Source organism: Scardinius erythrophthalmus (genome assembly GCF_964197995.2).
Source record: "Scardinius erythrophthalmus genome assembly, chromosome: 8".
Lineage (NCBI taxonomy): Eukaryota > Metazoa > Chordata > Actinopteri > Cypriniformes > Leuciscidae > Scardinius > Scardinius erythrophthalmus.
In genome coordinates this window covers 14,313,688-14,435,583 of record NC_138228.1, presented here as the reverse complement: position 1 = coordinate 14,435,583, position 121,896 = coordinate 14,313,688, and the positions used below count along the sequence as shown (strand labels likewise).

At 37.3% G+C, this 121,896-nt stretch overlaps 2 protein-coding genes across 5 annotated transcripts in view; both read right to left on the bottom strand.

Annotated features, from left to right (window-relative positions):
- Window positions 1-3,851: 3,851 nt before the first annotated feature.
- Window positions 3,852-63,708, bottom strand: LOC308695178 (UPF0606 protein KIAA1549). Of its 2 annotated transcripts, none has more exons than XM_081373193.1 (21): window positions 63,569-63,708; window positions 62,084-62,253; window positions 31,532-33,688; window positions 31,208-31,296; window positions 30,158-30,326; window positions 29,905-30,035; window positions 28,989-29,178; window positions 28,115-28,174; window positions 27,397-27,542; window positions 25,583-25,760; window positions 22,862-23,046; window positions 17,069-17,274; window positions 15,388-15,524; window positions 11,891-12,096; window positions 11,507-11,736; window positions 11,176-11,320; window positions 9,032-9,361; window positions 7,137-7,189; window positions 6,336-6,487; window positions 6,067-6,194; window positions 3,852-4,964 (listed from the first exon to the last, which is right to left on the bottom strand). In XM_081373193.1, exons 2-21 carry the CDS (start codon window positions 62,169-62,171, stop codon window positions 4,725-4,727), a joined length of 5,220 nt encoding a protein of 1,739 aa, XP_081229319.1. In that variant the 5' UTR covers window positions 62,172-62,253; window positions 63,569-63,708; the 3' UTR covers window positions 3,852-4,724. The 2 variants fall into 2 exon arrangements, with proteins under 2 accessions (XP_081229319.1, XP_081229320.1); XM_081373194.1 differs by having other exon boundaries at window positions 3,852-4,922.
- Window positions 63,709-65,353: 1,645 nt separating this feature from the next.
- Window positions 65,354-121,896, bottom strand: part of hipk2 (homeodomain interacting protein kinase 2) — a 102,366-nt gene continuing 45,823 nt past the window's right edge. For 2 of the 3 annotated variants that reach the window (XM_081373195.1, XM_081373196.1), the window contains exons 3-15: window positions 94,847-94,970; window positions 90,763-90,882; window positions 89,225-89,311; window positions 86,147-86,331; window positions 85,864-86,026; window positions 82,325-82,547; window positions 80,684-80,796; window positions 76,844-76,974; window positions 74,330-74,509; window positions 73,850-74,170; window positions 72,846-73,093; window positions 71,811-71,962; window positions 65,354-71,729 (exon numbers count right to left, since the gene is read on the bottom strand). In XM_081373195.1, coding sequence (XP_081229321.1) covers window positions 71,271-71,729; window positions 71,811-71,962; window positions 72,846-73,093; window positions 73,850-74,170; window positions 74,330-74,509; window positions 76,844-76,974; window positions 80,684-80,796; window positions 82,325-82,547; window positions 85,864-86,026; window positions 86,147-86,331; window positions 89,225-89,311; window positions 90,763-90,882; window positions 94,847-94,970 — 2,506 coding nt within the window. In that variant the 3' untranslated portion in view covers window positions 65,354-71,270. The remainder of the gene's footprint in view (window positions 71,730-71,810; window positions 71,963-72,845; window positions 73,094-73,849; window positions 74,171-74,329; window positions 74,510-76,843; window positions 76,975-80,683; window positions 80,797-82,324; window positions 82,548-85,863; window positions 86,027-86,146; window positions 86,332-89,224; window positions 89,312-90,762; window positions 90,883-94,846; window positions 94,971-121,896) is intronic. The other variant, XM_081373197.1, reaches the window with a different exon arrangement.

The following is a 121,896-nucleotide window of genomic DNA, read 5'->3' as shown; positions in this document are numbered from 1 at the left end:
TGCCTCTCTAACTATTAATAAGCAGTAATTAGGAGTTTAGGTATTGGGTAGGATTAAGGGATGCAGAATATTGTCATGCAAAATAAGGCATTATGTACTTCATAAATACTAATAAACAGCCAATATCCTAGTATGCATGCTAATAAGCAATTATTTAATAGTGAGAATTGGATCCTAAACTAAAGTGATACCAACATTTCATACAGGTTTGGGAATTACATGTTTTTTTAAAAGATGACAGTTGTCATTTTCAGGTGAACTATCCTTATAAGATTCGCCATCTATTGGATTTGGGCTGTAAATGCAAAATAAAGTTGGTGACTTCAGAGGCATCTTTACTGGACTGGATTTAAAATAAATGGTATAATGTCAGAAAAAAATAAGGCATAGATTTTTTTTTTCTCTTTTAGATAAGTCAGTTTCAGATATTTCAGTTGTTGCCGACTGGCAAAGTTCCTTTAATGCAGCAACTACAATTTAAATCGAATCTAAAGGAAACAAATATTTAATATATGCATATGAAAAATATATGAATAACACTTTTTGCAATTTTACAGGAAATGCATTTTCAGTAAGAATGCTTCAGATATTGTACTACCAGTTTATCCACTAGGATGTGCTGTAAAAAATTATGTGATCATACGACAACTTATTTTTTAAATTGCTTTAACTCATCAAAATAAATTAAGGAATTTTCAACTTTTTTAAAAAGTTATTCAAGATTCAACTAATTTAAGTTGAAATGACTTAAACATGCAAGTTGACTGTACTTAAAAATTTAATGCAGCAACTTAAATGAGCTAAAAGCAACTCTGCAGAAAAAAATAAGCTCTGTCTCTGTGTAAGTGAGTCTAACAAGATCTCAATGGTATTTCATGAAGTGAATATCAACTACATGTTTTTCAATTCTGATGAATGCTGAAAGTCATTTGATTCAAACATGAAAACATACCAATCAGGTTTCAGCGCTCAGTCTCTGTAACAGCTTGATATCGCAAACAACAGTGAATCATATGGTAGTAATTTTTAATTGTCACTTAAATAATCAGCAGATTTGTAACTACAGGTTACAACCAGACAAACTTAAAGGGACACTTCACCCATTTGCATTAAGCTTTGCATTTTTAGAAACCCAGTCATTCTATTGAATGGTCGTGCAACACTCTCTCATTTTCCCCTGAGATGGGAGAAATCTGTTATTTACCTCTTACACTTCCTCCTACAATGACGCAAAAATCGTCATTTTGCGTCATTGTAGGAGGAAGTGTAAGAGGGGGGGATTTCTGTTGAGACTACAAGCACTAGTTCCTCATCTTTCCCAGGGGGCGGGACCCGCTCACGCTACAGACCTATTACAGATCAGTGGGTGGGACTTTACGCTCTGAAACTGAAAGCAATATCCTCCATCTTGTTTGAAGCTAAGCTAACAGGCGCTGTGGAGACAGATGTAAAGTTATGACAATAGCGGAGGAGAGTGCTCAATATGATATAGACTAGAGGAAGAGGATTTCGGAAGTCTGATGCTTGAATCAGGTGTTTGTGGCTACCTTTACAAGCCGCATTATAGCGAAGAGCAGCCGAGGCAGAAGACCTGCCTGCCGCGGACGAGGAGCCCGGACTGGCTCGAGTTAGGGCGGACTGGTGGCGCCGGTGATCTCACTATGCAGCTACGAACCGCTATGAACACAGAGATAGAGTCCGTCTGCGGCAAAGAATTTCAACGATGACAATTTATCCTGGACGAAATCTCTGAATCAGACGAGGACACGGACGTTTGTGTTGTGAAAAAGTTTCCTAGTTTCGCACCGCATATGTTCTGACTGAACATCCAGGTACCATGCAATAATTCACCTTTTCGAAAGAAATACAAACGAGGAGTAATACACTAATGAGTTCGCCAACTAACTAGACATTTTGTGTGAATGTGAAATTAATTTCAAGCTCTGGTGGTAGCTAGACTTGTAGACGGAAGAGTGATTTCTCTTATAGGCAGATATGCGCTTTCTGGATTAGTGGGAGTGGCTTGCGGAGCTGTGCAATATGGTGCATTGTGGGAGTTGTTGTCTTTCATACAAATGAGTCCTAAAGTTATTTTTTGTCTTTTCTCGGTCACAAAGGCACCAAATTCAAAATTTCTTTTACATTTCGACTACATATATGACCCACTTTAAATAAAAAGCAATGTTCAAATGGGTGAAATGCCCCTTTAACAAAATTGAAGAAAAAAAAATAAAAATAAAAATCATTCCAACAAATAAACAAGGGCAAACAAAGTAACAGAATTCTCCTTTTCTTAGACCAAATGATGCTCCTGTTTGCAACATTAACACAAAAATAGTTTCAGCACAAAGGCAAGAACACAATTTCAGCATGAAATGAAGTACAAATAGCTAAAGGATCAGTGTTTTAGTGAGTCTAATACTACAGTTTTCTGCTTTCCTAACACATCAAAAGCGTGAAGTTACAGAGGAATATACTGTACCCATTTGATCAACAGCAGTTTAATGAGCAATAGTGCATCCTGGAACAATAATTATAATAATAAACAATTTCCGCTATGAAATGATGAGCACTTCATGGCCACAGCAAACAGTTGGGGAGAGAAGCCAGAAATATCTTTAGACGTAACCCTGACCTTAAAGGAGAACTCCGGTCAATTTTAACATTGAGCTCATTTTTTTGTCAATTTGGAGTGCTGTCAATACAGAGAACAACGACAAAAATCGGTGTTGCCTACACCATGTTATCCTCTTTTTAAAATTTGCACCCTGTTGACTTCAATGGGGCAAGTTTTAAACCTGCTTTTAGCCTCTTAACATCCTTGATGTGTCATTACAAGTGCCCAGCCATGTGAGTGATTCCTTCAGAGTGAACACGGGTGAATCTGACTGCAGTAAATGTGAAAGATATGAATAAAAATGACGTTATTTCAGCCAGCGCACATACCTGTATTTTCTAGGATAACATGGTGTAGGCAACACCGATTTTTGTCGTTGTTCTCTGTATTGACAGCACTCCAAATTTACCAAAAAAGGAGCTCAATGTTAAAATTGACCGGAGTTCTCCTTTAATCGATGCTTTGAGTATTGCAATACAATTTACACAGTGGTAATACTGAAAGTACTCAGGCCAATACACTGTGTGTGATTCGCCACCTACTGATGCATTCAGCACCGAATTTCACAAAAAAAAAAAATAATTTTGAGAAGCAGATGGACAGTTTAAGGAATGTTCCGGGATCAAAATGAGCAGATTTTCTCCAGCATCTATTATCTGCTGTTGATAACCACAGTTTGTAAAACATAAAAGACACGTGTTCACAGCAATGCACTTACAATGGGGCAGGGCTTTATAGAGGTGAATAAATATAGTTGTGAATAGAGTATATTGAAATGCACTACCATTCCAAAGTTTGGGGTCAGTAAGTTTTCTTGACCCTCTTTTGAACTTTTTGTTCATTAAAGAATCCGGATTAAAAAAATTATCACGGTTTCACAAAAAATTTATGATATTAAGAAATGTTTCTTGAGCAGCAAATCAGCATTTTAGAATGATTTCTGAAGGATCATGTGACACTGAAGACTGGAGTAATGATGCTGAAAATTCAGCTTTGCATCACAGGAATAAATTACATTTAAAAAGAGTTATTTTTAATCGTAATATTTGCAATATTGCTGTTTTTACTGTGTTTTTGATCAAATAATGCAGCTTTGGTGAGCATAAGAAACATTTTTTCAAAAAAAATCTCTAAATGGAAGTGATACTGTTACTTGATCAAAATGAGTTAATCTGTGTGAACACAATCAGTTAATCTATTGATAGCTGATTAATTCAAGTTGGGGATTAAAATTATTTAACTATTCTATTTTTATTATTGAGTCAATTATAAATATTTTTATTATTTAATTAATATTATTTAATTATTTTTTTAAATCAGCAAAATCACCTCGCAGACTACAGTTCGATAACATCTACTGTATTGTAAATACCTTGCTAAAAATGCTATTTTTATTTATTTACAATCTGTCAAGTTAAACCTGGAACATTGCTTTAAATTTAACACTGTTTAAAACATAAAAGCTGTATGTCCAGCTCTTTTGTAGATGCCAAACATAATCAAGGCATATGGAGATAACTGGACCCTTAAGTATAATTAAGACAATATGTGTAGGGTTCAATACTGTATTATGAATGCAATGTCCATTAAACAGATATAAAAAAAAAATCAGCACCCCAAGAGGTCAGGCAGAAGATGCACTGAGAAATCAATCATAAAACAAACCGCAAAAACTTACAGAGATTCATTTAAGGTATCAAAAGCAGTTAAATTTTCAAGGGCCAGTGCAAGGTATAAAATTCAAATGTGAAGGCAGTGTACACAGCAAAGAAACAACAAAAAGTGAAAACAAACACACACACACGCACAACTCTAATAATAATTTGCTACCAAATTACATATGTGACTGTAAAGAAGGTAAAAGACATTGTTCTTCAGTCTCAGGACACTGCTTGTGTTTTGAACAACTAAATTGTTGGGAGAACTTGAGAGGAACATGGGAATAAAGGAGAAATGTCTACTCTTCCTGTCCTAATGCTCTCTGCCACCAGGCGGCAGCAGAGGCTACATGACGTACAGTCATCGTCTTCTCAAAAAAGCCACTTCCATGGGAAGTACAGTGCAGTGTAGTGCAGTTTTTGCCTGTTGGAGCTGGAGGGGGCAGGTCTCAGCTGTGGTAGCTGGGTACCGCTGCCTGTTTCTGGGAGAGGCGCATCAGTTCTTCTCGGATGGCTTTGATGAGGGAGGCGGACGAGTGGTTGGGAGGGGAAGGCTCCTCCAGGGGAGCGGAGGGAGCGTAGCCCAGGCCGAGAGAGTCCAGGTGGGCAGAAGTGGAGGATGGCTCTTTCAGGCCATTCCTGGAGGTCTGGAATACAGAGATGGAGCTGTAGTCAAGAGAGCCAAGAACCTAAACAAAAGAAATGAAGAAAGGAAGGAAGGAAGGAAGGAAGGCAGAAATGAGTGAAAGAAGATTAAAACAAAGATTAAAGAGTTTAAGTGAGAAAAAGACTCATACGGAGGCAGAAAGGAGTGAGAATAGTAAGAGTTTGAAGAGGACATATTCTGTACTTCTTGAAGCCCGCTTATAATGTATACTTTTTAATATAATTTCTTTTTAATATACTCTTTTATATAGATATAATGTGTATAAGAAGCATGGAAGGGTGTTTTTGCTCCTATTATTATTTACTGCTGTAATGTCAGTGTACTGCTGGCATCAATCCTCACAATTTTAGTCTAATAACAGACAAAAGCCATGATTTATTATAATAAATCAATAATAATAAAATTGTAATATTGTCAGAGTTTTCATGGATGTGGAGTTTGTGGATGTAGTAAATGTACAACTTTATAGATAGTAGTATAGTATATATAGTAGGTTTTCACAATTAGAATTAAAAGAAAAGAAAAAAAGATTAAATATTTTATCTGTTTACCTGCATGTTAACGTGACCATTAACTGACATTAGAGAACAGTGAGCATGCAAATATGTTGTTAAATTATTAAAATATGAACTTAAAATCTCAGGGGGTACATCAATCTTATAGGTCAAAGGGTTTCAGCTCAGTGTTGCTATTTTTTTACAAACTATTTAAAAAAAATGGGTGTTAACTGAAATAAAACTGAAATATTAGATGAAAAGCCTAAACTTAAATTAGAAATGTTGCCTGAAACTGAAATAACATAAGTTTACTACGTTGACTTACTAAAATAAAAAAAATAAAAAAATCTGAACTAAAATAAAAAAATCTGAAATAAAATAAAAATAAAATCAAAAACTGAGAAAAATGAAAAAAGAAAACAAAATAACTACAGCCTAACTTACATTTTTAGTTTTCATTTACATATTAGTTTAATTCAAAACATTAATAAATGCCTACTATAATATTATCTATCTATCCATCTATCTATCTATGGTAATGTCCATACAAATTGACTTTAAAGACTTCTATATGCAAATATGTAATTTGTCCCTTTTTTAGTTAAGTAAGAAAGTATTTAAACTTACAGGCTCTCTGTTGTTAGCGAATTTGCTGTCGTCCTCATGATACGGGCTCCAGTTTAATCCACCAGGCTGCCGGCAGTCCCCTACACGACCCGTCAGACCAGCGTGGGTTAAATGATGCATCTGGGCTCCTGTGAACAGAACAGACATGCCCATAACATATATTGTCATTTGTCTTTATCCATGCATCCATCGCTCTTTTCTTTCTATGTTTCAATTAAACATTTCATATCAGCACTTTTTTCCCCCTAGTTAAACCTTTAAACTCATACCTGTAGTGCCACCTACAGGTCGTGGCCTGGCGGAGGAGGGCAGATCATCTGTGAGTGTGAGTCCACCTCGACCAGTGTAAAGCGACTCCGGCTGTAGCTGTTCAACAGGAAGGGCTTCTCCTGAAGGGATGTAGCCGGGCCCCAATCCCTGTCTGTAGAGATAGGAAGACTTCAGACCCCAGCTATTAACAAACCACACCGCACTAACAAAAAGTGACTTGATATTTCCCATTAAGCGACAGTTGAAATGTAATTTGCTCACAGTTCCAGAACAATCACACAAACCTTCATGATCTTCATGACCTCAATAAAACTCTAGTGGTTGAGCGATATATCGGCATGGCTGACATATTGGCTGATATTTGCCATTTTTTTTAAATTATTGGATTAAGTTAAGCATCGGAAGGGGACTTTAATTTTGACAGTGCTGTGCTGAGAACGATGTAAAAGTAGTGCTACCCAGTATTTATTTGAGAAAATATGATTGCCAGTGCACACAGACATGCCAGATTATTGAGTGCACTGTTGGTTACTGTGTATATGTGTATACCCCCCCCCCCACACACACACACACACCCCACCATTTATATATACATTTATTTTACAGATTTTTTGCATAATGATACATTTTGCAATCATTTCTAATTTAGTAAATATGTAAAATAAATATAATTTTAATTTCTACAATTGTCGTGCATGTGCTATTTACTATCTTTAAATTAAATAGTGTGGTATCATATACAGCCTATCATCTTAATATCGGCAATCGGCCACCTTCCCTAATATCCCAAATATACTCACCTATGTAGTAAACCTTGCACACTGGAAGGAGGCAGACCTAATTCAGCATATCTCTGAAAGAAATACACACAAACACGCAGTCGTTGAGCTTGTAACAAGTTGATGATTCTTGGCACAACCATTGCACTTTGGCTTAATTTAATTTAATACATTGCTAAGTCTGAAACACATTAGTAGCTGTATGTTCCACCACAAGTGGAGTTTCTATCTATCAGCCTAAATAAACCCTGTGACCCAGAAAACAGAAAAGCTTTTAAATAGTTGAGCTGGGAATGCCATTTTAAGGACAGCGCACCATTCCCTGTTCCATCTTGACTCTTAAAATAACATTTGAGTTATTAATCAGTTCATATTTTGCCTCAGTTGGCCTTTGCAATCCCCTCTTTCCCTTCCAGGCAAAGGTCTCAATCTAACAGAAATACTTCATTCAAGACCGTCTTGAAAGATGAGGCTTCCATTCTGGGATATTTATTCCCAATCTGTGGAAAAGCCCAAGTCTGTGTTCCTCTGATGTGATTCCAGAGCATCAAATTTGCTTTAAATTGCTCTAGTACGGTTTATCACACATCAAAACACATTTATAATGAAATCAACAAATTGAGTGATTGAAACAAACCACTGTAACCAGAAATCCTTTAGTCAGTGCACCACTGGTCTTATGAAGCAGACACAGTAGTTTTAAATGTGTCACAATAAAGAAAAATACATGGATTTATACATGCTTAAATGTAAATGTGGGCGGTCAAATGTTGATGTTCTTATGGTTGTTTTGCAGTTATAAAATGTTCTTATTTACATGCTCATTTCCTGTATTTTTATATATTTTTTAGATAACCTTTGCCATCATCCTATGCTCACTTCAAGCTAATCTTTAAAAATACTAGCAATTTAATATGACGGTTAAAAGTAATATTAAGCAAAGGCACCGTTCATAAATCTACATTATAATGCACAATTAAACAATTTATTTATTTTAATTATTTCATAGTACTAATTATTTTATTTAGTGTTTTATTTGTAATCTAGAAACAAGTACAAAGTCATAGTTCAATAAAATGAAGACAAAACTGTCTCTGTTCTGGATGGAAGTCAATGGAACATAAAGTGTAGCGTGACCGCAGCTTTAGACAAGGGGAAATCATATAAGTATTGGATTGTACAAAGGAAACAGTAATACATCAGCTTTCATCATCACATGAATGTGGATCATCTAGGGGTTTCTCAGACAGGATGTGTTCAAAAAAGACTGGAAAATCCCACGTCCAAGCGCTAAGAAAAGTAATAGCACCTCTCCTCAACAAACCGCACAATTTTGAGGTATCATTCATGATTTCATACCAGGACGATTTATGAGCCGAACTCTTAGCGTTAACAGTTTGTTCAAATATCCAAACCTAAGTATGAACAAACATAATAAAGCACACGCTATCTCAGATTCTGAGACTTGTAAGTGGTGCAGAAGAGTAAGGCTGTAATGAGTTTTTCCTCTATCAGTCGGTTACAGTTTTACTACAATTAAGAGCTGATCTGTGATCTGCTGGTTTCAGGTTCGTGTAGGGCTGAAAACAGAGAGGCTGTTCCAAGGTCAGTTATATATATGCATGTATGTATATGTATATATGTATGTGTGTATATACATACACATTGTTTTTTGAAAAAAGTTATTTATCTTAAAAAAAAAGAATTAATAGATAATTTTTCCTTAATTTTCCAGGCCAGAAAATAATCGTTTTTAACATTTTGGTGAAGTATTCCATTACAGTAGGAACCATGTTCACCATTAAACCAAATATTTTTAGGACATAGCACGTTGTTAAAAAAAATAATAATAATAATAATAAAAAACTCAGGCTACAAATGCTATTCATTGCTAATTCACTATGGATTGTTCTTACCCCCGTGTAGGGATTCAAAGGCAGGTATCCTGGGCCCCAGGGCCGAGGACCACGGGATGGCGGGCTCAAGGGAGGCGGGGGCCCGGGGTTGAGACCGACCCCAGGCAGAGTGATGCCAGCTGTGCTGCCCTGAGACGAAGGAGACACGAGGGCGAAGGCATCGTCCAGTAGAGAGTGCATTTGCTGCCGGGCCTCCTCTATAGACGGCTGAGGGAGCAGATAGGGGGGTGGAGGAGGAGGAGGGTGACCAGGAGGAGGAGAAATGGGACCGTGGAACACGTCATCCGTCGGGGAGGGGCTATGATGCTCGGGCCCCTGGTCTGGGTCCGACTGCAAAAAAAAAGCAAATGAAAGTTGATTAACATTCAACACTGCAACTAAATATAAATATTGCATTTATTTGATGAAAAATGCAGTAAAGTAATATAGCTAAATATCATTAAAATGTAAAACAACTATTTTCTATTTTGATATATTTAAAATGTAATTTATTACTGTGATGCAAAGCTAAAATTTCAGCATCATTATTCCAGTCTTCAGTTTCACATGATCCTTCAAAAATTATTCTAATGCTGATTGGTGCTCAACAAACATTTATTCCTATTATTATCAATGTTGAAAACAGTTGTGCTGCTTAATTTCAGTGGAAACCTTGATAATTTTTTTAGGATTCTTTGATGAACAAAAAGTTCAAAAGCAACAGCATTTCTATGAAATAGAAATATAGGCATTGTAAATGTCTTTACAGTCACTCTGTCATTAATGTTAATCAAACAACAAAAGACAAAGAAATCACTTTAACAAAGAATTATATTTCATTTGTACAGATAAGACAATGCAATGTAATTTTCCAATGTTTCCAATGTTATTTTTTGTTATGACAGTTTCTATACCTGAACACTGTTAGATTTACTTGAAAAACAAAGTTTATTTAATTTCTATCTTTGCTCTATCTGTATTTATCTATGTTTGTAATTTGTTTTATTATTTTCTATGTGGATGCACTCAAACCACCCCATCATTCTACAGGGTGGGCCATTTATATGGATACACCGTAATAACATGGGAATGGTTGGTGATATTAAAGTCCTGTTTGTGGCACATTAGTATATGTGTGTTGGATTGTCAATGCAACCCTGTTCTCCCACTCTTCACACACTGAATGGCCCCCAAGGTCTCCCGATCTGACCCCCTTAGACTTTTATCTTTGGGGTCATCTGAAGGCAATTGTCTATGGTGTGAAGATACGAGATGTGCAGCACCTGAAACTACGGATACTGGATGCCTGTGCTGGCATTTCTCCTGCGGTGTTGCTATCAGTGTGTGAAGAGTGGGAGAACAGGGTTGCATTGACAATCCAACACAATGGGCAGCACATTGAACACATTTTATAAGTGGTCAGAAACTTGTAAATAACTCATGAACGAATAAAGTTACGTTGAAACCAAGCACACCATTGTTTTTCTTGAGACATTACCAATAAGTTTGATGTGTCACATGGCCCTCTTCCTATTGAAAAAACAAAAGTTGTATCCAAGACGGCCGACTTCTAAATGGCCACCATGGTCACCACCCATCTTGAGGAGTTTGCCCCCTCACATATACTAATGTGCCACAAACAGGACTTTAATATCACCAACCATTCCCATGTTATTACGGTGTATCCATATAAATGGCCCACCCTGTAGAATGATTAATTCTTTCCACATAGAGCTATTCAAGTCATCTGTTGAAACAGAAAAATGCAGAAAAATAAATATCACAAAGTCAGTGTTTCCAATATTGTGCAGCTCTACTGTCACTTTTATACTGGGTTATATGAAGGTCTATATATAAACAAAGTATATTTAAATATTTTCAATAGTACCATGTACTTTTTAAGGAAACTTAAGTAAACCTCAAGTAAGATTATATTACTCCAAAAACGACACTATTATTATATTAATCCTAAAACAATTTTTTTTCAGAAGCAGAAGGAAATTAGCACCTGCTAATTCACAACATGGAGCTGATTAGAGACGTTTTGAATAACAAATATATGGGGAAAACAGGAAAGAAACCGTATGGAGTTGATTACACAGTTACATGCAGAAGTACAGAGTAGAAAGCGAGAGAAAAAGTACAGATCTCGTCATGAGACTGACCACATATGCTATGTTATTGACTCCAGGGTATTTCCTGTATGTCCCGTCGCTGTCAGTCGTTATGAGTCTATCTCGGTCAGCATCTGTCAGATCACCGTTCATCTGCTGTTTCCTTCTCTGTTTAGGAGAACGCTTCCCTCGGTTGCTGCAAGACATACACAAACACACGCATACTCAGAGTGAGCATTTAAATATTCAAGTTATGTGGAAAGTGATTTTCTTGTTCTAGAACTGTTGCAATGGAAAAAGGGCAGAAAATTCAGATTTAGTGAGATCAGGTCTTAATTTTGTGTTCAGGATTAGTCTCATTGTCAGTTGCAGATTGTTTTACCCTTTCTTGGGCTCGGTGTACAGAGAAGGCATGGGAATATCTGGATCGAGTATCTTGTCAATCTGCATCTGGGCCTTCAGGTAAATTCGGTCCTGCTCTTTGGGGTCGCCAAGACCATCAATGAGATCATCCATAGCAGGGAAGTCGTAATGGCCTTTCCTTTTGGCCCTCAGGCGGATCTTATTGCGATGGTGCTCGATCTCAGACTTGTGCCGTAAAGCTACCTGGATCTGGAGAAGAAGGAACAGTCAATGACCTTGGAGTCAATGAGAAGCACATATTGATCAAATTCATAACAGTAGAGACCTTGAAGTTTGAAATGGGCCCCTAAGGAAAAGCCTTGTGAAATAAATGTGAATTAGACGTATGGCAGGTGAAGGATACCTCTTTATTCAGCTTGGTGTTCTCTGCAGCTCTGTCATTGGCGGTTGGGCTGGGCAGGGGCAGCGCTGGCATCGGCTGCATGGCGATGAGCTGGATTTTATTATGGAGGCGTTTAGGGCCGTCAATTGGGCGGGACAATCGGTCCACATGCTCAAAAATGGAAGCTGAAGATAATGGCTCATCCATGCCATTCGTTGGGGGTGGACCTATAAGGACAAATATAAGATGGTGTCAAAACTTCACAGGTGCAATATAGAATGAATATAATATAACTGTTTTCAACACTGATAATAATAAGAAATGTTTCTTGTAAATGAGTACCAAATCAGCATATCAGAATGATTTCTGAAGGATCATGTGACACTGAAGCCTGTAGTAATGATGCTGAAAATACAGCTTTACCACCACAGAAATAAATGACATTTTAAAACATATTTAACGGTTATTTTAAATAGTAATGTACTGTTTTACTGCATTTTTAACCAGATAAACGCATGTTTGATGAGAATAAGAGACTTATTTCAAAAACACTAAAGAAATCTTCTCAACCCCAAACCTCAAATAGTAAGTATCAGTTATTAAAAATATGTAAACTGGGTGCCAAGTCACCAGTGATATATGATTCTATTTCTATGGTTTTTAGATGTAATTTGTTAAGATGCTGTGTATAATGGCCCTAACCTAATTGTAAATCATGAAAAAGAATTAATTTAATGACACAGAAAAAGAATATGGCCGAAAATTTGGCATCTACAATACATGCTGCTGAAAATATTTGGCTTAAAAAGTGTTTATGCTACTTTTCCTTTAAATAAATGCCATTTATTCATTATCAATCAATCAATCATCACTGATTAGATTTTTTAATATAATGTAATGAAATTCATACACGGCACTGTCACTTGATATACTTTTTTGAGGCCACTGTATATTATACACACACATATATTTAACAAATCATAAATATATCTAATGCGTTCCACACTATCAAAACAAAGCTAGCCTCATATGGGCCGACAACTAACAAAGAAAGCAAGTGGTTCGTCTGAATCTCCTCTCTCGAGTATTGTTTCACACCAGATGGGGGCAGTGTCTTCTGACTCTAATACTCTTTTCAATGAAATGTGAAAGACCTCAAAGCAGGCGGATGATCCATCTTTTTTTGGGGGGGGGGGGGAATTCACATAAACTATGAACATTAGAAGATCTAACACTACTGTACAAAACAGCACCACTCTTACCAATTCTATTCTTCCCTGTGAGCCAGTAACAGATGAATGAATGGGTGGAGGGAGCGTAAAAGAACAAGAGAAAAGTTAAATGATGGCATGAAGATTGTTTAATTGAGATGAAATATAGCATGAGTTGTATGTAAAAACATGTTTGAGTGGAATGCTTGATAAGACAGTATTTTATCTTGGAAAATATCACTGAAACACAATTATGAGAAGAGGAGGATGAAAGGGATTTTCAAAAGGGAAGGGCGTTAAAAGGGAATGGCAATCAGACAAGAGAAAGAGAGAATGTGAGGTGCATGTCATTTCTTGGCTAGTCAGACTGTAGCCTATTTAGTCTGGTAAAGCAGAAATGAGTGCTGAGAGAGGGTTATCGCCACAGGCACTGTTTGACAAGAGAGGAACGCACACAGAGAGAGAGAGAAAGAGAGCAAGCAGCAAAGAGTAAAGATGAGGGTTAGTCATTCTTCACAAAGGAGGCAGGATGAATGAGTCTGGGCTGACTAGAGAGGAAATCAAGAGGAAGAGCCACAAATCTTCGGCTGAAAGACCCAGCAGGTTTTATTACTTTCCCCTCTCTGTAAATCTTACGTCACATGTTCTTCTTCCACTGGCCATTATGGAGGCCTAGGACTGCCATTTACTAAAACAAAGGAATCTTTTGCCTTTGCTGGCAGCCAACATGAAAAGGGGCGTGTTTAATATTGAGGAAACACATTTCATTGGTTGCCCATGTTTAAACTGTCCAATTACATGTGAAATTAATAAATCGATTAAGAAGTTTTTTTCTATTAAATTTAAAAGTAACATTTAAAAAGGATTTACTGAACTGCCGTGTTATTTAAGCATTAAGTATATACTATTATTGTATTTATTCATATTTTGAATTAGCTTTTATTTAGTATATTCAGTTTTCACAATTTTTTTAATAGTTTAAGTTGACAATAACAACACTGCTTTATGATTACGTTTAACTATATTTTTTAAATATGAATTTCATTTATTCTCAAAAATCTTAAGGAGATATTTAAGAAGAGTTTTAAATCTTAAGTCTATCAGTTTGAAGATATTATATATTTTTATTTTTCAACTAATTCAATGAACAATTAAAGGGGGGGTGAAATGCTATTTCATGCATATTGAGTTTTTTACACTGTTAAAGAGTTGGATTCCCATGCTAAACATGGACAAAGTTTCAAAAATTAAATTGTACGTTTGAAGGAGTATTTCTGTTCCAAAAATGCTCCTTCCGGTTTGTCACAAGTTTCGGAAAGTTTTTTTCGAGTATGGGCATGTGTGACGTCAGATGTAGCGGAATTTCCTTATACGGGTCCTAAGGGCACTCCTCCGGAAGGACGCGGGCGCGCGCGCAACCGTAGACCAGAGCGAGAGAGCGAAAGCAGTACGCCCATCAAAGCGCTATGCTCGGCTTTAGGGAAGTCAATGTCACCAAAGAAGTGGGTTTTTGGTTGCCAGGGCAAGACAACCCTGCACAGATTCCCAAAGAACCCGGCGTTAAGGGACCAGTGGATGGAGTTTGTTTTTTCAGAGCATCAACGGAGGTTGTGCAAGACTGTTTGTTCCCTGCATTTCGACGATGCTTGTTTTATAAACAAAGCCCAGATCAACGGATTTGCAGATTGTCTAATGCTTAAGGATCGAGCAGTCACAATGATAAAGGTTCGCGGTCGTGCGTTGGAACCCGGCGGTGAGTAAAACTGCTTCAAATGTCTCTGTGTGTTGTTAGCTCGGCGCGTTAGCACAGCTTTAGCTCCGCCCACACGGCCCGCCTTCAGCCGCTCGTTTTTTTCCGGAAAGACTCGGTACAGCCTATCTTTCTTTTATAAATATAATAAAACTAAAGACTTTTTGGAGATATGAAGGATGCAATACTACTCTATAGGTACTCAAGATTAACAGGAGATTGAGTGAAAATGAGCATTTCACCCCCCCTTTAACCTAGCACACCTGCAAGTACTTGATAAGTGCGTAGAACAAAGGCAACAATCAAAAGGACAACAAACTATTACAATACAAACCATTAAACGCATCATGTAAATTATTTTATTATTTTACTTATTAAAAGTTAATTTATTCTTTTTTTTACTTAATAACTTCATGATATCAGGCATATTACGATACATGTCAGGATTTAAATACTTTTGTCATATCACAACTGGATCACAATTTGAATGAGAAAAAGAACTGCAATACATGCATGATATATGATTGTATTGCCAGTTAAAATATACACAAACGTACCGTTTAATCCATTAACAGCTGCTTTACGTGGTTGCTTTGGATCGGTGGGCAGACCAGCAGGTCTCGTGCCGTCCTCAGGTGATCCTCTCTCGCTGGGTGGATCACTGTCTATAGAGTCACCCTCTGATGGAGAAATCCTAAGCAAAAGATACAAGGAAAACCTTTTAATTCTAAACCATGGTGTGAATACATGCCATACAATTTATGCCACAAAAGTGTGTTTTGAAGACATCTTAAAAACAACGTGATCCATTCATCCATGTATCCCACTTTTAAATGTACACATGAGCCTTGGATCTAATTCAACACAACATCTCCTCAGAACCAAGACATCCTCATCTTGACAGACAACAATATTTATCCCTCATCCAGTTTTGATGAGGCATGTGTCTCCAGGGAAAAACCAAGAGGATGATGACCTAATCCTGTCATGCTTTCAAAGAGCACTTTTAGATCTAATGTGACCAACCAAAAGTTCATGACTTTTGAATCTATTACCTATTCCCTACCCTTTCAGTCAAGAACTATTTGACCTACTGACTTACTGACTACTGTCTTATTTATTAGGAATGTATTTGTCTCTGACTAGTCATTTTGGACCGTTTAGTATATGTGCGTTTATTAATTTTATTGATCTATATTTAAGTATAGTCCAAAAATATGGGTTATTCCATTTCAGCCAACATAGTAAAGAATATATCAGAATTACATTACTTCGGTTTACTTGCAACATGGTTTCAGACGCTTTTAATGTTTGCAAGACAAGAGATCTGTGGTAATTTCACCCCTTAGACCCTTCTATTGATTAGAGTGTGAGATGTAATCCTTTTAAAAAGCTTTGTATTGATCAGCAGTCGACTCACTCTTAGCTAGATTACTGCCTTTAAATAAATTAACAAGTTATTTTAACATGAGGATCATGCAGCAAAATGCAGCCACTGGACTATATTTATATTCACAGATTTAGCCTGTGTGACGTGTTTGTGTATGATTTGACAATAAGGAACAACCTATTAACTGGTCAAAATCGGGCCGACTCCCAGAATTTTTTACACCTTTAAAAATTGACGGGAGGTCGGGAAGTGCTCCTAACCTACTCGGCTCGGCTTGTAATTCCTCTCACACAATGCGAGCCGCGACCATACGAGCATCAACGATTTCCAATGCGACTTCTCCAGAGAGAGAGAGAGAAAGAAGAAAAATAAAAAAATAATCACCTACGAGCTTGTACGCCTCGCTTTAGTTAATAAAAATGTTATTGTTCATGTTAGTTCACAGTCCATTAACAAATGTTAACAGATGCAAATGATGAGATTAACCAACATTAACTCAAATCAACAATGCTGTAGAAGTATTGTTCATTGTTTGTTCATGTTAACTGATGTTACAGTAATTGATGTTACCGAATTTATTTAAGTTAAATTTTTTTTTTTTTAGGTTGGTTCATAGTGGATAGACTAATGTTAACTTATAAACTTTTTTTTTTTTTAAATGCATTAGTAAATTAATCTAAATTAGCATTAAGATCAATAAATGTTGTATATGTATTGTTCATTTTAACTAATGTAGTTAACTAATGTTAATAAATGGAACCTTATTGCAAAGTGTTAGCAAAAACTGAATTATGTGTAACATGTTTGATCCTGAATATCAAATAAACATTTACTATAAGTAGACTTACTGGCCCCTGCGCCGTTGGCCATTACGGGAAGCTTTGGTGGAGGCTTTGGACTTTGGTGTCGGCACCTCTGCATTCTCAGCTGGGCTTTGCTCCTTAGTGGGTACAGGAAGTGGCAACGGCTCCTGGATGACCATGAGATCATCCTTACTGTGCTGGCCCATGTGCAGCTTGGCAAAGTCAAAACCCTTCACGCTGGGTGCCTGCAGCTAAAGACCACCACCCCAGAGAGAGGAAAATGTTAATTTGGAGAATCAGAATTATTTGTAGAGTAAAGAAAATGAAGGTATTGCAAAGGGGAGTGAGGGACGACACGCTGCTCACAAACAAAAGACAGATTCAGGCCAGGCTTTTCGGTCTAGGAGTCTTAAGAGATGTCAACGTGGGCATGTACACAGGGCATATAGAGAGAATGTGAATTTCCATAATCCTCAGATTGTCAGTATCATAGGAATAAATTGAGCAAGAGGACAGTAATTGACTCTGTAAGAGACAATGAGAAGCGTGAGCTTTCAAAATGGATGAACTTGATTAGAGGTCAGCAGACCGACTGCGAGCCGGACCAGCTAGACGAGCTGTAACGGCCTGTCTGTCTGCTGCGCTGTGAAAGATTAAGTGAACTGAACAAACACAACAGCAGAGAAAGCAAATTCATGCTGGCTCTTTCAAGACCAGCAGCCACAAGTAAAGCAGTGAATTTTTAAAGAGTGAGACATTCAAAAGAAAGATTTAGTTTTTTAAAGAGAAACGTCACCCAAAATGAAAAATTCTGTCATTGTTTACCCACTTTTAAAGTGATAGTACACCCAAAAATAAAAATCACGTCATCATTTACTCACCCTCAAATTGTTCTAAATCTGAGTTTCTTTCATCCGTTTAACACAAAAGAAGATATTTTGAAGAATGTTGGTAGCCAAACAGTTGACGGTAGCCATTGACTGCCATAGTATGTCAACCGTCAACTGTTTGGTTATCAACATTGTTCATATTATCTTCTTTTGCATTCAACACAAGAAAGAAACTCATACAGGTTTCGAACAACCTGAGTGAGTAAATGACAGAATTTTCATTTTTGGGTGAACTAAGATGTTTTAAACCTTTACAACTTTCTATTTTGTAGAAAACAAAAGGTGAATTTTTGTTCTATACAATAAAAGTGAACAAGGAGAGGGTCTGCCAAGCTGAAAACTACTAATAATAAAAACCTGTAAAAGCGGTTTCTTTCAAAATACATTCTGATGTTCATTCATGTTTCTTTATTGCTATAACTAGTAGTAAACAGAAAGATGGTCGGTTCATATGGGCTCCATGCTGCCGCTTGAACTGAGTACAGCCGGACTACACTGATCTCTCATGCTGTATTAATGTGTCTAAACGACATTTAATGTTTGAATTTCATGATAAAATTTAGAGAAGGTGAAAGCTGAGACTTTGTTTCTTATTAAAAGTAATGAAGCACAAAGCTTATTGTGTTTATTGGATAGGAGATAAAATAAAATAAAGTTTTATTCATGCATCAACTGAAAACAGCATAGACTAAAATATCGATCTTGGGTTTTAAAAGTCGATGCTGGTTTGTTAAAATTATTACAACTGGGAAATTTTCATCCCAGTCCTATCGCACACTATATTCTAAGTCTTCTGAAACCAGATGATAACTGTGTGAAAAATAGACTGAAAATTTGTTATTCATTGAAAAATGTTTACATGGCTATTCTTAGAGCATTCATGACAGAAGTAGTGATGTCGGATTGGGATTTGAGTTGCATCTTTCCAATGAATCAGTTGATTCAGTCTTTGTCTAGACGCAACAGAGAAGAGCAATTTCTCTCTGATCGTCACATATAGTATGACTTCATATGACAAATTATGTATTACTTTTATGATATATTTGGATCCATTTACTTTTATTGTATGGGGAAAAAAAGCCTGGACATTGTGAAAAATATCTTCTTTTGTGTTAAAAGAAAAACAAAAAGAATATTGACAGGTTTTTCATTTATTGGGTGAACTGTTTCTTTAAAGCTGATGAATCACTGTTGTATGTTTTATGACTTTCCAGATCAAACAAACTGTGCAAAGGGTCACGGCGGGTCAAAATTAAATTCTCCGTTTCATATATAGCCAGAAAACACAGAGATTTATGAAAAATGCATTAGCTGAGCTTTGAGTTGTGCAGTGAGCATTGCTGCACAATAGAGACGGACTGAAATATGCTCATCTTCAGGGAGTACGTCTATTTCTCGGTTTCCTATCACATTCCCTTTCAAATGCAAATGAGGCTGTTTAGACAAGCTCTTATCTCTTTTCTGTTAGCCTGTACTGCTGCTGTAACCAAATCTAGGCCACAATACAGTCGAAGCTACACAGGCTTAGACCAAAAGGCCGGAAACACACATTATTATTAACACATTCAAATACATACATCTGTTGTTGAGATTGCAAATGTTTTTCTCTCCAATTGCTGGTTATCAGTGCCATAAAGGGAGATTATCAGCAATTGGAAAATCTAGGACTAACCGCTGCATTCTAGGAAATACATCTCTACATCACAACACTACTTTCAGACACTGTACAGTTCTGATACCTCCGTCTTCCTCATTCTATACGCCAATGGTTTCTTTACAGCTTTCTTGGGTTCTTCTTTGGCCATTTCTTTCTCCTCCTCTTCTTCTTCCTCCTCCTCTTCCTCAATACTCTCTTTTTTCTTTAAGCTTCTGGCAGGTATTACAGGTTTCTGATTTGGATAAGGGTGATAAGAAGTTGCTTCTGTTCCCATCAAGTCAAATTCCAACAGGTAACCAACTGTTCCATCTACTACATTCTCACAAACACTATTTTTGACGGTACTAACTAACATGTCTAGGGATGGGAATCATAAGGAATCTAATGATTCTTCGTACTTGAGGAGTCAGCAAACAATTGATAATTAACTACACTACAGTTCAAAAGTTTAGGGTCAGTAAGAGTTTTTTTTTTTAAAGAAATTAATACTTGTATTCAGGAAGAATGCATTAAATTGATCAGTAAAGACATTATTAATGTTATTAACATTTCTATATCAATTAAATGCCGTTTTTTGACTTTCTGTTCAAAGAAAAATAGTATAGGCCTAGTTAAAAAAAAGTATTCCACAAAATGGTAAGCAGTACAACTGTTTTCAACATAAGGAATGTTTCTTGAGCACTAAATCAGCATATTAGACTGATTTCTGAAGAAACATGTAACACTGAAGACTGGAGAAATGGCTGCTAAATCCATAAATGCCATAAAAGGGATTACAATTACAGTTTAAAACATTTTTGATGAAATAATTGCAGCCTTGGTGAGCATGAGAGACTATTTTCAAAAATCTTCCCGACCCCAAACTTCTGAACAGTAATGTTTTCTATAGCATCTACCATATTTGTACCACATAACATGGTAAAGAATCTTGGGTTATTTCCAATTGGATAATGACTTGCGATTCCGTAAGAGAATCAGATGCTTATTGAGAACCTCTCCAACTGATTCAGTGAGGGAGTGAACCGCTTAAGACAGATTCATTTATCTTTGACTCATTTGTGAGTTGTTGTTCTGCTTCATTCATGCAACTTGTTTAATTTAAAAGAACCAGTTGAAGAGCCAAAGAGTCATTTGTTTGCAAATCCGACTACATACTCAAGTCAACAGAGTCCACAGAGAACTACAAAATGGTCCAAACACAGATGACATTGACACGGTTACACTGGTGCCTCAGACTGCTGAGGGGCAAAGAGGAAGAGGAATCTTGTGCTTCGTGTGCGAGGACTAACTTGAGGAATATTCTACAGTCTACTATGATGACGACTCATCTACCAGCCTCTACCTCCTCCTCCTCCTCCTCTTCCTCGTCATCTTCTTCCTCCTCCTCCTCCTCCTCTTCACCTTCCTCCTCCTCTTCTTCCTCATCACTACTATCTAAAAGGTCTTTGCTCTTGACAGGAGTCATTGACCTCTGGATTGCTGGTATTGATTTCTGTAATGAGGAAGTGGACTGCACACGCATGGGAGAGGGAGAGTGTTAAGATACGAATGGATGTGTGTTAGATGAACAAGAGATAGAGAAGCTCTAAATGGGCTCCAAAAAATTTGATGATAGAACATGTATTAGAATCTAGATTAAACCTATAAAATGCTGTAAAAGTCTTCATACTCATTTAATTATACCCAATATCTAAATTAATCTTATTATAAAGTGTTACCAAAATATTTTAACGTAAAAAAAAGAGAAAAAAAATATGCACCTTTAAAAAAAAAACTGCCAACTTAAAGGTATACTAACCTAAAAATGAAAATTCTGTCATCATTTACCAACCTTCATGAATTACTTTCTCATGCAAAACACAGATGCTTTGAAGAATGTTGAATATATATTTTATATATATATACATATATATATTTTGTTCCACAGTCATAAAGGTTTGAAACAACTTGATGGTAAGCAAATGATGACAGAGTTTTCATTTATTGGGTAAACTGTCCCTTTGTGTCAAAGTACATTTTCTCAAATCCATGAAGTATCGATTAAAGTAAATGCATGAAGAATAAAGTGTGAAGCAGGCCATTTAACAATATAAACTGATTAAACCAGAGAACATCATTGAAGGATTAAGAAGAGTCATTGGTGAGATTGTAAATGAGAGTGGGGATAGTTCATGAGGGCAGTGAGTATGCTAGTAAGGGCACACATGGAGTGTTTAATGACTATGTGCTCCTCAGATGAGTGTAGTTAAATCAAGGAGTTGAGACTGAGAGGATCAGCAGGCTCTGTTCTGGATAAGAACATCACTGCTGAGCATTAACCCCACAGCCAGCTGAGCGTTAGACTTCATTACTGCTGTGACTCTGAAAGTGTGTGTGCTTGTGCATGACAAGTCTGGATATCGTAGCAAGATTTATAATGACTAGTGATGTCTGAATTAATTTGACTGCAAGGACAGGGCACTCAAAAACAGCATGGGATGTGATGCAATAGCCAAAGACAAAGTAATGTGAGATGATTCAATGAGATGAAATGAACTTAAAGGGTCTAATTTATATAAATACATTGATCACACATTTTTTTTAAACAATCTAGTCGAAGGATGGGCAGATGGTCGGCTAGTCATCTAAAAAGTATATAATTAATAAAATTTGGAAAAACTTGGCTCTCTAATCAAAACACGTTTCAAGACAGTTTGGTGGACCCTACATACATACACAGGGATTCCTTAAGACTGACTAGTCATTCAGACAACGCTCATTAGTCAATTTTGAAAATATGTTTAGCTCATGCCTAGACACAACTCATACAAAACCCTGGAAAAATTAGATAGAGGTAAACATTAGAAAGAAAAGATAAACATTTATTTCACTACAGAAAATGACGCAGCGACTTCTGGGAACACTTGACTTATGACTCAACGAACAACTGAATCGGATCATTGAAATGAACTGTCTAAACGAATTTCCCAATGCCAAAATGAACCGTGAGCATAAATGGGTAGAGTAGCGGATAGCGGACTAAAAAACACATCCCATTTATCCAATTCTGATCTTTCAAAGCTGGCTTGTATCCGGCTGTAGTCATTTAAATCAGAGACGAGATAAGGAGCTCAGACTCACAGGAGCCACCAACTTATTAGCAATGTCACTGACATATCAGCAGACTTAGCGGATAGAAAATTAAACAAAACAAAATGACGGCATGACATACGGTTGAACCTTAGTTTTGTCAGGAGAAGCAATGCTTCAATATCGCATCTTTACATAGCATTTCCAGTCTCTCTCTCTCACCTTCTGTCTTTGCTGGATGGTGCTCATGGTGTCCGGCTGGAATTCCAGTTTGTCAGTGCGGCAGAGTTTCCAGTACAGGATAGTTATTATAATGACGACCACCACAACGGGGACTACCACCCCTACGATTATCCACGTGTTGGTCTTCTCTGCGTCTGAGGAAGGAGAGGCCTGTTTCTCCACAGCTGAACATACACAGGGGTAAACAAGAATGTCAGTGACTAAGGACAGTATGCATCGTTTAAAAGTTTGGGGTTGGTAAGAATGTTTTTCATGAAGTTTAGGCTGTATTTATTTGATCAAAATACAGTAAAACAGTAATATTGTGAAATATTATTACCATTTAAAATAACTGTTTTCTATTTTGAATACGTTTTAAAATGTAATTTATTCAAATTTATATAAAGCTGAATTTTCAACATTACTCCAGTCTTTAGTGACACATGATCCTTCAGAAATCATTCTAATATGCTGATTTGCTGCTCAAGAAACATTTCTTATTATTACCAATATTGAAAACCGTTGTACTGCTTCATATTTTTTCAGGATTCTTTAATAAATCAAGCTTAAAAGAACAGCATTTATTTGAAAATGAAACCTGTAACACTGTAAATGTCTTTACTGTCACTTTTGATCAATTTAATGTCGTTCCCGAAAAGAAAAAAAGTATTCACTTCTTTAAAGTAAAAAATAAATTGCTGTCTTCTTATGAAAAAATATTGCAATAACAAGCGTACAGACTACATTCACAGCATTGCCACACAGCATGAAAAGATCTGAAATAACGTAAACTGTCCTCTACAGTACATTTTTACTCTTTTCTATCATGGTGGAGCAACAGTTTGAAGAGAAACTGGTTAGTTAAACTGTTGACATGTTTATACCAAACAATCAGAATAGTATTGCTGAAAAATAACAATAAAAATGGTTTAAAGGCACAGACACTTAAAGAAAACTCGATACCCCCTTAAAGGGATAATTCACTTTGAAATAAAATTTTGGTATGTTTTAGCTTACCTCAAGGGCATCCAAGATGTAGGTGTCTTTGTTTCCGCAGTAGTTTCAATTTTGATATTTTTAGGTCAAACCGTTCTTGTCTGTCAGTCATATAATGCAGGTCTATGGTCACCACCACCTCAAAGAGCATGCACAGAGAAGTCCAAATTAAACAATTCCCCATCGTAAGTACAAATTGATGGCCTAAGACATGAAACGAGCGGTTTGTGTGAGAAAACGAACAGTATTTATATCATTTTTACCTTTTACGTGTGCGCACGTTCTGGCTTAGTCTGGCTTATTTGCTTTCCGGCGCTTGCGTAGACTAAGCCAGAACGCGCGCACACGTCACACACCAGGAAGCGCGCGCGCCCTCAGATCACTTGGACGTGGTTGTGTACAAGAGGTAAAAACGATATAAATACTGTTCGTTTTCTCACACAAACAGCTTGTTTCGTGTCTTAGGCCATCAATGTGTACTTACGATGGGGAATTGTTTAATTTGGACTTCTCTGTGCATGCTCTTTGAGATAGTGACCATAGACCTGCATTATATGACTGACAGGCAAGAACGGTTTGACCTAAAAATATCAAAATTGAAACTACTGCGGAAACAAAGACACCTACATCTTGGATGCCCTTGAGGTAAGCTAAAACATACCAAAATTTGATTTCAAAGTGAACTATCCCTTTAAATAGGGATGCACCGATACTACAATTCTGGCTGATATACTAGATAAGCCATCATTTTACATGCTACAAGTGAATTTGGGAATTCTAACATTATTAAAATACAGTATAAGGGCCGGTTCACCCATAACATGTTTTTGCTGAAAACCTGAGACGATGGTCAATGGAACGAATAAAAGCGCAAGGTGTAGAGACACGTTTTGTTGAAAAGAAGTTGAACTTAGCGCCGCGTTTTTAGAACGCTGTGTCGTGCGCGAGACGCTGCAAAAGTCGCGAGACACAAGCGCAATAGTCAAAGACGTCTGTCTAGCGCATGATGTTTACATTGAAAAACAATGGAAAAGTAGCGCAGCGGAATCGAAAAATGCATTCTGTGTGAATGACCCCCCAATAATGGATGTATATTTTGATATTTGCTTAAGATTACATTTAACAGTTTTACTAAATTATTTGTTTTTAAAGATGAATTTTTAGTGAGGGTTGGGTGATGGCAAATATCACCTAAAAGTAAAATAAATTAAATAGTCAAAATCTCAAACCTCAAAATCAGCCATATATTGAATGCATATATAAAATTTGATACATTTTATGATGCTGAATCCATTAAACGGCAAACATCCATAATTCGGGTTGGTCCTGTTTTTGAATTCACTGTAATTGGAGACCTATTAAGATTTATGCTAAAATTCAAGATGTTATACAACAGGAAGCTACTAAATTTAGTCTAATGAATCTAGTGTTTATGCTGTGGGTGATGCAGTTGTAAGCCTGCCACATATAAATGTTACATAAAAAGGCAGAGCTCCCTTGAGATGTCACGCTATCTGAACTCTCCTCTTTGACGTTTAGAGCAGTAGAAATAAAGAATGTTACCACAAAAACCATTGCCTGCTATGTCACATCAATCAAAACCGTGACCACTTCATCATTGTTTTTCTTACCATTATTATTTTTTAGTTTATTGCAATGCTATGTAATGTAGTTTCTCTCCCACTGATTTTTTCTACTGAAAGTATTAAAGGTCTGAATGCTCACGCTGTGCTAATATTCCCTGGATGCGGTATCCCATGATGATCGCTGCATGCTGTACGTCAAGACTGTTGAGCGTGTTCGCTGTGGTTGTGGCGGGAAGCCTCTGTCCGTTAGCTCCTTCCACAAAGTAGATAATCTCCAGAGGGTTGTCAGGGCCCACAAGACGTGTGGTCTGTACAATCTAAACAGTTAAAAAAAAAAAAAAAACTTCACACAAGTGAAAGAATCATTCAGTCTCCTTTTGTGAATGGAATCATTTAAGTTGAAGTACTAAAATTACTAAAACTTAATAAAATTAAATGAAAGCTAAATAGAAATAAAAACAAAAAGTAACAAAATGACAAAAGCACATACCATTACTAAAACTTCAGCTAAAATGAAAATGTTCAGCTTAAAAATATAAAAAGGATATCAATACTATAAATAACACTAGAATGGACCAACTTTATGATACTTTTATGGTGCAATTTTGAAGCTTAAAGGGTTAGTTCACCCAAAAAATGCAAATTCTGTCATTAATTACTAACCCTCATATTGTTACAAACCTGTAAGATTTCCGTTCATCTTCAAAATAAAAATCTTTATAAGAGAGTTTCAGTCCCTCCATTGACAGTCTACACAACTACCACTTTGACGCTTCAAAAAGTTCATAAAGAGATACGGAAAACTGATCCATATGCATGAGCGGTTTAGTCCAAATTATCTGAAGAGACACGATCGCTTTCAATGAACATATTGAATTTAGGCTTTTATTCACATATATATATATCCACGTGTTGGCTTTAAAGCAACAAAAAGAGTGAGTAAATAATGACAGAATTTATATTTTGGGGTAAATTTTTCCTTTAACTCAGAACTTACAATATATATGCAAATGCTAACTGTTCCTCACACGCAAACATAGGAATCAGAACTCTGAATAGGCTACAATTAGCTTCTTAAAACTTAAACGTCTTTTAGACAAAAACCCAAAAAGGCTTTCAGAGAGAGTCACTAACCACTAGTCTCCAAGGTTATTGGGGTGGAAACAGAGAGTGGCAAAGTGAGGGCTTCACCTGAGCTCGACCTACATTACGAGCCCTGGGTAGTGAACTCTCACTGGCCGGGGACGTTAAAAGCTCATTTTAAATGTGTTGCTACCTCAGGGTGCATTATCAGAAACAGCACAGAGGATCGGCCACACAATGTCACAAGATCATCCGAGCTTTGCAGATTATCATCAACCTACATTCAAGCAAGAGTGCTTGCAAGATATTCCAGAATTCATCACCTCTCTAAAATTAGAAATGACATCACTGAGCATCATTAACACAGCTCCATTACTTCTCAGCTAATTAGCGGTCATTGACGGACTATGACTTGTCATTATCAACACAAGTCATTTGGAAACCATAAGGTCAGCTAGCCTGCAATCAGGTCTCTATGAAACAGAAAAATCTTCTCTATGTAGGCAGAATAAGCAATTAATGCTTTAAGAATCACACTAGCTGTCTGCAAGCTGTGTTCAATAATTTATCTGAGACTGCAGCTGGAGTAAGACGCGCCGACAGTCGACAGGGGTGAAATGGTTGTTTTTTTGAGTGGCTCTGCAGGCCGAGGATGAATAGGAGGGTGTTGCCATGGATACTTCTTGTCCCTGAATGATGATGTGTGGAGGGAGAGCAGGTGTGGGGATGTGCCACAAAGACAGAGATTGATTAAGAATCCAGAGAGGCATTAGGCATGCACACAGGAAGAGCTCTATAAATGAATCCAATGAGCTTATGCATGGAAAGCATGAATAGAATAAGGCCACATAACACACATGATTTACAAACCTGCACACTGTTGTTTCCCACACTAGTTGCTCTCTTAAAGCGACGTCCTGTACCCAATGCATCGCCCAGCAACAGAGCCAGTCTCCTCTCAATAGTAGCATGGAAGATCTTCTCACTCACACGCTGGTCAAACACTCCCAACAACACTGAACACACACACAAACAATATGTAATACATGACATTATGGCATTGCAATTGCTCATTTCGGTCTAAAAAATAGACTGGTTTTTCGACTGTATAGTAACAACATTACACAATCGTTCAAAAGTTGGTTTGTTTTAAAAAAAAAGACTCAATGCACACCAAGGCTGCATTTATTTGATCAAAAATACAGTAAAAACAGTAAAAATGTAATATATTATTTCAATCTGTTTGAAACTCTTGTTTTCTATTTTAATACGTTTTAAAATGTAGTTTATTCCTGTGCTGTAAAGCTGAATTTTCAGCATCATTTCTCCAGGCATCAGATCCTTCAGAAATCATCCTAATTTGGTGCTAAAAAAACCCTCTTCTTATTACCAATGTTGAAATTTTTTTTTGCTGCACAATACTTTTGTGGAAACGAGTTTTATGATGAATAGAAAGTTCAAAAGTACATTTATCTGAAATATATATATATATGTGTGTATGTGTTTGTGAATATACATTTAATATAACTGACTGACCCCCTTTGAACGGTAGTGTATTTTGTTAAGCTTAACATCAGCAGGCCAGTACCTGTTCTAACCCATGAAGAACGCAGAAGTTGGGTTGTGTTTAGCTCTGGGTAGTGGAATGCTAATGGCGAAGAGAAGAAGAAAAAAAAACATTAAAAATTTCAGACAATCATAGGTAAAGTAATATGATCTGGTTCTACAGATCATATCAGATTTTCCTGTGGTGTGAGATGTGTTAATGAATGAGGCATTTATATAGCGCTTTCATATGTACTACTGTGCACCCAAAGCGCTTTACAACCATATCAGGGGTCTCTTAAGAGTGATTGAATCTGCTCAGAAGAACGATCGGTGCCGCACCAATCTCAAATCGTAAATATCCAACATGTTGAATATTTACAATTAGAAATCCTGTTGTGTGGGGGGGAACCCCGAGGACAAACGTGCATCTGTAGATTGTCATGTGAAACGGTATGATATTGAATCAGAAAGCAAGTTGATGGAAGATGGAAGCATATCACGACTACATCCAAACCATTTTCTTTCTTTTTTTTTTTTTTAGCAAATTTTCAGTAAAAAGCAGTCCAAACACTATTATCGCCATTTCTTCTCGCCCGATGTCCGCCATGTTGGTTTACTCTAAAGTCACGTTTGACCAGGAGAGATTTTGCTCGATTTCCCGTGTTCTCTGGTTGTTTGTGAACGGAATCTGTTAGTGTGTGGTGTGCTGTCTTGGTCAGATCGTGACGCTTCTCACACTACAGGAACAAAACTGTTAAATTATGATTTTTTTATCGTCATGTTTGTGGTCTCACAATTTTAAAATCTTTTAGTGTGGGCCAGCTTTTAAGCTGCGTTCATGACATTTATGCTATATATAAGTTGTTTTGTGAGTGCATTTATGTAATCGAACAGTAATGATTGTGTGGACTCACGTTCTGCAATCTGGCGTACAGGGAAGCCCAGGTAGTAGCTGTACTCGACCATGCTAAGTTGTCGAAGCAGAGCGCTCACCTCTGTCCCTGGCACATACCCACGCATATCACGCACAGCAAAGGTGATCTCAACAGGAACCTTCTGCAGTTGTGCCGCCATGCCCACAGGACTCAATGTGATGTTTAAAATCTACAAAACAATTCAGTCTCTAAGATACAATTATCTGAAACTAAAGCAATTAGACATTAGAATGACTCATTCTCCAGAAAGGGATTCTAGAAATTACTGTGCAATAAAACATCCAATAGACACATTTTAAAAGCCAAAAATATCCAGATTTTCATCAATCAAGCATCTAATGTAAAATGTTAGCTCCTAAAAAAATAAAAATAAAAAAACGAATTATTTATAATAAATAAATAAATCAATATATAAAACAATTAAATAATTTAGTTACTAAAATAGTAGATAATAAATATCTTAATATAAAAAGTATCTTGTCTTCGATCACACTCACTTATTTATTTAAAAGATTCCTGAACATTAGTGAATGAAATGAATAAGAGTGGAGCTATTAGATTTGTTGCCTTGACAACGTTTGAACTTATCCAATCAGAGCAAACAGCTGAAGATGATGTCATCCTACTGCACTGAAGGCAATCAAGCCTCATTCACTTTACACAATTTGAAAGCATTTGAAGCTTCTTTTTGCCAACATCAAAAATGTTCCAGAATAAAAATATTAACATTTACTTTATTTGGCATCATATAAAACTTCTGTATAAAGTAGTCATTTAAGCAAATCGGAATGGAGTAAGAAGCAATTAAGAGGATTTGATGGGGTTCAGTGTCAGGATATTGGTGTTTGAAACTTGAGCTCTTAATACTGTTAACTGGGTAAAGCAGTCAACTTACATTCACAGTAAAGTTTGTGGACTCCTGTGAGCGTCGGCGTACTTCAGCTAAGGCTGTGATCAGACCCTTCTCTGTCTGCTCACTGAAGGTACACATACGCACATCTATGTGGCTGGGTACAAACTGAAGTACTGCAAAAACACATGCATATAGTCAATGTTTGGTAATATTCATGACATCATGACATGCAACAAAATCTAATTGGCTAGAGAGAATTCAATAATTGTGACATGCAGTTTTCACTGCAGTGTACCTGTATGTACATGGTACTGCAAGCCTGGAACAGGACTGATCGGTGACACGCTGATAAAGGAGCTAGTGGTCCGAGCAGAGATTCTCAGGGCATTAATGACCGATATGGCGGTGTAAACCACTGCACCAGACACAGCACGAAACACAAAATCTGGAGGAGCTTTCACTACCTTTAACACATGAAGAAATTATTATGAACATTAAATGTCAAGGATGTGTGGATCATATTTGTAATAGCAATTTCACATCCTTTTCAAGAAAATGGAGAAATATCAAAAAGCCTTTCAGTGAGCCTGTAGAAGTCAAGGAGGATTTGTGTTTAAATGCAGAGAGTTGCAAAGAACCATTTCGTTCACATTGAGCCAAATTAGGTGTTGTTTGTTTATGAAGACCCAAGAGATAAAACAGGAAGGGGAGATGTTATCTATATGTTTCACTGACACATCACTGGATTACAAAACATATTTAAAGTTTTTGTGATTTAAACCAAGAGTAAGCAGGTTAAACAATCCCAATTATGATACATAAAAAAAAAAAAAAAAAATAATTGCACTAATTATTGCAAGTAATAATTGCAAAAACTATTTATGAATGAAGCAGCATTTTCCTCCTACGTGTTTAATAGAAGAAGAAAAGAAAAAACACTTCCATGGAAATGCACACTTTTTGTTTTCCTGGTAACATTTTTCATCAATTCTGTATTTTTATGCAATATCCAAAAATGTGCATAAAATATAGGCGTGGAAACCCAGCTAATGTTCTTTTAACAAAGAAAACCAGAATGATTTTAGGTTAAATATTAAACTGTATATTTTCAGATGCAGTTTTCACAAATTTTCACCATTAAAAAGCTTTTAGCTTTACATAAAAAAAAACAAAATGAATTTTTAAAAGCATAAATTGAATCTACAATCAAGGTATTTGTAATTGTATTGTTTAATATTGTATAAAATAATAGTTTTAGATGTAGAAGAGTTGAAATCAATAAAGACAAGCAAAAAAAGAGGAGGAAAACATAACATAGACCTTTTAAATCTCATGTCTACAGTACCTGTAGCTCCACTGAGCGGCTGAACTCGGCTTTGAGAATCTCTCTGACTTTGGCTTTAGCATATCCAACAGTAGACCCCGGAGGAAACCCTGCAATAGAGCAAATATCAAGCTTGATGCTATTCTTGGAGCCTTGAATATAAAAAGAAAATTTAAATAAAATAAGATGTAAGTAATGTTGCATGGATGCGAATCTAGTTATTGTTTAAGGCACATCTGTTTTATGGATTGAGTCACACATTGATCCTTAAAAAAAAATGACAGGAGCACCTTGCTGGTGTAAATATATATACTGTGTAGAGGAAATTCATTTTCATTGTCTTACCAACTCTGATCAAGTAGGTGTCTGGTTTAGTGATGTTGCAGAGATAATTCCGGGCAGTAGTTGTTGGAGGGGTTGTGGTTAGGTTTGTACCTGATGTGTCTTTCACAGTAGTCACCATTGTGTTGCTGGAGCTTGTGATAGTAAAAGACGTGACAGTGGTGTCATTATGTAATACTGGAGAGGACGTGGTTGTAAGACTACTGATCGGTGTGGTGTTATCGCCATCAGCAACCATGGTGTCAGATGGTGTTCCAGACACAAATCCTTCGTCAGCCATCTCGGTTGCAGGAGGGGAGGAGGTGACGTTTAAGGTTGAGTCAGTTGGTAATTCAGAAACACTGATAGAAGTGGTTACTAAAACAGTGGGAAGTACACTACTAGTAAATAGGGTCTCTGTTGGGAGTGAGGTGATAATCCATTGGCTGTCATTAACAGAAGACATGCCATCCGGTTCTTTGGTCACCAGAGGTGGGTCAGTCACCACTAAGGAAGTGTTGTATGCTATAAAAGGTGTGGTAGCCCAATCAGTGGTTGAGTTTATATCTCCTAATGAAGTTGAAGTGTCTATTGAGGGTGTCAGTGTAAATGACGGCTCCAAATATGGCACTGTAGTATCCGTTAGACTAGGTGTAACTTCAGAGGGATCCAGGTTAGTAGTGTTAAAAGGCTCAAATCCAGAGAGATCTGTTGATGATTCCTCAGTCCAGGAACCGTTACCTGCAGGCTGTAGATCTTCATCAAACAAAGCTGTTAGCATGTAACTTGGGTCAATGGTGTAGGTTCTAGTGCTCACAATATTTGTGGTGCCAACCGGCATGAAAGAGATAACACTAGAGACCGTCTGATTGACCGTGTGCTCTGGCAAGCTACCATTGTCCTTGGTCAACTGGATGGTGTAGTATTCTAAACTGTTCATGTCTGGTAAAAGGACATCAGTGGGTTGGACGGCAACAGTGCCTGCCCAGTCAGATGCCAACTCTGAGCTCTCGTTGACAGACTGGTTCTGGTTTAAGACATCTGAAGTTGTCGGGACAATAGGTAGAGAATGTACTCTAGTTGGTTGGATGGTTAAAAGTGATAGAGAAATGGTGTGGCCAAGGTCCGATGGCAAAACACTGGTAAAAACTGGAGGCCTTGACATGGTAAAGGGCACAATATTTGTAAAATTCTGAAAGGTTGTTGTGTGTTTGGTTAAGTCAGTGTTGGCTCCATCTGAGGTTGAATTGCTATTAAAACTGGAACTTTCATCAAGTTTGCTGGAGAAAGAACTAGTAACACTGGTAGAGGTGGGATACAAGTGTTTGCTGGAAAATGAAATCCCCACTCTTGTGGGAAACGTAGTATCATAGGTCTCGGAGTTTGAGTCCTCAAAGTCATACACATCAGATGGGAGATTGGTAACCAGCGAGTAGTCGTTACCTTCAGATCCCATGAAGGACATTGTTTCTAGGTAATCTCCAGAACCATAGTCTACATCCATGGTGTAGGTTGGGAAAAAGTCTTCGGGTGGACCCATAGTTTGCTCGACAGTTGCTGAAGTTATTGTATGTATGAAAACCACATTACTTGGCTCTAACTGCTGATAGCCTGGTTGGGTGTTTGGGTCATGGCTGGCTTGTAACTGAAGGTCTTTAATTCTGCCGGATGGTTCCAATTGGTGTCCAAAAGATACATTAGTGTCACTGGCTCCCTCCGTCCCATTCTGTGTTTGAGGGGAAGGAATGGGATTTTCATCAGTAATTCTCGAAGGAGAATTTTGTCCAACTAAAGGCAAGCTAGAAGGCACAGATGAATCTGTACCCTGTGAGATTTGGGGAGCTGGGCTGATAGCAGACCAAGATAAGGGCACATTATGGGATGTAGGCACTGGAGAATTTAGTTGTCGAGGCTGTCTGGAGGAACCTCTGTGGGTAGATCCAACTGCCTCTCCAGAGTTTAAGGAAAGTAAAGGAGGTGTGGCAAGAGGCTCTGGGATTGTGGCAGAGTTCAAGGAGTAAGTGAATACTGATCCAGTGTTGAAATTGTGATTGTAATTCTCGGTGGCTTTGGATGGATCCGAACTAGGTGAAAGAGAAAATCCAGACAAGGCAGTGGATGCATTATGCAGCACTTCCATCGAAGATTCATTTGGCATGTTTGGAGCCTCCAAAGGCCAGACTAAGGGAGACACAAAGACAATAAATCCAACAAATTAAATTATCTGATGCTATAGAAAGAGCAACAAAACTATATGAAAAACAGTTAATTGCACAAATCAATACTGATATCTGCCTTATCAATGCAATTGAACACATCTCTGTAATAGTTGTAAGCAAAAGTAATAGGCTTTGTGAACAAAACTGTTAAAAAATAGAATTGGCCCTATATAAGGTTATACTTACACACTATAATATTTAGCCTGTGATGTTAATATGATAGATAAGAAGTGCTTTACATTATTATTGACAATGATAGAACCCTTGTTCATGATTTGAGCAGAACAAATTATGTAATTTACGAATGATTGGAATTCATAAACATACATGCGTTTAACTATCAAATCTGAGGTTTACGAAGTGAAGAGTTTCCGGGAAGGTCTGTTTTACACGGAAATTAATCTGAATTTATTCGTATATTTGTGAAAGTTTCCTAAACTACACCTTCCGTATATCTACACTGAACAAAATTATAAACGTAACACTTTTGTTTTTGCCCCCATTTTTCATGAGCTGAACTCAAAGAACTAAGACTTTTTCTGTGTACACAAAAGGCCTATTTCTCTCAAATATTGTTCACAAATCTGTCTAAATCTGTGTTAGTGAGCACTTCTCCTTTGCCGAGATAATCCATCCACCTCACAGGTGTGGCATATCAAGATGCTGATTAGACAGCATGATTATTATAAAAAGTCTTAGATCTTTGAGCTCAGCTCATGAAAAATGGGGGCAAAAACAAAAGTGTTGCGTTTATAATTTTGTTCAGTGTATATATATACACTATATATATATATATATATACATACATATGTACACTGGTGTGGTGTAGTTTAGAAAAACTGTCGGGGAAGAAAATTATTTGTATAAAACCATAGTTGCACATTGCTGTAAAACTACTACTAACTCTATGCCTAAGCCTTAAACACAACTCTATTCAACATCTGATATTAAGTTAATTAGTAAACCTTTGAACCAATAAGGTCAAGTAATTGATTTAGATTTTTAACATTTTAACAATATCGATTTTGAACATGGACAACTGATAAAATGCAACACTGACCTATTAAAGAAGAATAAAACCTACCCCACAGATTAAACCTACCCCACTAACAATATTTTTTATGAAAACTGATTAATTGACTTGAGTGCTATTTATTGATTGGCTTGTTTAACTTAATAGACATTAATCAGAGTAAAACACAAATGTACTGCAGTGTGAGATAACTGGATATTATTTCACAGAGTTAAATCAAAAAGTGTGTTGAGGACTTTCATCGTGCTATTGTGCCCAGATGCTTCAAGGCTTTTTCTCCTGCATAAGTCACAATGTCGTGATTACCAGTCACAATCTCGCACATGTGCGGGTGGTTTGGAATGTGCCAAGGCCACGAAACAGGAGAGTATTTAAATAATTAAGCGTGCCACTTTCAAGAAGGATTCCTGAAAGCAGTATCGGCCTCTATGTTTATATTCCGCAACACGTTTTATAAACTTTCCATGTGCATTGCTTTTTATGGTGGGTGCAGAGGTTGGGCATAAAAGCTGGCAGTGTTTGGCTTGATATTCAGAAGCAGCTGCACAGTAATGAAATGACCCATTCTGAGACCAAGGATGGAAGGCAAAGGTGAGGAGCTTCTTAATGAAGCACCAGAGTGAGCAAAACAGTCTTAACCCTATTCAGATGTGACTAGTTGTCCCATAGGAGGTTAGGTAAATTATTCCTCCTCATTTATTTAGACCTGTGTTGAATAATAGTAAAAGCAAATTTTCATTGTGCTACCTGGTGCACTTTATGGATTTAGACCAATATAAAAATAATGTAATGTCATGACCTAAATTTCAACATAATATCATAATAGGATTATTTGCAAGGTGGAATTGATCAACGTGAAACTAGGTCAATGCATATTCTATGATGAAACTAGATCAATGCATATTCTATGATGATTTACAACAAATTACCTCAAACCAACTATAAAAATAAGGTAAAACTGAAATGTTTTCAAAATGAAAATGCAATGAACTGTGACTTGCTGAATTAAAAACTTAGAGATTAAGTTAAATGAACCAAAACAAAGGAGGTATCCACTTTTAGCAGAAAAGGTTACATTTATATACCTTTTAGTTCTTCATTTATGCAATGGGTTTTGCCATTTGTATTCAAATGCTAATGCAAGCACAGCCAGTCATCTGTAACCAATCACATACAGTGCAACTCAAGGTTCAAAGTACAACGAAACTCATAACAACATGAATATGAGTCATAGAAACACGTAGCAGTCCTTCAACAACGTCTGAGATTCAAAGCATGAGCCAGACGGATTTGTGATAAAGCAATAACTGACATCACCCAGCCTTATGAAGAATCCCCCCAGACACGTTTTTCATACAGACGATTTGTTAACCCACAATTCTATATTTAGACCAAAAAAAAAAATAATTAGACATGCATATAAGTGAAAACATGCCATCATATAACACTCTGGCTCTGATATCAAAAGAAACAGCATTAGAGAAAGATCCATAGCATCAGCCAAGTCCACTTTTTGCCATTAATTATATGATTGCTGTTGTATGATTTCAATTTGATTAATAAGTCAATGCACAAAAGAAATAACATCTTATACTACATTAACCAGGTCAGTATGCTCCGTGTTTGGGCTTCTTGAGAGTAAATAGTGATTTGATAGTATACAAGACTGTGTTACTCTGCCATGCTCTGGGCCAAGTGTTTGAAGCCCCTATAAAGCAGGCGGCTGTGTAAAACAGATGATCAACTAAATAACAAAGAGAGAAAGCCTGAAGTAGAAGAAACAGTTGTTAGACCTTAACAATGGCAGCAAGAAAGAAAAAAAAAATTAACCATCTTAAAAGCCTTAGGTAAAATCTTAAAGACACCATAAACAACACTCAATGTTGTTACTGTTAACTAAATTAAAACTACTAATCTTATAGCCTACCTAATATGATGAAACAGTTTCGTTGATGTTTCTTGTCTCGTCATCACATTGACAGTTACGAATTATATTACATGCATCATGTAAATTATATAGCCTATTTTTTATTAAGAATGACGAAATTAGCCTAGACAAAAGTGTATTAGTTTGCATCCCCGATTATTTCTGTCAGTCGTTAAACATTTCTATCATAAAACAGCTGTCAAATATACTTTCATCTTATCTCGCACTTTTATGAACGGAAGCACCGTGTTGGAATTTGTGCTCAGGAGCATCTGTTAACATAAAGCCCACCTACTTTAATTTGATTGGTCATCAAACATTTTGACATTGATGAGCACTATCTAATCGCTGAGGCAGCTCAGATGAGAAGGCTGATTATCGGCATTGTTCAATATCCTTGATGCACTGAAGAAGAGTTAATCTTAGGCAATTATTTCACAACCTTTACAATTTACTCCTTGGAAAAATACCTCAATGGAGGATATGGCACTGATTGGAAATTATATACAATAAATATATTGTTCACAAGTGATATTTACATTGTTTTTTCATTGATTTCTTTATTGCATTATGTCATATTTCATCTTAAGTTTGCATGCAACCATTTGCATAATAGCTATTTTAGTACCTTAAAATTCTGATATTTTACCATGAAGTTCATGCATTTAAAAATATTTAACTTAAAAAGAAAACTCACTTTCATTTAAAAAAATAAAATAAAAATGTTTAAAGGAAGAGTCACAAACAACAGTCACTAGCTTAAAATACAATCAATTTATCTACATTTTTTGAAAAGCCACAAAAAAAAAGCTTTATAATCATGATACCTTATGACTTTATACTAATTTGCATACTATATACTAAGAAGTATGGAAAATAAGAATTATAGTATGCAAATTGGTAAACCGTATACAGTCTCTTGCATTGTAAAGCAATGTTGGTGTACAGCGTTAAAGAACCAGCAAGTTTATTATTAAAGCAAAACTATGGAATTTCATCTGCATGATTGATGAAGCTGTAAAACTCATAGGAATCATCAATATCCACAGTTTGATGTACGAGTCTCTTTGAGAGGGAAAGCAGTCATTAATTAGTCTTACTGTGGCAATAAGTGGTTTAAATGACACACGGGTGAATACTAATGTGTTCAACTATCTCAACCAAACATCAATTGCTGATCCACCATTTCTCAGGTCACTGAGCAAGACTAAAGTTAACAAACAGGACAGAAGAGGCACAGATTACTGCCTGACCTCTGACCTCATTAGATTAGCTTTCGAACATTTAGATTTCTATTCCCTCAGGAGAAATTCAATAAAACATTAAAGCCACAACCAACCATGTTTTTCTGTGCTAGGCCAATCAAAATGGGCTGTTGACCCAGTTTTGAAAATGCTACAACTGCAAGTCATGTAACCCATCAATGAAAATGTGTGAACAAGCAAAGCAGAGGACTCTGTCCCTTAGCACAAGTCTTTGTTTTCAACAAGAAAATGACTCCAGTTAAGTCAATCAAAAACCTGCAGAACAGTCCAATCTGTACCCTACTATTATTTCTGCCAGTGAAAATAAAATAAAAATATCATCGATCATTTAAATCCCTATGTACGAACATTTGCCCGACCCTTAATAACATAATTGAAACCGAAACAAAAATACATTTAAATTAAATCTCAATGGCAGTCAGACATTTTCAAACCATACATTCTTGGTGTTAAGCCACAAAAAAAAGAAAAGAATAAAAAAAGAAATCAAGTTACAAAAAATTCTTCTCAATGTGTGTTCTTGATTATCTGTGTTGGTATACACAAAAGTAAATAAATAACTAAAATAATAAAACATATTTACTTTAATCAGTTAATCAATTTCAATTAATCAAATACCAAACAATTGATCAAGAAATTATTATCATCACTCAAAAGTGTTTCAGAGTGGCATTTTTCATAAATTAAGATGTTCTAGTAAAACATATTATGTTTAATTTAATTTAATTTATATAGCGCCTTTCCCAAGCTCAAGGACGCTTCACAATAACAGTAAGGAACTGACAGTCATTTCAAACATAATCAGTTAAATGCACAGTAGAAATTTGCCCAGTCCAGGACATGAGCGATTGCAGTTGCATATCGCATAGCTAGTGCAAACAGTCGAATACAAACAGAAACGATAACATTGTAATTACAGACAGCATAGAAAGGTGGGCAGTTGAAGCATGACTAATGGTATAAGGAAGCATTATGGCTGGTATACAGAGTTATGGAAAATGTTTAAGAAGAAACACACTATAACCAGTAATATTGCTTAAACAAATTGGTTTTAAGTTAAGACTTAAATTCATGTAGTTATTGTCCTAAGAGCCAGGGGCAGAGAGTTCCATAGTTTAGGACGGAGAAAGACCTGCCACCCATAGACGATAGACGAAATCTCGGTACACGAAGAAGTTCACAGCCAGAAGATCGGAGAGGTCGAGAGGGAATATAAGGAGAAAGTAAGTCAGAGAGGTAGGAAGGAGCAAGACCATTGAGTGATTTAAAGGTAAGCAGAAGAATTTTATAAGTCATAAGGGAAAACACAGGTTAAATAGAATAGGAGTGATATGAACAGAGTGCAAGTTAACATTCTTGGAGCAGAGTTCTGAATATATTGCAAATGAGAGATAGAGTGGGCTGGTTGTCCAGAAAAAAAGAGCAATTGTAATTAATTGAGGTGAGATGTGATAAATGTGATACTAATGATTCAGCATCTTTTGGGCTGACATAGGGGCAGAGTTTGGCAGCTTTGGCATATGAAAATGCAGCTTTACATAGTTGACTTATATAAGCATTGATGGTCAGTAAAGAGTCTGAGTGGAATAATTGCTGTAGCTTCAAGGTCAAGTCTGGTAGCATTAGTTAAAAAAATTTGTTAGAGTTGGGGGACCGAGAATTAAGATTTCTGTTTTAATCAGATTCAAACTGAGTAAACTGGAGTTTAGCCAGGTCTTTAACTCATTGATACATGACGATAGTGATGCAGTCTGGTGAAAAGAATCCGGTCGGCAAGCAGTATATATCCAGAGATTTATAACTGTGCATGATGTAGTATTGCCAGTCTGTCAGATAGAAGGAAAACCAGGATAACGCAGTTCCTGAGATACCAATCTCTGAGAGGTGCATGAGTGAGAACTTATAACAGACAGTATCAAAAGCTGAGCTGAAGTCAAGCAATAGGAGTATGGAGAGGTTGCCTGAGTCACAAGAAAGTTAAGAGGTCATTGATAACCCTTCCTAAGCCAGCTTCAGTACTGTGATGTGAGCAAAAACCAGACTGAAATATATCAAACCGATCATTGACAGCTATAAATGACTGCAACTGAGGAGCGACAACCTTTACATGATTTTTGAGACAAATGGTTGATTGGGGGATAATTAGCGAAGACATTTGGGTCCAGATTTGTTTTTTTAAGTATAGAAGTAACAGCAGCCATCTTTAGTGAAACAGGAACAGAGGCAGAAATAAGAGACATATTTGCAAGATGTGAGATAGGAGCAGAAGTAACAGAGGTACAGTGTTTCGAAAGGAAAGTTGGTGCAGGATCTAACTGGCATGAAAAATAATTGGAAATAATTGGATTTCTGTATAATTTTACAAATTAAGATGGGGTTGGTCAATGTATATGCAGGTAAATATTGCTATTTACTATTAAGTATGGTTAGGTTACACTGATGCATAGAAATAAAAACAATTTAATATAATGCCTTGAGTGTGGACAATTGCGTTGGATTAATAAAAACTACATTTTATACTGTATAAATATGTATTTTACTTGTATTAAATATTTTCATGAATCTACTTAAACCATAGCTGTTCTACTTGACCAATAGCTTAATCTATTTGAGAGACAATAGCTGTTTGGTTTAAAAGAACAATTAAATATAGAGATATACTGAATATCATTAAAAAAGAAGATTAAAATTATTTTAGCTACCTTCCCTATCCTTTACTTTTTCTTTCTTCTCTTTAATATGCAGTCTGAAAAAGTCAACACATATTTCTTTCAAAGTTTAACCTTTGAAACCAGTATTTTAACAATATGTACTTGTGACATTGTTGGTGAGCCAGACCAAGTAATAATGATGTAAAATGGCACCCAAAGAAACTCTGACAACATTCAAGACAATTAAGTAATTAATGATGGAGTGACTTAATAATCCTGATCGGCGGACAAGTTCAATAATTAATTGTAAGAGAGTCACCTTCAGCCTAAATGAGCAGTGTTTATCATGAGTAATGGCAAGGAGCCTCTCGCCCGACAGACGGGCAGCAGGGGAAATACCATGACTCCACACAACAGTGCAGCAATGACTCCCTCTGCCACCTGGTACAGAAATGCAATCATGTAATGCATGAACAATAGTTAGAGCTATCACTTTCACAGACAGCGAGATCTACTTAAGCGGTATGTGCAAGATGCTAATGTAAATGTCATTGGGACGATGCACATAAATGTGCAGTTTTTACAATTTTGACAAAATATTTGCTACCAGTTTAATTTAAAAATGTGGTCATCAACAGGAGAAAAAAATAAACACAACATGTGCAACATATTCCTGTCCATATTCCTATTATTCCCCGTCTTAAGAGATGATTAGGAAAAGCTTAGAACTTAACAAATATAGCATTATACTAAATAATACTCAACAGAAAGTAATCAAATGTAAAACAACACTACAGAGGCTTCACTGTATAAATGAAATCTAGATTAATCTACAAAAGAGCAGCAAGTAATTTTCTCTGTCTTTTGCCATCTGAATAACATTAGTGACAGGTAAATTAGGCTGCTGTCACTTTAAGATTAAAGCAAGGATCTAATACTGAAACACATGTTTCAGCAAATACTCACCAAGCTGGGCATTTTGACATGTTTCTGTGTGTATTTGACCGTTTAGGCATGAACCGTAGCCCAAAGTACTATAAAGTTTGAGCGTGTTCCACTCGGTCTCAGAGCATGCGTACAGAAAGCTGTTTTGGGAACAGTATCACTTTTGCGGCTAAAAGCAGTTTTAATAGCACCTGCAACAGTAGACTACATTTTACAACAATTACTAATTTAGCTGATTTTACTAGCCATTGAGTTAGAGGCTAAGAATAAGTTTAGCACAGATATATTTTTACTCCCCTTCAATTGTACTGAAGACTCTAACTGAACGCTTGAGTGTTTCGCTCTCCAACTTTAAAGCTCACTGTTGCAAATCATCTCAATGCACGGCCTATTTGACGCACTGTAAAATGTAGTGTGAAGGCGCCCAACTCGCCATCACTTAGCTGAGAGCACTGTGAATTTCTTTCACACATGCAAAGAGAGAGAGAGCGAGAGTATTACATACCACATAGAATTGACAAGCTAGATGTAAGTGATATTCTTTGTTGTATTTTCCTGTCAAAATGGAGTTCATTGATTTTATGCAGCCTTTAAGAACAAGAAGAAGCCACTGCCGGTTACTTTGGCAGTGGGTAAGAACTAATGCAGAAGCGCTCACCTATGGAGAGGTGCAGGTATGATGGAACTTTATAGGCCAAAATGAGAAACGAGTTAGCCTTTTATTACTTCCGTTTCCATCGTTCCGAAGTCAATGGGTTTTCTTAATTGTTTTTTGGTTAAATGGCTAAGATAAGGTCTGTGGTTAACAAGCTCAGGAGGATACTTTTACATTTTGATCTATGACATAAAATACATCAGTACTAGCCCCAGCGTGTCTTGAAAAAGGTGGTTGCTTAAAGGGGTCATATAATGGTACATGCACTTTTACAAGTTGATTGTACTGAAATGTGTGTTGGCAGGCCTGTACACAACCATCATATAATCATAAAAATCCATTCAGTGGTCTTTTTTAATCTCCTTATATGTTTTCCCCCGTCTCAAATCGAGCCGTCTGACCGTGTGACGTCACACGGTCGGACACCCCTTCCACGATTGTTAATTGACAGCAGCGTTTCAACACAGACCCGCCCTGAGCGAGCTGTCATCATAGTCCGCCATTGTTGATACGCTGGAGCAGAATGGCGTCTAAGCGATTGTGGTGTTCTGTTCTTGGGTGTAATAATGAACACAGCAGTCATTTTGATGTTCCTAAATCCGAACCGCTGAAGACACAGTGGCTGAGTTTTGTTTTCGAAGGGAATATTCCCCACGATCAACGTCAATGCTTTCATGTTTGCGCGAATAATTTCTCACCAGATTGCTTTATAAACCAGGGCCAGTATAAAGCTGGTTTTGCTAAGAAGCTGCTCCTGAAAAAAGGATCGGTACCAACTATTCGTGTTCCTGCTGCACTTCCAGAAGAAGTGAGTGTAACATTTTATTAACCTTAATCTTTGCAAATCGCTTGCACGCTTCATGATGAATGTGGCTAAGGTTTACACACTCAGGGTACATTACAGCATGTTTTCTATGTACAACGTTCTTAATATAATTCATAATCCCAAGTTTATAATGAACAACGCGTTATGGTTATTGTGTTATTACAAACTGTGTACGCACAGAACAGAGGGGCGGGGTGAGCAAAGCTTATTATCATTTAAAGACACATGCACTTAAATGGCTTGCTGAAAACAGAGCTGTTTTTGACCAGGTAAAATTAGTGTTTTCTTACAATACTAATGAGAATTTTAAATTAAAGTGTATTACAAACTTTTCATTTAGACCAGGGGTGTCAAACTCAGTTCCTGGAGGGCCACAACCCTGCAGAGTTTAGCTCCAACCCTAATTAAACACACCTGATCCAGCTAATCAAGGTCTTCAGGATTACTAGAAACTTCCAGGCAGGTGTTTTTGGAGCTGGTTGGAGCTAAACTCTGCAGGACAGTGGCCCTCCAGGAACTGAGTTTGACACCCCTGATTTAGACCCTAAAGAATCATAATAACTTGTACAAAAATGGCATTATATGACCCCTTTAAAAGTGGCTAAATGGGACTACAGAGGCTGTCAGGTACATTAAACATCATCATGCCGAACAGGTAAGCTCAGTCTGCTTTTACAGTTTCGTTATGCTTATAATTGAGCTCTTATAAACTATTCTAACTCAAACTTTCTGGGAAAATGTTTTTAGATAAAAACTGAAAAAGTTGTCGGAAGCTTAGAGGTGGTGACGTTGAAGTCTTGGGACCGTGGTGTAGTTCGTTTATAGCCTACCTTTAGCTTTTTACCTTTGGCGACTGCATTTAAGCTTCAAAATTCATAAAAGTTGTGTTCATCTGTGAAAATGATCTTGATGGACATTTTGTTGAGCTTGTTTTTTTACGTTGTTTCGGTTTAAGGGACGGGGTATGCTTACAAAACCAGTCAATAAAAGTTTATTGGACCTTAAAAAAAATATGTACATTGAACACAATGATATAATTAAGTACATAATACAAAACTAAATTTGAAAGCTCAAGATTAAAAAGATTAGAGTCACATTTACCAAAGGAAATACTTCTAAATTTGCAGTTGGTCTGACACTTGATGTTAAAACTGTTGGAAAACACTGAAAAGGAGTTTAAAATCAGGCTGTTTTTGTCAAAGACAAAAGGAAAACGAGACAAAAGAACTACAGAGACAGTGAGGTAATTATCATCACAAAGGAAACAGTGAGCTACTCTATTTCGAGCTCTTCATGGCCACACCAATAATAAAATAATGGTTACGACCTATTGATGACTTCCTCTATAAACAACAGATGAAGTGTGTTGCATGATGCTTTCAAAATAAAAACAAAGGGATCTAAAATTAAATGAATCTGCAGCATAAACAGGATTACTGTATGGTCGATGTCAGTATGTCTTTCTGTCTGTCTCGCTATCTTTGTCTTTGAGAACAGGATGACGTCTTAGGCTGAAACCACAAGCAGGCAGAAAATGAGATCAAACCCATATAAATGATTCAGTTTAGCACACCCAAATGTAATTTGCTCCTCCCTAAACTCCTGTCCAGTGGTAAGTGGGAGAAATAACCAAATAAACTATTCCGAACAAAGCCAAAACAATCTGATTGTCTGCCTAAAAATCATTAACATAGAGAATGATTTTTCAGCAACAAAGTACATTAAACCATGATCCAGACAGTATGATATACATACACTTATAATAATCTCTTATTGTCAAATACTCAATGCTAATATCAGATTAATTTGACAGTCTGTTATTTGTAAGCCTCACTAATGAACGCTGAGTTTAAAGATGATTTCATAAAAGAGACAAATTTTCTTCTGCCTGAGCCAACTTACAAAAAAGTACTGTAAGAAAGTGGTGGTACCTTGGTACAGTGGTGCAGTGTCCATCACATGGACATACCATAGTGCTTTGGCACATAACTTGCCATATAAGGCTTACACGACTGCTCAAAAGTTTGGGGTCAGAATGTTTTTTTGTAAATAAATCAATACTTTTATTCAGCAAGGATGCAATAAATTGATTAAATGTGATAGTAAAGAAGTTTATAGTGCTAAAAAAGATGCCCGCGCTCAGCTGTCTAGTCATCATAGGCAAGTCACTGGCATTAGCTTTTGGATCTCAGGAGTTTTTCCAAGGGTATGCCACCAACTGTTAAAGTATTATGAAAATGAATGACAGGTAATATTCAGCATGATGTGTTTTGAAACCATCGAAAATTGCAGGTTAGTGTAGAACTGCCATTTAGGAAAAAAGTTTTTTTTTAAATAATTAAGCACCATGTTGTCAAAGTACTGGCACTTGCATGTGCCATTATATTATTAACATTTTCCCAAAATCAAGCTCAAAAGGAGTAACAAGGTTTTTCACCAGCGAATGTCAGATATTTGTCATTCATTTTGTCTTTAACGGCGTACAGCATTATGTTTTCATCAACTAACAGGTTACAAAGATTATTGTAGCTATGTGGGCGCCCAGTTTTTCCTGTTGTTTAAAACATTTGGCCAAAATCTTGTGAATAAAAATTGACTTGAAGTGCTATGAACAGGCTGTACTGGCTATGATTAGAGGGCAAATTACAGACTGACACTCTTCTTGGCTCCTCGAATACATAAAACATTAGCCTTTACAAAACTGTGTTTTTTGAATTATGAAAACACTGTACTTATTCAAAGAACTAGTTCTTTATATACCCTTGCACTGCAAACAAGCAGAGACAGTGTCCAAATTGTGGGCAGCACTTCATTCACGATTGAGGCGGGTGGAGCTTCTGTATGAGGTTTTGACAACAGTTTGAGTTAAAGCTACACTGTGTAGGATTTTCTCCCATCTAGCAGTGAAATTGTTTATGACTACCGATCTTTGCAGTGAACGCGCCAGAGAGAAATGCACATTTCATACGGATTACATGCAGAGAACAGTCTGTTTTCTTTCGTTTTGAATTGTTCTGTTTAAAAGTACACGTTTCAAGCTTTCAATATATATATACGTCTCAGGTCTGTGAGGCAAGTACAGACCTGAGTTTCGGTTCATGAGTTTCACCAGTTCATGCGCCCGCGCCTCCGTGTCCTGATCTATTTTCTGCTATATTTACTTATTTATTAAATCCAGGCAATTGGTTGATGAAACATTGATTAAAATTAAGATACAATTAATACGAAACGAAATTCACTTTAAAGAAGGGCTTTTGAGGTCTCTGTGAACGTTTTAAAGCAGTATTTTAGTGCCGCTTTCAGAGCGCTCACGTCTGTAACATTGTTTTTTCCTCATAAATGTGAACACAAAAAATAAAATGAATATTTTATGTTCTGTGGAGAGCCAACCCTTCTTCATCCGGTGGGTATATTACTTTTGGTTTCTTTTCGCAATTCTGCCTTCTCACACTCACACCGCGACACAGGTTCGTGGATCCGAGTGTCGCAATTTCGGTTTCATATTGCATATTGTTACAGCCCTAATTATTAGAATATAGACATTAAGAGAATAAATTGTTATGAAAGTACTTTTACTTTTAATAATTAAAGTACATTTTAAATCAGGTACTTTTTACTTAAGTAGGGATTTCATTGTGGTACTTTTACTTTTACTAAAGTAAATATGTCTCTGGTTATTTGTACTTTTACTTAAGTACTGAGATTCAGTACTTCCTCCACCACTGGTCGCGAATAATCTCCCCCTCACATTCGTCACGGTGCCACTGAGTGTAAAGACGCGAAAGGCGAAGCTTGAATTTCCAGGTATGTCCCTCTTTGGCACATGTATTTTCAAGATGGAGGCGCAACATGGCTGCCGCCATTCGAGCGACTCGCTCGTATGTATTCTAAATGCCAGATTCTACGCTTACGAGAATACTTGATTAGTTGGTATAAGTAATTACACATTAATGAGCACATATCATTTTGAAAGAACAAAGTGTTTTTTGCTAAGAATCAACTTAAAAAATTACACAGTGTAGCTTTAACTCTTAAAAGGAGTTACGAGGTTTAGTCACAAGCTCTAGTATAAAGCTCTATTTAAGTTCTGGTATAAAGTATAGGCAAATTATTTTTTAATGTTATTAACTGGTATTTTTTTTCTAATCAAACAGTTTCGGAACTGTAATGTTACAGAATGAACACAGAAAAGAAATATTAAAATACTGACCCTGCTCTGAGAGAAACTTTTGTTGTTTGTGCAAACCAGTTAATGACCGAGTCTTAGTTTAATTTGTTAAATGTAGTTAACTGCTCAGTCCCAAATCACTGAGCAATTTACAAGACGTCCTACCTGCAACTTTCAGGGTTAGACTACACGGTCTAATTTGAAGGGAGCAGCTGTGAAACACACAACAAGAAAGACAAGCCAAAATCTACTGCAGAAAACACTGAGCCACAAATTACAACTCCACTAATGATGTCATTTCCTTCCATTTGCCAGGCTCATTCTAGGGAAAGTCTCATTTGATGGTTGTTGCTATTCCAGAAAAAAGATGGTTAAAAAAAAGAGAAAGAAAAAGCAAAGGAAAGGTCTTTGGTATTAATTCAAACCCCTTTGCCCACACATGTTTCTGTTTTAAGCTGATCCCATTGCGTGACTGCCTCTGCCTAACGCTGGCACAGACTCCCAGTGCGCAGCCTAATCGAACAATCAAGGCAGAGTCTGTGCTGATATTCGTTTTTATCTCAGAATGCTTTTATGGGAGGAAGACTGTTGTTTTAGGTGGTTTCTCTTACATTACATTTACAACATGTAATACTGTGTACTACATCCTTCAGCCAGTCTTGTTTGTAGTCTATACTTTCATTTTTTTGGAAATGAGCTCAATTCAAGCTGAAAATAACATGGATTTTAAAATGTAAATCAGATATATATCCCATTCATTTTTTAAAGAAATATTTCACCTTTCATCATGTTTGCAAACTTTTATGATTTTCATTCTTCCATGGAACACAAGAAAAGAGGTTTCGCAGTGTTCACTGCTCTTAACTGAATAACTTGTCTTACTTCAATAAGGATTCATCTATTTTAAATTTTTGAAGACTTAAATTTGATTACTTTATTCAATTTCTGAACCTGCAAACTGACCTGCCTGAAAAAAAACATTTAATTTGTACATTAGTTCAATTGTATTTATTTGTGCTATTGCTTGTAATTTAATTAGGCTATTTGTTCTTATTTTATTGCTGATTGTTTACTTGTCTTTAATAAGGTTTTACATTTATATCTGCTGGTGTCATAACCTTATTTATTATAATATAAGATCACATGGGTCAACTTGTCTTTAATAAGGTTTTACATTTATATTTGCTGGTGTCATAACCTTATTTATTCATTTATTCACCCAAGGTCACATGGGTCAAAAAAAAAAATGAAAACAATAACTGTTTAATTTTATTTATTTATCATTATTTTGTGTTGGGGGCCAATGAAAATTATAGCCGGGCAAGTAAAAATCTGAACCACTTGAACAGCATTTATTTGAAACCGAAGTCTTTTGTAGCAACGTAAACTTCCTTATTGTCACTTTTGATCAATTTAATGCATCCTTGTTGAATAAAAGAAATAACTTCTTTCTAACGATGTGCGATTGGCCCCTCTGACAATGAACAGAGCTCTGTTGTTTGTCTTATCAGCAGCTAAGTCCTCAGGACAACTGAAATTTCCCATGTATAGCCACAGATTGAACTACTACACAGTACAGACAGAAAATGAGTAAGAACAACAAACACAGCACAACAGTGGCTTCCTTCATGTCATAAAAAGTCTTGTTATTGCAAACATAAGCCAGAGAAAATTTTCCAAAGTGAAAGAGTACTAATAGTCAAATTCACCTGAATTTTGCAGCCTAACATCTGGTTGAGAGGCTGAGAAAAAATAATAAAAAAAATCTGGCTGTTTTGAGTAAAATCAGGCTGGAACGTGTTACCTAACATGGCACACAGGCAGAGTCATGTCAGGCGAAACACTTTCTTCGGCGGTTTCCATTGATCTGACTGAGGTTATGTCTGCTGCTGCTGGTCCATCTCTCCTGCACGGCATTCGGCAAAACTGAGAATTTAAGAATTGGCTCCCTTTCAATTAATGCTTAACTTCAAATCAAATTGACCAATATTGTGCCTCCATAGTTTGTGATGACTAGTTCTACAAGCTAATAGAGATTGCACTCTTACGTGTATTTTCTAGCTCAAGTAATAATTTAGAATAGCATAAGTACAAAAATGTATACTGGCTAAATACATTTCCATGACCTTTCAAGGACTCTAATACACTTGAGACAAAGAGCCGAACTTGAATACAAACAGTCGCAGAAAGACTCAGACTGCGAGGGAGATGAGAATGAGACAAAAAAAATGCAGCGACTGAGACAGACGAGGGGATGTAATGAGGAAGGTGGGGACACACTTTAACTCCTAACATTGGGACGGTCTCCAGAGAAGCAGACTTTTCCATAGCTGGCTTATTGTGTAATTCACTGGAGGACGCTCAAGTTCCCTACACGTTCCTCCCCTACTCCCTCAACCTTCTTCGAAAGACAGGAAGGCCAGGCCTGTAACCGGAGAGGCCCTGAAGACTGTGTCACTGTGAGGGCTTCGTTTTTTTTTAGGGTTGGACTGAACTCACTGAATAAACTTGTGGACCCTTCGACTACAAAGCAGCCAGACTCCTGTAGAGTGGAGAGAAAGAAACACCTCTTACACTAAAACTCCATCAGGCGAGATGGTTTGACAACCTCTGTAAAACATGGTGCAAATTATGATGATTATGAAAGGTCGAGGACAATGCTTAACGGTATTATTGTTCCTAATCTGTTAGTATTGATTTTTCTTCAAAAGCAAAGCACCAAAATGAGTGTGTACGTGAAATACGAGTTCTTTTTTAATACTCCAATTCCCGTGATTTTTTGAAATGTATGATTTAATCTATTTTATTACATTTCAGATTTAACAATTAATTCCCCAAAACCCTGGCTGTGCTCGGATGTAACCATCTGTTCAGAGTGAGATTATCCAGACATGTGTTGAACCGTACAGATATGTGAACCCAATGCAATATGGACATCCATGTCAGCCTTCTGTCACAGTTACCTCAACTAAACTTCACAACAGAATCAAAATGCTGGGATGTATTCGGTAGACCACAATAGTGAACTATAATCAATCGCCATGTGGGTGAATTTGGCACATAGGTCTTACAGTACATTATATGTAGTATAAATTAGGGCTGTGTTGAAAAAACCGATTCACCGATTCTGAATCGATTTTCATATTAATTTCTAAAGATCGATCCGTAACTCAGAGGATCGATTTTCCCCGTGAACTTTAACTTGCCGCGTCATTGAATTCACGCATGCGCGCGAGGTGGAAGGACATTAAAACAACGTCAGTAACGTTAACCCTCTGGGCTTCTTCGCCCGAAAACGGGCGAAAACTTGAACGTTTCGAATTGTTTAATTTTTTTGCTTCATCGGATGGGGGTGAAACTTGGTGACTTTTCTTTTATTACCTATATGAACACACAAAAAAATCAAGGAGATGATTCTGATATGTTAAAGGGTCGTAAAAAAAAAGTCACACTTAGCTTCCTCCCGCCCGAAAACGGGCGACATAGGAAATGAATGGGAAATACGAAAAAATAGGAAAACTCAGAGAAACTTTTGGTGGTACAAGCTACAGATCAGCCACTGTGCTGAAAAAAAGTGTACAGCAATGAAGGGGTGACACTCTAGAACATCAAGAGTGTAAAAAAGACACCCTCCCCCCCACACTCACACACCCACACACACAAACACACACACACACACACAGAGAAATGAACTGGTAAGACTGAAACAGCAAATTTTGCCCCAAACTATATACAAATGATATAATCATAATAACTCCAAAACTATAGCAAGGAGAGTCAAAAGGTAGGTATCGTTTGAAAGAACTCTTTTTAAATTTTTTGAAAATATAAATTACATTACATTTGGACATTGTCCCGCCAAGAAACGGTGGATAAAAGACAATATATATATATAATTTTTATTATGATTTTGCATATCTTTCATATTTGTCATGGAATAACTCAGGAAGGAAATAAGGTAGGAGGAAAATTCTTTTTTAGTGAAGTCCCCCTACATGTTAGCTGCATCTGGATAAAAAAATAATAATTTTTGGATAAAGGAATCAAAAATTACAGCATTTTGAAAAGAGATAGCCTTTTTGTACAGTCTTTGACACCCCCTCATGGGCAATTTTTTCTCCATGAAGAATATCTTGTCATAAAAGCAATAGATTATGTTAATTTTGGGCTCATTTTAATTGTAATAATATGCTGTAAAAAATGAAGTGCCATTTTCAATTATCTGAGAATGTTTCATGAGCTGTATGATGTTTTTGACACATTGCAGTACATTATTTTATAGATTATGAAAAAAAAAGAGAAATTCTATGTATCAGCAAATAACTCAGCAATACTTAAGAGTTTTTCAAAGTGGATACATTCACTGTCAAGTTCAGACTCTAAGCTTTCAAATGACATAAACTTTGTGTTTATCAAGGCAAGATTTTTTGAAAAATATGATAATAAATATTTTCGCAGCTAGGTGGCGCCTGCTGGCGGTACACTTGGTTTTAGAGGGATTACTCAGCACTCGTTAGGAATTAATACATTTAATTAGATGCATTAAAAAGCTGAGATTCTAAGCTTTAAAATGATATATAATTTGTGTTGTTCCATTCAGTGGTTGATTAGTAATAAATTGTTTAGGTGGCGTTCTTCTCACTTGAAATATTTTTTTTTTTAGGCCTGCACTCTAATTTGATGTGAAATGTTGCATTTATTGAAAAATAAAATAAAATAAAAAAATAAAAATATATATATTAATTCTAATGGAAAAAATAGCTCATAAAAATTACATAATTAATGCAAAGTATCATAAAAAATTCTAAAAATTCTATATAATAATCAGAAAACATTATAGAACAAAACAATATTTGATTGGTTATCCTAGGACAAAGTTAAGTACAATTTTAAAGGGGTCATATAATGCCATTTTTGTACAAGCTAATATGATTCTTTAGGGTCTAAATTAAAAGTTTGTATTATACTTTAATTAAAAATTCTCATTAGTATTGTAAGAAAACACTAATTTTACCTGGTCAAAAACAGCTCTGTTTTCAGCACGCCGTTTCAGTGCATACAGCTTTAAATGATAATGAGCTTTGCTCACCCCGCCCCTCTGTTCTGTGGGTACACCGTATTAGACATTCTCTGACCGTATCTAACACAATAACCACGTGTTATTCGTTATAAACGTGGGATTATGAATTATATTGAGAACGTCGTACATAGAAAACATGCCGTAATGTACCCTGAGTGTAAACCTTAGATGCATTCATCCTGAAGCCTGCAGCAAGGTTTGCAAATTTCGCAAAGATTAATATAAATACTAATATAAAGGTTAATAAAACATTACACTCACATCTTCTGGAGGTTCAGCAGGAACACGTTGGTACCGATCCGTTTTTTCTCGTTTGTGAAGCTGTCTGGTGTGAAATGATTCGCGCAAACATGAAAGCACAGACGATCGTGGGGAATCCCCGTGAGGGAATCCCCGCGTCAATCCTTTGGGCATATCGCTTCAAAAACAAAACTCAGCCACTGCATCTTCAATGGCTCAGATTTAGGAACATTCAAATGACTGCTGTGTTCCTTATTACATCTAAGAACAGAACACCACAATCGCTTAGACGCCATTTTACTCCAGCATATCAACAATGGCGGACTACAGACGACAGCTGTCACAGCTCGCTCAGGGCGGGTCTTGTGTTGAAACACGGCTGTCAATCACAATAGCGGGAGGGGCGTACGATCTTATGACGTCACAATATCGAACGGCTTGATTTCAGAGATGGTCAAACATATAAGGAGATTAAAACAAAACCACTGGATGGATTTTTATCATGATAGGATGGTTGTGTACAGGCACTGCCAACAGACATTTCAGTGCAATCAACTTGTAAAAGTGCATGTACCATTATATGACCCCTTTAAGGCTTCGCCCGTTTTCGGGCGGGAGGAAGCTAAGTGTGACCCAATTATGAAGAAGCCCAGAGGGTTAATCAAGCGGTTGCTTTGAAAACTCCAGAAACGCTCAAAGCTGCGATCTGGCACCATTTCGGGTTCAGAAGCAATGCAGAGAACGAGCTTGACAAAAGCAAAGGTTTTCTAAAGGTTTTGTAAGTTCAAATTTTATTTACATTCTGTGTAGAGATGCGCGGTTGGCGGTTACAGCCGCGGACTCCGCGGATAAACCGTGGATCGGGCGGATGACGTGACGAAAAATTATATTTTAATTAAATTCGGATGGGTGGCGGGCGGTTAACCAATCAAATAAAAAATATATGCATACATTAAGCGGATGGCGGACGGGTGCGGTTTTGAAAATTGGTCAAAAACGTTGGTGTGGACGGATGAGTTTTGTTTTGTGATGCGGTTGAAATAATAGCCCATCCGCGCATCTCTACTGTGTAATGTTGTCTGTTTACTGTGAAGCCAGTAACCAACAATCTGTTTACATTTGCACTGGCTTAGAACAAATGTGTTCTAAATGTTGATCATTAAAATAAAAAATAAAGGTGCATTTGCATCTGAACTGTAGCAGCTTTTTGGAAAATTCTTAATGTCATTTTTAATAATACATCAGGTTCGCGTCTAAATAATCGTTCTACTGCTGCTGATATCTGCGTCCTCGGTCGTCTACACCAGTGCAAGTTTGTGAAAGCAGTTGTATCAACACTCTGGAAGGGGGATTGTTCTTTACAACCACCAATACTCCATTAATTTGCAGTTGAATGTCTATAATAATAGTATCAATATGTTGCATAACTACAGTCCTGTAATTCAGGTAACAGCTGGGAAAAAAAAGCTTTTTTCAAAAACCATTATCTAAATCTCGAAGATCGGATCGGATCGAATCGAATAATGATAATCAATTCAAGATCTTGAGAATCGGAATCAAATCGATTCTTGAAATTTGAATCGAAACCCAGCCCTAGTATAAATAAAATGAGTTTATGGAGTAATAAAACCCAGAAATGACACAATTCAAACTACAGTCAATTAATAGATAACAAAAGGATACGTTCAAAACAAAGTGGATGAAATGGGATGAATGTAATATCAGTATATAGATCAAGTAGTGGAGGTCGCTGTTGAATAGATGGTGTAAAATAGCGTGACATCACTGACACGAGCCCAGCGCTATCTCAGCCTCACAGGCCTCCATTCACTCAGTTCCTTTGACTAACAACTAAAATAGAGCCCTCTTATCTTTAAGTGTCACTTCAAATGAGTGCTCTACAGAACAAACGTTGGGAAATAAGTGTTGACTACAAATCCAGATTTTTACCAAAAGAAAAAAAGTACCATGTCTAGTTAGGAAATAGTAGTTTAATAGAGTAATTGGTGTAAACAGTAGTGGAATCGTGCAATTTTCCAAAATGAAAATTCTGGTATTCAGTATAAACATTCCCAGCCATAAAACTGGAACTTTAAGACCAAAGTTTCTTATAATCAGATCTAATGTCTTGTGCTTATGCTGATGAAACTCACAAAAAAAAGCCCAGAGGTGCTCAGTGCTGAGTCGGGATCTGGGCTTTGGTTTGTTGAAATTCACAATGAAGAAAAGCTGTTCAAATAAAAATGTACTTCCAAAGAAAGAAAAGAAAAGACACATGCTGTCTCCTTAAAGAAATAAAATAATAAATGTGCATAACAAGACAACTGCGTCTCTTCATGACAGACAAATGCATATCTGAAGCCAGGCAGTCTGTCAAGATTGTGTGCTAAAAAACAAAGATTTAAAAACTTGCTAGGCATACCAAAGCTTTCAGATGTTTCTTTTACATCAATAAAGGCCATTAAATGAGAAGAACTGGTCTATGAATGTAAAAACTATAGGACTGTGGAAAACTACCTTGTTAAAGGGGTTTTACCCCTAAAAAAGGCCAAATTACTAGCAGATGTCTTAGAACAATGGTGCAGAAACAGCTTTGTACTGCACACTTTCTCTATGATGAGGACAAATTATTTTCATTACGACTAATTATCATGAAATTAGGCAAACAAATTGTAAGTCTAGAGGGAACTAGGGATGAAGCACAAAACCAAAAAGTAAAAAAAAAAACTTGTTTATGAGAGTTTCTGTCTTAACCATTATTGAATATGACCCTTCTGAATTGAATATGACAAATAGGAAACCCTACTCGAACACATGGAAGTGAAGGCTACAAGACTATAAGTGTGCTATTTGGCATAGGTTTTGTTATGTCATGTTAAACTGGGTAACTCTGCCCATTTTTAAATCTCATTGATCCCACTCCATCTTGGTGTATATTGAACATCAATTAAACGGCTTTGATTTTGGCACCCTTTAGGTTTACTTTGAATGCGAGTTAACTTTAAATTGACCTGACCTTGACCACAAGCTGATGCATCCCTATGGTGAAAGCCAAACCATTATCCTTAATACACAAAGTCCTCCTTGGCAAGGAAAGGGTTCACCATCAAAGAAGCTTGTATCCAACTATCCCAGTTTCTCAATGGGACTTTGTTTGCTTGTCCAGAAGCCAGTGGCTTCATCATCCAGCTCCTGTGGTTTTTGATGGGCCCGGCGTATTGATCTGTTCCCAGTCCCAGAGGCGATGAATAATGAATGCACTCATTGTCATCCCTCACAGATCAGGTTTCATTTGTAAACGAAGCAACACTTGTAATTAGCCAGGAGTTTTTCGATGAGCTCCTCGCAATCCCCAAAACTCAACAACGCTCTTCAGGGACTCTGACACCCTGTGTGAATTCTATGAGAGAGCTTTTCAAATACAAGAATAAGAAGTAGGGTTACACCTGGGTGATCGTGTGTCCACTGAGTGCTCTCATCTCTGTCTAAGGAACATCGGTACATGCACTGGTTGCCATTGGAGATAAGACATTTAAGACAGGGATTTCTTCAAAACCATATGCAAATATTGGTCATTTAAATTAGACTGCCCTATAGAGTTGAATTCGAATTCTGGACAGTCGAAATCGGGAAGTAAAATCTCTTTCAACTTCTCCATAGAGTAATATGTTTTTATGCATAAAACTTTAGGACAGATCTGCCATGAGTTCTGAAATTGTTATGGGATAATATTCGCTTGTAGAAGTCACATGCTTAAGTCTGCAATCTTATTTATATTCTTGTACACTACCATTCAAAAGTTTAAATAAGTAAGGTTTTTTAAGAAATGTATACTTTTATTCAGCAGTGACACATTAAATTGATCAAAAGTGACAGTACAGGCAGTTGTAATCTCTAATAAATGATGTTCTTTTTCATCAAAAATTCCTAAATTCCTAAATCACGGTTTCTACAAAAATAGTAAGCAGCACAACTGTTTTCAACATTGGTAATAATTGATTTTTTTTTGTAGGAAAAAATTTTAAACTGTCTGACCTAAATCTCAACACCAAGATGAAGTATAAAATTGTAGAGCAATTTCAAAATGTATGGAGTTAGAAGGTGCTGGAAGCATTTGAGCTGCTGAGCTTTAGTAATAATGCATTATATAAATGTGGCTGATGACACCATTACTCAAACTGCCAAATCTGTCTCAGTGAGTATCCTCATAAACACACACACAGTTGGTTATACTGTATCTTCAGTGAATGTAAACAATTTGAGAAAGAAAATGGATATCATTATATTGGATCAATGCATTAAAGTCTTAAAGTGACAGCAGCCTAATAAACCTGCTGCCGTCTGTGTCAATAACATAAATATAACAACAAAAGACCAGAAAATCACTTTTGTAGCTTTAACAAACATTAATTATATTTAAATTACACAGTGATGACTATGCAGTGTTATTTTACATTTGAATATTCCAACGCATTCTCATCCAAGGGCGTCATATACTGACGCTTTTGACATTTCGTCTACATCCAACGCACATGGCGTCCAACACACCCTTTAGCGTCAATATGACATGCACAGAGCTTTGTTCGGTTATGGGTAGGTTTAGGTCTGGGGTAGGGTTAGGGTTTGACCGCTAGGAGGCGCCTTCTGGCCCATATCTATCTGCGTCTTATATTGACGCTAAAGGGTGCCATGTGCGTTGGATGTAGTTGAAATGTCAAAAGCGTCAGTATATGACGCCTTGGGATAAGAACGGGCTGATTATTCAGTTTCTGTACCTGAATACTGTTAGGCTACATGAAAAACAAAGCAGTGTTTATTTCATTTGTATCTTTGTTTATTATATTCAATGCAGATGCACTCCTACACAAAATCATCCCAATCATTGTAGGATGATTACTTAGAGCTATTCAAGCCATCTGGAGGAATTCAAGGAAAAATAAAATATCACAATGTCAGGTTTTTTTTCAACATTGTGCAGCCCTAATTGACTATATGCATCATTATTACCTCTGTACTGACTTGTTGAACCTAGATAGTCAGAAGAACCAGGGGAAAGATGATTAAAACTCAGTGTAGACCTGACTCCAATTAAAAATCTACAGGACAAACAGATTTTCTGGACAAAAATTAAAGATTTTCTACCTTTATATATTTTTCATCCACAGGTTACATGAAGGTGCTGGCCCAACCTATCCACGTTCTCGTGCTCTCTGACGTTCTCTAACATTAAAGGGTTTCTTACATCAAGATTTCAGGTAACAAAAATTACTTTTTTTTTTATTTCAGAGAAGCCACAGAATTCATGTTCTGAATTTGAGAGATCGGGATTTAATAAGTGCCACAACAGACTTACCGCGTTGGTTTTCAGAACATGTTTTGATGGGCCTGACTTAAAGCGATAGTTCATCCAAAAATTTCATTTCTGACACATTTCGTTCGAAAACTGTATGACTTTCTTTCTTCTGTGGAACAGATATTTTGAGAAATGGCTGTTTTTTGTCCATACAATGGAAGTTGTACCAATTGACCCTTCGCAGGGAGTTTGATTGACAGGCGATCTGACCAATCAAAATCCGTCATCCGCGCCATTTTTGTCCGACAAAGCAGTCAGGACAGTTAGTAGATTAACGTTGGAGAATTTGAACTTGAAAAACGGTGTGTACCGACGTCTTTCCGCGGTTAAAACACCATTCCTTCTTATGTTCATTTATGTTTATTTGATGTTATAAACCGACTAGAAGGAAGAGATGATCGGTTCACGAGCAGCTTTAACTAAGGCTCTACGTATTTATTGTTTAAATTTCTTTAAAAAAAATGACCAAATTTGAAAGGTGAGACATTGTTTCATATCAAAAGTAACCTGGTCAGTCCTGTCTGTCAGCGCGTTGTCAGTGTCCTCTCTGCTCCGCAATGTATATTTCACTGTGTGAGAACATGGTGTGTGGCGTGAGAGCGGCGTGGCTTGTCGGACATAGCAACAGTAACTAAAGGGGGCGGAATGCATGTGCATAACTTTGCGAACGGTCAATTGGCTCAAATGTTGATTTGTTCCCAAAGTTCTTTAAAATTTCTTCTTTTGTGTTCTGCAAAAGAAAGTCATACAGGTTTGGACTCACATGTCGGTGAATAGACAGAACTTTCATTTTAGGGTGAACTATCTCTTTAAGAATCAGTGAAGTGGACCACTGAAAATAAACACCATTCCATTTTTTTTAATACAGCTTGTGACATGCCGAAATGGATATAAATGCACCATCACTTCACTCAGTGAAGCACCTAATATCTTGATTTTCAGCAAAAATAGATGGGTAATTGGAATGAATCGCACAGCAGTCAAGTTTACTCTGACAGCTGATCTATGAGAATCTTCTTGAATGAATGATAGACACGATTTCTTTTAAAAAATGAATGCGAAACTGCACCACAAGTCTTGAGTTTGAACTTGAGAAACCACTGCAACGTGCAAATGAATCCAATTGCATCTAAAGATTTTTCTACCAACAAAAAGCATCTAGCAGCATTTTTTTTTCTGTAGCCTAGATTTTTATTCTTATTCTGTCTTTATAGAGTTCTTTGACCCATAAGACTGTGAAAGGGTATAATTGACATACAGGCAAGATGAGTCTGTGTGCTTAATTTGTAATCTATCTAAATTGTGAGTGATATTAAAAATTATATTAATTTGTAGAGTTGTCTGTAAACGGAAGGAACTGTTTTCGTTCGAAGACAACACACATGGATTAGGGTAAATCAAGAGCCAATGTAGAAGTAAAAAAAAGAATAGTAGCCTTATTTAATATCCTTCTTCATTACGTTGACAACAGTCAAAGATCTGACCTGCTTTTAAATTAAAAGTAGATATTTTGAGGATATAGAAGAGAAACATTTTGAGAGACTAGTCACTAGGCTAAGAAATTAGAGTTTTAAAGACTAAGAGATGCCTCCATCCTTGTAAAAAAAAAACACATCATACTGTATCATAAGTTTTTCTATCATGCACCTCAGAGCTTTAGATTCTGAATGATATGAGTCTCTTACACCGTGTTATACACATCGCACCGCAACAGTTAGAAGCCGTCTACACTGGACGCAACAAAGCGACCTTTGTAAATCCATTTGTCCTTCCTATGAGAAGTATTGCGAGTGCTTGGAGTACGTCATAAATAGAACGAGTCATCAGTTTACTGACGGGATTTGTCGTGTCACACCGCAGCGCATCCAGTTGTCCAGTATTATGGGTTCTATTGTCTTTTGTCGCGTCGCATTGCGCTGCTCGCGTCCAGTGTAGACACAGTGTTACATTTGAAAATTCTAATTAAGGCCTTATATAGTTTGCTTGCATTGTGTAAACAAAGAAGAAAAACAGGGTAACACTTTATTTTACGGTGCCCTTGATACAGAGTAATTACTTAATTAGGTACTTAGTAATAGACATTGTAATAACATGTAACAAAATGTACTTAACATGTAACTAAGTTATGGAACAGCCTATACTTACAGACTGTAATTACACATGTAATAGGCAGCTACTGTTACACATGTGTAACAAGCCGAGTTGGATAAGGTTTATAGATACACATGAAGTACACTTAAGTACATTCTTGATACACTTTATTTTACGTAGCTTATACCTGTGTAATATTATGTAATTACAATCTAATTAGGAAACTACTGCATGCATTTAAGCTGTGAACTAGTGAGTTAAATCAAACTAAGGCAGAGATGGATAAGGTATGTATACACAAAGTACACTTAAGTACAATCTTGATGCACTTTATTTTTTGTAGCTTATACCTGTGTAATTGCAATGTAATTGCAATGTAATTAAGAAGCTACTGCATGCATTTAAGCTGTGAACTAGTGAGTTAAATCAAAGTAAGGCAGAGACGGATAAGGTATGTATACACAAAGTACACTTAAGTACAATCTTGATACACTTTATTTTATGTTACATACAGTACAAGTAATGCTACAGAACATACACATTTACCATGTGTAACTGCAGACCTTAGTAGCCTAACATATTTAAGTACTTGTTGTTACATTGTGTTATACTAAGTACTTTCTTACATAATTACAGTGTACCAAGTCCGTAACACGTATGTAACAGACTCGGCTTGTTACACATGTGTAACAGTAGCTGCCTATTACATGTGCGTAATTACAATCTGTAAGTATAGGCTGTTCCATAACTTAGTTACATGTTAAGTACATTTTGTTACATGTTATTACAAAGTCTATTACTAAGTAATTAATTAAGTAATTACTCTGTATCAAGGGCACCGTAAAATAAAGTGTTACCAAAAAGGGTTATAAGATATTATTCCAAAGCAGTGGTTCTCAACTCGTGAGTTATGGACAGGAGGGAAAAACAATGTTAAATGCAAATAATAAAATGCAGCTACTATACAGTATAATTGTGCAAAGCTATGATAGCTAAATAGACTTCTAAAATGAAGGGGATATGCTTCCTATATGTGACCCTGGATCACAAAACCAGTCACAAGTCTCACGGGTATATTTGTGGCAATAGCCAACAATACATTGTATGGGTCAAAATTATAGATTTTTCTTTTATGCTAAAAATCATTCGGTTATTAAGTAAAGATCAGGTTCCATGAGGATATTTTGTAAATTTCCTACCGTAAATACATAAAACATTTCTTTTTGTGAGTGAATGCAGCACAATCGCGAACATAAATGGACAACTTTAAAGGCAATTTTCTCAATGTTTCGATTTTTTTGCACCCTCAGATTCCAGATTTTCAAATAGTTGTATCTTGGCCAAATATTGTCATATCCTAACAAACCATACATCAATGGAAAGCTTATTTATTCAGTTTTCAGATGATATATATATCTCAATTTAAAAAAATTGACCCATGTGACTGGTTTTGTGGTCCAGGGTCACATATCATGCTGTCAATGATTTCCAATCAACATCCAATGTCTTCTTGAGGATAAACATAATTTGTGCAGACAACAATGTGTTTTTCCAGTGAATTATTGGCCACAGAGAGATGTAAACCATCAAAATTTAGGAGGGAGGGAGGGAGGGAGGGGGAGAGAGAGAGAGAGAGAGAGAAAATCTCTCTCAAACTAGACAACACACATTTTTAAATAAAAGGACATTCGAAAATCTTATTCAATTACTTTTATATCCACTTTTCTAAAGTATCTGCTGCTAAATTATATATGAAATAGATTTAAATGAAGTTTTGAGAGAGAAAAAAACCCATCATCATGGATACTTAAATCTGCACAGTAAGTTCCAGACAATCAAGAAAGGTGCCCATAATGTTAACATTAATTTTGAACAAAACATTTATCAACATGTTGCCAAACAGGTCTGACTCTGAATCTGGCCTGCTTTTAAATTGAACCAAAATGTGAATATAAATTGCTAATGAGAAAAACATTGTCCTCAAAACTTCGCATTGCATTACAGCAGTTTTAAAGGTCTCCCACAAAAGGCTAAATTCCTATCATCTTGCCAACAAACTCATCCAGTTACCGGTTGCAAACTGATCACCCATCCCAAATGAAGCAGACCATGACATCACTTACCTGCAGCAGGTGAATCAGCGATCACCATGGAGACGAACATCAGCAGCAGCAGCACGCGCGCGGTGACCCGACTACCTTCCTCCATCATTAGACCCTTAATTTAGTGAAACTCATGTTTGGTCCAAGGTGATCCGAGGAGAAAATCCACGCGTTCAACTAGTCACCGTGAACTGCAGCAGATGAAGACAACACCAGTGTTATTTAGGTCATATTTTCAGTCCTCTTTTTGAACATGAATTCATGAATACTCCCGGAACAATATCTAACGATTTAATCATAAACCGAACAAATGACATCCTGCATATCACTAAAACCCTCAATTTTAATTCATAACTGCAGATTTTAACCACTAAAATGCATTGCCATGCTGCCTCGCGCTGACTGAGTGACACTACAAGTGAAGTGCTCGTGCAGAGCGCAGACCGTACGGTTCCTTTGTTCCTTAACTTGTCCGACTCATTTTCACGAATCGGTTCTTTCAAACAATTCGTTTTAAAGAACCAGCTCGAAGAACGATAGTTACGTCATGGCGCAACTACGTCATCGCGTGGCCCCTGCCATCCTGGCGTGACACATTATAAGCTCTAACGTTCCAGTAAAGTTATTTACTGCTGTTTATTACACGTAAGGACACTTTTAACATAGCATAGGTGTTTATTATAAAGTCCCAGCTGTTTGTTGCAGTCTGTTTCGTATGTGTCTCCGTCATATATTTCCAGTACGTCTGCTAATGGACTTTTAAACGAACTTTGCCCTATTTATCAAATCCTGTACAAATCACTTCACTCATCTCGGACATGAATTTGAATCCCCACTCGAGAACCACCAGGAACGATTCCGGTAGATTCGTGAACGAATCATTTAGACCTGTTCAATAGATTCACCAAAAAGATCCAGTTCAAAAGAGCGATTCGTTTTCATGAATCGGCATCTTTATCGTGCAATATCACACGAACCGAGTCTCGCAGAGATCCAAACATTGTTGTATAGTGTGCTCCTTTCAAATGACTAAACTTACACAATGACATAGCACACTGCATGCTTCAGAATCAATGTAAGTTAAAGCCAAGGGCTTGTGAACTCACTGTGCGTTAAAACCCCGCGTGTTGCACGCGGATTAGGCTTGTAGTCGGGATTTGCAGTAACGTTAACTGTTCTGTAATGATTATGAGAGAAATACTTTGTGATCCTAGGATTTCACGGTGATATTATAACTATCTTGATTACCTATTGGAACTAAGAGCTAATATTTCGGATGTGTTGCTGTATGCCACATAACGGAGTCTTTTTGAAAGAAATGATTGCAAACATCGTCTATATAACGTTTCATGTTTGATTGATGGTGCATTTAACTCGAGTTAACTTGTAGTTGCAAAACATACGTCTAGTAACTTTGTCTTGCGGCTGGATCGGATTTATATCAGTTTATTTTAAAGCAAAGAAAGACTTTTAGCACATGCACAGCCTAGAAAAGCAACTCCTCACCTTTTAAAGCCGAGTTACAGCGATCTGAAGTCGATAGCGTCCATATCCAGTTTCAGATCAGGATTAAATCTTCTTTTTTCCATGATTGCATGACACAACGTGGGATTTTCTTTTCATAAGTGTCCGGACCCTGTCTGAACATCACTCACTTTCTCAGATGCAACCGCTCTGTGCTCGGGATTGCACTAAATCCTCCCCTGACAGCAGGATTTGGAGTGTCTTGTACGGGCTCTCCGGTCATTGGCTCCCCTCGCCGTCCTTCAGTAATCCGGGTTAGATTGACACCTCCGCCGGCGTCTGTGCTTTAACTGCAACGCGCTTTGTTACCGGATCTTGTGTGGCTGCATATTCTGCACCTGAACCAGATAATTTTTTAGGAAGTTTTTACATGTTTTATTTTTCACAACCAACGAGATTCTGAAAACGATTAAACGATTCGTTACAAGAATCATATTCGAGTTTGGTAATGTGACAGCACACCCTAGTGGCCACTGAGGGCAACGGCGTCTTTCTTCAGAAGATAAGTACTTGTAATTAGATTATATGACATTTTAAAATACTCATAATCAGACTACAGTTACTTTTCTATTGATTACATGTTATTCTCACAATGGCAGTGAATTATTCATAATCCATTGAATCTACTTTTAAATGTTCCTACTACTGCTTATATACGTTCAGTTTGTCTTCCAGGTACAGAACAGCCACTGGTCATGTGACTATCACTGAAAACTGAGAATCACACAGCATTTGATCACTGGATTTATAGCCATTATTTCACTTTTAAGAAGCTTTTCTCAACATTGCAAATCTAACCAGATCCTCGTGAACACATTAACCATGTATTGCTGTCTTTGGAAAGCTGTCTTACAAACACATTCAAATGTACAAATTTATGTCATTTCATACATGCAGTGCAGGGATTCCCCAAATGTTTTGTTAGCCAAAACCTCTTTGCCCTAATATATTTACTTGAAGTAAGCCCTTAGATTTTAATAATAATAATATCAAGTCAATAATAATAAAATAAAGTTCACGAATCTCTGATGTCGGTAAATGGTCACATGACATGCAGGTAAACATGCATTTTGATTGTTCTATTTTAAAATTATTTATTAGAATTTTTTATGATTTAATTAATCGCTTTTCATTAAACTCACAAGCCCCAGTTTGGGACACCCTGACATAATGTCATATTTAATGCACTTCATGTTGATGATAACAAAGAATGGAATATATTTTCTCTCTCTTTGTATTTTTATATCAATATGGTACAAGATTATCACATTCAAATCAATGTGATAATAAACGAGTTAGTTCAAAAGTAATCTAAAAAGTAATCTAAAAAGTAGTCAGAATACATTACCTAAAATAAGTAATGTAGATTACATTACTTACTAAAAAAATTTGGCATGTAATTTGGAATCAGTAACCGACTATCTACCCAGCACTATATAATTATGTAAATTATTTTTTATTTTATTTCTTAGTTGTATTTTAAATTGATTAGTTCTCACCTTCAAATACTATGAATAATATGATGAACGTATGTATGCCAGACGCACATACAAAACCAAGATTATTTAGACTTTTCACTCAGAATCATATTGAAATAGAGTCCCTTGTTGTGAAAACTAGTCCCAGTATTCCCTACTAGATTATTTTTGGTACGCTTGCATTGCCTTTGGTGATAGTCTGGTTAGTGTGTGCCACCAGAAGATCATTATTCTCTGGACTAAACACGAAAGAAACTCACAATGACAGCATGAAAATACAAGACAGATGCCGTGACTTAACAGTTTAATGTAAATCCAAGACAAAGTGTGATTACATTTCTACACATATACAATATGCATATGTGAGCATACAAATTTCCTTTAATAACTCGATTCACCTTGGAGACCGAAAAATGATCAAAAGTAACAGTGAATAACAAGCTATAACATAGTTCACCACGACGCGAGCCCCTTCACACCCTACAGTTAGTAAATAGAACGATTAAAATAACTATATTCTTCTATAACCCCCAGGTTTGTTAAAAATCCTCCATGAATTTACACTGCTATCATTAGTTGTCGAAGCCTAATAAAATTCACTCGGTTTTTTTTTCTACAACGAAAATTATTAAGAGAAGCACACAACATTTGTAATGGTAACACAAGCGCTTAGTAGCAAGTACTCAATTTGTAGGAGTTAAATCATTCTTATTATTGTCATTATTATATTCATTTTAACATTCTATAAAGCCAGTAAAATATCCATTCTCATAGCATACTTAATAATATTAGCCTAAGGTACAGGGTACATATAATGCTACGTTAACAGATTGAAATAATGAGACATCACACTTCTTCAAATCTCCAAATAAACAAAGCAAAATTATAATATTTATAATTAAAAAAAGGACAATAAACAAAGAAGTATACCTGGAAATACTGCAGCACACAATAGCTTTGACAACAACTAATGTGATACACACTACTGAGAAAACCATACAGCAGTCGACAAAAATCAGGGGTCGGGGGGTCGGATGCTTTCTTAGGTCTTGAAACATTGTAGAAAAATATTTAGTTTTTACATTTGACTGTGAATGTTCACTGCTGTGCAAGTAGAAAATTGTTCACGTCTCCGATGGCTGCACAAACGGCTACGGTGCATCACAGCTACATAACAGGTTACTGTGGCGACTCGTGTGATGAGTGACGTTTCTGTACAAATAAGTTCACTTGCATTCACTGGTGTTTCTTATCTATTTGTGATATAGGTTACGCTTTACACGCTTGTAGTAATGTCACAAAAAAAAAAAAAAGTTGAGCGATGAGTGTTCTTGGGCATAATGATTATTGTTTAGCTTTTTTTTTTTTTTTTTTTGGTTCTAAAACAACATGTGGAGATGGCCGTATTGTCATATTTGGCCTCTTAGCACATTCATTCAAGTTCAATGGTGCATTTAACCCCTAATGCTTCTGTTTCAGCCCATAGATGAGAGGAAAAAATCAATTCTGGAAGTACTGTGACCACTTCGGTGACAGAAAATGAACAAAAATCCATTGTGATTTCTGCAAGCTTTGAGTTAATTCATGATCATGTGCTTTAAAAGCAATCTGACAGTTATCAGGGGTTCGACTGGCAAGAGATTTCAGGAATGTTTTGTAGTCCTTATAGTGGCTGAATCCATTGCTTCCTGTAACGTCGGTTGTAGGATTTTGACTGTAGGTTGTTGATTCATGAAGCTAAATGTGTTCACAAAAATCACCAATACAGCACAGATTCATGGTTCCTTAAAGCTTCATGTGCAGTTAATAAAGGAGAAGGCAGTATTTTGACATGAGATGGAAAACAAAATCGTAAATTGCATGAACGCTTATTTCTAGCACATTTTGGTTGCATAATCTTCATTGATGTATACAGTTCAGACAAAGCCTGAATCTCAAAGAAAAAAACAACAACAGCACATCATTATGACTTCTTGTTCATAATTCATCAATTTACGTTTGTAGAGTGAGCAGGGCTTTCTATGATTTGAGTTAAAACATTGTATTATTGATCAAATGAATGCTAGATCAAGTCATTCTAGTTGATTTCAGTGATTACTATCCAGAGCAATCATCATATTTATCAGATATTTTAGTCTCAAATTTAACATTCATTTTGTACTAGTGACCAGTTTAAAGCTGTGTACTGATTCAATTCATGAAGCACTAATTTATATCCGTGATTCTTAAATATTTAGTTAAAACCAAAATAATAAAGCTTACAAAAGCTGAAATTTAAAGCTGCAGTGTATAATTTCAATGCCACTAGTGGCACCAGACAGAATTGTATTCGAAACACTCCCCCAATTTTCCATTTGTTGGACTAACTGACAGCCACGCCCCCATCTCACACCATTGGTTGATCCCATGTCAAAGTGAAGCCATTTTTAAAGCGCCACAGTGTTTATACTCTTCAGGAGTAAATAATTATACACCGCAGCTTTAATAAATGAAATAAAGTGTGGCACTAACATTTTCTTTTTTCTAAAAAATGTGAGGGCCTTATTTTTTACACAAATCCACTTCACATGGCACGATCCAAAATCGGGAGTTTTGTCCACACTAACACTGACAAAACAAATTTAGAAAGGTACAAAACACTGGATTAAACTGTGTTAAAAGCAACTGCGCTGAAATCTGAGAGAACATGAGATTTGTGTCTTTTCTATTTTGCGTTTTAGTATGCCATTTACAGGTTTCTTTCTGACACCGACCTGATCTAACCTTTTTTATGAATGTTTTTTTTTTTCTAAATGTCAGTGAAACTCACTCTTCCTTCTCCATTACAGCAAGAGAGACGTCTGCACATCAATGACATGCTGAATTTCTTTGGTGGGAAGAACCAAAACTCCTTAAATGCCAGCGGAGTCCCAATTTGGTCGTACAGGTCGGTCCCTGTGAGGTGAGACAGACTGGAGACTACAGATCAGTGCGGTCAGAAATGGCTCCTTCCGGAATGGAATGTTTTATGGGAGTATCATCGAAGGAGCCTTTCTTAACTGTGTGCTTGAATGAGCATCCAACTTAAGCTTAAACAAACATATGCACAACAAAAACAACAAAACATCTATAGGCATCCTACGTCGTAACACACAGCCTAACGAATCAATCTGACAAGCTATCAAACTGAAGGCTCGGGTACAACGTAACTGGTGTGAGATCTTGGCTGAGCACTTATGCTTCCTACCAGACGAGGGTCCACATATGAATATTAAACATCACAGTTACATATTGACCACCAGAAATCTAACAAATGATGCTTGACATATAACATAAAACAACAATAAACATCCACGAACATTATTGCAACACTCTCTATGAGAAAACTATATACCTAGTGAAATAAAACAATAATATAGAAACATCTCAAAGTAAAAACTACTTCAAATGCAAGTTTTGTGGCGTGAGGGCAGAAGGGGATATATTTGATGTGCCCAACATAAAAATAAAACAAACACTGTATCCTAACCAGGCACATAAACTCAACAGCCAACCAGAACATGTCTGAAAATGTTGGACCAATGAGATTTCACTGTGGGCGGGGCTACCCAGCCCATCATCACAGCCACAGGCTACGCAAAATACAAAAACCCATGGATGTAATTTTTCTTTTCTTTTTATTTATTTTAATTCAATTTGAATGCTTATTCTTTTCTTTTGTTTATTACTTAGTTTTCCTTCCAATCCATACTTAAGTGATTATAAAACTTTAAAATAAACTTTTAGTTTTCCTTTTCGTTGTGGGTGCACTACTCTTTCAAAAGTTTGGGGTTGGTAATGTTTTATTTTTTTATGCTTACTAAGGCTGAATTTACTTAATAATACAGTAAAATATTGTGAAAATTTCTATTGTAATATATTATAAAATGTAATTTATTCCTGTGAATTTTCAGCATCATTACTCCAGTCTTCAGTGTCACATGATCCTTCAGAAATCAGTCTAATATGTGGATTTGGTGCATTTATTCTACTAACAATGTTGAAAACAGTTTTTTCTGCTTAATATATTTGTGAAAACCATTTTTTTTTCAGGATTCTTTGAAGACTAGAAAAATTCTGGTCAATTTAATGCTTTGCTGAATAAAAATATGAATTTCTTTAAAAGCAAAATCTCATTGACCCCAAACATTTCAATGGTAGTAGGGTATATAAAGTACTATATAAACTTTTCTTTTCTTTTTAATTGGTTTATTACAGAGCGCGTGGTTAGGACACAATGTGAACGATTGGCTAGCATATTGAACCTTAAATTAAGCAGCAAAAAGACAAGCATTGGCCCACAGTTTTCTACACTTTCGTTATCTCTTTACTGACAGGACGCCTGTAGCATAAGTGATTCCTATGTAAGACAAACAGTGAAAAAGACAGCCAATTTTGATTTACGGTGCATGTTGTTGCAGATATGTCATGCAACATGGGGCTGTTTGAAACCCCAAGGTGTACGTGAGAATAAAAACACCACAGATCTTCGTAGAACCTCGAACGAACGCTTAAATCAGAGTGTTGTGTGCAATCTTGCTGCACGGCTTCCTTCGGCATCTACCAACGTGCTCAAAGCCAACATGCAATTCTCATTAAAAATGTGGAATTTGCCCTCTCCCTCTCCCAACAATTCCCATCAAAATCCACAAGCACCTCAGTCTCTCCAACGCCTAACAAGACTCTCCTTCTCGAACCCTCCCAGGTTTCTGAACCAAGTCCAGCCTTCCATAAACAGACAACCTCTTCAAACCTGGTATGTTTTATTTAACTTTAAACAAACTGTGCAGCCCAGTCTCCAAATGATTGAACGACACTTGGCTTTTCCCATGAAATATTCGTTTAGTCTCCCTTTTATGACATATACAGCCTAAAATCAGCGACATCGCATTGATTGCAAGGTGACTAAAGCGCATAGCTACGGTATGTACAGTAAATACGCTATATAATTATATCCACTATCCCGAACAAAAGTTACTTATCTTTAAATGACAACTTTGGTTCATTACCCCAGGCAAGTATCTGTAAATGTAAAAGATCTCATGCACGCTAAACGAGAAGCGTTTTAATAACGTTTAGGGCTAATGCTTAATCCTGGAACTTAAAAAAAACGAAACACGAAACGATGAAGATGTTCAACCTAGGAGCCAACTCTCTGACTAGCATCTGGTTCTAGAGGGTTTCCAGCCAAGTAAACTGTCGTAATATATGTAAGGCACTACGAGGTAACAATGATAAACCTAAGACTGTGGAGGAATACGTCGCACAGATGTGCTGAGCGCACACATGCACGCAAACGCACGACCGACTACCATGTTGAACATGCCTATGTTATTGTAACCACTTTGTGCAATCACATTGAAAGAGGAAAAACAAGAATCTATTGGTATAAGAAAGGTTCTTCATTAAATCAACGGGTGCAGACTGCTACATTCTACAAAGAGGGGCCCAGCTAACGTTCTACGGTATGACAAACGTATTTTTCTTTTCTAAATGTGAACACAAACAAAGAAAAGTCTATAAATACACTAGAAAGTTTTGTCGTCCTATTTCCAGAAGATTCCTCCAGGTGTTTTTGTCGGAGAGCGCGGCGGAGTATGCACAATACCGTTCGCCGCAAGTAATTTGGAAACGTTTAAGACAGTTCAAGGCCATCGTTATGTTTTTTTTTTCTTTGAAGAGCAGCAGATATCCGTATTTCACCTCATCCAAAAAAATGATCGCAGGAATTCAAAACATCCACGTCCTGACCTCGGGCTCAAACAGTCGGTGAATGATTTCAAGAAAGGGAAAAGCCAACAAAATCTCCGCCGAACGAAACTCTGTCTCTCCCAAACGGCCTGCTGATGAGACCTTGTTGTAAAAGAAACTAACAAAAGCAAGAACTCCTTCTTCGACTTCTGTTTTAAGAGAAACAAAACCTCCAGATCACAAAATAAATTGTTAACTGGCCCTTTTGAGAAGGCAAAATAAAACTCATCAAAAAGAAAGCTCCTCAGTACCCTTCCGTTCCCTCCGAGAACACACTTCCTCTATCCATCGGCATCTTCATTGTCTTCAAGTTTAAGCATGAAAGGAACAAGGGGATGGGGTTAAGGGTCGATAGGCTTCAGCGTGTCTCTCTGTCTCTAGGTGGGATAAGGGTAGAAATGGTAAGCAGCGATTGGCTGGGCTCCAGTGTTTCAGCTTTAGAGGTAAGGGTACTGGTTCATCTTGGTGGGGCTCAGCGGGTATCCAGTGTAGACAGTGGAGGCAGGAGAAGCGCTGATGTAGGTCTGGTGCGCAAATTGGGCCTGGTACTGGCCGTGGTGCAGGGTGGGCGAGGGCAGCACGCGGTGGCCCATGCTGACAGGCACCTGGTGGACGATGCCCGGCGGGTAGCTGGCGTGCTGGACTGCGTGACGGGCCGAACCCTGCGAAGCGACCAGGTGGGCCACCGTGCCGGTGGAGCCCAGGGCCGTAGGGCCAGTGTAGGTGTAGAGGTGTTGCCCGGACAGATGAGGGGGGGCCAAGTGGGGATGAACGTTAGCTGTGTGGGTTGGGCTGTTGTGGAAGGAATACTGAGCCTGGGTGGCCATAGTGGGGGTGATGTAGGCCTGCTGCCGCCGGTGACCTCCGTTGCGCTCAATCGCCATGTGCTGCTGAGCCTACACAAAGCAATAGTATATTACTTTTGTGGATAAATCTATGAACTATGAAACCAGATGTGAAATTCTTGACTGAAATACCTGGCTGAGATTTAGAGGCTGCTGCTGCTGAAAGGGGTGTGGCCCCGTGCGCTGCTGTCGGTACGATACGCCTCCCGACGAGTGGATGTTTCCAGACAAGCCCCCGTTGGAGATTTTGAACTTGTAGGTAGAGTTCTGGTGGTTCATCATGTCTGTTGGAATTAATAAAAAATGGTGTGTTAACTTCTTATGTTACAGTTGGCACTTCTTATCCCAATTGTTACAAGGCTACTTACTGAAATAAATAAATAAATAAATAAATATAAAAATGAATATATTTGTGTTGGAAATATTATAAATAAACAAATAAATTAGGAACATTTGGGAAATATTGATGATATGTAAAAAAATAAAAACATTTGGAAAATTGTTGGAAATATTTATTATATTATGTTAAATAAATATTTTGTTTGGGAAAAAACATTGGAAATATTAAATGATATAATGTGAAAATAAATAAATACATTTGTAAAATTGTTGGAAATATTTATATTACGTCAAATAACCACATAAAATAAAAATATATATTTTTGGAAATAACATTAGAAGTATTGACTGACAGATTGTGATAAAATAAAAATAAAAGTAAACAAACAAATAATCAATGAATAGAAAATGGTTATAATGTGTTAATTATTAGTAACACAGCTATGTTGGAAATCGTTTGCCTGGATCAATTTTAGTTTAGCGATCCTTATAAAAATTTGTCTGCAGAATGCTACGGTTGACCAATTAGAATCAAGTATTCGCGAAAGCTGCATAGTAATGTTTCGAAACAATAGTGCTCATCACATTCGAGCTTGCATTGTAATAAAATATTCTTCTGACAAATGTTAACAGATCTGAGTTGTTTGAATTACCTATATAAATTGTTTTACTAGCTATAGCTTTTGAAAAGGCACATAAATCTACTAAATAAATCAACACTGCACATCAGAGGCTGTCAGTGAACTGTCCCTTTAAATTGAACTTGATTCAGGCCCTGCCAGATGCCCGTTTTTCTCTGTCATCTTATCAGCCCTTCCCCTGTCTCACCAGGCAAGAGTCTATCACACTCTCCCAGATTCTCGCTGGTCTGGCTCTTCAGTGGGGGGATGATGATGGTGCGGGGGTTCCCGTTGCTGTAGTTGTCCAGGACAGCAACTTTGGAGTCGTAGCTGTTGGCGTTGGGACCATTAGCCCGGGACTCCACAGCGTAAGGGCTGGTATTGCTGGAGTCAGAGTCAGGGGAATCATGGACCGTCACACAGCTGATGACATTCTTCCTATGTTTAGATGACGTGCTGTGAGAAGGCAAAACAGGTTCATTGGAAATCAAAACTATGTAATATGCATGTAAATTTATTCAAACATTGTTTTGTGTAATGATGCACAATGTAATATTTGTCCAACTCCCAAGACTACCAAATTCATTTCCAAAGTGTACCTGAGCTGAACAGGTATTTAAAAGTTATTTTTTTTCCCTGATCAATAAATGTCCCTGGTCTTATTGTGCAAGATTATTCATATTCATTTTATATCATATTCATAAGATAACAGATCCGTTATTCCACAGAAAACAAATCATTTTTATAATCTTTCATAAAAATGTAATAACTTTCTTCACCTCTGAAATGATTTGACATGACTAAGGAAAATATTAAAGGAATAGTTCACTTAAAAATGAAAATTCTGTCAATATTGATAACCAGACAGTTGATGACCCCATTCACTTCCATAGTATTTTTTTTCTATGGAAGTCAATGGGGTCCATCAACTGTCTGGTTATCGACATTCTTCAAACTATCTTCCTTTGTGTTTAGCAGAAGAGAGAAATTCATACAGGTTTGAAACAACTTGAGGGTGAGTAAATGATGACAGAATTTTCATTTTTGAGTGAACTATTCCTTTAACCAATAATATTATACCCTAATAAAAACACAATCAAATCCTGAAGTATATAATCAAGTTCTGTCCTAAATCACTTCCCGCTTTTGCTCAAAAATATGTCATATTACAGAACTAATGTGTGCTAAAATGGCTCGTCCCATTTTTCCGACCTGGTGTTAGTGGGCTGTTTGAGGTCGTCCTCCTCATCCGTGTCGCTGCTGATGGTGATGATGCTGACGGCCGGGCTGGGAGTGTCGGGGATCACGATGGTTTGACGCGGTGGGTTGTGTTGACCGTGGTGGTCTCGAGTGGTGCTACATGCCTGCTCGCCTCCCCATCCCCCTCCTCCACAGGTCTGTGATGGGGCACACGTCGAAGACGGGCCGTTCTGAACCACGGCGCACCGAGGAGGGGTGTTCTCCTTCACTCGTTTGGAGCGCTGTGGGGACGTCACAGTCTGGGTGGAGGGCGCGTCGTATGCGGACACGTTCCTAAGAAAGAATAAATCAATTCTAAAGTTCATTTCAGTACGAATGTTTTTTAACATTATACCATGGGTTGAGGTACCATTTAAATACCAACATATATGAATATTCCCATCTGATGCCATGGTAAAACTGTCTTAGTTTTATTAGTAAGGGTTTTCTGACCTGTTGTTTATCTGGTGCTGCTTGTTCTTTTTGGAGGAGGAGCTGTTGTTTGATGGCTGTCTCATGACATGAGCCACACCCACATTGAGAGGTTGCTGAGAGGGCAGGGTGACGTGACCTGCCAGTAAGGCTGGCTGTTGCATAATGGGATTGTAATGGCTGCCATGGGGATGTGAATTCCTGAAACGAAACAATGAGCATCACCTATAAAGACTACACTAACAACCAGTAATGTGAGACTTTGAAAGAAGTCTCTTATGCTCACCAAAGCTGCATTTATAAGATCACAAATACAGTAAAACAAGATTATTATTATGAAATATTATTGCAATTTAAAAATGAGTGTTTCTATTTTAACATATTTTAAAGTGAATTTTCAGCATGTCTTCAGTGTCACATGATCTTTCAGAAATCATTCTAATATGCTGATTAATTGCTCTGAAAAAAATCTTCCTGACAACAAACTTTTGAGCAGTAGTGTATATTAATATATAATAATATTAATCTAAAAGAATCTGTTTGATCAGTAACTTGCAAGTCTTCTAAAAATTCTTTCAACAAGACAAATTTACCTGCCGAGCAAAATTGCCAAAGATAATATGAATAGATATGCTTAATCCAAATGATAAATATGTAATGGAACTTACTGAGGGTCCAAAAGTCTTCTCTTTTGCTTTTAAAATTTTCATTTTTTACTAAATAATTTTGCTTTAGAGTCCTAAAGATGGTGCTGAAATTTATAATTTACGTAAGATACGTACTTTAAAAATTTTTCTTAGCATTTTGTGATATCTAGTTTTTTTCTGTGAATTTACTGTACCTTATTTTAAGGATGTTTAAATGTTTTACTGTCAAACCAAACACATAATTAAAAATAGGATATTTTTGACAAAAAATATTCTACAGATAAAACAGATTTATGCAACTCCTTAATGTAATGGTCATCTTTATATATATATATATATATATATATATATATATATATATATATATATATATATATATATATATATATAATTTGATACTACAGCAATACTCAACATTGTTATTTTTTACTAACTAGAATTTAGATATATGTACCATCATCTTCAATCATCAACTACAACTGTATCTCAATAAAGAATAAATGCAATGCAACATTTGGCCAGAGGAGGCAGCAGTGACTGCAGCAAATAGCAGAGGAGACGAGAAGAGAACAGCAATAGATCTCAGAGGAGGATCTCTGCAGTAAAAGTGCGACACTTTTCCAACCGGACTGGGACTATAGAGCCCTCCGGGCTGAGCTTAAGGCACTGATGTGATGATCTGCAGATATTCTTCTGTAATACGTTCACATCATGCAGGTCAGCACGACCTGACTCCATTACCCTGTCCTAGCCATAGACACGCTCCTGCACTCACTGTTCTAATACATGAATTCTAAACAAATCCAGAATATAATGAGTATCAGTCTTAAAATATTCTCTTCCTGCATTCCAAATGAATAATTCAAAGGCATGTTGGCTTTGTAGGTGCATTTGCCGACTAAGCAACCTAGATAATTCATTCTGCTTAGTTAATAATCTAGGAGATTATTAAAACCCAGTGTTGCGGTACTGAACTATCGTGAAAAATATGCATCACCAGTCATGATATCGTAAAACAGATCGGTTGAGTTCCACATGACCTGTTTATAATCAGCAAGTTATGTTTTTGAGAGGATATAATTGGTTTCGAAATACTAATGGAAACCCTATTAAACATGACAAAATTTTTACCAGATCTGCTCAGCTAAATAAAAGAAACAAAAAAATAAAAGCTTCTGTGGCACCAACATCTCAACGAAATAGAGCGAAACAGTTTAACACAAGTAAAAAAATCACATTTTCTCCATAGGGAATTGATTTTGAACGATAACTTATAAACTTTTAAAGACAGACCAACTCTGAGTTATGAGGTTTCTAATCGATGGGAAATGCTTTTGTTGAAGCCCTCAGCCTGCATTATTTTGAATAATTTTTTAAAACAACAGTGTTCAACAACGTAATTCTTGGTGAAAAACAACATTACCCATGATTCTGCAAAGAAATCTCAACCAATCAGATAATTGCGACACTCAAATTAACACTTTAGCACCTACTCCCAATAAATATTGTGAATTACATAATAGTCAGTCTCATAAGTTCAATATTTTCTATTTAAAATATTTACATATTTTGAAAAAAATTAAATATGCATAATATGTGTATTTTGTAATATACAACAAAAAAAAATCTCTCTTTCTATTTATATAATCAACATCAAAGTTTTATATTCTCCATCGTTTTTAATTATTTTGCGATTCACCTTTTAGCTGGTTGGTTTGGTTCATGGCTTAAAACTCTTAAACACTTAAAAATACTTAAGGAATCAAAGCAGCTGAAAAAGTGGACGGGCACTGTTTGATTCTGTTGCAAAAAATATGGTTTCTCGAACACTCCCCATTTGCCAACGGTCAAACAAAATGGCAGTCAAAATGGTATAGTGGCAACTAACCTCCAGTTGGCCAGAGGCTGCGAACTGGTCATGGAGTCGGGGATGACGGTGGCGTGTTGCACTGAAGTGTGTGTGAGCTGCTGCCATGCTGGCGGAAGGAGAATCTGTTGAGTACCAGATGGCCAGGCCTGCTGCAAGGTCAGGATGGAAGGAAAACAGAGGGTTAGCACCAAAAAAGTGAGGTACATCTCCAGCAGAAGGTCAAAAAATCTACAGATAGTAGAGCTCATGTGATCTAATTTAGTTGGACATTGCAGTCAAGTAGGATATGAACGCCTACTAGCAACCAACAGCACACGGACTCCGTGACCTCGAGCTATTTAATTGCAGTCAGTGTAAAGACCCCGTAACCCGGCACATCAAATCGCAGGGTTGCACCGCAGCTAAACAGGCCAGGGGACTGCACCCACATATTTAGAGAGGAGAAAAAGGATATGGCTATTTAGAGAAATGACCGCTAGTAAGTGACAAACTGTGCCAAACAACCACCAAAGGGGTCATTTAGTTATTTAAGACACAGCAGGATCAGCGATTGGGCCTAGAGACATCACACACTGCAAAAAATGGTTTTCTTACGTTTTATTTGCAGTACAACATTCTTAAATCAAGATTCCTTTACTGGAGATGCACAATTTTTTAAGATATAAGTTTTCTGAAAAAAATCGACTGCTTAAAACCTGATAAAATATCTGCCAATGGGGTCAGAAAAATAAACTTGAATCACAGAGAGAGAAAAAAAACATTCTGACCCCATATTTTTCTTGTTTTAAGCATAAACTAACTTCATTTTGTTAAATATTTCAGAAAACAAGTAATTTTGCTTCTCATGTAAATGTCTGGTGATTTAAAAATGTTTAGATATTTGTACTGGAAAACAACTAAATGTGTACAGAAGAATTTTATAATGCATCCATCTTCTTTAGTAATTATTCTCTTGGTCAAAAAATGAAGAAAGCGAGCAGGACGGCTTTGAAGAAGCAAATTATGGACAACATAAAAGATCTCCCTGCGGAATAACAAAAAAGCTTGGGCCACTTTCGTTGGAACTTCATTCATTTCTCTCCCTCGATACCTTGGCACCATATCTACATAGATGTGGGTCTGAGATGGGGCCCTGCATACAGCGTACGGCCTTGGCTCATGTCTATAAAAAAGATAAGACCCTGCCTTAATAAAGAGATGTGGCATCTCCCAGGCAGTGTGCTGATGTGCGAGACATTTTCCAAATCAGCTCTGACTTTAATTAAATTCAGGGGCCCCCATTCAGAGGCTTTGTGAGGAGCTGTTTTGTATGGCGGGTGAGGAGAGCGAGGAGTGCCAGGCATAATTTGCCCAGAGACGTGAGCTTGAAGAAGAGTGCCTGCAGCTCTAATAGTTTAATGCAGCTTTATTGATTAGCAGTTTAATGTACAACTAATGAATTGTTTCTTTAATACTCTTTACACATCTATTTACTGGCCCATCTGTATGGGCCACAGCACTTGCACAAAATGGAGAAAAGTGGGGAAAAAAAAGCTTTTACGATGTTTGAAAGGCATTTATCATTGTGAGAGGTGTGAATCTGGGCCTTTTTCAGGAATTCTGGCAATTTAAGGTCAACTTTATCACAAGAGTGCATGGGATTGGTATTATGTACTCAGTATGTTACTCTCAAACTATAATCATCTTATCATTGTCATTTGTTTTCTTTTTGAAGCGCTTTATTAATAATATATAAATATACAGTTTACATAGTATATAAATTACAGCTTAACTGAGAGAAACTGTTTTTTAGCCTATTTAATTTAGCCTTAGCATAAAAGTGCATACTTTCAGTATGTGGCAACACCTCTACATTCTTCTTCCGCCCATGACACAAATAATTTCATCAGAACTATGTCCCCAAAGCCCTTTGCCTACATTCCTGACACTTTGCATCCTCCTTTCTCACTTTGGGTCGGGTTGTGTAATTGTTCCGTCTGGCCTGGAACGCTAACCCAGATAAGAGTTTTCCATGCAAGGCCATCTCTGCGACTACCCCCCTAACAGCTTTTCTGCCCTCACAGGGTGAAAGCCTTTTGTCACCCCCAGGGCTCTGAAAGCACCGCCACTCTCTCGCCAATTGTTTTCGCATTTTCTGCATTCCTGTTCTAGATAAAAGCTGAGGCCTTCTAGAATCCCACTCCACTGGCACCAGGAGCGATGTGGTTTGGCTGATTGGGTTGAAGGGGGGAAGAATGGGCGATTTAGGCCCTGGAGAAATGATAAACAAGTATCCCCAATCTTTACTCTGGAGAAACTGCCTTTCCCAATGCAGTGCTCCGATAATCACCCGTGGACTTTATGCACAGGCTTTCCTGTACGTGAGGAACAATAAAGATGCTGTAAAGTACTTAAGAAATAGAGTGTAGTCACGAAACAGCGACATAAGCAAAACTCAGCAATACTGGAAAAGATTGTAGACGAATTACAATTAGCTAAACCGTTGTGAATCTCGTCATCCTGACCTCGGTCCCTGCCTTTCAGCATCCGTAGTCTTTATTTGAAGGAATAGCTCAACTAAAAATAAAAATTAAGCAACATTTACTCACTGCCATGTTGTTTGAAACTTGTATGATTTGCTTTTTTTACTGTGGAATAAATCTGAATGAACACTGGAGCTTCAAATTTCAAAAAGGTTGCAAAAACATTGTAAAAATATCATAAGAGTGGTACATGTGCGCCATATTTCAAGTTTTCTTAAGCCATATTATAGCTTTGTGTGATAAAATAGACCATTTAGACTTTCCTCTAGTAAGCTGTATTCAACTGAATTCAAGAACTGATTCAGTTTCATATGTTAATCAATTATTCAGCCTACTTTTATGAATGGGATCAACAGATTCACTGAAAAGATCTAATTCAAAACAATGTTTCATTCACAAATTGGGTATTGCCAATTCTTTCATGAACTCTCATGAACATGCCAAGGACAGCTAGAATGCATATCAAGAGTTTCAGTAAATATCGACTTAAATTCTGGTCTGTTCCTCACACAACGCTTCAGGAGACTTGGAAAAGAACACATATGGACTACTTTTCTGATACTATTTATTTGGTCATTTTGGAGCTTCACAGCTACTCTCCTCCTTCACTTTCATTCAATTTAAAAGTGTGGCCAGAATATTGCTCAAAAATTCACCTTTTATGTTTCACTGAAGAAAGTAAGTCACACAAGTTTGAAACAACATGAGTGTGAGTAAATCATTTTCATTTTTGGCTGAACTATTCTTTCAAGCAGAAGAGTAGAGTCTTAAAACAGCAGCAAGAGCTCTAGGAAATGTTGAGGATAAATTACAAATTAGCTAAACGGCTCTGAACCTCCCCACCCTGTCTCAAATTTTAAAAGCCGTCTGGGCCCTTCCTTGCGGCTCCAGAGGGTAGACAAATCCCTCAGCACTCACAGACCTCATTTAAAGCCAACCTCAGCCTTGCTCATCAAAGCTTGACTTCCTCTAACTCCAGGAAAGAAGCAGAGTTCCCTGGACCTTAGTGGAAGCAGGAAAGCAAACCATCAGTGGGGTAAAATCTCTGGCAGGGTAAAGGCAGGTCACTCCCGTTGATACAGCAGAGCATCATGAGATAAATCCAACCTGGCTTCAATTAATCTATTTGTCATGAAATGAGAGTGTCTTCTTGATTTTGTTAAAGGGAAAGTGAATTATACTTTTATCATTAAAACAAAGTAGGTCATGCTAATTGCTCTTTGGTTGGAGCCAAATTCGGATGTAATTGAGAATTTGGGAAAGGCTGAGGGGTGTAATTAGTTTAGGAAATGTGGCTTTGTATTGCTATGGCAATGGGGGCAATGTCTGGCTATACCTGTGTCAGAAGGCCTGACTGGATCTGTAGAGGTTGGGCCTGTGTTACTATGGGAACTGCATTCTCCATCCGCACTGAGTAGCCAGTGTGTTTAGAGGGTGATGCTTGCAAACCTGGGAAGAAATAACAAGGTAAACATAATTAGATGGCCAAATTTATGAAACAGCTCATTCTATTTCATAAATTTTTCAGAAGCAATTACTCTTATCTTCAGTGTCACATGATCCTTCAGAAATTAAGCAGTGTATTTTCTATCCGTATGATAACCTGACTGAAATTTCCATTTTTTCATTGTTGAATCTGGAAGCAAGTGTCAATGTATCTATTCTGTGGCTTAAGAGGCCTTGGAATGTAGCGCACCAGTCGTGTGGACCACTTTTATGATACTTTAAAGGGATACTTCAGGATTTAGCATTAAGCTTTGTATTAGTAGAAAACCTGTAGTATTTTCGAATTACCGTGCTTTCCATCCTCACATCCCCCTGAGAGGAGAGAATTATGTATTTTTTGTCTGGAAAAAATCCTCAGATGACGCAAAAATCGTCATTTTGCGTCATCGGAGGATTTTCTGGCCAGAGGCTAAAGACTACAGCCAGTAGAAGGCGTTGTTCCGCATGTTTTCAGCCCGCCCATAGAGGGTGGGATCTCACTCACAGAATGTACACACAGTCAGCCGTCTTTCTTTGGAAGCTAAGCTTGCAGGCTCTTGTTCTGTGAAGAAAGCTGAGTAGTAGGAGAAAGCTGAGTAGTAGGGACTTTTCCCGGACTTGTCCGGCGGGCGAGATCGTTCAAAATGTCCGGGATCAAGCTTTTGCTTTCTGCGGTCGCCATTCATTGTTTATATGCACACCTTTTGTTACAATCTAACTGAATTCATTCCGATTGGTGAATCTGAATGTAGTGTTTACATGAACGCTAAACAAGTGATCGGTTGATGTGCATTTTAACATTGCTAAGAAAATTCCCGCACCTCCGTGAGAGATACGAGACCGGCGCGTCTCAGTAATGACGCCACCGGCCTCGCGCCGTTCTCCCGCGGCCGTCAGCCTCGTCCTGCTCGCCACAGTAAACATGATGAATGGCGACTGTAGAACGCAAAAGCCGAATCCCGGACATTTTGGGCTATCTCGAAATCCCAGGCAGACTCGTCACGGAGACTCACTGGTAGCCTAAACTTGTTGTTTTCAACTGCGCTCTCTAACCGGTAGGCGTGGCCTCCTAGGGCAGCGAAGCAAGTGCATTCTGGGAGTTGTTGTCTTTCATCCACATAAGCCAAAAATACATTTTCTGGCTTTTCTCAGTCTAGAAAGCTCCAAATTAAAAAATGTCTTCACATTTCTTCTACATAAATTACCTATTTTAAATACACATTCATCTTTCCAGAGGTGAAGTATCCCTTTAATGTTGTTGTTTTTTGTCCTATTTGTCTGATGTAGATACAATAAAATGCTGTTATATGAAAAGAGTTGGCTAAAGATCTTTTAAAAACAGAAAAAATAACATTAAACAAGTTCGGAAAGACACTAGGGTAAGTCTATAATGCAGAATTGTAATTTATGTGTGCATTAGTACTTCAGCATCATTTATTGTATGTAACAGCCAAAGATATATGGGTTTAGTATAAATGAAAACAGCGCTCACCTTGGAAGCCAGGTGGGCAGACGATGAGGGCCTGCTGGAAGGGATCGGGTCGGGCGGCGCAGAGTTGTGGTGCACCGGGCTGGAGGGGCATGGTCCTGGGGGCCACGGCAGCCATGGGGGCCGCAGAAGGCTGGTAGAGTGCAGATTGGTAATTTAGTATGGAGACATCAGGATTGGTAAGGGAAAGGGTGGCACTGGTGGAAGAGGGAGCCAGGTTGGTGGCCTAAAGGAACCGATGGGATAAAACAAACAAACAAAGACAAACAAACAAAAGCATGAGGAAGTGGGTGTGGGGATTGGGTGGAACAACGATGAGAGGGATGCGGGGCAAAATTTCAAAGAATAGCAAATGATAAACATAAACTCCTTAAAATATTTCTCAATATGCAGGATGGATGTTCAAAAAAAAACTAGCTGATGAAAACTGCAGGCACGGGAAGCATGCTTGATGTCAAGTAATTTTTCAAAGCGAATACAACAAATTCAACAAATTAGATGCTATTGGGTGCAGACGGCATTAAGGTTCAGGCATGTTCTATAAAATGACTTATTGAGCGTGAGGGAAGAGGAGAGAGGAGGTGAGAGAGCTTCAATCAATGCTCTTGTGTTACAGTCTCCATCAACCCTTAAACTCATTGAATTTGCTCAGTCTCATTAGCAACAGATAATGATCCCTCTTTGTGCTAAAGCTATGATTAAATATACACACATATCTAACTGGTGAGGGGAGAAAAAAATCTGTTCTTCAAAGCCTCTGCTCTAGATTTCCCCTCCAGTGCTTTTTAATCCGGCCTGACTGCGGCACATTCATCTGTTTATTCATCTATCAATGTGGAATTTGCGCGTCTAGAGGGTTTGATGAACGAGGGAACTCCCACTCCTCCATCTAGAACGGTGAACCGAATGTGCTTCTCAAAAGAATTGTACAGGTCCTTCCATCATAGTCACTCTCGCTCTATAATGAAAGCACAAGCCAAAAATATAGCCAGAAGTAAAATATGAGTGCGGTAACATCGCCAGAGAGAGGAAAGGGCTGCTCAAAATGAAAAAGAAGGTCCGAGCCATGGCTTAGCAGTAAGTGCACATGTTCCAGCATAAATATTTTTAGCCACGAAGCCTATTTGGGAAATCTGGGGTTGAGTCTATACTGCTCAAGTTCCCATGTCCAAAATAAACAAACATTAAAAAAAACAAAAACAAAAAACATGGCCTGAGCTATGGCTTAGCGTTCAGCGCAAATGCTCCGGCATGAACAATTTGAGCTTTGGCCAGGCTTAAACCCACAAGTTTCCATGTGCCTGTTCAGAACTTCTCAAATAAAATAAAAAAAATGGTCTGAGCTATGGCTTAGCGGTTGGCACACATGCTCTGACAATATGTTGAGCCATGGTGCTAATATGAGAAATGTGGGATTGTGTCAAATCAAGTTTCTAATCATGTGCCTTTTCGGCTTCAAATTTTTTAACTTCTGGGTCTGGGCTATGGCTTAGTGGTCTGCGCACATGCTCCAGCATAAATATTTTGAGGTTTCGAGCTCATATGGGAAATGTGGGTTTGAGTCTAGCCTGCTCAGGATCTCATGTGCCTGTTCAGACCTTCCAAAACTAAGCCAGACCTTCCAGACCTAAGCTATGGCTTAGTGATATGCACGCATGCTCAAACATAAAAATGTTGAGCTGTGGTGGTAATATGAAAAATGTGGGTTTGAGCCTCTTTATTTTCACGTCTTTCTGTTCTATCTCAGAAAATAAAAAGTCAGAAAAATCCCACACACACAAAAAAATGACTCGAGGTCAAGTCTGAATAGATCATGTTTAGATGGTAACCCTCTTCAAAAAGTCTTGTGAAATTCACATGCCGCCATTTGTAAACTATTTGATTGGAGTGTCTCGTCAACCAACCCTATCTGTAACCTTGGTAGAAGGAGGTAGAAGAGGTTTATCATCTAGACATGATCATCCAAGTACATTTCCATGTAAAATGCCTGTCATTTCTTCCAAGAATTAAACAAAATAATAGACAAAAAAGATGTGCTTGAACTCTGGTGCACCATCAAAATCAGTTCGTTTAATGGAAGCTAGTGTTATTTACTTTCATCTGTTACTAAAGCAATACCGTTTCATCTCATGCCACAGCTAGTAATTATAGACTTTTCATTAAGGTTTGTATGGGGAGAATTCAGTACAGAGCTTTTCATTTTTCATTTTCACCGTTTAGCAAGGCCGACGAGCACCAGGGGAGAGAGTTAATCAATACGCCGCCATGGCATTCATCACACAAAATAAACACTTTACCCTCACAGCTGGCTAATGCTAGACAAGCTTTCCCTTCGAACACACTGAACGCCCTACACAATGTTCTTCTCATGACGTTACAGAGAGGCCGGAATGGTATGGCATTACAGCCGTGTGACTTTTTGACTTCAGACATGTTTATTCGAAGGGGAAAGTCACGTTTTGAGCTGATCAAAGAACTCAAAATGAAGGCATTATAGGATTCAAGCCTGGCCCTCTGTCAGCAGTTTCGACAAACGCTCCCTGGTGAAGCTGAACTGCACTGAGGCAAAACAGGAGGAAACAAAAGGAGAGAAGGAAACAAAGTGGTGCAATCTTTAAGGCTGCAAAGTGGTAAAATGCAAGCCAAGCAGGAAGTAGAGGCTGTCATGTTGTTAATCAGCACATTGTGACAGAGGGCTGCAAGGCTGGAAAAACACTCACGCGCACATACACACAGCCCAAATGGCCCATGATATGACTGGTGTTCTGTCCGCTGAAGGAAGTCATCCGATACTGTTAGTGGTCAATGGGCCAATGCTCCACTAATTTCTTTGGATTGTCCCACTGAGTCAGTGCATGTAATGCAATTAATTATCTGCAGCTTTAAGGTAAACTAAACTGAACTAGGGATCGGCAAGGGTTAAGTTAGCAACTGAATCACTTTGTCACATAAACAGTAGCTTTTTGTTGTGTTTGTTCTGACATGGCTGTAGTTGTGAGGTTGAAACATAAGTTAGTAATTTTTTTATGATGTGCTCAAAAAAGAAAATGGTCCATACACCACAAAAATCTTGTCTCCATAACCATTAAAACATCTAATTACATAATATTGCACAATATTTAACACAATACATATATAATTTTATTTTATAAATTATTATTATAATTACAAATAATTATTTACAACAGAAATATAAATGTAATAATTAAAATATTTATGAACATTATATTTATATTATCTGGCTTCTCAAGTGCATTTGTCTTGTTTAAGGATGCTTTTAAGGATATTAATGCTTTAATGCAATTATGATACCATAATTTAATTATATTAATTATTATTTTATTATCGAGTACATATATTTTGATTATTTATTGTGGTGTATTAACTCATTTTATTTTTGATCGCATTTGTTCATTTGAGCTTACCTATGGTTTACTATCATAACTTTATTTAAGAACAACATACGGTAATGGGAAGTCACTAGTTAGATGTGATAATGTAAATGTGTGTGTGTGTGTGTGTGTGTGTGTGTGGATACTGACCTGGCTATGCACAGTGTTAAGCTGGTTGTTGAAGGTCATGGTGAGATTGGTGGAGGTGCTGGGAGCTACATGTGTTATAAAGGGCGTCTTGCTCTGATTGACTGTGTCGTACATGTTCACCCGACGCTTGCAAATCTCCATGTTCTGGAAGCAGGATTTGACGCTGCAGAAACGAAAAGGACGTAGTCAGCGATCTAAACACAATAACATATCTGATAAAACTACATAACCTTTGCAACCCCCCCACCCCCCAAAAGTTTCCTGTCGGTGTAGTGGAACTGACTGTGTGCTGTGTGGGAAGTCCAGCAAGTGTGTCATTGTGACAAAGGGGTGGTTGAGTGTCTCTATGGGCGTTATTCTCTTGTCAGCGTCGATGGTCAGCATCTTGGTCAGCAGGTCAATAAACTCCCTCCTGTCTGCCTTCTCCGCCAACATGTCACTGCCTTCCAAGTCTGTGGTCATGTTCACCTGCACACAGCGAAAGAGAAAAAAATTGAGAGAGACATACACATTGACTGACATACAGAGACCAACAAGTACTTTAGGGATCCTCAAACACGGTTATTGTTTTATTTATTATATATAAATATATAATATTCTGAATTCCTGAATTCCTCAGAAAAAGAATTCCCTCCAAAAAATCCATTGAATTTCACACTCAATAACAATCACAATGTTCTGCCTCTTGCTTGTTCATTTAAGAAATATTTTGGCTAATTTAATCATGCTTTCAGTGAAGTGCACTCCACTTTAATTCAACACATTTTATAATTACCACAGCATAGAAAATGCAGGAAAAATGTTTAATGCTGTAATGCTTTAATGCAAAATTACAAAAGTTGCTTATCTAAGTAATATTTGTAATTGCACCGGACAGTGCTAATCCATGAATAAAGGAAGTAGAGAAAATTAGCAACCATATTTGCTGAATAAATCAGGCCTAGTGTGTTCAACGCAAGCCTGGGTGTCCTCAAATGATGAAATCTTTCAGCTGTGTCTTCTGATCCAGCTTACATCTTACAGCTTTTGTAAATAATGCATGTGAGTGTTTGTGTGGAAATAATTCCCACATCCCGCAGTGCTTGACGTGTACGACTCTATTAATATACACAGGTCTGTCAGTCAAAAAGTGTGAGCGTTTCTCAGAGGGCAGCAGTAACCTTTCTGATATTCCCCAATGTTTGCCCTCAAATTTACAGCTATTTACAGATCCGTCTGTCTGAAGATGTAAAAAATAAACAAATCCGGAAAAAATTATATGTAATTCAATATGATAGTATTAAAATGATAAATAATAATATAATAAAATATAATATCAAACAATTTAATCTATACATACAAGGCATATACAAAGAAGAAAATACGTATAAAGAGGACATTTTAAAGACTGAAAGTTGTAATCTGTAAATCAACCCGTGGGACATAAAAGTGCCTGTTTTTGAAGAAACACATTTTTATTGTTTGATAGTGGTGTTTTGCCAGAGGTGAAAAGCAGTGCAGCAGAGCTTTTTTTATTTTGGGACTCCCTGTCAGAGATGGCTAACGCATTTTTCATACCGCCATGCTGTTTATCCGTGGTCTATCCACCCCGAGCTATCAGATAAACCGCCAGTCACCAGTGCAAATCAGAGTCCTCTTTTATGCATGCTATTTTAGTCCTGCTCTGTCTCTCTCTCTCTCTGTTTCCATCACCCTGCTACATGATAAAGAAATAATCTTTGACACGAGAGGAAAAATAATCATTCAGGACGCAGAATATGAACCACAAGCGAGGGGAGTGCCTGCATAGCAGCCGTACACAAATCTTGCAGAAACAGTTACGCACGCACATTTAGTGAACTGTCTCTTGAAGATGATGAAACCGAGAACAATCATTCTTCTTGCTCTCCATTTCACATCTGACTGTCATATTTAAATCGGTTGAAATCACAAGTGCCGTATTCATTGAGTGCAACAATTTGAAGACAGGTGCATATCATGGAGACAGCAGTGCAGATGTTCCTCATTCAAACTGGCAGAGCTGCAACAGCGGAAACTGAGCACGCACACGCACACGCACACGCACACGCACACACACACGCACACACACACACACACACACACACACACACACACACACTTTGGTTGTTCTAAAATCATATTCTAGGTTATAAAGATGTCTTTAGCCTCTAAACTGTCAACTTTATTTAATTTTTTTTCTTGCTTGTTTGTTTGCATTTTGTATCATATATTTGTATAATTATTATTATTATATAATATATACTATATAATAATAATAATTGTTTAAAAATAATCTATTATTATTATTAATTTGTTCATTTGATTTCAAATAGCGTTTTATGTTATGATTTCTAATCAATAAAACAAGAATAATTAATATTAATTTGTTTATTTGATTTCATTTTGTTTTATTTTGATTCCTTATTAAATAAATAAATAAATACATTTATTTATTTAATGAATAAATTCAATTTGATAAACAAATCAATTATTTTACTTAATAATAATTCACTTTATTATTATAATCTGCATTATTACTATTATTATTATTATTCCTTTGTTTGTTTATCATCGTACAGTGTTCACATTCTTTTGTTGTATTATCATTATTAGAGTTTGTTTGAGTAGGTCTAATACCTTTATTGAAAATATACATTTCCCATCCTTTTATGTTAATGAGTTTTTACAACAGCACAGTGATATGAAAATTGAAACAACATCTCTAGAAATGTTGTTGACTGTACGGCAGTGCACAAGCACACTGCAGAATACTGGACTACAGAGAAAGTCCGTACTTACATCATAGCACCAGAGGACCTGACCTGAAAATGAGGCTCTGATGTAATTCTTGTAAAACAAGGTTTGTACAAAACATGAGCATGGATACATTACAGATTAAGCGTATCCAAGCATAAGCATATTTCCATGAATTCATCTGAATTTGCTGTAAATTAGATCAGCCATTTTTATCTGATGAAGCGGGATGGAGTCGGTTCTTATGGGAAAATCCAAATTGAGGTTTGCGTCATTGTTGGCCTGGACCGTTCACACATCTGACGACAGGCCGGTGATGAGGCGTGCTGATTTCAATAACTTGCAGAAAGCAAAAGGTCATAAGTCATGTGACTTATCAATGAATAGCTCCCAGGGGTGTAAGGTTCCCATGAACCATTGTGCTTTTGAGACATGTCCTCAGTTACATAACATCAACGTTTTCTGCGTAACAGAGGTGTGAGTATTACTGGAAACTCTCCACACAGAGTCTGAGACGTTTTTGAAGGTGAGGGAGGTTATTATTAGCCATGAGCCAGATTTCTGCTTCTGTTTTATGGTATGAACAAAAGTACTACGAAACTCGTACCTGTGCCATATCGTCCAGGCAGTTGAAGATGTACTTGCGAGCCTCTTTAGATTTGATCCCCGTCTCTGTCTCATGGTCCTCAGGTGTCTGGAAGCACAAAAAGGAATGGCCTCCACTTAAAAAAAAATCATCAAACACTGGAGAAGCACTTTCAACATCAGAAATAACCCCATTACTCTATCCAAAATTATCTTTTTACTCACCCTCTTGTCGTTCCAAACCTTTAATGACTTTCTTTCTACTGTGGAGCGCAAAAGAAGATATTGAATAATTTTGTCCATACAAAGGAAGTCAATTGTAACCGAAACAACATGGGCTAGTCGTGATCTAACAGTTGGGGTAGTCATGGCCTAACGGTTAGGCCAGTCGTGGTTTGGGGCAGTCATGGCCTAAGGGTTAGCGAGTCACACTGGTGGTAACCTACTGTAGTTGTGGGTTTGAGTTTCAATACCGGCAGGAAATGACTGAGCTTGGATGTTTTAAATGCAGAGAACAAATTCCGAGTATGGGTTACCATACTTGGCCTTCACATGTCACATTCACTTTTACTTTCATTCTCCAAAATACCTTCTTTTATGTTCTGCAGAAGGCACAAAGTCATACAGGTTTGGAACAACATGAGGGTGAGTAAATTTCGACAGAATTTAAATTTTTGGGTGGACTGTCCCTGTAAAGATACGGAGGAACATCATGAAACACTTGAAAGGAAATAGGTAAAGTACAACATGGATAGAGATTTTGGAATTGGAATTTTAAATGAAACTCACAGCAAGTAAAAATCACAAATTTAATCTCTTTCATATCTCAATTGTTTCTCCTAGACACTAATGGGGAGCTGAAGTTGTCTGGTTCTTTTCATTTTCTCCTGAAAAGAGTCAAATTTGAGAGATCTCAACACAGTGTTAAATTGTGCTCAGATTTGCAACGAAACATACCTGAGAACTCCATTAAGATTCCTGAACTATGAAAGATAAAACCTTATCTCTGGGAAGTACTTGACACTGGGTTAAGTATTTCTACAGTCCAAGACACAAGCACTGAGGGCCAAAAAGTTTAAGGAGGTATTGACTACACAGGAGGAGTTTTTCTAGTTTTATTGGATCCATATCATATATATGAAGGGTTAGGAATGCAACTTGTTCAGTAATATCAATGTTTTCCCATGTGAAGCTTTGAAAAGTTCACCTAAAGTTAATCTAAAGAGAAAACTATCGACTATGGGCAACCAGCCCATAAGCCCAGTAAGGATGGGGAATGTGGAGGGAAACAGAGCATAAGGGGAAGGAGGAATGAAAGAGGGAAGAATGAGAATGGGGCGTTAAGCAGGATTTATCCCATGTTGCTCTGGTTGCCAAGTCGTCTCTCACAAAACTCATTTAGCTCACATTAGCCCCTTGGTCGGTTAACAGGGTGTAGTGGATGCCTCAGTTTAGAGGGTGAGGGAATGAAAGTGAAAACCATTGTTGCTGTATATTATATGCAAACCAAGTAAGAAAGATTAAGGAAGTGTGAAAGCGAAACAAGGTGAGGGAGTTTACCTTAAGTCTCCACAGAGGATAGGTGGAGTCAGGGTCTCTGTTGAAAAACCTGGTTGTTTTCGTCCCTGCACTTAACAGATACTCTGCTGGCAAGCCCTGTGTTTGAGAGATGTACCGGATCTGGTGGAAGACAAACACAGGCAATATGAGATTTACAGCTTATGTTACACATTTGGTGCTGGATATTCACTGTTTTGATCCAGTTAAAGGGGAAGGAAAAGGGGATTTTCTTGCTCATTTTATAGACGTATAGTATGATAATAAAGTTTCTCTCCAGTTTACTGAAACTAAGCTGCAAAAACAGGTTATATAGAAAATGCTATAGTCAACAAAGTCAAAATTTACATTTTTACTATACATTTATTTCTTGTCCAATACGCTGATTTCACGCAGCCGTTATTTTGAAATCGAAAGCGAGGCTCCGGTAGGAAGAAAACCGGAAGTGTCGCCTTTAATCACAGGAGAGTCGTGAATGCGATGGCGTATTGTTGTGTTTAATGATGTTGTGTCAATTCTAAAACTGTACAGTGAAATTCATTTATAAATAAAATATTTTTTTTTTATATAATTCAGAAAGTAGCTTCAGGTTGGTAGTCCAAAGGCATTGTTGTTTATCTTTACTTCCGGGGTTTTTCCCACCGGAGCCTCACTTTCGATTTCAAAATGGCGGCTGCGTGAAATCAGCGTATAACGACTTTAGATTGTTGAAGTAAAATGGGTTGCAAACTACGTTTCATGACAACTTTTAAAGAAAATAGCTGAAAATAATAATAATATTACATAAAGAAATTTTAAAAAATCATAAAAAGTATAGTAATTCTAATAAAACATAATGATAAAATAAATAAATATATATAATAATTTGATCAAAAACAGAAGACCTGGAGCATGGAATCAAAGTCTTTAAAACTTCAGTGCATATAGAATGGAACTCGGGTCTATTGAACATGTCTACATAAAATTATATTTTACGTTAAACATTTATTTGTATATTTATATTATTTATTTTTGATTAATTGGTTGTATTCATTTTATCATCATCATCAGGCCTTTTCTCTGAAAGATTATTTATCTTGTTAATTTTTATTTTATTATTAATTGTATTAGATATTCAGGCCTTTTCTAAGACATAAAGACATAAGACGTCTTAAAGTGCAGTAGCAAAAACAGTCTGTTTGATTGTAATGATTAGGGAGATGGTGGAAATGGTCATGAAAAATGAAATGATTCTGTTTTTAGTGCAAGAAACCTTGACTAACGCTCTAAGTGGACTTCTGGGAAATGCAACAGTGAGCTGCGTTAAAACAGACTGATGACATTTTGTCTGCTCGAAAACATATCAGTCACTTGGCTGCCACGCTGATGACACAACTTCAACATTCCAGCATTAGAAGCCGAGTAAACAGCATCTGTGATGAATGCTGTCACCAAGAGACTGACTGACTTCCCCTGCCAAAACCTCTTTTTACAGGTCTACCCGGGTGGCACAATTACACAGAATGCCATTCACACACCTGAAAAGCGTAAATACAAGACCCTGGCAGCCGAAGAAATCCACAATAATAATCTCTTCCATGGCCCCTGCCAATCGGCTAATCTTGTGCCCTGAGAACGAGCTCATAGCTGCTCAAGAAACCTTGATCACTGTGTTTGGCTCATTTACAGTCTAATGAAATAAGACCATTCACTTTTTGAGGATTCCTGCATGTGATTTCAAGTATCATTATTAGAAATGCCACAAAGGTGCCGCAAAGGCTGAAAATAACTCTTCAAGCTTAGTTTTAGATGCAAATCAAAAGTAAACTGGGCAGCCGAGTTGTCCTTAACACAATACCTTAGAAATACTTTCCAAACACAAGACCTCATAAATGCACCAAATGAGGGCTGAACTCTGTAGTATAAAAAAATGGTGGGAGACAAATCTGCAAAGTCCTTTGCTGTGTTTAAGAGCTTGTTAAAGACGTTTTTGGTTTGCTTAAAGCTAGAACATTGGCCCTGGGCTGTTCCATGAAGCCAGAATCATTTTTTTTTTTTTAAAGAAAATGCCTCACTTTAGAGCTCGGGATCTGGGCTAATTGGGCAGTTTGTGGCATGTGTCCAGAACTATGGAGTGGCCAGAGAGAGATGAAAGTCAGTGAGAAGACACACACACACACTTCGACACAAACACACAGCACTTCAGGAGAGCTGAGACAGCAGGGGCCCAGCCAACAGTCAGATTTGTTTTCTCTTTCTTAAGCACAAACTGTAATTGAGGGATGTTTTTGCAGCCATTTTCTGAAAAAGGAGATGGCTCTTTCAGCAGGGCCACACATACACACAATCTCACACACACAAAAAGCAAGACTCCTATGCTCCATCTCTCTAAATGAATATCATACAGGACATGTCATTTCATAACTCAGATTTTCGAAGTCATTTTCCAATTGGAACACATCATTTCTTTATAGTGTACTGTATCATTACTGACTATTGAATTTCAAAACAGAAATAGCCAAGGATGGATTATGGCCTGGGCCATTGGGAATTTTTATCAAACAGTCATGAATGAACTTTTTCATACAAGTTGACTTCACTGTTGAAATAGATTGACTATAAAGGTGTTTACAGTAATTGGGAATGACTATGGTGAAAATTCCTCACAACTGCGACTTCATTTCTTATATTTGCTATGTCATTTCTAATTATTTAGACATTAAATCTTGCAGTTATAATGACTTCAAACCTACATCAACTAGATTTTTAGCAGCTATTTAAGCTAAAGTTGTCATTTGTGGATTTTCTAGGTGTCTAGAAAAACTATGAAAAAAGGCAAAATTCAAAGTTACAATTACAAGACATAAGATATATATCTTTAGAGATATACACTTCTGTTCAAACGTTTGGGTCAGCAGGATTCTTTAATGTTCTAGTCTTATGCTCACTAAGGCTACATTTATTTGATAAAAAAAAGAGAAAAACATAATATTGTGAAATATTTAGGGCTGTCAAAAGATTAATCGCGATTAATCGCATCCGAAATAAAAGTTTGTTTACATAATATATGTGTGTGTACTGTGTATAATTATTTTGTATATATAAATACACACACATGCATGTATATATTTAAGAAATATTTGCATACATATACTGTATATATTTATATATAATTTATATTATATATAAATATAATTTTTTTTATATATAAATTACAAATTTTTCTTAAATATATACAAGCATGTGTGTGTATTTATATATACCAATTTAATTATACACAGTACACACACATATATTATTTAAACACAAACTTTTATTTTGGATGCGATTAATCGCGATTAATCTTTTGACAGCCCTAGAAATATTATTACATTTTAAAAGAACTTTTTCTATTTTAATATATTTTTAAATGCAATTTATTTCTGATATGGCAAAGCTGAATCTTCAGATTATGAATCTTTTGTAACACGATCAGTGTCTTTACTGTCACTTTTGATCGATTTAATGCATCCTTGCTAAACAAAAAGGTTACACTTTATTTCGATAGTCCACTTTAGACATTCTACTAACTATAAGTAACTTTTCAACTACATGTCAACTAACTCTCATTAGAGTATTAGTAGGCTATAGTAGACTGTCAGTAGACTGGTAGGTTATGGTTAGGTGTTAGGGATCGGGTTAGGAGAACAAGTTGACTTGTAGTTGCCAACTTACTTATAGTCAGTAGAATGTCTGTTGGGGGACCAACAGAATAAAGTGTTAGCAGATATTAAGCACAGTCTACTAATACTCTAATGACAGTTAGTTGACATGTAGTTGAAAAGTTACTTATAGTTAGTAGAATGTCTAAAGTGGACTATAGAATTAAAGCATAACCAATAAAAAAATAAATAAAAATCGGTGTGCAAATTCATCAAGAGAATTTCTCCATAGAGGCTGGTGCCCCAGATGTCCCAAACCATGGTAACAGCCAAATGAGAAAAGCCAGGGTTGAGTACAACAAATACCCTAAAATGTACTAATGGTGGAAACTTCTGACTAGCTGAATTCCAGTGCATGTCTAAAACCTAGGTTATTCTGATGCATTAAAGAATTAGATTTAACTTACCTGGTCATACTCAGATGCTCCGGGGTACAGCGGCCAGCCTAGAAACAGCTCAGCAATGACACAACCCAGGGACCACATGTCTATAGCCTCACAGAAGGGCAGGCCCAGGATGATCTCTGGAGCTCTGTAGACACACAGAAGTGGAGGATGAACTTCAACAACAGAGTCACAGCAGAAAAATGGAAAAATAAAAACTGATAATTCAAAATATTAATCAAAAATATAAAAGTATCTGAATGACACTGTTTGTTACTATGTTATCCCAGTATACGGTACATTAAATGGCGACAGAGATAGATAGATAGATAGATAGATAGATAGATAGATAGATAGATAGATAGATAGATAGATAGATAGATAGATAGATAGATAGATAGATAGATAGATAGATAGATAGATAGATAGATAGATAGATAGATAGATAGATAGATAGATAGATAGATAGATAGATAGATAGATAGAAATTTCAAACAATCTATTTGAGTGTACATTTATGAAGCAATTATTGTCTTCCACCAGAGAGAGGGCCAGAGGCAAACTGATGTTTTTGGCCCAAAACTAGTTCATGTGCAACCTGTTCCATTGAGCCCAAAGTTGGCATTCATTACACCGCAGCCGTAAGACCTCATTGTACTCATTTAAGTTGACCGAGTTGAGTAATAAAGACAAACACAATGCATTTTGTTACCACGGACACAGCGGGAGGAGAGACGTCATGTGATACGGCATTACTCTGGGTGCTGCTTGTGAATTATGATTAAAAGGAGGTCCACTCTTTTGGATAGAGGGATTGAAGATAAATAAATGCCAGAGAGAGAGACTTATTTCAGCAAGTCTTGTAGGTGAATGCACGCACACGCACGCACACACACACACACACACACACACACACACACACACACACACACACACACACACACACACACACACACACACACACACACACACACACACACACGCACACACACGCACACACACGCACACAAATAATAGGATGACGCCTCATTTCAGAGCACATTAATATTATTTGTAAAGGCAACACTGGACATTGGAAGAAAAGTTCATACTCAAGCAGCATTATCGTTCACTGAAATTAAAACTTAAATAAAAATTAATTTTAAAATAAACTAATACAAGTAATAAAAAGCGCACACAATTACTAAAAGTTAAACTAAAGTGAAAACTGAAAATATAACAATAAAAGCTTCATTTTTATTAAATGACCTTTTACTTGTATACATTAATAATAAAAAAATATGAACAAACTATAATAGTATATAAATAATATTAAAATTACACTACTACCAAGAGGAAAAACTCAAGACACAACTTGTGAAATCACAAGATCTCTTTAGGCTATCTCTTATAGAGAGCAATGTGATTAAATAAAGATGCACAGATTTTAGGGATGCCTCAACATTAAAATGTTGTCTGACACAGGTATACTGATCATTATTTTGATGTTATGACTACTAACCAATACATGGCTGATATTAAAGTTCTATATTATTTGATCTAAAAAAAAAAAAAATTGAAATCAACCGTTTTAAAGTGGATGTAGGCATCACACAAAATGAGTAATAAGAAAGACAAATATTTATTTGAGATTAACTAAAGCTTACATTCAACAGTTATTAAATGATAGGTGTTTGTAGATATCAATGTGATTCACAGCAGATGCCGGCAAACATAATATAAAGGAAAAAAAGAGGAAATGAGCATGCATAGTTAATCAAATATTGAAATTATTCAAATTCAATTATCCATCCCTATCATATAAGTCTGTAATCAAAAGTCAATGGTTTTAATATGAACTCAAATGGTTCCAATCAAACTATGAATTCCACATTAATTCTGGTCCTTTTATATTTGGCCAACAATTTGTCACCTCATTTGTTTCTATTTCTATTTTCCTAGGGATGTATGCGGAGGAGCACCCTAGACAAAACAGAAACAAAATACAACTCACAAGGGCAGGAAAAGACTCAGTTTGGCAGTTAAATCTCCTATTGGCTCTCACGTAAGGTATGTGGCGCAGGACATCACCCTTCTGGAGTGATGTCATGCCACCCAAGCCTCGTGCATGCTGGTCTTCTCGATGTCATTCAAATAAGCCACAGCGCTACCAGCTGAAAGTATCTCTGTGACACCGAGGACGCATTACGGCCGCCACGTATGCAAATGCATATCCCACTTCAATCTTTTCTCTCCCTTCTTCCAATGCCATATGCAAAACAGACCAGCAGCTGCTGATGCAGGACTTTCAGCGGGTGTGATAAACACAAACACGCGCAGCACTAAATATCGTCCTCATTCTCTTGCATATAAAACGTCTGCTTGTAATGCAAAAATCTGTGGTGGTGAGGAATTCACAACCCTGTTCCAGATCCGCACACATGGAAATATGAGATCCTATAGAAAGGCAGATGTGTTGCGGGGAGAGAGTGTTTGAGTTCATTTGTGGTACGTTTTGCATACCTAAAACCTGTCAGGTTGTGACCCTGCAGGTGTGCGTTTTATTTGCATGCGTATCATTGTGCAGCTTACATGTATGCATGGGGTGACAGTATGCCCACAAGTGCAAACATCCGATCCCGGGGTTGATATTTGCATGGCAGGCCCGATGCACCCATGCGGTGTCATTTCTTGTACACAATGCCACTAAGGATAGTGCAAACAAGCACAGAAGCAAAATCTTTGCATCCATCAGAACCACTGCAGTGTGCAAATAATCACTGGGTCTCTTGCATTGGGGTAATTGATGTTGTGAATATGGGGTCAGGCAAAGGTTATCACACACAGTAAAAGAGTGCTTCTTCAGTTCCTTAATGAAGCATAATTCTTCTTCTGGAGTCCTAAACCACTCATACCCACATTTACATGGTCACTCAGTTGCTATTTGAGGCTCTGACATCATTCTGCGTGGGCATGTCAAAAAGCATCGATCACAGCTGACCTTCAATATGGACCACCACTCATAACCACAGACGATGCCCTGTTTTTTTTTCCCAGGCCACAATTCTACTAGCCTGGTAATACCAAACTCTGCTACTTCGCTTTGCTTCGTAGACAGAGTCTGGAATGGCATAATAGAGAAGTGTTTTCTCTCTCGCGGGGGGCGTTTGTCTGAAGTTTAAAATCATTGGTTACCCGTAAGCCAATCACATAACGTTTGGTTATGGCGTGTGTTATGCGCATGCTCAGCCGCATCTAACTTCCACTGTAAACACATGTATGATGCGAAAACAAAACCATCGAGCTAAATACCGGAGTGAACATGGCTGTGAACGACTTTTGCAGATTATGTGAAGTAAATCTACGCATCCACGGTACAATCAGCGTCTACGTCACGGCTCTCAGCCCGCCCTCTGTTCGTTGATTGGCCCGGCTGTTTTCAGGCCGGAGGAAAACGGAAAGCTATTATGCTGTCTCAGACTGAGTACAGAAGCGAAATGAAATTGAGCGGAAGTAAGAAGTCTGACGTAGTCAGGCTACAATTCTACATCTCCCAGTGCTATTATGCTTTGTACTTCTGTCACCGTTTAGGAAATTGTTATAATTAATGATTGTATTGTATATTGTATTGTATTACTATTTATAAAACGGTTATAATAACAACGCTCTTCAACCGTGACTTATTCGCCATAAATCACACCATAAAGCACATGCAATACAATATTTAATAACATACAAATCACTGAACACTTTACAAGGTACACCCGTTCAACTGCTCGTTAACACAAACATCTAATCAGCCAATCACATGGCAGCAAACCACTGCATTTTTGCATGTAGACATGATCAGGACGATCTGCTGAAGTTTGAGGAATGAGGAAGAAATGTGATTTAAGTGACTTTGATTGTGGAATGTTTGTTGGTGCCAGACGGATTGTTCTAGTATAGAGAATTTCAGAAACTGCTGATCTGCTGGGATTTTCAAGCACAACCATTTCTAGGGTTTACAGAGAACGGTCTGAAAAATAGAAAATATCCAGTGAGCGGCGAAAAGGCCATTTCTTCATGCTGGAGTTCAGAGGAAAATGGCCAGACTAGTTCAAGCTGACAGCAGGGCTGGACTGGTAATCTGGCATACCGGGCAAATGCCCGGTGGGCCGACGTGCTTTTTGGGCCGATACATCTCATACTTTTTTTTTTTTTTAACGGCCCATAAAACTCGTACATCGGCGGCCCTTTCGTTTTGTTTTGTTTAATTGAGGGCGCTGGGTTAGTGCCGGTGTAATGCATTGGTCAAAAAAAAAGGAAGCGTTCGTTTTTTTCCCACTGACAGACCGGCCCATGAAACGCGTAGATCAGCGGCCCATTGGTTGTTTCCTTGATTGACACTGGGCTGGCCCAATTACAGCTTTAAAAACCTCCCCCTTTGGGCTTTGAGTGAGCGTGCAGTGTCAAGTGTGTATCTGTCAAAATAGTCTGAGGAATGGAGAAGAAACGCAAGGAATGTGCAGAGAAATAGCGTGTAATAGAAATAGCAGACGCTGTAAAATGTGTCAAAATATATATGTTTTCTGCAGCAGCAGGACCTTCATCAGCTCCAGTGGCTGATGAGGAGGATAGTGAGGAGGTGAGAGAGATGAGAAAGTGTCGAGTCCGCGCGCGGTAAGCAGAACTACTTTCAAAACACTTTGGCCATGAGTGTAGGAACCCATTACCCAGTTACGCATTATTTCCACATCTGCATAGTTGACGATTACAGAAATTTACTAGAAGTTTAACGAGACGCGTTTTTATCCATTCTTTCCGCCAAAATAAAAGCTTGATGCAGTTTCCGTCAAAATAAAAGATCTCTTTCAAGTTTAGAAATTAGTACAAAACAAATTATGAAAGTTTTCTTTATTTTTTAGTGCATTTGTTTTACAATATATGGCTATTAGGCTACTGCCATGAGGTTAATATTATAACTATTATTATGTAGTAGTGTAATATAGACAGACACTGTTACTAAAAGAGGTTTGATTTTTTCGTTATTATATTTGCACACTGAATTTGGGTTGGAGCTTTTAATTTTAAACCCTCGAACTGCACCAGATTGATGAATTTAACATTAAAATGCACAAAATTGTCTTAGGGGGAGCATGCCCCCAAACCCCCCTGAAAGACTTAGGTCCACCCACCACAGTTTTACCAAAAAAACACTGTGAAAAACACTGGTATTGCTATGCCAATGCAGCGTATAGCTTGTTTTTGGATGCATCACTATAGTTCAATTGTATAAATAAATTACAATTTTGTACTTATTTCATCTGTTAACTCTCACTCGTTTATACTCACTCATTACATGGCATTAGTGGTTTTACTGAACAAACACATATTCAAGGGCGTGCGCATGCAAAGATGGGTGGCGTGGTGTTTATGATCATATATAGTGGGCCAGTCTGGGCCAAAATGCCAGGGCCGATTTTCGGTCCCAGTCCAGCCCTGGCTGACAGTAATGCAACAGTAAACTACTCGTTACAACCGACATCTGCAGAAGAGCTCTTCTAAACGCGCAACACGTCAAACCTCGAAGCAGATGGGCTATGCAGAAGACACACCGTGTGCCACTCCTGTTAGCTAAGAACAGGAAACTGAGGCTACAATTCGCGCTTTCTCGCCAAAATTGGACAATAGAAGATTGGAAAAACGTTGCCTGGTCTGATGAGTCTCAATTTCTGCTGCGACATTCAGATGATAGGGTCAGAATTTGGCGTAAACAACTTGAAAGAATGAATTCATCCTGCTGTGTATCCTGATCCTCTGGGTGCCCGCTGATTGGCTGCTCTCCCTCGGAATCAATTTTAATATTTATGTCCTGTCCTCACATCGCACTAAAGCAGAGGAGGCCAGAAGTTCCCGCCGTGCCATTTTAATAAACATTGTGTGAGAAGGCTCACCGAGGGAAACACAGACATCTATCGTGCACCTGAGGCTGGAGGCGAGGGAAAGAGTGATGGAGCGAGGGGGCGAAAAGGGAAATAAGATTCGGTGTGACAGAAAGAGAGGAACAGACAAAGAGTGAGAGAGAGAGCAAAAGGGAGGTAAACGTCGGAGACAAAAACAAACAGTCCAGGCATGTAAGAACAAGAGAATGAGGGAGGCAGGGGGAGATGTTTAGATTTCCATCTCCACAGAGTCAGACTGTGGGGTCATCTCTCCACAGCGCTTCGACAACTTGCTAAAACAACCTTGGAAATAGTCCTCCCTTTTATTGTGCTCGTATTGAGGGAGTGCTCTTTCATTTCAAGGCCCTGTGAACCTCTCCCTCTCCCTTCAAAATGCAGAGGAAATCGCTGACGAAGCTGTCACTCTCTCCACTCCCTTTCTTCCGTCATTAGCATTCCCAAGACAGAAAGTGTAGAATGAGGGAGAGTGAGAGGAAAAAAAGCGAATTGATGACCTCTTCTCTTTAATTTCACTGTTATAGACACCTCATGCGACATGGCAAAAAAGGAATTAATTTTGAAACGTTTATGCAATGAGACGAAAACTTTAGATTCTTATTTTACCCATGTTGTGAATGTGAATCGCAAAAATAATGGCAGAACATCTTTTTCTGAATCAACTCATGTACTCACTGCAAGTTATCCAAAAAGTGTCTGTTGAATCAAAATCTTAACGGGTTAGTTCACCCAAAAATGAAAATGATCCCATGATTTTCTCACCCTTAAGCCATCCAAGGTGTTTATGTCTTTCATCTTTCAGCCAAACACAATCAGAGTTATATTAAAAAATATCCTGGCTCTTCCAAGCTTTATAATGGGAGTGAATAGAGTAGTTTTTAAAGCTCCAAAAAGTGCATCCATCCATCCATCCATCCATCATAAAAGCAATCTATATGGCTCCAGGGGGTTTATAAAGGCCTTCTGAACCGAAGCGATGCGTTTTTGTAAGAAAAAATCCATATTTATAACTTTATAAACTATAATCACTGGCTTCCGGTAACGTTCGTACGCGAGTCTAGGTCTGATGGAAGAGTGACCTCTGACCTGACGAATGACATATTGACGAACGCAGAGGATAGAGCAAAAACAAAACACCGGTTACGAATTAGAAGTCTAAAATTAGAACTTTTAAAGAGAAATGTCAGAGGAGCTTGAGTTTGTTGCCCAGTCGAGAGGCGTCTACTCTCACCTAAGCTTACGCTACGCCTAAATCCTTCGTCACACATTGGGTCAGAGATCACTTGTCCGCCGGAAATAGACAATTCAATTCTTACTTGAATGCTTATTTACAGACTAGATACAAAGCAATATACAATGCTACTTAATGCAAAATAACTAAAAACTATACATAAAAATAATAATGTCTATAATAATATATGTGCATTGTTATAGAACAAGATTTAGATGAATAACCACCCCACTCAAACCACATTCACACATGCCACTTAACCACAATCTATCAGTACATATTTGTATAATCGACAACTTCCTTTGCGTGCCAGTCAGGTACAGGAAAAGAAATCGAGTTGCAGAGAGCCGAATTGTGGCCCATAGATCACTCAGGCGTCCTAGAGTCCCACTGAGCAAACAAAGAGAGGTTGTGCAGTGGCGTCACAGGTTTGTAATCCTCACCCTCCCTCACATCTCAGGCTCCTACAGCATTTCCACCATAGACTGTTAATTACAGACATGCCACCACCCCAGACAGAGAGAGAGAGAGAGACAGCAAGAGTGATGACACTCTTACACAACTGACCTTCTGACAAACACACATAAACATCAAGTGGCCAAAATGCAGTCTACCTCAGATGGCTCATGTACGATTGTGGATTATGAGTGATAATGTGTGCATATGAATGGGTGCATGGGTACTGTAACATCCAAATGGCAGGAGATACTAAACAGTTTTTCTATTTAAAAAACAAACAAACATTTATTACATTTAATTTATTATATTAAATTATTGTCACAACAATAATTGAATCTTTGATGACTGAATAAGTGCAAATCACCTTTATTCCACAAGGTGGCGATGTCTGATACAGAATGGTGAAGTGATGTTTCACTCATAGTTACCGCAGGCAGAAAACAAAAGAATAGGAAGTATCATCAGCAAAACTTGAAATGGCTCAGCGATTTTCCTGCAGAGCAAGTTCTGAACGCAGTCAAATATTGGTGTCACTTTCACATGATGGTGGATCTGGTGAAGAAGCTGTCAGAGATCAAAATATTGATTTTGAAGTTGCTGAAAATGATAGTTTGGAGAATATGTTCGAGATTGTGAATATAAGCCAGATGCTGAATGTACTGTGAAATGAGCTCTGATGAGGACAGTGATGATGGTATAAAACATCTGCTCTAACTGAACCCTTCCAATCTCCAAAAGGTAACAAAATATGCTTTATTTTATTCTTCTGTAATCGTTACTCTAATATCAAGAGAGTTTTATATAACCGCGATAGGGAGAGACCCATCCGTGTTAGATATGGATCCGGGTCACCAAAAACCATATGTCATAATGATTGGCGAAACATTCATGCATTTAAGGGTTAAATATACTGTGTGCAAAACAATCATGCCAATAACACATTTTGCGTCCCACCTGAGTGACCCCAGCCCTTCTGCAAGAGCTTGCAGGGTGCTGCATCAGTCATGAGCCCTCAACTCCAGCTCCCTCTCTTTTCTCTCTTCCGCCCACTGTCTGTCTCATTCCCTTTCTCTCTCTTTCGCCTCAGCAATCTCTTAAGCAGCCTGTGTAAGTATGTGGGTCACGTCAAGAGCTTTCCGCACGAGGAAAAGGTCCACAAAATGAGTGTCCTGACGGACGCTCTCGCATTTGCAGTCGGGCCCCAAGTGGAATGCACTACAAGTGGAACTCTCTTCCCACAACTTTCTCAGACACACACCCATGATTAAAACATTTTATCACCAGAATAAATGATTCTGTCTTGGTGTCTCTGTGTGCATGTACTCTGGAACAATCTAAATCATGCAATAGTGTCAGTAGTTGATGGGACTTCTAGCATTATTGCAACAAATATGACATACATTTTTTTTTGTGTGTGTTGCACTGTGCTATAGCTCAAACTAATAGCCAAACAATGTATGGACTTTTCAATGATAGACAGCAGGGTGGCCAATATTATACTGACATGCACAAAATTGGTAAAATGAACAGGACTCACTAAATATACTGGAATATCAGCTTATTTTTGGTCATTTATATGGCTGATAAAATAAAATAGTTTAAATAGTCTTCTTCAAAATTTAAATAAATAATGTTATGTATAAAATAAGCTATATATATATTAATGTGAAGCTAAAATAAACAAAAGTGACAGCAAACACATTTATAATGTTACTGTTCTTTTGAAATTTCGACTCAAAGAATCCTGAAAAATAAAAAAAAGTTTTAAGGTTATCAAAAAAACTTTCAACATTAATAATAATGAGTAATGTTTCTTGAGCGGCAAATCAGCATATTAGGATGATTTTTGAAGGATCATGTGACACTGAAGACTGGAGTAATGACGCTGAAAATTCAGTTTACATTTACATTTACATTTTCAATTACATTTTAAAATAGAAAAGGGAAAACAGTTATTTTAAATGAAAATAATATTTCACAATATTACTACTTTGGATCAAACAAATGCAGCCTTGGTGAACACGAGAGGCATTTAAATAATGAATAATCATGATTAGCTAAGGATAATCCATATTAATCACATTATACATTTCAATGTAATGATGGCAAATCAGCCGTTATATTGGCCAATAATTATACTGGTCATTGGCAAGCATACCCTAGATATTTGCAACAGCCATTAACAAATCCACATTAAGCAATTTCTCCTAAAAACTGTTGAAAACAGAAAATGTTCATTCACATCACAAGGCTGGGGAAAAAATAAATATGGTGGAGATAATTCTGATAATCAGCCAAACGGTATGATTATTATCAGCCAAAAAGGGCCAAATATAGGCCAATAAATCAGCCAATCTGTCTATCACAAAGCCCTTCTGCTCTACGGCTGCAGTTCTGAGCCCACACGCCACACTCTCCGTCTCAGCACACTGCCTCTGGGAAACACAAGGCTGTCATTCCTCTCTATTCGCTTCTGAGACAAAGAGAAGGAGAGACGCTCACCTACGCTGACCAGATAAATCAGTAATGTGCCACCCCCTTCCATCACACCTCCATCTGTCTCTTATCTGTCTTCCACCTCCTCTACGGTCCAGCAGTCCAGCACACCTCCACACGTATAATAATCAGATTGTGCAGGACTGATATTGTGTGTTCAAGCTGTGCTTCTGAACAGGTGGCGGCTGATGTCCTGTGTCTATGCTGGAATCCATAATTAACATATTATCCATCCTACAGTATGCAAAATCAGGAATCGTGCATCTCATGTTAAAACTAGTTTATTTTTGTACATGATTTTTTGCTAATTTTAATTCAACTTTTTCAGAAGAAAAAAAAAAAAACGTAGAAAGAAACATGGCAGAGAATGCAAGGCCAAACCCACACTTGTTTCTTTAATTCATGAACCCCCAATTCATTTTGAGGTAATGAATTTAGCTATGCTAAAGATACACTACCCTTTAAAAGTTTAGGGTGTTTTTATTTTCAAGAAATTAATACATTTATTCAACAAGAATGTATTAAATTGATCAAAAAGTATCAGTAATGACTTGAACTTGCTCTTCATAAATTTTTTTTCAATTTTTTTTTAAAAAGTGTCACAGTTTCCACCAAAGTATTAAGCAGCACAACTGTTTTTAACATTGGTAATGCTAAGAAATGTTTCTTGAGCATCAAATCAGCATATTAGAATGATTTCTGAAGGATCATGTGACACTGAAGACTGCTGAAAATTCAGCTTTGCCATCACAGGAATACATTTTAAAATCTTTTAAAATGTTTAAATTAAAACAGACTTGTTGAGCGTATCCGAGCCCAAACTTTTGAATGGTAGTGTACATGTGCAATTTTTTAAATAATATAATTCTGACATGTTTTGAATTAAGCATTAGTCCCAACTATGCACTAACAAAGTACATACTTTTAAAGCATTATAACAGTATGCAGTTTGTAAATCTAAGCCATGTGTGTGTTGGGATTGGAGAAAGGTGTCAGCATACAGTAGAGAGCAAACACAACAGAGCAACCAGAGTCGTTTCTCCTTTAGCCTCTGTGTCGGAGAGAAAATTCTGCTCTCTCCATGAAGACAGAGTCCAGGAGAGACAGACAGGCAGTAGCAGGGTATGAAAGAGAGATAGAGAGAGAGACAGGTTGTGTGTTTGCATGTATTGTGCTCCTCAGGACTGAGCACTTAATCTGCCTGCAGATACGTTACACCACAAACGGCCAAACGCAATTAGCCACACTGCATTCTTCTGCCTTCACACAAACACAATATCTCACGCTATCTCTCTCCCCCTCTCCCTCACACACACGGGGGTGATAAGAGGCACTGTAATTAATAATAAAAATGGAAAGGGAGATCGTGCTGTCATAAGGAAAATGTGTAAAAGGGACCAGAACGCAAGAGTTCAAAGCACACACGCTAGCATTGGGTTTATTTGAAAGATTTGAGAGCATTCATTTAGTTTTTAGAGTAAAATACATAATAAATGACATTGTTTACGGTCTTCATACACATTCTTACTGTGCATGATTAATCAGTGCATGTTATTCCAAAGTAAAAAATAATCTTTCAAATCCCCTCAACCACCTGCTAGTATTATGGTATGTGATGGCCACTTATAATACACATAACTGTCAAAAGTTTGGACACATTACAATTGTATAGTTTCTTGTATAGTTCAAGTCTCTTATGTTCACAAAGACTGCATTTATTTCACCAAAAATACAGTAAAAACAGTAATATTGCAAAAAAAAAAAACAGTTTTCTATTTGAATATATTTTAATATCAGCATCATTACTCCAGTCTTCAGTGTCACATGATCCTTCAGAAATCATTCTAATATGCTGATTTGGAGCTCATGTAACATTTCTTCTTATTATTATTAATGTTGAAAACAGCTGTGCTGCTTCATATTTTTATACATTCATAAAACATATTTTTTCAGACCAAAATCATTAAAAAGGAAGCAGTTGAAAAGAAAGATTTGTTCATCAATCAAACACGTCACGCACGTATATACACAATACTGTTACAATACATCTCTGACCTTGTGTCTTTCTCACATGCTGAAAAGAACAGAGGGGGATCTCTTCATTAACTCTTACTCTGACAGGTGATTAACTTCACCCCATACAACCCGCCGTGACCCCTCCATAACAATACCTCATTGTTTCATTCTTCAATACCAAGAACTAAATTACTCTTTTTCGTTTCCATTGTCTAACCTCAATTAAAATAGGAGGTGTAATCTGCCTTTGTAATCTGGCTGGGGGGGCGCAATTGTTCAGTGGAAAACTACATAGTAAATTACCTCTGGGCATTGATATGTGGTTGATAAGGTGTTTAGAGTCATTTTAAGTGCGTATTGTACACAGAAATGTAACACTTATTGAGGAATTATAAATAAATATAAAAAATAGTGATGCCTTAGCAAACATCACTAATAAAAGAATTCTGTAGCATATGATGGCGAGATCATTTGCATTGATGGCAAGATAAAAAGATTTATTCAAGCTGAATGCATACATGGAGAGGATTGTTTGGACTGCAATAGACAGTAAGCACTGTTCAGGGTCAGATACACTGAGGCTGCAGATGCATTATCCTGATTACACACAGCTGAGAGAGAGAGAGAGAGAGAGAGAGAGAGAGAGAGAGAGAGAGAGAGAGAGAGAGAGAGAGAGAGAGAGAGAGAGAGAGAGAGAGAGAGAGAGAGAGAGAGAGAGAGAGAGAGAGAGAGAGAGAGAGAGAGAGAGAGAGAGAGAGAGAGAGAGAGAGAGAGAGAGAGAGAGAGAGAGAGAGAGAGAGAGAGAGAGAGAGAGAGAGAGAGAGAGAGAGAGAGAGAGAGAGAGAGAGAGAGAGAGAGAGAGAGAGAGAGAGAGAATTAATGTGTACGCACACAATGCATTTGCATATCTGTCTCTTTGGGGATAAAGCCAAGATCCATCAGGTCACCTCACATGTACGTGCACACACACACTAAAAAACCATATACACAGAGTGAAATGTTTACAGCAGAGAGGATGTCTGGCTAACACATGACCGCACAGGCTGACACATGAGAGATTTTAGGTTGGGAACAACTGAGAACTTAGAAATTGACCATTGTCTAAACTCTACCCACTTACTGCTGCTAACTCAAACAAGCAACACAACATCAATATGAACTTTGATTGAGCTTTTCTTTGATTTTTTGTCAAATGTGAATGTGATTTGGATATTATTACTTTGTGTGCTGCAATTAATTGTGACATTGCAAAGCAATTTTAATCAACCATTTTCTTTGAAGAAGTTAATACATTTTTAAATGTCATTTATTTCTGTGATTTTCAGCATCATTACTCCAGTCTTCAGTGACATGATCCTTCAGAAATTATTCTAATTTGCTGATTTGGTGCTATTTTTTATTTTATTATAAATTACTACTCAGTCATTAATAATGGTCTCTTTTATCATCAGTGTTAAAAAACTGCTTATTTTTGCTGCTTAATATTTTAGTGAAAATCATGATACAAGTTTTTCAGGATTCTTTGATTGATCGAACATTCAAAAGAACAGCATTTTTTAAAGATGTTTTTGACAAAAATTGAATTTATGTAGCAGATGTGGAGTTAACTATCTTCTAGTCATTGATTAGCATATTCTGTCATGATAATCTATAAACTCCCGGGGGCGGGGTTTATGTACATTTTAGGGTTCATGATGTCACTAACTCGCTATATATACACTTGTATATATACAACAATTGCTAAGGTAGGTCAGTAATATATTTAAGGCAGGGCTTAGTGAAAGCTCTCTTTCAATTCATGAAGGTCAATTTGCATTATCATTGGCTAACCCTACAGGAATGAGAACTCATCTATGCACATTTTTCTGACTGACTGTGATTTGTGATTAGGACACAGTTTAGACACACAGTTCAGACACACCCTCTCCTGCAGTGTGTGTGTGGGTCAGGCATTCATGTAACGTGACTGGCTTTTGCACTCACACTCCAGGGCACTTAACACCTGGACAGATTAGTTTATCAGGTAAACATTGAAGAAAAATTACAGAATAAAGCATCAAATATCACTCTAATGTCCCTGATAACGGTATCAAACCGTCCTTGAGCAAGTAATAAAAAACCAGACACGTTCGACCCGCTCTGGGAACGACGACTATAAAGAAAAGGCATTAAAACAGTGACAAATCACCCATCATTCTAAACAAGGGCCCTGTGTAGGCAATCTCATAGCTATGACGTGATACAGGCAGGCATGTGACAGCTCTAATTTAGAGATTTGTGGAGAGAACAAACCAGGTGTCACTTCTGTACGGATACACCTCTACAGCCTGGGGGAATGATCAGTCTCGCGGACAAAACAAATACCAAAGGCTCAGGGAGTGCGGCCTCTCTGGGTCGACAGCGCGAGGTTGGCGCTGCCATGGAAGTCAGTTGGCGTGTGTTGAAAGCAACCGTTGCACCAGCTGTGTCCACAGCGGAGCATAACCCATCGTTTTCAAATACATTGGACAAAGAGGACTCTGTTTACTAGAATAAACTTACAAACACAACAGCGTCGAGTAGTTAATACAAATGGATTAAATAACGGACGGAAGCGAACACTCTCTAACGGCAACTAATAATAGAAAATATGATATTAAAATAATTTTTCATTAAATTTCATCTATTTTCATTAAAAATAAGTAAAAATTACTATTCTATGGTAAAACAATATAAATAAATACAAAATTAAATAAAACACTTTTAAATATAAATATAAAATATAACATTTAAAATATAATGTTTTTCATTTAAAAAATCATACTGCGCTGAGTAAAGCAAATGGAATCATTGTAATTGGACGTATATGCATAAACAATCTATTTTGCAGGCATTGTATCCCTATAGTGATTGTCATGACATGCAGGTCTTAAAAAAATGTAAAAGGTCTTGAAAAAGATATCAAAATGATCAAATTGGAAAGGATGACACCTGAAGCTATACCCAAATTGCAGCCGTACAGTTAGAATTTTCTTTTATGAGATAAAACAAAAGCCAGTGTGAGAGTTAAAACGACATCTCAATGCAAAGAACCCTATCTTACATTTGTTCTCATATCAGCATACATACTGATAATAAACAATCAGATAACAGGATGGGGTCTGAGAGGATAAGAGATGACTTATGGTATTTTCAGCTGTTCTAGTAGGAACAAGGCTGTGACGTCTTATCTAAACATGCTAAAAGAGTCCAGCCAGGTCAGGGCAACACCCCAAACCCAAACACTAATCTTGAGAGCTGTGACAAAGCGAGACAAACTTAATAACAGTGAGCCGTGCTCTGAGTCTGAACTATCCCCAGAGATTCCTGAGAGCTTCGTTGCAATACACGGCGCAACTCTGCACATCTGACACGAGATTTGTGGAAAACTGAGACAACGGCAGGTGGTGCAGACAGAAGAGTAATCAAGCAGAGAGAGAGTGAGATGGATAGAAAGAATGAGACAGTGATAAAAGCCTTGTAAGAATGAGGAGCCCATTAATCGATTAATAAAAAAAGAATTAATGAATAAATGATATACACTGTTAAAAAAAAGTTGCTCTCTTAAATTTTTAAGTACAGTCAACTTGGATGTTTAAGCAATTTCAACTTAAATTAGATCACTTAATTTAACTGACTTAAAAAAATGTGTTTAGTTTTGTATAACTTCTTAAAAAAAGTTGAAAATAGCTCAACTTATTATGATGAGTTAAAGCAATGTAAAACATATGTTGTCATAACTTTTTTACAGTGTGTTTGTGTGTATATACATGTATATAAACAAAATTAAATTATACATTTTATTATACATATTATATTTATATATTACAACAGTATATATATAACCAAATATAATAATATAAAAAAATAAAATAACAAAAATATATTAAAATATTAAATTATGTTTAATATACAAAATATTAATGAATTATTACATATGATTGCTGGAGTTGCTCATATAAATACTTGATATTCTAATATTGTATTATTATTATTATTGTAATGTACAATAAAATAATACATTAAATAAAGAATAATAATGTAAAAATATATAATTAAAATATTTGAATAATAAATAATAATAAAAAGACTTGAGATTCCGATCCCGCCCCCAGATTCATCCGTTTGGTCTGTCGTTTTAAAACGGACATTGATCTGCTGTGTGCGAGTCATAAGGTGAGCTATTTTTAACTTGACACAGCATCTTAAAACTGTGCAGCACATGGCACGAGGTGCAGCAAATCCATCTGCCGCATGCACACAATGACCAACAGATACAAAAAAGTGTGTGAACGACCCCTTTACCCGTTACATAATTACATAAGCCAGCACTTATGAAGGAACGAGAGGCCGAGAGAGGAGAGACTAGACAGAGAAAGAGAAATTGAGGGAATATGGGCAGAGGAGGAAAAAAAAGAAGAAGAGCAGGGTGGTGGACGAGGGCACCCTGGTCAAGACACAGGAAATGAGTTGGTTTGTCTCAGACCCCAGGACAGAGATGGGTGCCAAGAGCACAGCTGCTTTTCCTCTCTGCCCTCATCTCTCTCTCCCTCTCTCTCTCTCTCTATGATCCTTTCCCAGCTGCCAGCTGTAGTCTAGCTTAGTCATGGACAATATAATAAAAACACTGATGGATCGGATGAGTTTTCTTTCCCTCTTTATGAAGTTATGATTATCATATTACCCTTATTACTGAAAGTCTCATGATAGCTCAAAACATGCACATTAATGCATGAGCTTGAGTCTAAACCAATAGAAGATGGAGGCCACACATGCTGACAACTTGCCTCTGTCTTTCATAAATCATGTCATGCTGTATGTGCTGAGAAAATGCTATTGCCCATGAGTTAGTTTTACTGTGGGGCATGAGTGCGTTCAAGTCAACGGTTTGCATTTTATATGACATTTATGTTCGTGGCAGATGGTTTCCTATCAAAGCAACTGCTACAAGTCCTTGAGGAAGATTGTGCCAATATTGTGACAATTGCTCAAGCTACAGTACAGATGTTCTGCATTAGTGTTTTACTTAAAGTAGTGGTTTTGTTATTTATTTAGCATGAAAATGAATGCATAACGCAAACTTCAAAGTAATAAAATGAACTGCTGCTGTTAGCAAACATTGCAGAATAGCACCAGAAACGCCGAAAGCGTTCAAAGACAGCACTCAACACGCAGCATTCATTCAACGAGAGAGAGTTTTTATGCATTAAATAATGCATAAAAGCCAGATTTCTTTTGTAATGGGTTTGCATGATGTACAAAATGAGTTTATTCAAATCAAAATTTTAAATATTGATCATGTTCTATAATTGTTTTTACATTTTAACAACAAACAAGAAGTCAATTTGCAGTTTCAGCCTATTAAAAAGATAGTTTTAAGATTTGATATTTTAAAATGAAGACTTTTACCCTGCAAGGATGTACACTCACCTAAAGGATTATTAGGAACACCTGTTCAATTTCTCATTAATGCAATTATCTAATCAACCAATCACATGGCAGTTGCTTCAATGCATTTAGGGGTGTGGTCCTGGTCAAGACAATCTCCTGAACTCCAAACTGAATGTCAGAATGGGAAAGAAAGGTGATTTAAGCTATTTTGAGCGTGGCATGGTTGTTGGTGCCAGACGGGCTGGTCTGAGTATTTCACAATCTGCTCAGTTACTGGGATTTTCACGCACAACCATTTCTAGGGTTTACAAAGAATGGTGTGAAAAGGGAAAAACATCCAGTATGTGGCAGGCCTGTGGGCGAAAATGGGCCGACTGATTCAAGCTGATAGAAGAGCAACTTTGACTGAAATAACCACTCGTTACAACCGAGGTATGCAGCAAAGCATTTGTGAAGCCACAACACGCACAACCTTGAGGCGGATGGGCTACAACAGCAGAAGACCCCACCGGGTACCACTCATCTCCACTACAAATAGGAAAAAGAGGCTACAAATTGCACGAGCTCACCAAAATTGGACAGTTGAAGACTGGAAAAATGTTGCCTGGTCTGATGAGTCTCGATTTCTGTTGAGACATTCAGATGGTAGAGTCAGAATTTGGCGTAAACAGAATGAGAACATGGATCCATCATGCCTTGTTACCACTGTGCAGGCTGGTGGTGGTGGTATAATGGTGTGGGGGATGTTTTCTTGGCACACTTTAGGCCCCTTAGTGCCAATTGGGCATCGTTTAAATGCCACGGCCTACCTGAGCATTGTTTCTGACCATGTCCATCCCTTTATGACCACCATGTACCCATCCCCATGGCTACTTCCAGCAGGATAATGCACCATGTCACAAAGCTCGAATCATTTCAAATTGGTTTCTTGAACATGACAATGAGTTCACTGTACTAAAATGGCCCCCACAGTCACCAGATCTCAACCCAATAGAGCATCTTTGGGATGTGGTGGAACGGGAGCTTCGTGCCCTGGATGTGCATCCCACAAATCTCCATCAACTGCAAGATGCTATCCTATCAATATGGGCCAACATTTCAAAAGAATGCTTTCAGCACCTTGTTGAATCAATGCCACGTAGAATTAAGGCAGTTCTGAAGGCGAAAGGGGGTCAAACACAGTATTAGTATGGTGTTCCTAATAATCCTTTAGGTGAGTGTATAATAAAAGACAGTAAAGACATTTCAATTTTTACCAAAGACGTTTTTTAACTGTCTATTCCTCAAAGAATCCTGAAAAAAACATCACAGATTCCACAAAAATATTAAACAGCACAACTGTGTTATATAATAAGAAGAATGCCTGTTTTTACTGTATTTTTTTTACCTTAAAGTGACTTCTTTCGGAAACATTAAAAAGCCTTTAAACAACAGTTTGTATCTCTTGGAATTTATGCACTCATATCAGATTTTTTTAAAAAATTGTGGTAAAAAAGTATTGTTCTTGCAGTGTGATGTAAACTATGGTGCAATTCATAAAACAGGCAGGTCAATAGGGAGCAACTCCATTTTATTAACTCTCCAAAGCCAATTTGTCACATTTGCTGCTTGGCGATTGTTAATTTTGCACCCTGACTGTACCAATTGAGTGCAAAAATAAGATTAAACCAGAAACTATCATAAGAGTATCCCCCCCCTCAGCACAGACGCAAAGTATCCCTCACTTCAACGGCTGCTTTTTTAATTGGACAGCCCAGCCATTCTAATCATAGGTGCTGTTATTTACCCAGCTATCAATCTGAGCTCAGACCAGCTCTCTCTGCAGCATATAATGACTCAGATTGATTTCTCGGCGTGACATAAGATGAAATAACATCCACCGAACCCGTCCCCCCATTCCCTACACCTCTGTGACCCTCCTCAAACACATCTACACCTCCTCTCCTTTTTCAACATTCCCTTTATACAGCCCTCTGTCCCTCACAGCTCTTCTTTCTGCAGTCATTTCATCTGAAATTGACAGTTTACACAAAGTTGGAAATTCCAAACCCATGGTTTTCTTGCGGGTGGGAATTTATTAGATTGCGAAAACTGGGAAAAGTTGAATCATTGCACAATAAGAAGAGGAACGTGCATTTAAAAAAGTAATTTCATTATGACTCAATTATTCCATTCAAATCTGACTCTAGTCTGTCTAGACCTTAATTGTCTTTCACCATTCCTTTTTCGCCTATCTAAATCTTTGACTCCCCTTGAAGGAAAAACACAGGTGGTTAAAGTTTTTCAAGCTTCTATTGACTGTAAATTTCCACTGAAACGCCTGTGGTATGTAGTAATACTGTAGTATGTCTGCTAATATTGGTCCATTACACACTGCCTGCATGAATTGAGAGACATAAAACACTCTCAGTATGTATGTTTGTGCATTGGGTGGGAGTCTGCTAGCTTGAAAGCACACGTAACTCACGTAGCCAAATGCCTTTGCCTGTTTGCATGGTTATATCATCTATAAGAGATGTCTGAGAGGAAAAACATGTTTACATGTTCAGATCTTGTTAGGGCAGGTAAGAAATGGGAAGTTTAAAATGAGGATGTTATAACATGCAGAATTCGGAGGGATCAAAAGCAGTAATCTAAGAACTAGGCCTAACCATAGAAAAACCCACTCGGTTGACCACTAATCTGACTATCCAGGAGGCACATGTCATCCTCAATGTCAGTGATTGTATCGGCCTTGGTTAATTTTATTAAAAACACCACATTTCAGTTTCCAACAGTACTCCAAGCTAATTGACATATGTTTCATCCCTGGAAAAGACTGATTTCAGTAAAAAAATTGTGCTGTAAAAAAAATCCATGCAACCCCCAAATAGCCCCCCCCCCCCCCCCCAAACACACAGATGCCAGTTTCAATTAGTTTCACAAAGTGTTTCTTCCACGGCTAGTGGGGGAGATGGGGAACTCATTACAGAATTCCTTTCCTCGCACTTTGAAATATAGATTGGGAGCCTGGTCGCAGCATTCCAGCAGGAGAGTGGACGAGAGGGAGCAAAGGAGGACAAATAAAAGGGAGGGGAGATAATGCTCAAGATGACAGAAAACATGGAAAGTCATTTAAAAAATGTATTTAAATTTCGCTCTTCAATTGCAGGTTCCACTGTGACAACTTACCCCATCTAGAGTAAACAGTGCAGTGCAGTTTCCAACAGTGGGGCATGTTGTCTCAAACGGTGAATGTGTATATATATATATATATATATATATATATATATATATATATATATATATATATATATATATATATATATATATATATATATATATATAGGTTTCCCTTGTATGTTGCATGAAAAGCATTTATATTTTTAATGCACAGGGGCAAAATTGATTAACTTAAACAAGAATCACAAATGCAGGAAAAATAGAATTGATTCATTTTCATGGACAGAGAACAAAAGACAGACTGTCATGACAATAGCAAAGTGCAGAGCACAAAAAGAGTAGACAGACTGACTGTACAATCATTACATTATTTATAATTACTGCTCTACCAATTAAAAAAAGCCCATATGAAATAAATAAACTGTTGATTTTAAATTCTTCCGACTGTAAATAAATAAATAGTTTCTTTACGTTACAGCCTGTAAGTATTTTAATTAAATACATGTTTTTTTTTTTTTTTTTTTTTTTTTTTTGGGTAATGCAGTTCTGGGCTAAATCTCTTGACACCCTCCTAACTGAATTGCAAAGAGAGTCATGTGACAAGTCACACTTCTATACTTCCTCTCCCTCGGGACCATCCAGTGCAAACACACCTGTTAGAAACCACACACACACACACCTGTTAGACACATACACAGACAAACACACACACGTAACACAAAAAAAACCTCCTAAGGCACCACCGGCATGTCTACAGCAAACCGAGGATGTGTCTTGACAATTACTGCTGCATTCCATTAAATCTGACCACTAAGGGCTCATTCACCATGTGTGCTTATTTTAGTGGACAGTGAAGGTCACTTAGCAACTTGAGAACGGTTAATATCAGACCAGACTCGGTTAGCAGCTCTAACCAAGTGTGACCGCCGCGTACAGGGGAGGAATACGTGTCTAATTACATGTGCGCATGTCCGTCTATTTCTGCCATTCGTGCCTAATAATCAAGCAGTTCAATTAGCAGCACCAACTATGGAATCCCATCGCCGTGATAACGTGCGACATGGGCATTCATGGGGGCCTAAGAGGCTCGCAGTGACACTCTAAATCCTTCCCACAATGCCATTCTAACATGGTAGTGACTGTTGCTAGGCCACTGATGGAGGTGTCATGTAAAAACGCGTGTTTGTGTGCACGTGGGGGTGGTGGGGATTCGATTCTCATTCTGATTTGTTCTATGCAAATTACATCAATCACAGGAAATGCCTAGGCCTCTGCATAAAGTTAATTGCAGTGGCAATAACAAAGGCCTGCCTTTGAGCAGGAGGCAAATTAAACATTAGTTTAGGGTTTTTTTTCTCTCTCTTCCTTGGAACTGGTGGGATGTTCTAATTACAGAGAATGAACACATCAGCACTTTGCTGCATCGCACATTTTAGTTTAACAGCCAGAGCCTGGAAAACAACAATCTGGACGTTCCCGGGGTGGTGTGGTTTTTGTGCGCGAGTGGGTGTGCGTGCAATGTGTGCGAGTGTGAAAACGGCATGAGAATTGAGCGGCCTTATTAGCATGTCGACCTCTGACCCAAAAGATGACCGTGACACCCCCATTAGCATAATGGTCACACCGACAAGGCCCTTTTTTCCATGCGGTTGGATATTTATTTCCTACCTAATTGGCAGCTTTAGAGTAAAATTCCACACTGTAAACATTTTTTTACAGTAAAAACCTGTTAACTGGTTAACAGTAAGTTCCCCTTTGCATATGTAGAAAGAAAGTAATAGATCTAACCTTACATTTCATATAATTTTACTGTAAAATATGTAGGCTACCTTTTTATTTTTATTTATTTTTTTAGCAAAAATCATCTTTTTAAATGTACAGTGAAAAGCATAAACTGACATTCCCAGAATTGACACTTCACATTTTATGTTTTTTAATTGTATTAATTATGTTTCTTCTTAGTTTTTTGTTATCAGTTATGTAGATGTTTATGTTACATCTTATTTTGTTAAATGAATGTTTATTGCATTTTTTTAGAGTCATGTCTGTTGTATGAAAGAATATTGTATTTGTGTATGACTGTGTTCACCTTCAATAAATTAGTATTTAATTCAGCTTCTGGTAAAAAGCTACTTGTAATGAACTTTGATTCATCATGTGGTTTTATATTTACCACCAGTGTCATTATGGTGGAAGTACAAAACAAATAAGCAACATGGCTTACGATTATCAAATCGCATTAACTGTGAGTTTATCAAATCAATATAATAGCTGCATGTTTCAGAGTGAAGTTTAGCACTGTTCTTTCACACACAAACCGCTCACGATCCAATGTTTTCAGCGTCTCAGAGCGGCTCGAATCACAGTTAATGCTGCTCCACACAATGTCACTGATATATGAAAAATAAAATGCTTATGAACAATGCTGCATCCACACCAATAGGCGTCAGTATATAGAGTCCAAGACAATTGTGGCTTGACCAGCATGACATACACAGAAAATGCACTTTTAAGACTGTGTAAAAACAAAGTTAGATGGGCCACATCTCACTGACAATCAATCCACATATTAAATTCTTTCTTCAGGGAGTTGACATGAATGTGATGACGTCGTCTCATTGTTCTTCATGGGTGGTGAACAGCTTATAACCATCATCTAAGAGGTGACGTCGGCCATGCTTGTCAACTTGAATCTCAAAATCATAAGTTGAGTGACAGTGTGCGTCTACAGTTTAGCGCCCACACCCTTCTAATCTACTCATTCATCAGTGTTAGGAGTGTACAATGACAGACAAATATCCTTAAGGAAATAAAGTCAGCTATCATATTCATTTACTTGACTGTTACGGCTCACAAATTTAAACAACGTGTCAAGAATTGAAAACGATACAATGCATCACTAGGAACTTATTCACACGGAGTCCAACAATAAGTAGAGTAGAGTAGATTGTTTTGAATATGTTGTGAATATTTTATAATTTAGTGTCAAACTGGTTTGTTAACGACAGAATCGGATTCATAATTGGAGCAAATGTATATTAAAGGAACACCAAAAAAAAGTGTGTTTGAAAAGTGTGTTAGCATACTACTACTATAACAGAACTAGTAAAATGCAGTATGCTAGTCACCGCAAAAGTAACGTTTTAGTTTCACTAGCTAAAACAACAGTGGTCTTGCACTTTATACTGACACCTATTGACGTGAATGTTGAATTAAGCCATTTTTAAACATTTTGGAAAAGTACATTTCTTTTCTTTAGGAGTAAAACTTCACAGTGGAAAAAGTTACTCAAAATTAAACTCAAAGGGACAGTTTGTAAGAGCTTTTCACACAGCACCGGTCTCCTCTGTCCACTAGCCAGCAGAAGAACAATTTTCAAGCACTGATGGTCAATGTATAATTTCTCAAGTCTCCGAACAGCAGAACTGAGTGTTCCCTCCTGTTGGTGCTGAGGGACATGGATTGCTAAGTAAAAGGTCTTGATATAGCAGTATTGCATATAAACTGCATATCAACCTGAAAAAAGTAGTTATTGTCCACTGATTAATTGTTTTGTGGACATGTATGACAATATTTTTATAAATCTAATAATATACACTTACCCTCAAAGGTTTGGGGTCAGGTTTTTTTAAAAGAAGCCTCTTATGCTCATCAAGGCTACATTTAAGTGATCAAAAATACAGTAAAAACAGTAATATTGTGAAATATTATTACAATTTAAAATGACTGTTTTCTATTTTAATATACTTTAAAATATAATTTATTCCTGTGATGACAAAGCTGAATTTTCAGCATCATTACTCAAGTCCTTCAGAAATCATTTTAATATGCTGATGTGATGCTCAAAAACACATTTAGTTGTGCTTATTATTATGATTGTAGAAACCATAATACATTTTTTTTACAGGATTCTTTGACGAATAGGCATTTCTTTGAAACAGAAACATTTTATATACATGTACTGTCACTTTTGATCAATTTGATACATCCTTGCTGAAAATTCCTGTAAACAAAACAAAACTTACTGACCCCAACATTTTTAATGGTAGTGTAGTGTAGTGTAGTCTGACCGTGGCATCACACATCATTTGCCTCAGTTTCTTAAAAGGACAGTTCGCCCAAAAATGAAAATTCTTGTCGTTCCAAACCTATTTCTTATTCTACGGAACACAAAGGAGTTGTGTATTTTTAGGAATGGGTTTCAACTGTTTTTAACCATTTTTCAAAATATCTTAAATGATTCACAGAAGAATAAATCATGAAAATTTTGATTTTTGGTGAACTGTCCCTTTAAGGTGCTTAGGTCATTATATAAGTTGAGATTAAAGAAAATTGAATTGTGACATGTTGCCTTTTGCCAAATAAATAGCCCATGACGTGTGCGTGTGAATGGACGTGTTTGTGCCTCTGTTGAGTCACAAGAATTACATCACCATATCATTGTTACATAAAATCCCGTAGACTGAAACTGAAATAAACTCCCATAAAATCATAATGATGCAAGAGACATGGCCTAGTATCTCCTCACTGAGCACTGGTTCTCATATGTGAGGTGCAGATTCAAATCTGGCACTTCTTTCACCCCATAATTTCCTGAATCTCAACTGCTTCTATAAATAAAAGCAGCAATAAAGCAAAAAGAAAAGAAAAAATCACAGTGAAATAGTAAACATGAGCATCAGCTTGTCCTTTTACAGATTCACAGGCTTCAATTGCATCATATTACAAAAACAGCAGAGATGTCTTCACTGATACATCAAGTCCATCATATATTCCAGAAACGTTCCATTTGGTCAAACAGTTATATTAGAAAGGTCTTGCACATATAATTTACACGTTAGACCAATTGTGGTGCTTTAAACACAATAAATTCCTCCTCCCTCTCAGTGTGTCCATGAGGATATAACAATATTCATCTATAATAAAAAAAAAAAAAAAAAAAAACATTTCACAAGGCAAATGAGAGTGTTTAGAGAAATGGCTAGTTTCCTGTGAGCAGTGGCGTCAGTGGAAGCAGCGCTTAGTGAAATCTACCCTGTTATTACAGACCGGGTTGTGCTTTACCCGCTCATGTGAAAATAAACAGCACTTCTCCTTCACCTGACATCATGGTCAACCCTCAGAGGGTCTCTTGTCAGATCATTTCACACTGAGCTAATTTTGAGAGCTTAAAAGTGGGTTTGGATAACTTTCCAGCTTTCAGACCATAAAATATTGTATCTATCCACATACATCTGACTTGCCTGCCTTTGCCATCCAGAGTCAAAGGCTTGTCTATTTGGCGCAGTCTCGATTCATCCTTTAATGTCATCGAGCTGAACGCCGCCAGTCCCATTCGGGCTGCCATTATTTGCTTTGGTCACAGTGGCTCGTCCCATGTCGCCCTTTCGCATTCAATTTCCATTCACCTATATGAGTTTTTTTTCTTCCTGTTTCTCTATTCATCCAGGAGGAGTGCTTTAGGTGCTTCCCACAATGCACTATTCATCATACACCTGGCAAACACAATTAGCAGCTGTACCCACTATAAATCACACAATAAAATAATACAAGAGCTGAAAACAAGAGGAAAACTCCAAGGAATAGCTGTACCAGAGCGTCACGATTTAGGCCCCGGGACTGAAATGCGACACACATGAAGCGTATTTTGTCATCGCTTCTATAGAGAGACAAACACGCAAACAGAAGGGGAGCTATTTGCCCTTTCCGTCAATAGCAGACTGGTGGGAAGTGTGCAGGATTTATGATCGATGCCTGTCGTGGCGTGAATGCTCGAATCATATTGGTCTGAGAGCGCACAGGAAGTAGCACATACTCACAGGCAGGCAAACACGGTTCAGATGGGCTGAGGGGTAAAAGATATGTCTTAAATGACAGTCCGGCTTTTAGATCATAACGCGTAACTGCTTAAATTTCCTACAACACGAGTTCTATTAAAGCGCAGACGTTCTTAGAAGAAGGGAAATGCAACTTTTAAGTACTTTGAAAAGTTGAAATATCAACCACCCCCGCATGGCCGCTTACTGAATGTGGCTAATTTAAAAAGCGGAATGTCTAAAGTAGACTAGTAGAGTAAAAAAAAAGAAAAAGAGAAAGGAAAAAAACACTGCATAATGGAGAAATATGGCCTGCCTGCTATAATAAGATAAAGGCAAGACCTACTGCTAAAGACCTTGCTACTTACAATATACATACACATACATATATATACATATATATACACATAGCAGTAATTAGGAATTTATTGAGGCACAAGTCAGTTAATAATGAGAATTATGTATATGTATATAATATATATATATATATATATATATATATATCCTAGTAATATGCATGCTAATAAAGCAACTAGTTAATAGTGAGAATTTGACCTAAACTAA

What these genes read in the sequence shown, in the direction of transcription:
- LOC308695178 (XM_081373193.1), bottom strand. Translation starts at nt 62,171, where the DNA reads ATGATGGAGGAAGGTAGTCGGGTCACCGCGCGCGTGCTGCTGCTGCTG. An exon ending in GCCGCTCAGTGGAGCTACAG is followed by an intron (nt 30,327 to 31,207) that starts GTACTGTAGACA and finishes CATGTGTTAAAG; the next exon opens with GTAGTGAAAGCTCCTCCAGA. An exon ending in ACCTGTAGGTGGCACTACAG is followed by an intron (nt 6,195 to 6,335) that starts GTATGAGTTTAA and finishes TTCTGTTCACAG; the next exon opens with GAGCCCAGATGCATCATTTA.